General features: G+C 41.8%; 1 protein-coding gene and 2 pseudogenes across 1 annotated transcript; 2 read left to right on the top strand and 1 right to left on the bottom strand.

Moving 5' to 3' along the window:
- Positions 1 to 24,369: 24,369 nt before the first annotated feature.
- Positions 24,370 to 78,202, top strand: LOC126249777 (uncharacterized). The gene is made up of 5 exons (XM_049951460.1): positions 24,370 to 24,396; positions 44,944 to 45,000; positions 46,738 to 46,952; positions 61,639 to 61,732; positions 77,207 to 78,202. The coding sequence occupies exons 2-5, from the start codon at positions 44,967 to 44,969 to the stop codon at positions 77,317 to 77,319; spliced, it is 456 nt and encodes a 151-aa protein (XP_049807417.1). The 5' UTR covers positions 24,370 to 24,396; positions 44,944 to 44,966; the 3' UTR covers positions 77,320 to 78,202.
- On the bottom strand, positions 27,532 to 27,649 carry LOC126250428 (5S ribosomal RNA; annotated as a pseudogene).
- LOC126250149 (5S ribosomal RNA) lies at positions 55,995 to 56,112 on the top strand (annotated as a pseudogene).
- Positions 78,203 to 144,179: the final 65,977 nt, after the last annotated feature.

The following is a 144,179-nucleotide window of genomic DNA, read 5'->3' as shown; positions in this document are numbered from 1 at the left end:
TAATCTTCAGCATTCTTCTGTAGCGCGACGTTTCTCTTCTTATAAATGCCAATTTGCGGTTTTTTCGCACATTTCACATTCATGTGCTATGAACTGAACACTTGTATTGATGCAATATTTTGGTTTGTGTTCAAATTGGCACGAAAATTGTGTTTCATTCAGTTGTAGTCAGACGGTCCGTAAAGCAAAAATTATCAGTATACCGTAATATTACACGCAACTGAGGAAGACAGGACTACAAAAATTGAAGATGTTAGTCTACTTTGCTTATTTTCATTCGCTTATATCGTATGGTACTATATTTTGGTGTAGATCTTTCCAATCTAAAAGAATATTTTTGGCTCAGAAACGGGCAGTTCGGGCAATAAGTGGTGTTAAGTTCGCGAACCTCTTGTCGATCCCTGTTCACTAGTCTGGGTATTTTGACATTGGCCTCTCAATGTATATATTCTTTACTGTCATTTCTTGTTAACAATGTCAGCTTATTTCCAAGAATTAGCAGCATTCACTCAGTTAATTCTCGGCAGAAATCCAATCTGCATTTGGATTGGACTTCCTTAACTCTTGTACGAAAAGGTGTGCAGTATTGCTGCATCTATTTTCAGTAAGCTACCACAAGGATTCAGAAATCTTAGCAGTAATCCACACGCTTTCAAATCGAAACTAAAGAGTTGCCTCATGGGTCAGTCCTTGTGTTGAGGAGTTCCTTGAAAAATTAAGCTGATTCTTATGTTGTATTATTGATTGCGTTTACTTAAACTTGACTATATTTTTGGGTTCATAAAGATTTTATTTTATATCTGTTATTACTTTTATGGTCCGCCCCGATAGCTGAGTGGTCAGCGCGGCGGTCTGTCACGCCAAAGGGCCCGGGTTCGATTCCCAGGTGAGTCGGAGAGTTTCTCCGCTCAGGGACTGGGTGTTGTGTTCTCCTCATTATCATTTCATCATCATCAGTGGGAGGCAACGGGAAACCACCACTGGAATCACTTCCCTAGACCATCATGCTGTGGGTCTCTGACGAGGCTTCCCCCATGTCAAGACCTGCCGTAAGGCAGAACACAAAGTTTATTACCTTTATGTTGTAATTTCATGTACTGACACGTTCCATGATCTTGGAGATTTGCTCCTTCGGAACTAGACATGTAAATAAAAAATAAATAAAGAAGCAGAGTGTCACGTTCTTTGAAGAAATTTCCGTCATTTGACTATTAATAGTTCGTTTATTTTACACAGTCAGGATTTTGACTTTGTAGCCATTCTCAAATGCATGTTGAACTGTTAAAATATATCTTTTTTTTCCTTTATTGATTTTCAATTCCCCCCAAAGGGGGCGGGCTGGCAGCAGCTTAGTACGCTGCTCTACAGCCTTAAAATATATCAGACGTGTCTGTGGCTTTATAGACCAGTTGTCATGTTACAAGATACGACTACATATCTACGATATATAATAATGCTGACATTGTGCACAGTGAGAAACCGTTAACATACAGCATGAAGTATTTAACAGCAAATATATTTCTGTGAGCTGTGTTCGTCACTTCTCCTAGTGTCCCCTAATGACACATTCATTAAGAAACACTGCTGATACTGTGATTCATGAGCAGGGTGTGGACTTAGACCTATCTCACCCCAAACGTGGAAATAGCGAATTTGCTTAAGGAGGCAGCAACGTACAGAGAATTTGAAATACTCGTCTCATTTGTCTCAGGAGCGTTAGTTGTATTGTAGTGGGAATGAAAAATTAAAATAATGAAGAGTATGAGCATACAGTCTTCTGTGTGTAGGGCGAACGACAATCCCCTGGAAGCAGCACACATGTGTCAGGAAGCATACTCTGATCGAAGGCACCCAGAGGGTAGAATGTATACAAGGGTACTTCAGCACTTCCGAAAAAATATGAACACATCTGCACACTATACATTGTCCGCCGCCTTGATCCCCCTCACCCCCTGGTGTCTCCCTTCCTCTCCACCCCCAACCAGTTGCCGCGCCTTTACCGTTGTGTCCCACCCTCTCTCCATCTCCACACCCTCCATCTCCTTTCCCAACGCAACTTCCACCGTCTACCCCTCCCGGATGATGAGCTTCGCCCTGACATCTACCCTTCCTACCAACTCTAACCCCATTTTCCTGCCTCCTCCTCAGGGTTCCCTATCCTCCCAAGTGGCTTCCCCCTCCTACTCACCCTCCCTCTCTTGTGCCGCCTTTCAGTGTCTCTGCACTCCCTCCTGCCCTGTCTCCCCTCTTCATCTCCCACCCCACGTGTCTCCTGCCTCTCCGTGTACCCGCTGACGCCCCTGCTCTCTTCATCCCGCCGCTTCCCCTCCTGCTCCTTGCTCGCCCATCCTTTTCTATCCTCTCTGACCTTTCCTTCGGCAGGTCCCACCTGGCAGTTTTATTCTTCGTTATGTGTGCTACAAGTGGGTTTTCAGTGTGTTGTCCTGGAGTGTTTTTAATACTGTGGCCGACTTTTAACCTGTGCATGTGCATTCAGTGTCTTCCCTGTGTTTTAAGAATCGCCAACTGTGTTTTTTAACTTTCTGGTGACTTTTTTTAACTGTCCCCCATGAACGTCTCCATGTCAGTCTGTTTTTACCTCCATTTTCTCCCTTTACTCTGTTTTACGTTCCCTTTTTTATCGCCTTATGTATGTAACATTTTATTCTTATTTTAGTTGCCATGTCACTCGGCTGAAGAGCGGCGGATTGTGTAGCTGACGGCCCTCCCCCGCCCATATGGGGCAGGGTAATGAAATCACAATAAAGAAAAAAAAATCCGAAAAAATAGTTCTGCATATACCTTACTGAGCGGTTCTTTTTCCATAGAGCATGTTGTAGTAAATCCTCGTCAATGCAATAAAATTTCAACTACAGACAAGACTGGTTTCACTCGTGATGGTAGTTTTAATTTTCATAATTATCATATTTGGAATGAACTGTAACCAAACTCACACCATGTTCATAAGTTACAGCATCAGCAACGTTTCACACTGATTATGTAATTAGGGGTACTTGGTGATCTCCTTATTACGACACATTCTTCCACGGGTCAGTGGACGGAACCATTATCGGTTTCTGCATCGTGACATTCCAGGACTGCTTACGAATGTTTTACTTGCGTGTATGACAAGACACCAGTTCATTTATTAAAGATCAGGGATGTAGCTGTGGACGGATGGCGAGACTTCTAACGGTAGCTTGGAAAGTTCGGTCAAATGATACATTAAAATCTGAGTTGGCTTGGATACAGACGTGGATAATTTTAACTGTTATATGTAGCACTACAGAAGTCAATTTCACACCGACAGGTTCCATCCTTTCGTCTCTGGTAATAGATGTCAGGTACCCATCGTTCTTTGCTGAACACCTCCCAGGTACATCTGTACTCCAGGAGCCACTTTACGGAGTGTACGTCGTGGGCCACTGTTATTGCTGCCCTGCCCTGTTTCATTCGCAAAGGGTGCGCGGGAAGGACCATCGGTAAGCCAACGCGTGACTCACGCGTCTCTGGTTTGTCCAGAATAATTATTTCGTGAGCTGTACGTGGGCGGAAGTAACATCATAGAAATTTATCACTTATGTTTCCCCATTTATTTCTGTCTCGGACATCTTCAGTGCTGGCTGTTGGATCTGCTTCTTCCAGGGTCTCTAAGGTCCTGTTACTTCACCTTCTTCGCTGGCGACGTCTTGGACGTCTACCAGTTGGCTGGTGTAGAAATACTCTGTTATGGAGAGTGCCCTCTACTCGTAGAACATGCCCTGCCCACTATAGCCTTCTTCTTGCAACCTCTCTCCTAATATTAGCTTTCTCAGAACGCCGATACAGCATTGTGCCTTCTTTCCCATCTTGCAAGTTCTGCATTGTATACGGGCCATACATTTTCCTTAAAATCTTCCTCTCAAACGCACGAATACGCTCTTCCATTGCATGTGTACTTGCCCATGTCTCAAAACTACACACTACAACCGGTCGCACTAGTGATATGTATAGCTGTATCTTGCTTTCCTGGGATACGATGCATGACATGTATAGATGGTTTAAACTGTAGTACACCCGGTCACACTTACTATTCTTTGCCGAATATCCTTCTCTGTCTCACTTTTATTTAGCAATATTGACCCCAGGTACTTGAATTTTTCAAGATCTTTCAAAATTGTGACCGTTTATACTGATAGCGTCCATGTCATTTTGTCGACGAGAGACTACCATATACATTGTTCTGTCATCTTTGATCAGTAACCCTAGTTTTCTCGCTTCTAGCATAAATAGAGAGGTATCTGCTGTCACGTCTTTGAAAGTATCGCCTATAATCACCACATAGTCTACAAATGCAAGGATCGTATCACTTCCAACCATCTCCATTACCCTATTACGGCCACCTTCACGTCTCGCCTTTTCCAGCGCTATCTTGAATAGAACTGGTGAGAAAGAATCGCCCTGTCTCAACCCATTCTTAACTCTTGAACGGTATCGACAGCTGATTTGGAAAGCGTACCTGGCAACTTGACCCGTTGTAACAAGCTGGAAACAGACTAATGTACTTCACTGGTATGCTGTACTCCTGCATTATCTTTTAGAGGGCGATCCGATTAATGCTGTCGTATGCCTGCCGGAAGTCTTCTCTATCTCCTCTGTTAATTTTACCTGGTAAGAATCGCAGAATGATGAGCAGTACTCGGTAATCACTCGGACAAGGTTTTCGTTAGTCACCGATCTCCTGCGTGGATTACACTTCCTTAGAATTCTTGGCACCTGTCTTTCCTATCAACTTTTATAAGCTTTCTCAATTTAAATATTAACTGGTGCATGCTTCAAGCTATTTAACGGATGTGACTGCTTCCAATCATTTATCTTCAGTTGTATAGACAAAACTACAATCGTCCAGCCATAACTGTAGGTTCTTTGATAGCTCTGGGAGAAGGCTTATCAAAGTAGAACAAGTTAAATATTAATTCACTTTATTACATAAATGAATAAAATATTTACTTTGACACAATTCTTTGCCACAGGACTGCCTGGTAATTTACCACTGTCTTTGACTATAAAGCATCATTTGATGCACAGATATACAAACTGTTCTCTTTCAGTACAAAATGCAACATTTACGAAAGTACGTTTCATCAGAAACTTTAACTGTCAGTGTCCTACAGAATGATATTGATTGCTGTAGCTGAGGTCTCGAAGTGTATGTCTTCTGGAGTGTTTCCCACTGGGTGTTGCGGACTGCAGCGAGACCTCGCTAATGTCTATGCTATCGATTCGCGTTACCGACTTTGGTGTGTCACCCCGATCTTTGGAGGATACGACGGTATGGTCGAACAATACTCCGTTTTTCCACTTGCTTATGCGAAATACGTTACATTTATTACATTTGCGGAAAGCTTCACTCGGTTCCACCATATCATTTATGTCCACCATGAACAGAAACTCTCCCTTGGGGTACGCCAAAATACTGTAAGTGGCGTTGCTAAATACAAGTAGAACTATCAACTTACTAGAATGAAGACTGCTACTTTTTCATTCCACCCGCTGTTCTAAATAGTCCCAAATATTTCTATGGGGTTAAGACGACGGGACGTAGTGGGCCTGTCGATCTGCGATAATATGCCTGAGAGTTCGTCAGACCAGGAATGTACGCAGGCAACCCTGTGTGAACACGACTGTTGTCATCTTGGAAGAGGGATATGTCCACAATATACTTGTCATGAAAATGTAGAGGCAAGAGCAACATTTGGTTACAGCGAATAATGAAATAATCTTCCTGATTAACTTTCAGCGTAACCTTAATGAGTGGGCACAAGTCAAGGTACGAAATTCGTCCCCAAAACATCGCGAAACCACCTCCGACTGAACTTTATCCTCCAGATATTTGGGGTTAATGGTTCATTGGGCTGTCAGTACACTCGACACCTTGCGTCATTTGAACAGAGACAAAATTGCAACTTTCCGAACCACACCGCAAACCTGCAGTCAGTTTCTACGTTCTTTGGCCCACTGAACACGTGCAGCTTGGCTCAAATGGCTCTATGCACTATGGGACTTAACATCTGAGGCCTAGACGTAGAACTACTTAAACCTAACTAACCTAAGGACATCACACACATCCATGCCCGAGGCAGGATTCGAACCTGCGACCGTAGCAGCAGCGCTGTTCGGGGCTGAAGCGCCTAGAACTGCTCGGCACAGCAGCCGCCTCGTGCAGCTTCATGTGCCTCCGTGAACAGTGAAATTTTGCGAGCTATCCCACTCCAAATGTCGACTGCATGCAGTTCCCTCCGCAGCACCAGCTCGGGAACTGGGTGGACCTACATTGACTGGTATCAGCAATTCCTGTCGCGCCCGAAACCGACTGTCACTGACGATGTGTGACATTCGTCCTCAGTTGCTGCCAGGATCTTTTTAATAGGCACATGCTTGTTTGATTCTTATAATTAGAAGGATGATATGGAGAAGTTTAGAAATTCGAACGCAAGTAGATGAAGGTGTGTTATTATTTTCTGGCTTCCTCAGCTGTGAACAGCTGTATTTCGCAATCACAGAAAGTGAAACATAGCAGGTTTAAACTTGTTACCCGTATGTATTTTATGAGTCAATTAACAAACCAGCAAATCAGCCTTTTTTACAACAGAACAATTAGAAAGTCATCCGGAAATGTAAAAGTAGTAGTAAGATAAATAACCAAATGCTGACAGGTCACTAAAAGTCGTATTTCTTTTAGTTGTTGTTGCAGAACATTTACATATTCCAGGGACGTAGCGCAAGTTTGGTTACTGCTGCACTATCGCAAAGAAGGACGAGAGCAACACTGTATGCCAACAATGTGAACTTGCAGTCTGTAATGTTTCACTCCTTACCACGTACGAAAGTCACATCGACTATAAAACAGAAGGGTTGTTTATATGTAGCAATTATTTTACTGTAACAGTTGTACCAGTAATTTTCCAGAAACTTCTTTGACGCAGTTACTGTAACTAAATCGTATAGTACATGAATGGTGAGAATTTTTTCAAATGAAACTGTCGTGCAAAATTTTCACAGTCTGATACATTGGTGTAAACATTTACCCTTCCATAACGCATGATAGACTTAGAAAAATGTATAAAGTGAGCGGTTTTATTAATAGCTCTGTTGTAAGAGCGCATATAATACACCGACGGAAAAAAATCACAATATCAAATTAATTTGATGTAGAGTAATCAAATTTCGGGAATACGTTTGTTTGGGTAACGTACGTAAGTAATTATGTGGTGTCACCGCCAGACACCACACTTGCTAGGTGGTAGCTTTAAATCGGCCGCGGTCCATTAGTACATGTCGGACCCACGTGTCGTCACTGTCAGGATCGCAGATCGAGCGCCACCACACGGCAGGTCTCGAGAGACGTACTAGCACTCGCCCCAGTTGTACGACGACGTTGCTAGCGACTACACTGACGAAGCCTTTCTCTCATTTGCCGAGAGATAGTTAGAATAGCCTTCAGCTAAGTCCATGTCTACGACCTAGCAAGGCGCCATTAGCCTTAGATAGCTTGTATCTAAAGAGTCTCACTTGTATCGCCACAATCTCCAGATGTCTCATCAAGAACGATGTATATAAGGATGTATTAAAAGTTAAGTATTCAAGGAGCTACGTACTTTTCTTTTTAGCATTCATTACTTATCCTGTTTCAGACCTCACTCCATCCTTCGTGAGTTAGCGCGTGCATCTTGGCCGCCTCTTTCAATTAGTGTGCGTAGTGTTGGCACGTCTGCCGACACTACAGATTAACATTCCAATATCACAGGTTAATGTAAGCGTGAGATAAGCCATTGCAAATGTGAAATGCTGGTGTATTAATAACAGGTGTAGTCGCCAGAATGTTGAGTTCAAGCATGCAGACGTGCATGAATTGTGTTGTACAGCTTCATGATGTCAGTTTGTGGGATGGAGTTCCACGCTTGTTGCAATTGGTCGGTCAATACAGGGACGGTTAATGGTGGCTTTGGACAACGCAGGAATTGTCGTCCGATGATGTTCCACATCTTCTCGACTGGAGACAAATCTGGTGATCGATCAGGCTAAGGCAACATGCCGACGATCTGTAGAGTATGTTGAGTTACAACAGCGGTATATGGGCGATTGTTGTTCAGTTGGAACACAGTCCCTGGAATGTTGTACATGAATGGCAGCGCAACAGGTCGAATCATCAGACTGATGTGCAATTTTGCAGTCAGGATGCGTGGGATAACCATGAGAGCACGCCTGCTGTTATACTAAATCGCAAAAATGGTTCAAATGGCTCTGAGCACTATGGGACTTAACATCTTAGGTCATCAGTCCCCTAGAACTTAGAAGTAGTTAAACCTAACTAACCTAAGGACATCACACACATCCATGCCCGAGGCAGGATTCGAACCTGCGACCGTAGCAGTCGCGTGGTTCCGGTCTGCGCGCCTAGAACCGCGAGACCACCGCGGCCGGCTACTAAATCGCACCCCAGATTATTACTGCAGGTGTAGGTCCCGTGTATTTAGCAGGCAGGCAGGCCGGTTGTAGGCCTTCGACTGGCCACCTTCCAACCAACACACGGCCATCACTGACACTGAGGCAGAATAAGCTTTCAACAGAAAACGCAACATACCTCCACCCTGCCGTGCAGTGAGTTCTCGCTTGACACCACTGAGCCCCCTTCTGTGGCCGAGCGGTTCTAGGCGCTTCAGTCCGGAACCGCGCTGTTGCTACGGTCGCAGGTTCGAATCCTGCCTCGGGCATGGATGTGTGTGATGTCCTTAGGTTAGTTAGGTTTAAGTAGTTCTAAGTCTAGGGGACTGATGACCTCAGATGTTAAGTCCCATAGTGCTAAGAGCCATTTGAACCATTTGACACCACTCAAGTCGCAAACGACGGTGGTCTAGGGTCAGTGGAATGAGCACTACAGAGCGTCTGGCTCGCATCTCTCTTTGAAGTAACTAATTTGAAAAAATTCGTTGAGTCACTATGGTGCCAACTACTGCTTTAATTGCTGCTGCAGTTCATCTACATCTACATCTACATCCATACTCCATAAGCCACCTGACGGTGTGTGGCGGAGGGTACCTTGAGTACCTCTATCGGTTCTCCCTTCTATTCCAGTCCCGTATTGTTCGTGGAAAGAAGGATTGTCGGTATGCCTCTGTGTGGGCTCTGATCTCTCTGATTTTATCCTCATGGTCTCTTCGCGAGATATACGTAGGAGAGAGCAATATACTGCTTGACTCCTCGGTGAAGGTATGTTCTCGAAACTTTAACAAAAGCCCGTACCGAGCTACTGAGCGTCTCTCCTGCAGAGTCTTCCACTGGAGTTTATCCATCATCTCCGTAACGCTTTCGCGATTACTAAATGATCCTGTAACGAAGCGCGCTGCTCTCCGTTGGATCTTCTCTATCTCTTCTATCAACCCTATCTGGTACGGATCCCATACAGCTGAGCAGTATTCAAGGAGTGGGCGAACAAGCGTATTGTAACCTACTTCGTTTTCGGATTGCATTTCCTTAGGAATCTTGCAATGAATCTGTCTGGCATCTGCTTTACCGATGATCAACTTTATATGATCATTCCATTTTAAATCACTCCTAATGCCTACTCCCAGATAATTTATGGAATTAACTGCTTCCAGTTGCTGACCTGCTATATTGTAGCTGAATGACAAGGGATCTTTCTTTCTATGTATTCGCAGCACATTACACTTGTCTACATTGAGATTCAGTTGCCATTCCCTGCACCATGCGTCAATTCGCTGCAGATCCTCCTGCATTTCAGTACAATTTTCCATTGTTACAAACTCTCGATGTACCACAGCACCATCCGCAAAATGCCTCAGTGAACTTCCGATGTCATCCTCAAGGTCATTTATGTATTCTGTGCATAGCAACGGTCCTACGACACTCCTCTGCGGCACACCTGAAATCACTCTTACTTCAGAAGACTTCTCTACATTGAGAATGACATGCTGCGTTCTGTTATCTAGGAACTCTTCAATCCAATCACAGAATTGGTCTGATAGTCCATATTCTCTTACTTTGTTCATCAAACGACTGTGGGGATCTGTATCGAACGCGTTGCGGAAGTCAAGAAACACGGCATGTACCTGGGAACCCGTGTCTATGGCCCTCGTGAGTCTCGTGGACGAATAGCGCGAGCTGGGTTTCACACGATCGTCTTTTTCGAAACTCATGCTGATTCCTACAGAGTAGATTTCTAGTCTCCAGAAAAGTCATTATACTCGAACATAATACGTGTGCTAATATTCTACAACTGATCGACGTTAGAGATATAGGTCTATAGTTCTGCACATCTGTTCGACGTCCCTTCTTGAAAACGGGGATGACCTGTGCCCTTTTCCAATCCTTTGGAATGCTACGCTCTTCTAGACATCTACGGTACACCGCTGCAAGAAGGAGGGTAAGTCCCTTCGCGTACTCTGTGTAAAATCGAACTGGTATCCCATCAGGTCCAGCGGCCTTTCCTCTTTTGAGCGATTTTAATTGTTTCTCTATCACTCTGTTGTCCATTTCGTTGTCTACCATTTTGTCATCTGTGCGACAATCTAGAGAAGGAACTACAGATCAGTCTTCCTCTGTGAAACAGCTTTGGCAAAAGACATTTAGTATTTCTGCCTTTAGTCTGTCATCTTCCGTTTCAGTACCATTTTGGTCACAGAGTGTCTGGACATTTTGTTTTGATCCACCTACCGCTTTGACATAAGACCGAAATATCTTAGGAACGATTCGCCAGAGCCCCACGCCGAGCACGATGGTCGTCCCTCTCGGTAGTACCTAGTGGTCGTCAACGGCCCGGTCTTCTTGGGACAGTACATTCTCGCGACCTCCGCTGACAGCAGTCATATACAGTGGCTACATTCCTGCTAAGTCATTGTGCAATGTAGCTCCTCGTAGCCCTATTATTCGATCTCTTTCATACTCAGTGAGGTCTTGATAATGGTGTCTTGGCAGCCTTAAAGACTCTCTTGGCTAACACCAACTTACCACGTCCAGTCTCAAGGGTAACTAACGATCACTACAATTACTGCGTGTATTTAAAGTAAACCTGATTTGCATCTTCATAGTGGCGCAACTAGCGTTGCTCTTATGCGACTTGCACAAAAATCTGGCAGACATCATCTTTCAGATGTAGAAACACGCCTACCAATTTTAGTTTGTGTCGCACAACTGCTTGGTGTTGCGACTTTCTTCCATCAGTGAATTTATTTCATTGTTCAAATGGTTTAAATGGCTCCGAGGACTATGGGACTTAACATCTGAGGTCATCAGTCCCCTAGAACGTAGAACTACTTAAACCTAACTAACCTAAGGACATCACACATATCCATGCCTGAGCCAGATATTCGAATCTGCGACCGTAGCAGTCGCGCGGTTCCGGACTGAAGCGCTTAGAACCGCACGGCCACCGTGGCCGGCTATTTCATTGTTATTGCGAAAACAACTATCACTTATACGGTTAAAGTAGTTCTTACATTTGACGATTTCGCCCCATCAAGAACGACTTGGGCTTTATCTGTTACGAAATCCTTAGTCTAATGACAAAGCTGGTCTGATGTTCCGTAAGTTCGTCATTCTTTCACTAGGGGACAGCGCTGAACTCTGTGAAAAGTCTTCCAGATGTCAAGAAACACGGCTTTGATCTGGACGTGGTTATGTACTAACAGTAACCATTTAGTTTTTCGTTATGTAAGAATCCGCTTCAGTAGTATATCTCATTACATCTGCCACGGATTGTTAGTTTAAGTAAATGTTACTCAATTGTGCATGTGCGCCACATCATGTCCTTTATTTTTTACTTTTTACTCTTTGTGCAATTCGTAGTATTACTTTTTCGTTCAACCTAACCTTAGACTAACTTTTCTATTCTTCAGAAATACTTCCTCCCTTTTAGCATCTGTAAAGTTAAGCAGCTGAATACAGGACCATTACTTCTCAGCTCACTAACGGAAACAGGGAGTCTGGTGTAACATCGTTCCAGTTAACCGGAGAAGAGATATTTTAACCTGTGGTGGGGCCATGAAGCTGTATCAGGATCACTACAGTATGACAACGCTCTAGGCGTATTGAAGTCCACGCCAAGGTGCAACGCAGAGCGAAAGTCTAGCAGGTAACTGCTTCAAATTCGATTGCTTATATGTGTGTGATTTATGCAGCTTAGAAATAAAATCAAAGTAATATTTTCTATACACCAATTGCATGTATTCGGTTTTTATTTCTCGTAGACAAGCTAGTACTGGAGTCGCAGTTGGAAAAAGCAGAGGCATAGATGTAAAATATTTAGCTGAAATGGCAGGAAACTCAAAGTAGTGTGACAGAATAAGGACATGACCTCCGCTTCCTCTGAATAGCAGTCCAATTTTGTTAGAAATCCTGCTATCTTGATCGGTACTCTGACGTTTTCGGATGTATGACGACGCTGTGACATATCGACATTCCTCTAGTCTTCTGTTTTGTTACAAGACCTTTCTATGTACACAACATATTTAAAAGCCATTTCTCTGGTGATACTTTCATACTTAACGTTTCATTGTACTATACTTAAGTGCCGTCGATCGTAATGAATTTACATACCTAATCAGTGTGCTGCTTCTAGGCCGAAACTACTGATATATATACTCACATTTTACGCATTCGCAGATGGTGTGATTTACTGTCGGTAAGCCCCAATTTCTGTGATTTTACCGACATATGTAGTATACAAAAGGTATGCTGGAACAAGTAATATGTTCCTTCAGTCGTCTTGAAAAGCAGGGAAAAGTGTTGTACCTTGGAACACTTATCAGCCCTCGCTGTAATACAAGTTTAATATATTTCCTTATTAAATTATGACATAATTCCGGAAAATTAAGGTTATTCTAAATGTGAAAACATGTTACGAGGTGCAACATTGTCACATACGTAGCAATCAATATTCAACTGAAATTTAAAGGCATTGCAATCGAGAAAATCCAGTCAGTACTGCATTTCGTCGTCTGTACGATATGTTACTACTCTACTACACAGCAAAAATAAGTAACGCAGACGTATTAGCAAAAAGCAGTTACAAATTAAATACATTTTGATACTGAAGTGACTAGAAACCAACATAAATTTCCATTTCCGAGCTAGGTAAAACAGTTGAGGCATTAATGAAACTTAGCAAATATCACATGTTTCAAGGTAAAAGACCTTTTTCGGTTTCAAGGCGCAAGATGGTGAACGACAGAGGAAGTGTGGTATAACCGTTCACACTTGATGTAACTACGAGGGTTGGTCAAATGAAAACGTTAAATTTGTAATAACAAATCGAAATTTCGCGCCCTTATCCTTTAAGTTGGTAAGCGTGCTACAAACAGCGTGCAGAATGGCCTGTAGGTGGCAGCATAGTGCAGATACACACATACCGTCGCAGTATCAGTATAAGGATGGCCGCCCCACTTGCGACTTGCGCCAGGGAAGAACAGCGTTCTGTTATTCGGTTTTTGCGTAGCGAAGGTATGAAACCTATTGAAATTCATCGACGAATGAAGGTTCAGTACAGTGATGCATGTTTGTCACAGCAGCATGTCTACGAATGGAGTAGGAAGTTCGCAAATGGTGTGACTTCTGTGGTTGATGCTCCTCGTCCAGGTCAGGCACAACGAGTTGTGACTCCACAGAACATTGCAGCAGTTGAAGCCATAGTGAAGGAAAACCGCCGAGTGACACTGAATGACATTGCAGCATGTTTACAGATTAGTCATGGGTCAGCACCCAACATTGTGCATGATGTGCTCCAGTTTCACAAAGTGTCTGTAAGATTGGTGCCACGGCAGTTGACTCCTGAAATGAGAGAACGACATGTTGATGCTTGTGAAGAACTTCTTCGGTGCTTTGAACGAGGAGGTGATGGCTTATTTGCAAGAATCGTTACTGGGGACGAAACCTGGGTTCACTTCCACCAACCGGAAACGAAGAGAGCGAGCAAGGAATGGAGCCATTCCTCATCACTAAAAACAAAGAAGTTTCGAACAGAACCATCAGCAGGGAAGGTTATGCTGACTCTCTTTTGGGACGAAAAAGGCGTCATTTTGGAGCATTACATGCCTAGAGGGACCTCTGTCACCAGTGCATCATACACAGATCTCCTAAAAAATCATCTGCGGCCTGCAATCAAATCAAAGCGACGTGGATTACTGTCAGCAGGTGTCCTTTTGCAACATGACACTGCAAGGCTCCACACTGCCCGTACAACAGTTGCAACAATCACAGACCTGCATTTTGAGTGTCTTCTTCATCCACCATACTCACCAGACCTTGCCCCAAGTGATTTCCTTATGTTTGGACCGCTCAAAGATGCAATGGGAGGAAAGAAGTTCGGTTCTGATGAAGATGTACGCCACGCGGTGCATGAGTGGTTGCGCGGACTACCAAAAGAATTCTTTTCTAAAGGAATTTATGCACTTTGTAATCGCTGGAGGACTTGCATTGAGCGTGGGGGAGATTATGTTGAAAAGTGATACAGCTTTGTACCACTTCTGCACAATAAATAATATTTAAAAAAATATTTAAGGTTTTTATTTGACTCACCCTCGTAATTTTTTTTAAAAAAAGTATAATTTTACTTGTCATAACATTCTGTACCTGTAGACAGCACTAAAATGTGTAGCACTCGAAATATTTATGAATGCTGCACTTAACACAACCTCATGTTTAGCAACAACAAGAAGTGTAGAAAACGACGGAAACTGCTCATGGCGGTCTTTAGTGTGCATCGTCACCGTGCATGGATACGTCGGTTCCCGTCAGATTACTGAAGTTAAGCACTGTCGGGTGTGGCTGGCACTTGGATGGGTGACCATCCGGGCCGCCGTTCGCCGCTGACCTCCCGGCGTGCACTCAGCCTCGTTACGCCAATTGAGGAGCTGCTTGACCGAGTGGGAGCGGCTCCAGGTCGCGAAAACTGACAGCGGCCGGGAGAGTGCTGTGCTCATCCCACGCCTAGCCACATTCGCATCCAATGACGCCAGTCGACTGTGAATGACACGGCGATCGGTCGTTCCCGGTAGGTCTTACGAGGCCTGTTGGAAATAAGAGTTTAATGCGCATTCCTCTATATAATTTTAAAATCATTCACTAGACTGAAATACGGACCAAAAACCATAATACGTTTGTAGGTGGTCTATCCTCCATGTACAACACTCTCCCCTTCTGTCCGTTCTCGGAATTTTAGGAGTAAGAGTTTACGCAACGGAGAACGTCTTCCTTATACCGTATCTCACTTGAGATCATCGAGAACTTCTGTGATTCTGAGTAAAGGAACCACCGACGAATTGTACAGGATAACTTTTTTCAATTTTTTCCACCATTTGCTTTAATCCAATTAGGTATTGATCGCCGACTAACGAATAATACACTAAAGCTTTGTAAACTACGTGGTTCGTGGATGAACTACATTTGCTTAGATCTCTTCGAATGAATCAGACTAACATCCCTGCTACAATATTTTCTTTGTCGTTCCACTGTAAATGTCATACTATCAGCACTCTTTGATGGTTGAGGCCGATTTCCGTGTCTACTAGTTTTTTAAACTTTTATTTGTGTCCGAAGCGAAGAACGTACAACATATGAGAACTTAGCTAAGGACAAAATTTAAACATTGCAAATATTTAACAACTGCAGACCAGGACTTGGAAACCTCAGGTACAAGGATCATAGCTTTTACTACATTTTCCATGGTGCGCTACACTGGGGCAAGCCGACATTGCTTTGGTTTTCTCAGTCCCACATAAAAAGCATTTGCTTCTTGTGACACAGGAACGGAGTAGATTGAGTGACATCCAGGTAATCCATTCTTCTGTGTGGCCATGGGAAATCTTTGAGGTATTACCCGTTTTGCCAGATGTTGGGTTCTAGCACGCTATGCTTGTACTCTTGTTTGCAGCGGTGGTGCTGTGGCTTCCTCATTTATCGTATGGATAGTCTTTTTCGATTTGAACTGTGAACAGAAGATGAGCTTCTAATGCAGTTGCTTTGATCTTTCTTTTCTGGCTTCTACTTCTTGTCAGGAGCAGCGGTTCCAGGAAGACATTATCACTTTGCTAGAGGAGTGGGGCAAAAGACAAGTTGTAGTGATACAACATGCCTCGTTGATAGCTACATCCACTGCCTTGATATCGTGGATCCAGTACTATACTGGACTGCGTACAGTTGTAGAGTATCACAAAGCTGGCACAAGAGACCCCGAGTTTCTAGCTGCGCTCCCCAGTTCGTCCTGTTAAATGGCACAGATTATATCTGCAGCCACTTTCAGCTTCGTGTTGAGACAGCGCTGCTTAAAAGACGAGGTATATCCCCTATTTATTCTGCAGCTGTACAACGTTCCAGTGTTTTTCCTTTCAAAGTCTGGTTTAAGCTTCTCTTCAAAATACAGTCATCACTGACAGAGACTTTGATCATCCAACAATAGTTCCGAGGAACTGCTGTTTTGTAAGTGGTGGGCGTAACAAGACATCCTGCGAAACAGTACTAAAAGCTTTCTCTGAAAAACCATCCAGAACAGATAGTTCGGAAGGCCACTCAGGGAGGAAATATTTTACAGTTAAAATCAAATGGCTCTGAGCACTATGGGACTTAACAGCTGAGGTCATCAGTCCCCTAGAACTTAGAACCACTTAAGCCAGCTGTTTTTCTTCATTTGCGTATTGAGCCAGGGAGAAATGACCGTCTTTCATTCCTCTCTATCCACCATTATCTCTCTTACCATTTAAGTTCCCGAACCATTGCTGATAGGCTTTGGTGGGTGCTGTAAGTTCCTCTTACTATCCTAGCAGAACGTCTCTCAATTCGTTCTATTTTATTTGTACACTCCTGGAAATTGAAATAAGAACACCGTGAATTCATTGTCCCAGGAAGGGGAAACTTTATTGACACATTCCTGGGGTCAGATACATCACATGATCACACTGACAGAACCACAGGCACATAGACACAGGCAACAGAGCATGCACAATGTCGGCACTAGTACAGTGTATATTCACCTTTCGCAGCAATGCAGGCTGCTATTCTCCCATGGAGACGATCGTAGAGATGCTGGATCTAGTCCTGTGGAACGGCTTGCCATGCCATTTCCACCTGGCGCCTCAGTTGGACCAGCGTTCGTGCTGGACGTGCAGACCGCGTGAGACGACGCTTCATCCAGTCCCAAACATGCTCAATGGGGGACAGATCCGGAGATCTTGCTGGCCAGGGTAGTTGACTTACACCTTCTAGAGCACGTTGGGTGGAACGGGATACATGCGGACGTGCATTGTCCTGTTGGAACAGCAAGTTCCCTTGCCGGTCTAGGAATGGTAGAACGATGGGTTCGATGACGGTTTGGATGTACCGTGCACTATTCAGTGTCCCCTCGACGATCACCAGTGGTGTACGGCCAGTGTAGGAGATCGCTCCCCACACCATGATGCCGGGTGTTGGCCCTGTGTGCCTCGGTCGTATGCAGTCCTGATTGTGGCGCTCACCTGCACGGCGCCAAACACGCATACGACCATCATTGGCACCAAGGCAGAAGCGACTCTCATCGCTGAAGACGACACGTCTCCATTCGTCCCTCCATTCACGCCTGTCGCGACACCACTGGAGGCGGGCTGCACGATGTTGGGGCGTGAGCGGACGACGGCCTAACGGTGTGCGGGACCGTAGCCCAGCTTAATGGAGACGGTTGCGAATGGTCCTCGCCGATACCCCAGGAGCAACAGTGTCCCTAATTTGCTGGGAAGTGGCGGTGCGGTCCCCTACGGCACTGCGTAGGATCCTACGGTCTTGGCGTGCATCCGTGCGTCGCTGCGGTCCGGTCCCAGGTCGACGGGCACGTGCACCTTCCGCCGACCACTGGCGACAACATCGATGTACTGTGGAGACCTCACGCCCCACGTGTTGAGCAATTCGGCGGTACGTCCACCCGGCCTCCCGCATGCCCACTATACGCCCTCGCTCAAAGTCCGTCAACTGCACATACGGTTCACGTCCACGCTGTCGCGGCATGCTACCAGTGTTAAAGACTGCGATGGAGCTCTGTATGCCACGGCAAACTGGCTGACACTGACGGCGGCGGTGCACAAATGCTGCGCAGCTAGCGCCATTCGACGGCCAACACCGCGGTTCCTGGTGTGTCCGCTGTGCCGTGCGTGTGATCATTGCTTGTACAGCCCTCTCGCAGTGTCCGGAGCAAGTATGGTGGGTCTGACACACCGGTGTCAATGTGTTCTTTTTTCCATTTCCAGGAGTGTAGATTCTCTTTGGCTAAATTTTCAACCATTTGGATTTTGGTTTGTACGTCTACTTCATCCTCCAAGAGCGATAACAGAGAAAACTGCTCTGATGAATACCAAAACTGACGACAAATTTCCTAAACTGCTTATAAAACCGCTATCTCTATCTTTTCATATGATTTTAAATATTTTAAAAATCAGAGATTCGGATGAGAAGTTTTTACAGCTCCACTGCACTAAAGCCACGGTTTCAACAAACACTTACAATCAAAAGAGAGATATCTCTCAATGCATTTTTATTTTCAATGATTAGTTCAAGTTGTGTCCTTAGCAGAACCATTTTGAAGCAATAAATTGCTCTTGGCATCCTTCTGTACTGATATATCGCCCCAGGAGGGTATATTTTAAGTTTACGCCAAAGTCTCCTCCAAAAAATATTACGCAGAGTCCTATGAGTTTACGGCAATCAGTTATCACTGTCGGTTTACCTGATTCACTTTTACAAAAGTGTAACATTTCTTTAATTTCTGACTTATTAAAAATCAAATACACAATCTTGAAAATTACTGACAGTGACACTTTTCCAGCTGGCCTGTGTGGGCGAGCGGTTCTAGGTGCTTCAGTCTGGAACCGCGCGACCGCTACGGTCGCAGGTTCGAATCCTGCCTCGGGCATGGATATGTGTGATGTCGTTAGGTTATTTAGGTTTAAGTAGTTCTACGTTCTAAGGGACTGATGACCTCAGAAGTTAAGTCCCATAGTGCTCAGATCCAATTGAACCATTCGAACTACTTTCATCGGTAGAAAAGGATGTAAACAGGCAGTTGTTTATATATTCTATCAAATATTGAAAAACTGGAATGTCAAGGATGCTTGTTAAACAATGTACTTTACATTAAAATACATTTTTCAGAATAAGTTCATATATGTGATGACAAAATGGGAAGTCAACAACTCCCCGTCCAATATGTGATAAAGTAAGATGCGCGTCCCACTAAGACGACCAGAGTTTGAGGCATTTGTATCGCTGCATAGAATTTGTACGTTTCCTTCAATACCCCAATACGTTAATGCGGTTTAAAAAGCAGTCACTTGCTCTTTACCAGAAACATTCTGTAATCTTGGAAAGCTCTTTACTATCCCAAAATGCAACAATAATTGGAAGCCTTTCGTCTTTTGGGTCCCTGACATTTAATCCTGGCAAGTTCCCCTCCTCAATGATGAGCAAGCACAGCAGGCATATAATTCTTTACAGTTGATTTTGTCGATTGAGACCATTTCTTCTCTTCTTCTGTCTGATTCTCTAGAGAGAAAATTTATTAATACAGAGCTCCTCAGTATCATGACTAAGTGCCTCTGCTGCCACCTGAAAAATATATATAGAATCTCTTATACTCAGGTGACATCTATGCAAGGGAGTAGCTAATTTTGCAGTAATAAAATCTTTGGTTCATCGCCTTGCAGCCTTCTCCAATGAACTACTTTCAGAAGTACATTCTAAAAACTAACCATCACCAACATCAGTTTCACCTGGACTTGGAAATGACTTTAATTCATCAGATGATGAAGAAGGAAGTACAGCAGAAGATAAAGAAGTAGATACTGTGTAATTTTATTTGTCTTCCAATTTTCCCTGGCTCGCTCTTCCTTCTTTATCCGCACGTATTCTGTCTGTTCCTGCAAGGCAGCATTTGCGTCCTGTCACTCTTAGCCGAAATAAAAACATTCTACATAGTTTATTTAACAATGTCCTTTCCTTCGGACGCGCATGCACTTTGGAGGAAATAGGCACTACTGACGATCCACAGCTATTACGAAATGTATTCGCTGATTGCGAGTTCATTGGCATTAGCTGTATTAGGTATAGATACAGTATACTAGCTATTAGTAACACGTGAACATCTGTGCCGCACCGGTACTCGACCCAGAATTTCCTGCTTATTCCGAATGCTTGCCTTAACTATTTCGGCTATCCGTGCGCGTTTACCGCACCGATGTAAACGTCCATATACCACATTGTCTACGTCCCCTAAGGCCGCAACATTACTTGGATTTCCACAATAGGGAGAGTGAAACAACATCGTGTTCAACCTTATTATTATCGTCATTTTGCCCGTCTGGGCATGTATTACATAGTCCATTTTACAATGTCTGTACCTTCAGACATCCATGCATAGATCTCAACCTGGCAACTGATTTTCTTAGTATTTTTTATGTGGTTTCCCCCTATGTATCTTACGGTTGCTACTGTTTCCAGTGGTTTATCGTAAATAGCGTAATCGAACAATGATGAATTTATTCGCCTACTTACGTACAGTACGTGCCATTTATTTGCGTTCTGGGTCAACTGTCGGTTCCGGCACCAATCGTCGATCATCTGGTGATCCTCTTGGATTCGCTACAGTCTTTTGGCGTACATAATCTTCCTACTGCGTCGTAAGTGAATAGCCCCACTCCGCCTACAACGTTATCCAGTAGTTAATTAATAAGGACTATAAACATTAACATCTCTATAACGCTCTCTTTCGTTATTCCGATATTACCCTCCTATCTGTCGACTTTCTTCCGTTAAACCTAGAACACCAAATTGGGGGAAAATGTTGCATTGTTACTAAACCATCGTAAATTTTACTAATTCGCGTTGTATTCAAAGGAAGTTATAATTTACAGTTAATTCACGAGTAAATTACACTTCTAAGGTTCAAATGGCTCTGAGCACTATGGGACTTAACATCTGAGGTCATCAGTCCCCTAGAAATTAGAACTACTTAAACCTAACTAACCTGAAGACATCACACACATCCACGCCCGAGGCAGGATTCGAACCTGCGACCGTAGCGGTCGTGCGGTTCCAGACTGAAGCGCCTAGAACTGCTTGGCAACTCCGGCCGGCACACTTCTAAGGTCTCCAGTGGTATGTCACATACAAAATAAATACAAAATGTCCTCTTTTCACCCTATACTGATAATACCTGGTTGGCGGGAACCGAAAATTGGTACCGAGTACAATCGTAAATTTTCGGAGGGTTTAGTAATCTAGTAGTAATGTAGCCTCTATGCCAGAAGAAAGACAGGCGAAGAGAGCATTTGAGGGGAAACCAAGTACCAAACGCCCCAAAGGGCGACAAAGGTAGCGCTAGATGGACGACCTGGAGAACAAAGACACCTGGAGGAACCGAGCACAAAACAGAAAAGAATGGAGGCAGTTTGTGCAAGCAGCGCGCGGTGTGCAGGGCCTATGACCACTGGATATGTATTAGTAATCTAGAGTTAAGAACGACACGTTGAGTTATTTCAGTAAGGAAATCCTCAATCCAATAAAAATGTGGTACGATACCGTGTAATCTTATCTTTTGTTATCCAAAGGATTGTGCAGATCCTATGTAATAAATCATTTATGCCTACGAACATCAGAGGTCGTATTTCGCTTTCTTGTGTCACATGCGATGTAGAACTTTCACCATCTAAATCTACATCTACATCTACATACATAGTCCGCAATCCGCCATAAGGTGCGTGGCGGAGGGTACTTCGTACCACAACTAGCATCTTCTCTCCCTGTTCCACTCCCAAACAGAACGAGGAAAAATGACTGCCTATATGCCTCTGTACGAGCCCTAATCTCTCTTATCTTATCTTTGTGGTCTTTCTGCGAAATGTAAGTTGGCGGCAGTAAAATTGTACTGCAGTCAGCCTCAAATGCTTGTTCTCTAAATTTCCTCAGTAGCGACTCACGAAAAGAACGCCTCCTTTCCTCTAGAGACTCCCACCCGAGTTCCTGAAGCATTTCCGTAACCTTCGCGTGATGATCAAACCTACCAGTAACAAACCCAGCAGCCCGCCTCTGAATTGCTTCTATGTCCTCCCTCAATCCGACCTGATAGGGATCCCAAACGCTCGAGCAGTACTCAAGAATAGGTCATATTAGTGTTTTATAAGCGGTCACATTTACAGATGAACCACATCTTCCCAAAATTCTACGAATGACCCGAAGACTACTATCCGCCTTCCCCACAACTGCCATTACATGCTTGTCCCACTTCATATCTCTCTGCAATGTTACGCCCAAATATTTAATCGACGTGACTGTGTCAAGCGCTACATTACTAGGGGGTATTCAAACATTGCAGGATTCTTTTTCCTACTCATCCGCTTTAATTTACAATTATCTATATTTAGAGTTAGCTCCCATTCTTTACACCAATCACAAATCCTGTCCAAGTCATCTTGTATCCTCCTACAGTCACTCAACGACGACACCTTCCCGTACACCACAGCATCATAATCAGCATCATACCATTCAGTATAATGTACTGGCTTCCCTTAGTCAAGCATTCATCAATCGAATCACATATCTGCTAACAAGGGAACCTCCCCATCGCACCCCCCCTCAGATTTAGTTATAAGTTGGCACAGTGGATAGGTCTTGAAAAACTGAACACAGATCAATCGAGAAAACGGGAAGAAGTTGTGTGGAACTATGAAAAAAATGAGCAAAATATACAAACTGAGTAGTCCATGCGCAAGATAGGCAACATAAAGGAGAACCTGAGTTGACGAGCGCCGTGGTTCCGTGGTTAGCATGAGCTGCTGAGGAACGAGAGGTCCTTAGTTCATGTGTTCCCTCGAGTGAAAAGTTTGCTCTATTTATTTTCGCAAAGTTATGATCTGTCCGTTCGTTCATTGACGTCTCTGTTCAGTGTGATAAGTTTAGTGTCTGTGTTTTGCGGTCGCACCGCAAAACCGTGCGATTAGTAGACGAAAGGGCGTGCTTCTCCAATGGGAACCGAAAACATTTGATCGCGAGGTCGTAGGTCAACCGATTCCTCCACAGGAAAACGCGTCTGATATATTCTATACGACACTGGCGACGGCATGTGCGTCACATGACAGGAATATGTTGTCGACCCACCTAACTTGTACACTTGGCGAATGGGTAAAAAGATTCTTCTACCTTGCCCGATTTAGGTTTTCTTGTGGATGTGATAATCACTCCCAAAAAAGTGATGAAAACATAAGAGTTTCTCACATAAATAGCAACAAATGAATGCAACAGTTTCACAGTCGCACAGTTTTCCCTGTGCTCTGTCAAAACATATGTTTTTAACGTTTTCAAATTTTTCCGTGTGTAGACTGTCAAATCCTGCATATGTCCAAGCAAATCTGAACACGTCCTGGAATTTTGGAGAGCGAAGTTGATTATGTGTGAGTGCCTGAACTTTGATAATTTACACACGATCACGTAAACAATACTGCTCTGTGTACCTGTGCAGCTTCGCAAAATCATAGAATGTTATCACAAAGTATTTCACTTGCCGAAAACCTCGCATCGGACGGACGGACGGACAAATAATAATTGTCTGAAAATAAAAAATTAAACTTTTCACTAAAGGGAAGACTTCAACTAAGGACTTCTCGTTGGGCAGCTGCTCACGCTAACCACGGTACCACGGCGCTCCTGAGCTCGTACCATCCTTGTTGTTGCTTATCTTACGCATGGACCACCCAGTTTGTATATTTTGCTTATTTTTTTCATAGTTGCACACAACTTCTTCCTATTTTCTCGATCGATCTGTGTTCAGTTTTTCAAGGCCTATCCACTGTGCCAACTTATAACTAAATCTGAGGGGTGTGCGATGGGGAGGTTCCCTTGTAAGATACACCGTAGGGTCGTATGTCGGTTAATAATCTAGCATGTGGTGCGATGTCAAACGTCTTACGGAAAACTGGGAAGACGGAATCTATCTGTTCACCAGCATCTGCTGATTGTAAGATGTCCTGTGGGAATGATTTCTTTCATACCCATCTTCTTTATGTTGGGGCAGGTCGAATATTTGAGTCGTGCTGTAGAGTGGTCAAACGCTACCCGCTGATAGTGGTCTCGGAAGAGGGTCAAATGGCGCGTGATCGAGTGTAAGGTAAGGAAAGCGTATCGGGTGGAGAATCTGATCGGTGGTGCAGCAGCTAGCAGGCGGCAGCTGCGGGTGGTTAAGTAGGGCACGGGCATGCAGGCGGCGTCTGCGGCCAGTCGTTGCCCCGGCAGGTGGGGCAGCCCGCAGCGCCGCAGCCGCTGCTATATAGGCGCACCCCACCGCACCGCACGTCGCACGCACCTCGCGCCACGCATCTCGCGTTGCTCACGCAGGTACGTACCGCGCCTCAGCCACCCGCGCTATGCGTCTCTGCTTCTGCCGGACGGCTCTCGTCTTCACAGGTCTGTCGACTGTTGGCTGATTTGCCCTTCAGTTTTGTTTACAGCATAACTATCATAACGAAAAAAGCTGGAAAACGTTTCTGTATGCGGTACAGTTTTCCGGTGGTGCAATGTTTTATCTACATCAGATCAACAGTAAGAACGAAAGGGGAGTCATTTCTGGAAACCCAGTCCGCAGCTCGTGGTCGTGCGGTAGCGTTCTCGCTTCCCGCGCCCGGGTTCCCGGGTTCGATTCCCGGCGGGGTCAGGGATTTTCTCTGCCTCGTGATGACTGGCTGTTGTGTGATGTCCTTAGGTTAGTTAGGTTTACGTAGTTCTAAGTTCTAGGGGACTGATGACCATAGATGTTATGTCCCATCGTGCTCAGAGCCATTTGAACCATTTGGAAACCCAGAATCTACTCTGTAGGAATCAACATGGATTCCGGAAACAGCGATCGTGTGAGACCCAACTCGCTTTATTTGTTCATGAGAGCCAGAAAATATTAGATACAGGCTCCCAGGTAGATGCCATTTTCCTTGACTTCCGGAAGGCGTTCGATACAGTTCCACACTGTCGCCTGATAAACAAAGTAAGAGCCTACGGAATATCAGACCAGCTGTGTGGCTGGATTGAAGAGTTTTTAGCAAACAGAACACAGCATGTTGTTCTCAATGGAGAGACGTCTACAGACGTTAAAGTAACCTCTGGCGTGCCACAGGGTAGTGTTATGGGACCATTACTTTTCACAATATATATAAATGACCTAGTAGATAGCGTCGGAAGTTCCATGCGGCTTTTCGCGGATGATGCTGTCGTATACAGAGAAGTTGCAGCATTAGAAAATTGCAGCGAAATGCAGGAAGATCTGCAGCGGATAGACACTTGGTGCAGGGAGTGGCAACTGACCCTTAACATAGACAAATGTAATGTATTGCCAATACATAGAAAGAAGGATCCTTTGTTGTATGATTATATGAAAGCGGAACACTGGTAGCAGTTACTTCTGTAAAATATCTGGGAGTATGCGTGCGGAACAATTTGAAGTGGAACGATCATATAAAATTAATTGTTGGTAAGGCGGGTGCCAGGTTGAGATTCATTGGGAGAGTCCTTAGAAAATGTAGTCCATCGACAAAGGAGGTGACTTACAAAACACTCGTTCGACCTATACTTGAGTATTGCTCATCAGTGTGGTATCCGTACCAGGTCGGAGATAGAGGAGATAGAGAAGATCCAAAGAAGAGCGTCGCGTTTCGTCACAGGGTTATTTGGTAAGCGTGATAGCGTTGCGGAGATGTTTAGCAAACTCCAGTAGCAGACTCTGCAAGAGAGGCGCTCTGCATCGCGGTGTAGCTTGCTGTCCAGGTTTCGAGAGGATGCGTTTCTGGATGAGGTATCGAATATATTGCTTCCCCCTCCTTATACCTCCCGAGGAGATCACGAATGTAAAATTAGAGAGATTCGAGCGCGCACGGAGGCTTTCAGGCAGTCGTTCTTCCCGCGAACCATACGCGACTGGAACAGGGAAGGGAGGTAATGACAGTGGAACTTAAAGTGCCCTCCGCCACACCGTTGGGTGGCTTGCGGAGTATAAATGTAGATGTAGCTGTAGATGTTAACGTTCCTTCGATGATGAGGTCATGAGAGACGAGGCACAGTTTCAAATTGAGAGAATGATGGGGAAAGAAATCGGACGTGTCCTTTTCAAAGGAACCATCCCAAAATTTGCCTTCAGCGATTTAGGGAAACTACGGAATATCCCACTCGCGATGGTCGGATGGGGATTTGTTATGTCGTTCTCCCGAATGCGAGTCCAGTCTCCTAATCTCTGCCCCACCTTGTTCTGTCTCAACAGTTTGGACACTTTATGGTTCCTTTAAAGTCAGTATCGCAATTAGACTGTTTTTTTTTTTATTTGCAATGTTACCCTTACACTTGATAATGGCAACTTAAAGCCGAAATCATGGCCGTGTAAATGTAACATTCCAAATAAAAAATAATAGTTCAATGGCGCTACTGACTTTAAATAAATATATTATGACTTTGGCCACACATTATGAAAAATTTATTAACTTTATGGTTCATTCGCCAAGAATTTCAATGACGTTGCCGGTTATTAACATTGGTTTCATAGCCGATCGTGTTTGTGAAACTTGTCTATTTAGCGTAAAAATGCCGGATTTTTTTATTTTCTTCATTAATTACTTGCAGCCGAAGAAGTGATTTTTTTAGTGGCGGGCTTAACGCCAATTTTGATTCTTCTGGTAAGAATGCAAGAGTTCAGAGTCTCTCGTCAGTGAGAGCATTATTGCCGGAGTGGTAGCTTAGTTGAGAAAGGATCAGGGAGGATGTGCGCGACGTCTACTCGAGGAACGACCGCGAGGGTTAACTAAGTGTCTCAGACGAATACTGGGAAACCCAGCTCAGGATTTGAATGCCACCCCGAGTCTAGTGCCCCAACCACGGATCCAGCTTGCACTTTTATCTTTCATTTTTTGTGTCAAATAGTGTATTCCGTGTGTTTTTTCTCTAATCTACGCGCGTATATTCACCTCTATGTGGTTGCGTCATTGCCTTTACTTCCTCAAAAAATAATATTTTCTTTGATTTAAATGAAATGGCTCTGAGCACTATGGGACTTTAATATCTGTGGTCACCAGTCCCCTAGAACTTAGAACTACTTAAACCTAACTAACCTAAGGACATCACACACATCCATGCCCGAGGCAGGATTCGAACCTGCGACCGTAGCAGTCCCGCGGTTCCAAAACGTTTTCTTTGATTAGTAAGTTCGGTTAGCCATAGTCCTTACTCGCAATCCTGTTTCCTTCTTGGTACTAATTCTTACATTTACATTAAAAAAACTAAACTTAAACTCCGTTCGAACGGGTCATGAAGGCCCAACGGTACCGACCGGCCCCCGTGTCATCCTTCAGCCCACAGGCGCCACTGGATGCGGACATGGAGAGGCGTGTGATCTGCACATCGTTCTTCCGGCCGTATGTCAGTTTACGAGACCGGAGCCACTATTTCTCAGTCAAGCAGCTCCTCAGTTCGCCTCACAAGGGCTGTGAGCACTCCGCTTGCCAACAGCGCTCGGCGGACCGGACGGTCACCCATCCAAGTGCTCGCCCAGCCCGTCAGCGCTTAACTTCGGTGATCTGACTGGAACCGGTGTTACCACTGCGGCAAGGCTGTTGGCCCTATACATTTACATGAACCTCTAAACTCCACATGTCACTTTATGGCGTGTGGACCCCGAGTACCGCTACCATTTCCACACTTTGGTGATCAGTTCGCAAGTGTTGCGGCGGAAACGTGACTGGCGGTACTTCCCGGAATATCTTAGATTTTTCTCGTAATGGGCATTTCGCATGTTGTAAGTGGCAATAAGTAAGACGCTGTCTCATTCTTCCCGGAACGTATCCTCTGGGAATTTCAGCAATAAACAATTACGTGATGCACAACGTCTCTACATCCACATCTACGCAACTACTCTGAAATTCACACTTAAAATCTTGACAGAGGGTACATCGAATCACCTTCAGACTCTTTCTCTACCGTTCCATTATCGAACAGCGCCCGAGATAAGCGAACACTTCACCCATTCCGTGCGACCTCTTTTCTCTTATTTTACTACAATGATAGTTTATCCCAATGTACGTGGGTGCCAACAAAATACTTTCGCATTCTGAAGAGAAAGATGGTGATAGAAATTTCGTGAAAAGACCTCTCCGCAACGAAAAACGCGATTGCCACCCCAACTCGAGTACCCTATCTGTGACACGCTCTCTTATTTCGCGATTATACAAAACGAGCTATCTTTTTTTGAACTGTTTCTATGTCTTTCGTCAATACTGCCTCGTGAGGATCCCATACCGCGCGGCAATTCTTCGTAATAGGACGGACAAGCGTGGTGTAGGCGGTCTCTTTCGTAGGTCTGGTAGTCCGGCTCCACAGCCCCATAGCGAAATGCCATGCGAGAGACCCGGATTCGTTTCCCATCTGGGTCGGAGATATTCTTCGCTCGGGATGGGCGTTTTGAATTATTTTCATCGTCTTTCCACCCACACTTACAGGTAAGTCGCCAAAGTGGCGCCGCCAGGCTGCCCGCACGTGGGCCTCCCTGCCTAGCCACACGCATTATCACTGTCACTAAATTTGGTGCATCTACATCTACATCTACATGATTACTCTGCAATTCACATTTAAGTGCTTGGCAGAGGATTCATCGAACCACAATCATACTATCTCCCTACCATTCCACTCCCGAACAGCGCGCGGGAAAAACGAACACCTAAACCTTTCTGTTCCAGCTCTGATTTCTCTTATTTTATTTTGATGATCATTCCTACCTATGTAGGTTGGGCTCAACAAAATATTTTCGCATTCGGAAGAGAAAGTTGGTGACTGAAATTTCGTAAATAGATCTCGCCGCGACGAAAAACGTCTTTGCTTTAATGACTTCCATCCCAACTCGCGTATCATATCTGCCACACTCTCTCCCCTATTACGCGATAATACAAAACGAGCTGCCATTTTTTGCACCCTTTCGATGTCCTCCGTCAGTCCCACCTGGTAAGGATCCCACACCGCGTAGCAATATTCTAACAGAGGACGAACGAGTGTAGTGTAAGCCGTCTCTTTAGTGGACTTGTTGCATCTTCTAAATGTCCTGCCAATGAAACGCAACCTTTGGCTCGCCTTCCCCGCAATATTATCTATGTGGTCTTTCCAACTGAAGTTGTTCGTAATTTTAACACCCAGGTACTTAGTTGAATTGACAGCCTTTTGAATTGTTCTATTTATCGAGTAATCGAATTCCAACGGATTTCTTTTGGAACTCATGTCGATCATTTCACACTTTTCGCTATTTAGCGTCAACTGCCACCTGCCACACCATACAGAAATCTTTTCTAAATCGCTTTGCAACTGATACTGGTCTTCGGATGACCTCACTAGCGCTCTCATATAAAACGCAGTCTTTGGTTCGCCTTCCCCAAAACATTTTCTGTGTAATCCTTCCAATTTAAATTGTTAGTAATTGTAATGCCTTGGTAATTTAGCAGAATTTAAAGCCTTTAGATTTGTGTCATTTGCCGCGCGGGGTATCCGCGTTGTCTGAGGGGTTTGTCACGGTTCGTGCGGCTCCTCCGTCGGAGGTTCGAGTCCTCTCTCGGGCATGGGTGCGCGTGTGTTGTCTTTAGCATAAGTTACTTTAAGTTAGATTAACTAGTGTGTAAGCTTAGGGACCGATGACCTCTGCAGTTTGGTCCCATAAGGTGTTACCACAAATTTCCAAATTTGTGTCATTTATAACGTAACCAAAATATAACGTATTCATTTTAGTACTCATGTGGATGACTCACATTTTTTTCTTTGATATTTAGAGTCGATTGCCACTTTTCACAATAGCCGGCCGGAGTGGCCGAGCGGTTCTAGGCGCTACAGTCGGGAACCGCTAGACCGCTACGGTCGCAGGTTCGAATCCTGCCTCGGGCATGAATGTGTGTGATGTCCTTAGGTTAGTTAGGTTTAAGTAGTTCTACGTTCCAGGGGTCTGATAACCTCAGCTCTAAAGTCCCGTAGTGCTCAGAGCCATTTGAACCATTTTTCACAATATGGCTCTGAGCACTATGGGACTCAACTGCTGTGGTTATCAGTCCCCTAGAACTTAGAACTACTTAAACCTAAGGACATCACACACATCCATGCCCGAGGCAGGATTCGAACCTGCGACCGTAGCAGTCCCACGGTTCCGGACTGCGCGCCTAGAACCGCGAGACCACCACGGCCGGCTTTTCACAATACACAGATACCTTGTTTAAATACTTTTGCAATTGGTCTCTCTTGCATCAGCTTCCACTGTAGTTTAATGAACGTCTCCGTGACCTTTCGCGGTAACGAATGAACCCAACATGAAAAACGCAGTTCTTTCTTGAATGAACGTGGTGTCACAGTGTTTAGACACTGGACTTACATTCTGGAGCACCTTGGTTCAAATTCTCATATCGTCCTCCAGACTAAGCTATGTCGTGATTTCTTTAAATGGCTAACAGTGTAATACTGGGAGCCGGCCGAAGTGGCCGCGCGGTTCTGGCGCTGCAGTCTGGAGCCGCGAGACCGCTACGGTCGCAGGTTCGAATCCTGCCTCGGGCATGGATGTGTGTGATGTCCTTCGGTTAGTTAGGTTTAACTAGTTCTAAGTTCTAGGGGACTAATGACCTCAGCAGTTGAGTCCCATAGTGCTCAGAGCCATTTTTTTTGTAATACTGGGATGGTTACTTTGATAGGGCGCTGTCACACTTCCTCTCTTCGAACTTGTGCTCTGTCTCTAATGCCGTCGTCGTCGACAGTTCGTTAAATCCTAATCTTTCTTTTCCGTTCTTCTTTGGATCTTCTCTGTTAACCGTTCTTAGTATGATTTCAGGTTGATTAGCAATACTCACGAATTGGTCGAATGACGTGTCTCTAAACCCCCCTGTCGTGGGTGAATTACCGTTCCTTAAGATATTTACAAAGAAACTCAGCCAGCGCCGGCTTTTCCTACAAATAGCTGTACGCGTCCGTTTGATTTTAATTATATCCCGACAAATTCTCCTATCTTCATTACGGTTGTTTCTGTATACATTGATTAACTGAGTGTTAATGTTTGTTCAAATTAGTACGTGAATAGACTGCGAAGATACCTTGAGATCGAATTCCCTCGCCTTTATAATATAGTTTTTGTAATAAAGTACCCAAATGACGTGAAGGGGGAGATCTAACCCCGGAGGGTGAGGAGAAAGGTTATGTGTTCAGAGTCCCTTAGCTTGAAGATCACCAGTATAAAACTAGAAGCTGCATGAAGGCATAAGAGATTGATGCTTTTCTATAAATGAGACATACTCTGCCAGAGTGCTGCAATGAGAAGCAGGATAACCTGTAGAGGACTGAAAAGCTGTTGGTTGACCCTTAACGTAAATAAGTGTAACGTAGTGCGTGTAAATGGGCAGAAAGGTCCATTACCGATTGACTGTGCTACTGGAGATGAATCACTGAGAAAAAAATAACAACCATTAATTATCGAGTAGTTTAGTGTTCGGAGTGACCTAAAGTGGAACGAATGCATAGAATTACAGACAGAAAAGGCATATGGTAGGCTGAGGTTCATTCCAAGAATACAATGCGAGTGTGATTCATCCGCAATGGAGGTGACTTACAGAACAGTCGTTCTGTGTGTGGACCTCTTGCCAGCTGGGTTTAATTGAGGAGAAAGAGAAGATGCAAAATAAAAAAAAAACTGCTTTTTTCTTCATGGGTTTATTGGGTGGCCGCGAGGGCATAGCGAATGTGCACACGGAACGCATGTAACAAGATGGCTGCAGTACATTGTGGAGATAAGTACTATTAAAATGCTGAGTGTGTTCGTTCTAACAAGGGAACCTTCCCAACGCACCCCCCTCAGATTTAGTTATAAGTTGCCACAGTGGATAGACCTTAAAAAACTGATCACAGATCAATCGAGAAAACAGGAAGAAGTTGTGTGGAACTATGAAAAAATAAACAAAATATACAAACAGAGTAGTCCATGCGCAAGATAGGCAACATCAAGGACCGACAGAACACAGGAGCGCCGCGGTCCCGTGGTTAGCGTGAGCAGCTGCGGAACTAGAGGTCCTTGATTCAAGTCTTCCTTCGAACAAAAAGTTTAATTTTTTATTTTCAGACAATTATCAAAGTTCAGGCACTCACACATAATCAACTTCGCTCTACAAAATTCCGGGACATGTTCAGATTTGCTTGGACATATGCAGGATTTGACGGTATACACACGAAAATTTGAAAACGTAAAAAACATGTTTTGACAGAGCACAGGGAAAAGTGTGCGAGTGTGAGACTTTTAGATTCATTTGTTGTAGTTTATGTGACAAACTCTTATGTTTTCATCACTTTTTTGGGAGTAATTATCACATCCACAAGAAAACCTAAATCGGGCAACGTAGAACAATCTTTTTACCCATTCGCCAAGTGTACAAGTTAGGTGGGTCGACAACATACTCCTGGCATGTGACGCACATGCCGTCACCAGTGTCGTATAGAATATATCAGACGTGTTTTCCTGTGGAGGAATCGGTTGACCTATGACCTTGCGATCAAAAGTTTTCGGTTCCCATTGGAGAGGCACGTCCTTTCGTCTACTAATCGCACGGTTTTGCGGTGCGGTCGCAAAACACAGACACTAAACTTATTACAGTGAACAGAGACGTCAATGAACGAATGGATAGATCATAACTTTGCTAAAATAAAGAAAAATTTTTCGCTTGAGGGGAACCTCGAATCAATGACCTCTCGTTCCGCAGCTGCTCACGCTAACCACGGGACCACGGCGCTCCTCATCCTGGAATGTCCATGATGTTGCCTATCTTCGCGTGGACTACTCAGTTTGTATATTTTGCTTATTTTTTTATAGTTCCACACAACTTCTTCCTGTTTTCTCGATTTATCTGTGTTCGGTTTTTCAAGGCCTATCCACTGTGCCAACTTATAACTAAATCTGAGGGGGGTGCGATGGGGAGGTTCCCTTGTAAGAAGAGAGTAATCACACTACTTCTGTCTACATGCATCCCGCGAAATGAACACAGCAGGAAAATCTGAGAAATTAGGGGTGTTAAAGAGGCTGATACACAGTCATTCTTCAATGCACCATTCATGAATGGAACAGGAAAGGGGGAGAAATGATAGAAATGTCTCACTACACAACCGCCACACACCGTAAAAGGATTGTGGGTTATAGATGTAGATGTAAACGGAATACTAGCGTTTAACGTTCCAATAGAGCACAAGGTCAGATTGGCCAAAGACAGAGGAGGTCTATTCAAATGAACCATCCCGGACATCGGCTTAGGTGATTTTCAGAAACCACGGAAAAGCTAAATGCGGGCAGCCGAACGTGAATTGGAACACCGCTCGCATAGAATCGCAGCCCTAGCTCTGTTAAACAACGACTCGGTCGTGACATTATTGAGGAAACATTACTGCTTTTGCTTTGGAGCAAAAACACGTGGAACCCGAATTCAAAATGACCGCAACGAGGTTTGAATTGTAGAATGCAAAACACGCACTATTTCCATAAACGATTTTTTACGGAGATTTATAAAGAGGTGTTCCCTGTTAGCCGACGGAAATAAGGTTTGATTAGAAACACTTAAAAATAAATTTTTGAAAGTGATGTTGGTATTTCTTAACGTTAAAACAGTGCGAAACCATTGAAATTACATACACTACTGGCCATTAAAATTGCTACACCACGAAGATGACGTGCTACAGACGCGAAATTTAACCGACAGGAAGACGATGCTGTGATAAGCAAATGATTGGATTTTCAGCGCATTCACACAAGGTTGGCGCTAGTGGCGACACCTACAACGTGCTGACATGAGGAAAGTTTCCAACCGATTTCTCATACACAAACAGCAGTTGGCCGGCTTTGCCTGGTGCAACGTTGTTGTATGCCTCGTGTAAGGAGGTGAAATGCGAACCATCACGTTTCCGACTTTGATAAAGGTCGGATTGTAGCCTATCGCGATTGCGGTTTATCATATCGCGAAATTGATGCTCGCGTTGGTTGAGATCCAATGACTGTTAGTAGAGTATGGAATCGGTGGGTTCAGGAGGATAATACGGAGCTCCGTGCTGGATCCCAACGGCCTCGTATCACTAACAGTCGAGATGACAGGCATCTTATCCGCATGGCTGTAACGGATCGTGCAGCCACGTCTCGATCCCTGAGTCAACAGATGGGGACGTTTGCAAGACAACAACCACTTGCACGAACAGTTCGACGACGTTTGCAGCAGCATGGACCATCAGCTCGGTGACCATGGCTGCGGTTACCCTTGACGCTGCACCACAGACAGGAGCGCCTGCGATGGTGTACTCAACGACGAACCTGGGTGCACGAATGGCAAAATGTCATTTTTTCGAATGAATCCAGGTTCTGTTTACAGCATCATGATGGTCGCATCCGTGTTTGGCGACATCGCGGTGAACGCACATTGGAAGCGTGTATTCGTCATCGCCATACTGGCATATCACCCAGCGTGATGGTATGGGGTGCCATTGGTTACACGCCTCGGTCACCTCTTGTTCGCATTGACTGCACTTTGAACAGTGGACTTTACATTTCAGATGTGCTACGACCCGTGGCTCTACCCTTCATTCGATCCCTGCGAAACCCTACATTTCAGCAGGATAATGCACGACCGCATGTTGCAGGTCCTGTACGGGCCTTTCTGGATACAGAAAATGTTCGACTGCTGCTCTGGCCAGCACGTTCTCCAGATCTCTCACCAAGTGAAAACGTCTGGTCCTTGGTGGCCGAGCAACTGGCTCGTCACAATACGCCAGTCACTATTCTTGATGAACTGTGGTATCGTGTTGAAGCTGCATGGGCAGCTGTACCTGTACATACCATCCAAGCTCTGTTTGACTCAATGCCCAGGCGTATCAAGACCGTTATTATGGTCAGAGGTGTTTGTTCTGGGTACTGATTTCTCAGGATCTATGCACCCAAATTGCGTGAAAATGTAATCACATGTCAGTTCTAGTATAATATATTTATGCAATGAATACCCGTTTATTATCTGCATTTCTTCTTGGTGTAGCAATTTTAATGGCCAGTAGTGTATGTTACTCGTCGTGGGACAATTATTTCAGGTGCTTATCGGTTATAATGGGTCAAAATGTGTGCTAGCGCGGGAATGTGGCTCTGGATAGATGGAGAGGAGCTGATAGCAGGCTGAAGCTCTGAACTACTGCGTGAGGTGTGATCGGTCGAAGTACTACCTACAATGCGCAACTGTATGCGTCTGAGCTCCGATCGATGAATGTGGGATTTCGATTTCTGAATAATTCGAACAATTTCAGCAATGCCTCTTAATAAACTGCCCGAAAAGTACTTTAAAAGTGTTTTGGTGAATTATATCGGCGATATCTCTAATGAAACATTCCTCCGGCATAGATTAAAATATGTGCGTATACAGGAATATACATGGATGCTACCTTATGGTTAAGAATACGTCGACGGTTTCCAAACACAGCAACGAAAAAAGGAAATGCAGATTCAGATTTAACGTCACCTCCACAGCATTAGAGACGGAGCACGGGCTCGAAATGGGGGAAGAAATCGGTCGTTTGTTTTTCAAAGTAACAATGTCGACACTCGTCTTAACTGATTTCGGGTCACTACGGATAATCTGAATCTTAATGACTGGACAGCTACCAAGTAGACGCAATGGCTGAAGGCAATCAGGTGGATGCAGTATTTCTTTGCTTCCAGAAAATAGTTAACTTCATACCACAACGATACTTATTAACGAAAGTACGATACTATGGGGTATAAAATCAATTTGTGAATAATTTGTGCATTTCTTGGTTGAGAGGGCACAGGATCCCGGATGGAGAGTCGTCGATAGATGTAGACATAACTTGGTAAGTTTCTCAGGGAAATATGCCTGGGTGCTTGATCATGTCGTATATTGTGACCCGGCAGTAACCTCAGACTTTTTGCAAATGGTGGAGTTATCTATAATGCAGTTATATAGCAAAATAGCGCGACAAATATTCATTCGGATCTTCATAAGATTTCCCACTGTTCAGATATTGGAAACTTGCTTTTAATATATAGAAATGTAAAATTGAGCACTTTAAAAAACGAAAAAAACGTAATAGTCTATGACTAAAACGTCAATGAATCACAATTAGAATCAGTCAACTAATGAAAACACCAAGGTGTAACAGTTTGTGGGATATTAAATGAAATGACCCCGTAGGCTTAGCCGTAGGTAAGGCGGTCGCAGGCTGCAGTTCATTGGTGGATAAAGGGAAAGAGCAGTCAGCCTAAAATGGAAGGACTCACACCAAATAAAACTAACAGGAGATATTGAACGTATACAAAGAAGGGTAACACGAATGACGAGACGTTTCTTTGACTGATGGGCGGGCGTCACGGAGATGCTGAAGAAAAATTTAACTGGCAGACACGATCAGTGCACGAATACCTACTTACACAGATACAAGATGCACAGTTAAGTGATGAATGTAGAAATATACATCACCCTAAGTACTGATTCAGTATGGACCGCAAAGACAAGTTAATACTAACTAAAAATCTCACAGAGGCATTGAAGCAATAATTCTTCCCATGTTTCAGACGTGAATGGAACGGGAAGAAAGCATTATATTTCGTACTATGGGAAGTACCCTCTTCCATACACTTCACTGTGGTTTGCAGATTTTAGATGTAGATGTAGACGGAATTCGATCTCCGATTCTTTAAAATGCGTGTCCTATGTCTTAACCACTGTGCCACCTCGGTCGGGTACAGAAATAACATTATGACAAGGTGCGTCCTAGCAAGTGTCATTAATAGGACCGGTTGCGTAATCTATGAATAAATCAACCCAACACTAATCCTATTTGAATTTTCTATTGACATGAAGAGCGTTCCCAGGAGAGCGCTTACACATAGTTGATTGATTAGTTAAGGACATGGCCGTGCTATCAATGAAGGAGTCTTTTCACCAGCTACGTAGAATAGATCGTAGGTGCTAGCGAAACTACAGACCTCTGAATGGTTAATTTGCGTCTCGATCTTCCATGCTGATTTAAAGTACAGTGTGTTTTTGCGCCGCTGAGTCTAATTATTCAGAGATTATCTGAGGCTGACAATTTACAAACTAATTACTTCATCAGCGTAAGAAGCCAACGATTATAACGTAATTCTGAAAATAAGTAAAAGATAGTGAAAGTAGGTATTTATTGAACAGATGCTTTGGACTTAATCCCAGAAAATTTGCTCTGTCGGTAGTTCATTTCATTTTGCTGTCTATCCCACTTATTGTCTGTTATTCCTGGCTGCAGGGTAATATTACCAAATTACTCTGTGAATTACGCTTGGAACTGCAAAAATTACACCACTTATGAGAAGTGCTTATAGCAGTGGTGAGGCCTTAATGGTCCGCATCGGACAATGGGTAGGCGGCAGTTCTGAGTGATCTCGGCTATTTCCTTCCTTTTATATATATAGCTGCGTCGCTCGCAACGTCAGTGTAGTGTAAGTTGATCCGAGCAGTGAACAGCTTCCTGCGATGTCTCTGTCTGTGCTCCTAAAATGGAATCTATCCTTTCTATCAAAGGTAAGACGCGTGATTTGTCTTTTGGCTTCTCTCTGTTTAATAAGACACATCGAATACTGAACGCGATAACAGAAAGCATTGAATATTTCGGTTACTAAATCTGTATACTTACGAGCTGTTTATGGGTATTCCGTTCCCAAGTATGGCAAAGATGAAAGGGTTCTGTCAAATAGTGTTTCAATACAGTACGTATGTGAGACACATGTGGTGTTACCTGTTCGTTGTTTCATTCGTAACTGTAGTTTACATTGCAAAGTGATATTTGTGCTTTTGTATAATATTAAGTACAGTATCTGTTTTCCTTGCTTATCGTGCAGTTTTACGATCCACCACTGAGAAATAACTACAGTTTTTCAGATGCAAGTTGAATGATACTTTCCGACTTGTTTTAATATTTTATTTTCATCTCAACATGGATTCATCCTTTATTGTGATACTGAGCAAGATACCACAACAGTATTCGCATTTTTCTTACCTATCTACTGTACTTGGGATTAACTTCGTTTTTACAGACAGAACAGTTTCTCCTGACCGAAAGGGTCGAGCAGGTAATAGACTGCAGCCTTCTTCCGGCATTCACCTAAACTGATTTATGGGAGCCATTTAACATCGAAAGCAGAATGGAGATATCAGGCTAAGACAGCTGAAGACAGCCGAGGAATATGCAGCAACTCCGTTCATTAAGGCTGCCAGTATTGCCGGCAACGATCCTCATGCACTAGATCCGTGTTTATCGTTTTTGTTAGTATAGCTGAATCCGAATACTTCAATGATTTTACAGTCAAAGAGTAAAGTTGATCTCTTTACATAGCGTAGAGCGACTCGAGTACCTCGGAAGTTTGTATATGTATTTAAATTGGTTTGCAAGTGTTCTAAATTCTTTCTCAGTTACGTGTTGCGCATAAGTTTTAGGATTTACAGCAGCTGAGGAAGAACTGTTCAACAAACTTAATTAGTTACACAAATTTTGTTGTAAAAGAAGTGGAATGTAATGCAAATTATTTTAAATAGTCGGTAACATCAGCACGTGGTATTCACATAACCGATTAACATTAAACTGCAACAAATCACAGTGCACAGTTTCTGACACGGAACTCTTGTAAAAGGAAAATTTTACTGTAAGAATGTGGTCTAACAAAAATGGTTCAAATGGCTCTGAGCACTATGGGACTCAACATCTTAGGTCATAAGTCCCCTAGAACTTAGAACTACTTAAACCTAACTAACCTAAGGACATCACGCACACCCATGCCCGAGGCAGGATTCGAACCTGCGACCGTAGCAGTCCCGCGGTTCCGGACTGCAGCGCCAGAACCGCTTGTGGTCTAACAGTCAGTGACGTTGATCATATTAAATTGTTAAAGACTGTTGGTGGATGAAAATCTTTCTTGGAAGTATGACATCTCGTGCAGAAGCTGAGTATAGCTATCTTGAGTATAAGAAAATTTCTCTGACACTGAAACGCAAAAAAGAAAAAAAATTACTTTGTTTGCTTTCACGCTAATATCTCTTATAGCATCATATTTTGGGGCAACTCTATTCACTCGTCAAGAATACTTTTAGCTCAGAAAAGAGCGGACAGGCAGATCTGCGATGCCAGTTCGCAAATTTTATGTATGCCGTTGTTCAGGTGCCTCGAAATTCTAACTGTACCATTCCTGTACGCATGCTCTATCAAAGGATTTGTTGTTGACAATAGTGACTTATTCAGAAGAAACTGCAACACTCATTCATAGAACTAAAGACGAAAAAGCATTTCTTGAAGCGTTGTACCGAAGGGTGTATACTATTCAGCAGCTTTCATTTGCAGTAGACTTCAAGCAAAACTTGAAAGATTGAGTAATAAACCAAAGCTCTTAAAATCTAAGTTGAAAGGTTTCCTTGTGTCACACTCCTATTATGTACAAGAGGTCTTCGCAATGGTGGAGAACGCTTCTCTGTAATGTTGTAATCATTTTTCGTATATTCTGTCATTACTTTTCCCGAATTTTATAAATTCTTTAATTTCGATTGTTTATAAATTTCCTAATCATGATTTCGTAAACGATGTACTGATCATGACAATGTCATGGCTTTGGCTCGCATGATCTCACGAAAACCTGATAAATAAGTAAAATAAAGTAAGACAACTGCTCATTGTCCCTTTTGTGAAAAGACTACGTAACAAAGACATTATTATCACACAAGAATTATTCGCGGTAACATTATTAAAACAACTATGCCTGCATTCATTTGCAACTATTTACAGCCTCTTAGAATGTGCCAATCAAGGACTACTGAGCCGGAATTTCAACCGACACATCCCAAAAGCGAGTCCTTCATATTGTAATGAATATATCCGCTGGCTCCTTTCTCCAAAATGTTTTCGCCCTGTAGAGTGAGAGGTCGGATCTTGTAGCAGATAAACGCTTATGTAAAGGAGTCGCTTCGGTTTAGAAGGCGTATAGATTCGTGATGTAATAAAATCATATATTTTATTTGGAGGGCCGTATTTATGCTAATACTAATTTTGTGAGTTCATATAAGGCATCAGAATGTTGAGCTTGGTTCTATTTTCTAATTGTATATGTAGCTTGGAAAATTTACTCACTTTTGTCCGTCGATACCGGAGAAAATGAAATGTAGTTGCTGCATCTGCGTCGTGTATGAGTTAGTAGGGGTGGCCATCATTAGCAACCAAATAGTGACAGTACACAACTGAGAAAACTGCAACTATAAATATGTAAAATGTGATGTATATGCGTGATACTTCTCTTTAACGTCTTCAATATAGATGACGTGTGTCGATAAAATTCTCTTTCAAATCGAGAAATGTTACGTTTGGAGGCCACTCGATAGGATATCTTCGATTTATATGTCTTCCACGTAGAGTGTCATCCAAGAATGTTTTGATATTTCAGTGACAGTGAGATACTAGGTAAATTATTCATTATTTAAGCATCTCCACAAAGGAAGGGAATATCGATGTTTGAAACTTATCGACAAACAGCTGAGTATCTCCATTTGCGTCCAAATTTGTACTTTGCAAGCCACCGTCCGTTGTGTGTGTCGAAGGGTGTAGTGTGTTACTTGAATTATTTTTGCTCTGTCCTGCTCCATACGGTCCTGGTGTACGGAGAAAAGGTTGCCAGCGACCCTCTGTGTTAGCCAGAATTTCACCAATTTTGCCACCATGACCATCAGGCCACATGAATGTTGTAGGAAGTAAAAAGTTTCTTTGCTGGTACTGGAAAGTGGACTCTCGTAACTTTGATAGGTCACTCGCGATTCGTTACGTACATTCTGTAGCGTCTACCACTGGAATTTGCAGAGCATTTCTAAAATGGTGTCGTGCTGACTAAACAACCAATTTGCTACGAAACGCCCAGCTCTTTTTTTAATTTTCTCAATCTCCTTATGACTATTTGGTGAAGAGTCCAGACCACTGACAGTGTTCAAACAACAACCGTAAACAACCTCCTTCGTGATTCAATGACATTTTCTTAGAGCTGTTCACATAATTGACAGTCTGCTGTCTTCCTTCCCCACGGCTGGATATATATGGTCATTCCACATCAGATCACTCGGAACAGATGTACTTAAATACTTTCAATACTTGACGGATGTGACTAATTGCAGTGACTGACGGTTTATTGTGTATTGTGTAGCGGTTGTTTCCACATATTTACGGTCGTTCTCTTCTTTTTCCTAGTCTTATTCTGCGTCTTCACAGGGTCGGAATGTCACTCTGGATTTGGCTATGTTAGGGTAGGGCGTGGCCGGATGCATTTCCTGTGCCCCCCCCTCCCCACATCGCACAGGAGGAATTTGTGTACTCCATCTGTCTGCGTCTAGTGTTGTCCCACGTGACACTCTGTGAATGTTTTCGAAACGTTTGCAAATCGCGTAATTGAGGGGGCACGTGGGTACCACTCCGGTGTTCACCTAGTCGAATGCGGGAAACCGCATAAAAACCACATCCGGGCTGGCCAGCACACCGGCCTTCGCCGTTAATCCGCCGGGCGAAATTGATCAGGAACCGGCGGATCTCCCCAAATTCCGGAAGCGGCGTGCTAACGCTCACGGTTTTCCGGACCGGTGCATTTACGGACATCACATTTTATTTATTTGTGTTACCCTTTGCACGTAATACTGCGCATAGGTTAAGTCTTTCCGCATTCCGCAAACGACTATATCATCTGCAGAAGAGCCACAGAGGATTACGAAGTTTTTCTGTATTTATATATGCCGTGAATAGTAACCGTGCTACCAAGTATACCATACGTGTTTCCGCTTCTTGTGATGTTTCTCCATTAAGGAAGACAATTTGGGTATTGTTTTCCAGGAAGTCTTCATTTCAATCGTATACGGTATCCTTGTTACCATCAATAGGCAATTTGTTTACTGGGCGACTGCAGAGCGTACTGAAGACCTTCCGCTATTCAAGAAACATCGCTCCCTGTACACTTTTGGACATCATGGACGAACAGGACAAAACGGGTTCTGTAGTAATGTGCATCTGTACCGACACATTCCTACAGATCGGAACGACGTGTACCGTTTATCAAGAGGAACTTCCCGTTGTTATAGCAGTCTACGTCGGACTGTAGCTGGACCATCAATAGGCAATTTGTTTACTGGGCGACTGTGCAGAGCGTACTGAAGACCTTCCGCTATTCAAGAAACATCGCTCCCTGTACACTTTTGGACATCATGGGCGAACAGGACAAAACGGGTTCTGTAGTAATGTGCATCTGTACCGACACATTCCTACAGATCGGAACGACGTGTACCGTTTATCAAGAGGAACTTTCCGTTGTTATAGCAGTCTACGTCGGACTGTAGCTGGAAGAAATGACAGTCCTTCCACATAGTCGATATAAAATCTAGTGTGTATCTGTCAGGTACAGTGTACTTTCCTCTCACTGGCTTTCTGATTTATTTTTCAGTTTTTATGTGGTTTCCCGCATTCGACTAGGTGAACACCGGAGTGGTACCCACGTTATATTAAAATATTTGATTACCGTGACTTTCTCTCGCAACAATGTAAAAATGAGTACTTAGAATTTTTTATGCAGCACCGTTAAGTGTTTTTTATGTCAGTCCCTGTTCCAGACACAATTTTTGATTTTTGACTGTGTTCCTTGCAAGGTGTACGTACCAAAAGCTGGAAAATTTTTAATTTTTAATTTTTGATTTGAGCATATCTGCCCTAAACATTGACTATTACCTTCTCGCAATGTAACTTCACGGCTTTTAAATTTTCATTCAGATGAAGACATCCTTCGAGGTGTCGAAAGCTAGGTAAATGTATGAAACGATTTTCAGCCGGTTGGCTATGTTATTTCTCTGTTGAAACCAATATCCGGCTGCTAAAAGACAGCCACGTTCAAAACTATAATTTTTGACTGAACTAAGTAAACATATTATATATTCCGACTTAAAATAAATCGAAACAGTAGAAATATCGAGATCGTACCAATGGTCTGTCTAACAACAATCACTGCTTTTAACACTCATGCCACAAGAGGCCAATTTTTATTGTTTACTTAATACAGAAAGTACATAAACAACATTCATCTTTAAGGTCTACAAATGAATAAAAATGGAACCAAATCTCAACTTCAACAATATTCGTAGTATTATTTAAATGCTCATGTACTCGAAGTAGGGGTTGTTTAGTTACTTATATTTGGCATACAATACAAAATGAAGCGATGTTAACACCCATATACATATTTTGGAGTCACGTTCTCATTATCTCTCATTCATTGGACAAACAAATACACTAGAAATCAGCTGGTCTGATAACAAGTACACACGGCTGGAGGCAATACTGTAGGAAAAGAGGCACACTTGTGAACGAAAGGAGCTGGATATTTTAAAGTAAGAGGTGGACTTCTAGTGCAAATAACTTAATTTTATGACTGCTACTTTACATGTTCAGGGTCCGCCTGCTTAGTTCGGTGGTTACGTGCTCGCCTTCCATGCAAGAGGGTACGGGTTCGATTTCCGGCTGGGTTGGAGATTTTTTCTCCGCTCGGGGACTGGGTGTTGTGCTGTTCTCATTATCATTTTATCCCCATTCCGGCGCGCGAGTTGTCGAATGAAATAAGACTCGCACTTGGCGGCTGAACTTCCCCGAATAGGGGCCTCCCGGCCAACGATGCCATACGCTCATTTCCATTTTTTTTTTTGCATGTTCAGGTACTTGTGGTTGATGATTTAAGCTCGGATAGTCAGATGTTGAGAACCTGACTCCCGCAACGCACCTATCTGTTAATATAGCTTTATTGTTTATTGTATGCTACATAAATATAGCAAACGCACGACTCGTTAGCTGTTTATCTGTGTGAGACTGCAGAAAACGGACTAACATTGCCACCGACCAATGACTCGTTCAAAGTGCCTTTGAAAGTTGGTACAAAGGAGGATGAGTTTGTACTCGCATGCAACAGTGTCAGCTTTCCCAAACCGCAACCACTACTTTTCCCTGATGTAGTTTCTCAGTCGCCTTACGATGACCAGCGTGTCCCATTCAGTCCATCACAAACAGTTCGGGGAATCCAAGTCGTATTCACTGCATGGCAGTCAGATTTGTTGACAATTCAGCTACATAATTCAGTAGAAAAAAGGGAGAGATAAGATTAGGATTTAGCATCCCTTCAACCACGACGTCTCTGGTTTTCTTTTAAAAAAAGTAAAAAACATCATTGTAGAAGGAGCTCAAGTCAGGATAGGACAAGAATAATGTAACACTTCGGCCTTTTTCTGATCAATTCGCTTTAAGCGATTAAATAAATTCACGAAAAACCAAAATGATAATTGAATTCTATTCTTACCGAAAGCGCATCCAGAGTGTAAACAACAGCACTATCTCACTCGGTTGCATGACTCTGAAAAGGTTGCTGGTTAGTCAACACGCAGACAAGGAATTTATAAGTAACAAAATGGTTCAAATGGCTCTGAGCACTATGGGACTCAACTGCTGAGGTCATTAGTCCCCTAGAACTTAGAACTAGTTAAACCTAACTAACCTAAGGACATCACAAACATCCATGCCCGAGGCAGGATTCGAACCTGCGACCGTAGCGGTCTTGCGGTTCTAGACTGCAGCGCCTTTAACCGCACGGCCACTTCGGCCGGCTTATAAGTAACATAATGAGTGCGTATGCGATAAACAGAAAAGAAGTAAGGAAAGAAGCATGTAAGAAGGCTAGTTTACACTGTTCAAGCTACAGAATTTTCAAATACTTTTTTTCAGACTGTGAAATATGTGTTACATATACCATTATTATTTGTTTTAGCCGGACATATAATCCGAATTTTCTGTTTGCAGGAAGGAACGAGACATATAAAACCATGCTGCTCTTCAAGGAGACTTTTGCTTCTCTCGGTAAGTGCCACCTTCATCCCCTCCATATAATGAACGAAATAAAAAGTGAAAAAATAATAGGTTTATGTCTTATATTAACAAAGTGCTATCAATAGGCAAGTTGTAAATTTGACTGGATAAAAAATTGAGCATCCAGAGTATAATATTTATTATATAAAAGCTGTATGATAATTAGTGAGGAAAACTGACACAGGTGAGGCGATACGATAACATAAGCAAAAACGTTCTAGGAATTATGAATTCGAAAACGAGCAGTTTTAGGGATAACTGCGAATGTATGGTTGCATGCCACCATTGTCATCATTATGAAGTATCTTTTTGGGAAGTGCTAATATGTTTGAAATGGAAAGTTTTGAAATCCCCATCTAAGTGAGCTCATTTTTCATCCATGGCCCGAATCCAGTAAACGCATGATGGGACACCGGCTCATTTTCTGCTAATATAATACAACGTCTAAAGCGCCAATGTGATTCCAGGTGGTTAGATGAAGGAGGGCGTGTACCTTGGCGTCCAGGATCACATGACTTCAACCTTCTGAATTTTTCTGTCTGTGCTATCTCAAAACTCAAGTGTGCAGGACATCCGTTGATTAGTTCAAAGAACTGGAGAAGCGAACTGTAGAGTCATAAATCGTGGATGTATTTTGAACCGGGATTTAATCAAAATACGCAACATAAAGGATAATGTAAGCTTAGGTGCACCGTGGTCTCGTGGTTAGCGTGAGCAGCTGTGGAACGAGAGGTCCTTGGTTCAAGTCTTCCCTCGAGTGATAAGTTTATTTTCGTAAAGTTTTGATCTGTCCGTTCGTTCATTCACGTCTCTGTTCACTGTAATAAGTTTAGTGTCTGTGTTTTGCGACCGCACCGCAAAACCGTGCGATTAGTCGACGAAAGGACGTGCCTCTCCAATGGGAATCGAAAACATTTGATCGCAAGGTCACAGGTCAACCGATTCCTCCACAGGAAAACACGTCTGATATATTCTATACGACACTGGTGACGGCATGTGCGTCACATGACAGGAATATGTTGTCGACCCACCTAACTTGTACACTTGGCGAATGGGTAAAAAGATTCTTCTACCTTTCCCGATTTAGGTTTTCTTGTGGATGTGATAATCACTCCCAAAAAAGTGATGAAAACATAAGAGTTTGTGACATAAACTGAAAACAAAAAATTAAAATTTCCACTCGTGGGATGACTTGAACCAAGGACCACTCATTCCGCATCTGCTCACGCTAACCACACGACCATGGCGCTCCTGAGGTCACTCTGTCCTAGATGTTGCTTATATTGCGCATGGGCAACTAAGTTTGTATATTTTGCTTATTTTTTCATAGTTCCACACAACTTCTTCTTGTTTTCTCGATTGATCTGTGTTCAGTTTTTCAAGGTCTATCCACTGTGCCAACTTAGAATTAAATCTGAGGGGGGTGCGATGGGGAGCGATGGGGAGCTTATATTGCGCATGGACAACTAAGTTTGTATATTTTGCTTATTTTTTCATAGTTCCACACAACTTCTTCTTGTTTTCTCGATTGATCTGTGTTCAGTTTTTCAAGGTCTATCCACTGTGCCAACTTAGAATTAAATCTGAGGGGGGTGCGATGGGGAGGTTCCCTTGTCAGATCGGTAGATTTAACAGAACAAGTCTGCCTGCGCGGCTTGAGAGCAAGAAGTCTTGTGGGAAAGCGTGAGGGTACCGCCCAGTGAGTAAAGTGTGTGCATGTGTCTGCAGCGGTGCTGGTGGTCCTGGCAGTGGCAGCGGAGCCGGACGAGGGAGCCAATATGTTCCTGAAGGCCTCGAGGTCGGTGCCACACGTGGGGCGGCGCAGCGACTTCTTCCTCAAGACGGCCAAGTCGGTGCCCCGCATCGGACGCAGAAGCGACCTCTTCCTCAAGAGTGCCAAATCCGTGCCCAGGATTGGTCGCCGCACAAATCTGGCAGCAATAGTAAGTTGTTATTGTCGTTGCTGTGCTCTTCGGTCCGAAAGCTGGTTTCGTGCAGTTCTACACGTTAGTCTATCCTGTGGAATAATGTTCTTCTCTACATAACTACTCCAACCAGTATACAAGCCGGTTATAATTAAACTTTCGGTACTTGAGCCAGTGTAGACGGAAAACTATTTACCATTTGGCTACTTTATCCTTATATACAAAATTCTCGTGTCACAGTGTTAGTTGCGATGTTGTTGTTGTGGTCTTCAGTCCTGAAACTGGTTTGATGCAGTTCTCCATGCTACTCTATCCTGTGCAAGCTTCTTCATTTCCCAGTACTTACTGCAACCTACATCCTTCTGAATCTGCTTATTGTATTCATTTCTAGGTCTCCCTCTACAATTTTTACCCTCCACGCTGCCATCCAATGCTAAATTTGTGATCCCTTGATGCCTCAGAACATGTCCTACCAACCGGTCCCGTCTTCTTGTCAAGTTGTACCACAAACTCCTCTTCTCCCCAATTCTATTCAATACCTCCTCATTAGTTACGTGATCTACCGATCTAATCTTCAGCATTCTTCTGTAGCACCACATTTCGAAAGCTTCTATTCTCTTCTCTTCTACATTGTTTATCGTCCATGTTTCACTTCCATACACGGCTACACTCCATACAAATACTTTCAGAAACGACTTCCTGACACTTAAATCTATACTCGATGTTAACAAATTTCTCTTCTTCAGAAACGCTTTCTTTGCCATTGCCAGTGTACATTTTATATCCTCTCTACTTCGACCATCATCAGTTAGTTTGCTCCCCAAATAGCAAAACTCCTTTACTACTTTAAGTGCCTCATTTCCTAATCTAATTCCCTCAGCATCACCCGACTTAATTCCACTACATTCCGTTATCCTCGTTTTGCTTTTGTTGATGTTCATGTTATATCCTCCTTTCAAGACACTGTCCATTCCGTTCAACTGCTCTTCCAAGTCCTTTGCTGTCTCTGACAGAATTACAATGTCATCGGCGAACCTCAAAGTTTTTATTTCGTCTCCATGGATTTTAATACCTACTCCAAATTTTTCTTTTGTTTCCTTTACTGCTTGCTCAATATACAGATTGAATAACATCGGGGAGAGGCTACAACCCTGTCTCACTCCCTTCCCAACAACTGCTTCCCTTTCATGTCCCTCGACTCTTATAACTGCCATCTGGTTTCTGTACAAATAGTAAATAGCCTTTCGGTCCCTGTATTTTACCCCTGCCACCTTTAGAATTTGAAAGAGAGTAGTTGCGATACGCCTCCGAAACGGCTCGGTCGATTCTGATGAAATTTTACATGTATATTCGGTAGGTCTGAGAATCGGTCGTAATCTATTTTTCATACCCCTAAGTGATAAGGGTGGTCCACTCCAAAAACTATTTTTTATTTTTGGGACAGAACTTTTTATTTTAATTTTTTTATGATGTGGCATTAAAAAATAGATACAGCCTTAAATTTTCACCCTTCTACCACCAACCCCTATTTTTTAATAGCGATTTTAGTAATTTAATGACTTTCAACCCCGGTCGATAACTGATCAATTATCACTTGATCAGTTATCCCCGCCAGATGTCTACCGGTGATAGTCTTTTACTATTCGATAGATAGGGAATTGAAGAAAACGTACCAAAAGCAACGACTCGAATATCCCTCTTTGAATCGACATAACTAGACCGAGAAATTTAGCTAGGTAGCACGCGTCATTTGCCAAACCGACATTTATGCCTAGCGCACACGCATCGATTTTTATCGTACGGAAATATATCGTACGATCAAATTCTTTTAGTGAAACAAAGAAGTTCCTATGCTCTCCTTTGTTTCTCTAAAAGAATTTAATCGTACAATATTTTTCCGTACGAGAAAAATCGATGCGTGTGCGCTTGGCCTTATTCATAATTCTGGCGAACACGTTTCGACACGAAATTGCCGCCACGTTTGTATGCTCATGGACGAGCCGTATATCGGCTGCAATTGTTAAATCCGCGCGATCTACCGTACAAACGCTAGAACTAACAGTGGCCGATACTGCCGGACTTCCCCCTCAGCCTTTTCTCACTCCATACACAGTTTTCGGCCATTAGTATTGTTTGTGTCACGAGCTCCCGCCAACAACGGCTATTGTGTTACACGCATACATTGTGTTACACATATACATTATTCTTATAGACTAGAGATAATTTATATGGCAAAACAACGTTTGTCGGGTCAGCTATAACACATAAAGATTTTCAGAGGCGGAACGAAGTTCTCTGAGTATACCTCGTAACTTTATGGAATGATGTTCAAACTGTGTAGTGCAGGATTTCGATTGTTAATAGTGTTAGTGTCACGACTTGTCGTTAGGCATCGGCGCTGGTACGGTGACGCAGGGATCAAAGGCATCAGTGTGTATTACAGTTGCAGACAGTCAACACTGGTCTGGGCTTTACTCTTAAAGCTGCCTTATCAAAACAACAGCTGTAGTACTGCTGCTCTTCGAGAGTATCGACACATCAAAAGAATACAGAACAGTCCTCTTTCCGCACTGAGGTTGAAGAGCACGATTCGGAAGTTCCAGTTAAATGTCGGTTTCAGAATTGCTCCTGGGACAAGCCGATGTCCAGTTGCGCCACAAATTGTTGAAGACGTTACTAGTGCTATGGCTGAGAATACTGGACGCATCGTGTGATATTCAAGCAGTGCACGAGCTGTGTCGTTACAGTTGAACATTCCATGATCCGCAATTCGAAATTATCTGCGAACAATCTCTACTGAAATTTCAGGCTGTCGTGGATGCAGATGGTCGTCACGTTTGTAACCTGGAACGTAAACATGGTACAAAATTAACAGATGTTAACCTCTCATGTGGAAATTAAAATTTCTTTCTTTCAGTCGTTTATCCGTTATTTATCTTCTGCATCTCCTTACAAAAGTTCGCACGAAGTTTCCTTGCTCTACGATTACTGTTTATTTTATGGGGACCATCTAAAGGAGCGAAAGTTTAATTCTAACCACGATTTACGTCAAACCTTCGACTGCTTCTCGATTTTTACTGCCACACTTCCTCTCTTTACCAAATTGACAACTGTTTTATACCTCAAGATGTATCCTACCGCTGATCCCTTCTTTTAGTTCAATAAATTTCTACAATTTCTTCACTTAGTTCCTTCATTAGTTATCCGAGGTATCCATCTTACCTTCAGCATTCTTTTATACTGCCGCACTTCCAAAACTTCTATTCTCTTCTCGTCTGAGCTGCATAACATTTACTTTTCACTTGTTTACAGTACAGATATATACCTTCATATAAGACTTCGTAACACTTGACTTATACTCTATGTTAGACTTTCTCTTAGAAACGCTTTTCTTCCTTTTAGCAGTCTGTATTTTATATCATCTCTACCTCGGCCATCGTCAGTTATTTTGCAACCGAAAAAGCAGAGCTCATGTACTGCTTTTGTTGCCTCATTTTCCAATCTAATTTCTTCATTTGATTCGACAACATTCCGTTAACTTTGTTTTGCTTTTGTTGATGTTCATCGTATAACGTCTTCTGCAGACTCTGTCCTTCTCGTTCAACTGACCTTCCGAGTCTGTCGCTGTCTCTGATGGATTGAAAATGTCACATTACTAAGTAATCTCGCATATTTTCAGACGATCTGCACTAGATGTTACTCCTTTGTCATTATGTAACGTATTTAAGTTAGAGGGGTGGACAAAAATATGGAAACAACATAAGCACAACACATTACCATGCCTAGTAAGGTGCAGAAAAACCAGCTGGTATTCAAGACAGCTTCCAGTCATCTCTGAATGGATAAATACAAGCCCTCTCTGGTTTTCAAGGGAATCTTTTACAATTCCTCCTGCAAAACAGTGGCAAGTTCAGGTAAAGATGACGGAGGTTAGTAATGATAACGCACCGTTTCTTTGAGGCAGATCCCAAAGACTCAATAGTATTGAGATCTGATGACTGAGTTGGCCAGGAGAGTTGTGATAATTCGTCCTCGTGCGCACAAAACTGGAAGATGGGAGCCTTGGGACACAGCAGCACCAATGGGAGACAAATATCCTACCAGAGGACGGACCCAAACAGCCAAAATGGTGATACACTCCTTGACAGGACTGCGATCTTCCAGGGTAGCCATGGGGACCATGCGATACCACAATTTGGCTGCCTAAGTCATCAACGAACCACCACCATGTTTCACTCGTCGGACGTAAAGTCGACCAGATGCTGGAAACAGTGTGGAACAAGACTCAGACGACCAAATGACATTCTTCCACTGCTCCATAGTTCTGGTTTATCGCTTCAGCACCACTTTTCCCTGTTACGGGCATTTGCATCACTGATGCATGGTGAGTTTGAGTTCGCTTTGGAATTCCCTGATTATGGAGTTACCTTCGTGTTGTTTTTGCTGCTGACAGGTTTTGCGAGTGCAACAAGCAATTGTGCAGTGACTTTTGCACTGTCGTCTTCTTATTTCTCGTGACAACCATCCTCAATGACCATCCGTCAATATCACTTAACACGCACTTTCATCCGCATTATGATATAGCGGATAATGTTTTCCCGTTTTTCCTGTATGCGATGAAGCCTTCGAAACGGTGCTTCTTGAAACCAAATACTTAGGCTACCTTGGTTACGGAAACGCCCCCCCGCCTCCCCCCCCATACGAGCACCAACAATTCGCCCACGTTCGAATTCACTTAGCTCCGCCATAATGTACTAACAATTACATTGGACGCTGTTGTAATCAGGGCTGACACTTGCAACGTATTGAGAACATTGCACAGGTGCCGTTTGTGGTCAAATACACCAGTACAACCTGCGGGCTTGGCTAGCATCTAAAAGTAAACTTTTTTGCTTCGTTTTGTAGCCATTTGTATCAGTATGACGGTTACTGTTACTGCTGAACCATGGACACTGATCCTGTTATCTGTAAGGTCCTCAAAGACGTCAAGTCGGCTCGTTGAGAAATAATTGTATATATATTACAATATTGGCTACATTTTCACTGTATGTTCTAAGCTTTTCCAGAGGAATGTCTTAAAACTGTTATGCAAGAAGTTTAGTGTCGTCTACAAGCTTGAAACTGTAGTTTTCTCACTCTATTATAATTTGGGAGAAATTCACTCAAGTATTACAACATTGCAGGGTAAAGTTTGTATAAATCAAGTCAGATTTTGGATCACTTTTGAATTTGGCGACTGGAATAAGGATGCGACTAAATCTTATATCCTACTTATGAAAGTGAAACTTCTGCAAATGGTTTATTATGCAAACTCAATTGTTATATGAATGGATGTAACTCACTTATCTACAGAAGGAAAAACGCCGCATCCTATGTCATGTAGACCATAATTTCGGTAAACAATTGTCCCTAATATCTCCCTCTCATCAACGTTTGGTTTCACCTGATTTTCTATACTAAAATATTGCATGATTTTCAGAATTTCTTAAAATCATGTCCTTCGATGTTAGTCCTTCCCCAACTTGAATTACTGACAAAAATTACACTTTTATGCTCCTATGGTACGAAAGATTTTTTTTATTGTAAGCTGTTTCACATACACACTTGTAATACGTTGTCTACAACGGACAGTGGTTATTTGTATGGCTTCTTTAACATAATTTTAATTAAGAAAGTAAGACGGCCATCCGTTTCGTAAGTCTGTTTGCTAACAAATATGGTACATTTCCCATGCCAGCTATTTGCCCGAAAGTTGAAATTTCAAAATGGTTCAGTAATTGCAGCAGGCAAGTTTGTCATTCTGCTGCATAAACTGGCACACTTCTTTTCTAAAATGTAAAGCACCAAGGACTTTCCTTACTACACCTACTAACGTAAAGAGTTTGACAACATAGAACTGCTTCTCCAAGGGGAATAGATACGCTAAATTCTACGATAAAATGTGGGATTAATTATTCGCGAGTACACGTTAATGAAAAAATGGAGCTTGAAGTTACTAAAATGAGACAGTGTAAACGATCTGAAGCATTTCATGGAACGTTTAACTTGAACTATCATTGATCATAATGATCATAATGTGTACAGGACAAGGAAGGTATGTGGGAACTTATCCTAATGTCTACGACGAGGGCACTAGTCGCAGGCTAAGAACTCGAATAGGACATGCGTCGGATAATCAGTCAACCGTGTTCATTTCAAAGGAACCATTCTGGAATTATCCTTAAGTCATTTACGGAAATTTAAGTCCTGTTGAAGGAACGTGTAGCTGAATCCCGCTCCCCCCGACTGCAAGCTTTGCACCGTAACCACGACGCCATTCACTTTTTGATAACAAGATGTAGACTACATGTCACATACGGTAATTTAGAAAGAACTTCAAATACGTAAAAATTGATATTGGAGACGTGTTATTGTGATTAGATTGGATTACATGTACTTTTTGTTCTATAGATCTACTGTGAGGACATCCTTAAAGATATAGAACATGTATTCCTTCCATATATTCCAGTGAATTGGACCTCACACATGTTCAATAAATGAAAAAATCTAAAATATATTTTGATTGAATTGGCGGTATCGAACTCACCACAAACACGTGAATGTTTATACGATGAGGTGTATGAGATAATTATTAGGCTGTTGTAACCGCTAACCATCAAACAGAAGATGTATAGAAGTTATTTGATATTCTCCTTGTATTGGATATCTACGAATCAGACTATTTCAACCGAACTTTTCCTTCCTCCTGGTACTAACATTAGCCCAGAATTCCCGCATTCGTTTCCTATGCAGTTCCTCCCTCGCTTCAGTTCAAGTTCTTAGTTTATGATTTTCTTGGAAAAGGCGCTCTTTCATTTTTTTCTTGAGTCCGATACTTTTACAGACATGCTCCAGTGTTTTAACAATTTCTTGGAGCTCTTTTTCCACCTCGGTGAACCACGTATCCTTGGTTTTCTTGTTGAAAAAGCAGCGGAAGATCCGATTGCTTAACCTTGTAGGACTCATACGAGCAATATAGCCATAGAAAACAATCGTACTTCTATGAATGATGTCTGTGATCTTTTCTGTACGTGTAGAAAATTCATGGTTTGTCATCCTTTGTACTCACCAAATTCTCTGATTGGATTTAGGATTTTACTCAAGATCTGTCTTTATTTCTAGGTTCTCGAACAGACGTTTTCTAATCATAACAACGGATTCTGCGGCATAGGGACTCAGGCTGCATTACTGTGTAGCAATGTCATATCTTGGCGTTAGTGGATTTTGATTTCTTCTTTCAGATATTTTTAGTCGGTTGATATGCTGTGTCCAGTTTCCTGATCCTTGATGAAAAGGCTTCTTTCTCGGAGGTGTTTTGACTGTGTCTATCCTCCTAGATGTTTAAACTTCTAAGCTCGTGTCATTTACCCTACCGCTAGTACTCTTCGTAGTGACTTGATTTTTGTAATAAAATCAGTTTACTCGAAAGACATCTGGAGTCTACATCACATCTACATTTATACTCCGCAAGCCACACAACGGTGTGTGGCGGAGGGCACTTTACGTGCCACTGTCATTACCTCCCTTTCCTGTTCCAGTCGCGTATGGTTCGCGGGAAGAACGACTGCCGGATAGCCTCCGTGCGCGCTCGAATCTCTCTAATTTTACATTCGTGATCTCCTCGGGAGGTATAAGTAGGGGGAAGCAATATATTCGATACCTCATCCAGAAACACACCCTCTCGAAACCTGGACAGCAAGCTACACCGCGATGCAGAGCGCCTCTCTTGCAGAGTCTGCCACTTGAGTTTGCTAAACATCTCCGTAACGCTATCACGCTTTCCAAATAACCCTGTGACGAAACGCACCTCTCTTCTTTGGATATTCTCTATCTCCTCTGTCAATCCGAGCTGGTACGGATCCCACAATGATGGCAATACTCAAGTATAGGTCGAACGAGTGTTTTGTAAGCCATCTCATTTGTTGATGGACTACATTTTCTATGGACTCTCCCAATGAATCTCAACCTGGCACCCGCCTTACCAACAATTAATTTTATATGATCATTCCGCTTCAAATCTTTCCGTACGCATACTCCCAGATATTTTACAGAAGTAACTGCTACCAGTGTTTGTTCCGCTATCATATAACCGTACAATAAAGGATCCTTTTTTCTATGTATTAGCAATACATTACATTTGTCTATGTTAAGGGTCAGTTGCCACTCCCTGCACCAAGTGCCTATCCGCTGCAGATCTTCCTGCATTTCGCTGCAATTCTCTAATGCTGCAACTTCTCTGTGTACTACAGCATCGTCCGCGAAAAGCCGCATGGAACTTCCGACACTATCTACTAGGTCATTTATATATATTGTGTAAACCAATGGTCCCATAACACTCCCCTGTGGCACGCCAGAGTCCCACCTTTTCTCCTTGTAGCTTTAGTGCATTAATTTGTTCTACAGTTGTGTCTAGTAAATTAGAAAAATATGCGAGGTCATTTGCAAAGGACTGGCAGTCAACTGTCAACTTTATGTTTGCAAGGCCAAGCCTGTTAGTAATATATACATGAATGTGTACTAATAAGAAAATCAACAGTGGAGTAGAAAGTGTTAGTTACCTCCCCTTAAACTGAAATTTATTAACAGCTAAACACATTATGACTGCTGACACGTCAATGAAAATGTGTTTCCTGAACAATGGGTACCTTTCTAGGTCAAAGTACGTGATTTTAATCATTATGCAGACTATTTTTAATTCTAGTATTGATTCATGAACTGAGATATTAGTTTTCTACTAAGAAAATTCTCTCGCTGATACAAGCAAAGTTTGGAAATGTAGGTACTGTTTATTTACTTGCCCGGAGAGCCGTGCGGGTTAAAGCGCCTGTTCAGTATCGAATCCGCCCCGTGGCTTAGCGACGGGGCCAGTGTGCCGGCCGGCCTGGATGAGGTTTTTAGACGGTTTTCAACATCCAGCTAGGTAAATACTGGGCTCGTATCCACGTTCCGCCTCAGATACAGGCTACGCAAACATTTAGAAAATGTTCTCACAAATATATGAGAGCTTTCTGTAGACGCTGTGGCAACGGCCTTGCCGCAGTGGTTACACCGGTTCCCGTGAGATCACCGATGTTAAGCACTGTCGGGCGTGGTCGGCACTTGGCTGGGTGACCACCCGGGCCGCCATGCGCTGTTGCCATTTTTCGAGATGCACTCAGCCTCGTGATGCCAATTGATGAGCTACTCGACCGAATAGCAGGGGCGTCGGTCAAGAATACCATCTTACGACCGGGAGCTGTGTGTTGACCCCACGCCCCTCCTATCCGCATCTTCCACAGAGGATGACACGGCGGTCGGATGGTCCCGGTAGGCCACTCGTGGCCTGAAGACGGAGTGCTTTTTTTCTCTAGACGCAGACAGATGGGGTACACTTTGCGTCAGGGAGGGCGTCCGATCACCAACTGCCACAACATTGCCACTTTCCATATAACAATGCCGACCCCACAGAGAAACAAGAAAAGCCGAAGAAAAGGAAGGTACCGTGTAGTTGTAATTAATATGCAGCTCCTCACAGAGGTCCAGTGTGGACTGTAACTATCCTATGGCTGCGAAACTTGTCAGATATTCTAATGCGTTAATGCGCAACCGATTTACGCTGAAAAAACCATTAGTTCCTGTTTTGGCTACCAGCTGCAAATCTGACCTGTGAATGTTAGAAAGACGTATAGAAATGTTTCCATATGCAATGGATTAGGAATGGAATATGGGCAGAAAAGGTCAAACAAGTGAGAAAGCATAATGTTTATATTATTATTAACCGCCACTTACAGTGTTAGTTCAGTATGAACACCGGAGATGTCGACGAGATGCTGAATCCATAAAAGCAACGTGATCAACAGTTGCTCGCAGCAAAGCCGGTGCAATCTGAACAACGTGTTCCTGTATACTGGCCTTCAGATCCCCGGTATACACGGTATTTTAAATACTGCCAGAGCCAAAAGTCTCATGGATTCAGATAGGGTGATCATGAACGCTTTGCACCTGGAAAACCTCTTGAGATGACACGTTCATGGAAGGCTCCAAGAAGCAGATCTTTCACTGGGCCAGCGACATAAGGTGTTGCGCCATCTCGCGTGATAACTGTGGTTTCCACACAGTTGCGCTCTTCCAAAGCAGGAATCACATGCTGTACGCGGGGGTCTCGAACACGTGTAGACTGCAAGGCTCACCTCGTAGGTTCAAAAATGGTTCAAATGGCTCTGAGCACTATGGGACTTAACATCTGAGGCCATCAGTCCCCTAGACTTAGAACTACTTAAACCTAAGTAACCTAAGGACATCACACACATCCATGCCCGAGGCAGGATTCGAACCTGCGACCGTAGCAGCAGCGCGGTTCTGGACTGAAGCGCCTAGAACCGCTCGGCCACAGCGGCCGGCTCACCTCGTAGGCCCTCGGCGTGTATTCTCTTCAAAGAAGAACGGACCAAGATTAAAGGTGCTTTTGAATCCACACCACACCACATACGGCGAGTGCAATGGCTCTTCGTGCCCAACGTGCGGTTAACAATACATCAAATTCGCCAGTTCTGTATATTCATTGTAGTGTAAAATATGCCTCAACACTCCATAGAATACTGCCTGGCCACATGTCATCAACTTAGATCCGTGGCAGAAGCCGAAGAGCGAATTCAGAACGTTGCTGCTGATCATGAGGTTTCAGTTACTGCATCGTGTGGATCCTGTACGGGTACCAGTGTAAAATAGACCTCACAAATTCCCGTATTGTTGACCATGGGACGGACAAATCTCGTAATACTGGACAAGCACAAACACTACCCGGGGCACGTGATACATGGTCAGTTACAGCAACGGCAACATCGTCAATAATTTCCGCCGGGATAGGATGCCTTCCTCTTCCAGGTGCCATATCAAACTCACTCTTGTTTTCGAATTTCATTATCGTCTTCTTTAAACCAGGTAATCACAGAGGCGACGCCTCAGACCTTTCAGTCGGCAGTAGTCTCTGAATGCAGCATTATAATTGCTGCCTTTCACATACCGAAGATTCATTAACAGCGCACGGTCTCTCTTCTTGATAGCCGTGTAGTTCACTCACTTATAGCTTCTCAAATGGCAGTGTGACTGTCATAGCGTCATACAAAGGCTGTACAGCGCCAGATTTGCATCTGGTGGCCAAAAGTGGAACTAATTTTTTCTGCGTAAACCTGTTCCGCATTAACGTATTAGCATAACTACCAATTTTCGCTGCCACACAATGGACCTTCGTGAGCAGCTGCACTTTCATTATAACCATCTGGTGTTACTTAGCTCAATATACTTTTATTTTTTCGAAAACATCCACACAAAGGAAGAAACTAAATGACCTTAACTGGGTGTCAAAGTAACCTGTGGAATGGTTATCGTTTTGTTAGTTGAAGAATTCCATACTTCTAAGCTCTCTGCAGTTAGCATAATAACATGGAGTGGCATTACGGCATTTCAATGTATATTTGTGTACCTTGAAGTACAGCATAACTTTTTTTGTATCTGTTGCGTCTTTCTCTTTGCGAAACTCTCTGTATTAAAAAAATTCATTTTCTACTTCATTTTTAAGGATTCACACTTCATGACATACATATTTCACAACAAGCATTTTTAAGGTCAGTGAACCGAGGTAAGAAGACTCGTTAAGCAGGGTAAATGTCAATTTTTTACAAATATTGCGCAAATTGAATATGTTCACTTACTTCAGTCTTTGATGGAAGGCCTTATAATTAATATAGTTGTCGGGCTTGCCGCTAACAGTAGCAGCATCAGCACCAAGAGTAACAACAAATACACTGCATTTAATACAGCCCACAGTCCGATAAATAATGAAAAAATCATTCAAGGAAACTAAGTGGGGTCTAGATACACCATAAAAATTTAAATTTTAATGAATTTGCAAAAGGAGCCAAAGTATGCGTGAATTACTTTTAACTTTAGTGAAAAAAAAACTGAAATACTATATATATATATATATATATATATATATATATATATATATATATATATATATAATGCCTTAACTCCATTATATAAGTTAGTTGATACGTCAATGATGAAAAGCTGAGCTGGCGATGCGGATGAGCTTATTTTAGTACTATTTGGTTGACGGTAAGAGAAATGCATTTAAAATCTTTTACTGTCATTACTAAGCAATGGCTAAGAGTTAAGATTCTTGTTATATGAGATCTATATTCAAAGTCCCGTCTGGCCGTCGCGATGTGCATGTTGAATGATGTACTTAAATCACATCAGATAAATTCTGACATTATCCCGTGAAAAAAATCACGGCCGATTCCTTCGACTCCCATCTCAACTAAGTGAGTATTCTTTCTCCGTCGACGAGGAAGTCAACGGGGGCTACAGGTGAAATGTGTCGTCGGTGGCCTCTGTATGCAATTTTGCAATCATCATCAGCGGTTTGATATCCACTGCTGGGTAAAGGGCACTCTAAACTTTTCCATGTTTACGGTCTTCAGCCATTTAAGAGTAGGTCTGTAATTGTGCTACCCCTATACATTCGTTCGGAAGGATTGTAAACCGAGGCTCTCGACGTTTTTACAATTTAAGTTTGTGAGCGGTCTAACCGTATTTATTCTCCACTAGAGACCAGCTCCGGCTTCGCGTAGGTAACACTGTATTTCTACGATCGAACAAAATGTTTGGCGTAGCACTAATAAATTATACACACAAACCTTCCTTTTGAGGCCGGCCGAAGTGGCCGTGCGGTTAAAGGCGCTGCAGTCTGGAACCGCAAGACCGCTACGGTCGCAGGTTCGAATCCTGCCTCGGGCATGGATGTTTGTGATGTCTTTAGGTTAGTTAGGTTTAACTAGTTCTAAGTTCTAGGGGACTAATGACCTCAGCAGTTGAGTCCCATAGTGCTCAGAGCCATTTGAACCTTCCTTTTGAATTAGTTTATCTATTAGTGATTACCGTGTCAAAATCCCTACGATGTTGCCTGAGATTAGAAACATGCTGCAGGGGACTTCAGTTTATAGTAGGTATACATAACGAGATGCATCAAGATATTTTCGTTACTAACTGCTACATGGCGTGAAAACTCTGTATTTCTCGTACACACAACTCCGATGTACTGTTTACGTCATAGAATGAGAGTTTCTAATCCAATACTCTGAACTTCTATGATCTGCGAAATATCTCCTAAGCTCTAATATCCGATGTTCCGGCTTCGAGCAATTACGTGTTTCAGAATTGCGACGAATGTCTTCTCCTAAGCAAAGCATTTAAAAAGTGAAATCTTGGGAAGATAATGGAGTCCACTGAAGATGCATAGAAAGTAGACTAACATGATGAATAAGTTTTAGTTACCTAGATGCTCTTTCAAAATAAGGAAAAAAGAACACCTGAAGATCGTTTAGAAATACAGAAATAGTGGTTATAACATATCCTAGGGAAACTTTTAGATCTGCTGGTCTGGAGATATAATAAACTGAGAAACATTTAAAATGTTTAACGACTTGAGATACTGAGACCATCAGAACTGCGACGAATGTTTTCTAAGTTTCTCTCTGAATGCAGTTATGTACTAAGAATATCTGTCGTCCGAGTTCCAGACTTCAGCAGCTTTACAACTCTGTTTACCAATATTTGTACGAGTATCCTTATCCAATTTTCTACCTTTTTGCCATCAGACTCTCTTTCAGTTATAGGAACTCACTAAACTTGCAAAAATTTCTTTACAATTGTTCTCGATTAACCATAATTTCTGCACATGATTCATTGACTGAATTTCTTACCACGTCTTGTAAATAAGTCATACTCGACACATCTGAACTCTCATCAGCTTACGAAAAAGGGATTTCACATTTTTCAGTAACAACATTTTCCGACTCGGCTGTTACTAGATTATTTATAAGTATTTTAAAATCACGATTTCAGTGTATGTGCCATTTTCAAGAGATAACTGAACATGAAGTTCGTCAATACACATTCTTTACTGTTAAGACGACGTCGTCCTCCGTGTCCAACCATATCTCCATATTTCACTCAATAAGTGTAAGAATAAATAAGATATCTCATCTTTGTATAAAAAAGGACAATAACTCCGTCGAAGTCAATGTAAATACAGCTTCCTGTTTCCATTGTGCATTCGACAGATGAAGCCAAGTATGAAGATATGGTTGGAAATATGTTGGACGTATGGAAGATATCCTGTTAACCGAAAAGAATAAGAATTGACGCACTTGCTGCTTGATTATCATTTGAGAGTGGCTCACACGTAGAAATTGCGATTGTGAAATACCAGCAAATGTGTAGTCGAGGCGGAACCGGAACATGTTGTCACTTCCGAAATACTGCAGGACAGTGGACACAAGCGAACAGAAAATACTCAGGCTTTAAATTTTTTTTGGGAGGGTTTCCCCTTTCATAGTTTCACCCTGAAATCCACTTATCTGTAAATGAAGTAAATTCATTTGTGTGAACTGCTTGTACTTAAAGATGGTGATCAAAATCGCCTTATATTCTGGTAGAATAAGTATTTTGTAATTTACGTGTGGCTTATCTTCTGTGAAGCGTGCAAGCTACCTGTTAGGTTACTCTAAGTGAATCACTCTTAAGCCAGAATCCATCGGACTGGACAAAGAGTTTGCATTTTCGTGCCGACGCTAGCGCCACGTGCCAGGAAGTGAGGGTTGTGTGTGGTGTGTTGCAGGAGGCGCAGGATGGCAGCGAATGGCTGTGGCCGGGAGGGGCTGACGCCATGCCCGCCCCAGTACGACGCCAGGCCTACTACGTACGCAAGGACGGTCAGTCGGCTTCTGATTCTTATTTTTTATCTTCCTATGTATTAATGGCCTGAGAGACAATACTAACATATCTTGATGAGACTTCAGTGGGTGCAAAGAGTTGCAACTTGCTTTAGAAATTCAGACACACAAAACTGTGCACTTCAATAAACGCGGTATCCTATGACTACATCAATGAATCACAATTAGTCAGCCAAGTGTTACAAATACTTTGTTAGAACAGTTTGTGGAGATTTGAAGTGCAATTTGATCACAAGGGATCAGTCTTTGGAAAGAGCACTTGGCAGACTTTGGTTTATTCTTACGATACTGGTAAAATGTAATCAGTCTACAAAGGATATTCGTGACAAAATACTCACGCAGTCTATCCTAGAATACTGATCGGGAGTGTCGTACCCACACTAAATAGAACAAATAGGGGATATGGAACTGATACAAAGAAAGGTAGCACGAAAGGTGATATGTTTCTTTGATCCACGGGAGAGCGTCAGGGAAATGTTGAACTTTGAACTGACAAATCCTTGAAGATATAAGACAGATACCTAGCGAAAGCCTACGTATATACTCACAATGAAGTGGGGTACCTAACAATATCCTACATCTCCCCTCGTATCGCTCTCGTAGGGATCGCAAAGGTGCTCGACGGAGGCATTTAACCTGTCCTCCTTCCCGAGCTCTATAGGCAAATGAAACGGGAAGGCGTCCTAATATGTAGTGTAATCAGAACTACCCAATGCAGTGAATTTCGCAGAGGCTTGCAGAGTATACATGCAGATGCATGTACTGTTAGATCAGATAGTGAAATTTCACTCAAAATTCCTCACTGAAGATAGATATTTTTTATCTTCTTTTCTCCTTTATCCCATAACGTACACCGTTTCAGCCTACGAAATCCTGCTCATTAGAAAAATGAGTATTATTTATGATTATCACAATGTAGTTAGCTGTGTGGGCTCCTTGTTGTGGACTTGGCAATATTTTGCAAAGCCTATCACTTTTTACGATGCACTCTTCAATTACTAACTTCCCAAAATAGTAGATTAGAAAACCCCTCCAGGAAAATTATAGTGACCTTTTGGAAAAAAGCCTTTTGATCAAATTCTTTACCTGACGATAAAAACAGACATTGCTTGATTGCACTAGCGGAGTGCATTTGGGAGAAGCACTTTAAAACTGCACGATGGCAATGCTTATTCATCTTGAAAAATTTCTTCGTATGATTGTAGGTTTGTTTATCCTCTCCATGGGTCAATTAACAGAATTAATTCGCTTTCCGCACGTAGGGATTCATCACATCAGTCAAAAAATTGTTGTGTAAGGCTGTTGTAAGTTCCCCAGATTTTGATGAAGTAATGACGATATTTGAGACCGCGATCCAAAATTTTCCTTTGCCTTTAAGAAAATATTAATCAGTATGATATATTGAGCATTATTACGATTTATTTGCATGACAAGAAACGTAAAAATTGAAAACACATAAAACCCACGACCTCACGCCCCTGCGATTACCGTTCTGTACTCTTTCCGTTGTGCCAACGGCTGTCGGGAAGCTAAGCTAATGTGAGTGGCTCGTGCCTCGTCCAATCCGGGCCAAAAGTGTTTCTAAAAACTTGGCTATCTGGAACTCCCACTTCTGTAACTTTCATTTCTGAGCAGGTACTGCGTATACCAGAAATTTGGAGCAAATCGGTGACGACGCGTGGGCGCGGTCCCTTTGTGAGTTTGTATGTCGTAACTACGCAAGTTGAAAGCATTTTTAGTTGCCATTCATTAAATGTATTAACATCTGCCTCTTTACATCGTTTTCTACCGGTATAGTAGTGTGACATTTAAGCACAAATAAATTATCTACTAAACCACAGTTTTCGTTCGAGAAGGATTCCTTGTCAGACTTTACATATGTAGACTTTCATAGGTATCTTCTGTTACCTATCCCACCATTTTTCTGGGTAAATTATGGTATTTTCCTAGAAAAGTAGAAGCTTTATGAAATGAACGGTATTACGTACAACGACAATCCCCCTGTCCCTGTGGGCCATATTCAAATTTATAATAGTTTCTTTTACAGCCAGAGGGTGTATCACCGTATTTAATCAACTTCGCAATCATGGATATGGATAGGAAGGAGCCGGAAAATAATGCTGAAATTCCTTAAAGACTTTATGATACAAAGTTATTGTGGTTTTCAGTCCGAAGATTGGTTCGCTGCAGCTGTACACGCTAGTTTTCGTATCTGGATAGCTATTGTACAATACATCCTTTTAAAATTGCTTATTGGAGTCACCTCCCCCTACAATTCTTACTCTCCCACTTTCCTCCGGTGCGGCGCATTGCGCCAGCTACGTAAATTTTGCATCGTTATTTTTGCAACTAACGATGGCTCGTTTCTTAGCTAAGTAAGTGCCAGTCTGCAGCTTCGAAAGTAGGGAGATCAACCCTCTGTTTATACTAGAATTTTTGTCAGTTGGCGGTACCTTCACCTCCGTCAGTATGTTAAGACTGTCAAACTGGACTGTAGTTCGGAGTCTACGTTACACTGCAGGTCTTCGGATAACTGGTTGGGTAAATCTCATCAAACGTCGGAGGGAGGCAGGGGAATATCATCTCCAATAGGACCATATCTTATAAGGCCCAGTACTCAAATCAACATTGGACTTAGAGAGAACTTTAGTTTATTCTTGCAATTATAGCTTCGTTTAAGCGAAGCACTGTATCTTAACTCTTTATTGCTTTCGCTAAAAAATAATTCATAATTTTGTCAGTAGGTAAGAGTTGCTGATAGTAATACAAAACCACTAAACATCGCTTATTTGAGTATTTTCTACGTGTCTTTGGAGTTTCATCAACGTCTAACAATCAAACGAAGCAGTGGACGTTCCGCTTAGTAAATACTTCTTTTTCGTTACCTGTTACTATTGCGCGTAAGAAGGAAATATTTATTTGCTGTAAAGCAGAGAACGATCTTGGCCAGTGATTCGTGGCGAATCCACTTACTGAGATTCATAATTTTTTTCGCTTTCCCTGTAATGCGTAATTGCTGTATCCATTACAGTTCGGTGAGGGTCATGGTTCACAAATATTCGTGATGCATCGTTGCCAATGGCTGCTAATTTATATGTAGGTCATCCAGTGTATAGAGCCATATGACAGGATCGATTTTTTTAAAGCATTCATGTATGTTTTATTCGTTTACTCTATGGTAACCACAGATTTTTAACTACCAAGAAAAATGACCTGTGTATGAGCCTGACATCCATGTCGCGCCGACTCTAGCACAACTGACCCATAGCCAATGTGCAGTAGTCATTTTCAGATGCACTGAGAGCATCCGACGATGTTTAGGAAGTCTGATATTTTATAACACACAACCTGATGTTTGTCTACACATAAACCGCCACAATGCGCGTATTATCTTATTCATTTGATTATATGGGAGCATTGTAGTAATGGTAACACGTTAGAGATTTAAAGCACTACCTGGCACCATCCCCGGAACAAAGGACCTCTGTTGATGATGCCGAGCGGTGCTGTACATCTCTAACGTAACGTCACCAGGGCAGTGTCTAGCTGAGGCTGATTGCATCTAATCAGCGAAATTAGACGAATAACTCAGATAATACACCGCCTTTGACGGTTTATCTGAAGATTGATGAGAAAAATCGCTGTGTCCCCTTCAAACGATGCTCCACTTGGAAAATGTGATTTTCAGTACGGAATTATTTGCACCAAGTTGACGCAAACAGGCACGTGTTTCTACCATAGAACAGGGTTTTTTAAAAATTGTGTTTATCTCTAGGCAAAGAAGACGAGAGGTGAAAATAGGGTCCTTAGGTCGACATGTGACTTTATCTGCGACTATTCACTACTTTTTAGTATTAACTATACTAGCTCTGAGGATGTAGGTTGCAGTAGGTACTGGGAGATGAAGAAGCTTGCACAGGATAGAGTAGCATGGAGAGCTGCATCAAACCAGTCTCAGGACTGAAGACCACAACAACAACAACAGCTCTGCATTCCCATTATAAAAGCCTATAAAATAAGTTTTAATTTCCAATAAATGATTACGATCTCGTAAATGGCTGGCGACACTACTAATTTGCGATCTTAAAATAGCCTTCTTAAATGTGTCCAACTAAGAGGGATCACTATCCGCCTAATACCTATGTATCGTAACTAATCTTCTGACAATTAGATTCCGTATAATTGAGATATTTCCTAAAACTTTTCTAATACTCATTCCAGGCCAGAGACGGCCAAGAATTCGACATGCAAGTAGTGCTCTTGCACGCGTGGATGGCTCTCTCACTTGGGTGCACACTTCTCCCACCCCCACCCACGCTGTCTGAGTGTGAGGAGGGGGAAAGAAGGAACGTGCGAACGCGCCGCATTTACGTGCATTCGCACGGCATAAGAATTGATTTCATATTTCATATTTCGCAACAACATAGATCACAAACAAATCTAATTTTCACTATTATTTTTTTTTGTGCGCTGAAGACATGATATAATTTTTATCTGTTAAAAACTGTCGGCATATGGATAGATGCAGACAATTTAACAGATTTTCGCACTCCGGTTGCTTTGCAATCTTGATTTACTTTGTTTCACAATCGGAAAAGCCTTCACACACATATGTTTATCGAATTATTTTATCACATTTGCAACGTCATTACGTAGACGTGGAATCTCCTCCCGAGGAAAACAACTTAGACCTAATACACTGTTTTAACATAGAAGAATTTGTCTTTTAAATGGGAATTTACACTGCAGATCAATCAGTTCCATCTGCATATGCACAGGGGCACTTTCAGCTGCAATCGAAAATCTCGAATACATCTCAGACACAGATGTAAGACTGGCAGTGTCCTCAAAACGTTTAGAAAGCTATCCTTCTTATTCTTCCAAGGTCACAATGAATTCTTCAAACGTCGCTTTGTCTTTAACGCCAGTGAGCATAGAGAATTTGTCCCTTCCACAATGTCATTTTCTTTTCAAATGCATCCCCATCAAATCAGAAATTAGTTGTTTCTCACCGTAGAATGTCTTACTGTCGGGAATCTACAGTCAAGTCCACTTAAAATGCGAGATCTGAAATCCATTCTGGAAGTTCTAATGTTCGTTCCTACTTTCCTTTTACCTTCGAAAATTCAACAATAGCTGGTTTTAAAGCGAGAAATCGTTTCAGGCATGCCCCTCGACTTAAACAATGTACTTTGCAGTAATATATAACGTCTCTACACTCTTCAATTCCATCTAAAACTGTTGCAACTGACAGTAATACTGCACGCGACTTCAGAAAATGTACTATTCGTATCAACAAATTCATCAACTGCTTCATGCTTTTAAGTTTAGCACAAGTTGCTTCTTGATGCACAGATCAATGAATCCTGTCTACCAGCCGTTGTAATTTTTGCTTCTTCATCGTCAAATAAATCTTTAAATTAGTTTCTGTGGTGCTGTAATGTCGTTGCATTGCAAATTTGCGGTACCTGTCGATTAAGCGACTGCATAATAGATATTAGGAAGTCTCATTGTTCTATTCTGTCATTCCCTTCATTTCTAAAGGCTTGTGACAGATAGGTCATTGGGGCTGCCTCTTTTTGTGCAAACAGCCACTGGACCTATCTTCCTTTATATTACAGGGTGACAATTATTGAACTACGTGAAATAAAATCGCCATAACTACTGAACGGTTTGCCTTAGCACGTTCAAACTGCACGGTTGGCCGGGCGGCATAATGGGATTTAGTATGCGTATGATGGGTGTAGCGACGAAGCACCTTTCATTTGGACGGGGTCGTCAATAAGCAAAATCGGCGCATTTGGGGACTGAGAATCTGCATTTTGTGATAGAGAAGTCTCTTCACCCTCAACGGGTGACTGTGTGGTGTGCAACGTCCAGTCACGGAATAATCGGTGCGGTATTCCTTGATGGGACGGTGACTACCGAAAGGTACGTGAAGGTTTTGGAAGATGATTTCATCCCCATTATCTAAAGTGACCCTGATTTCGACAATATGTGGTTCATGCAAGACGGAGCTCGACCCCACCGAAACAGGATAGTGTTTGATGTCCTGGATGAATACTTTGGGGACCGCATTCTGGCTCTGGGGTACCCAGAGGCCATTGGCATGGGCCTCGCTTGGCCGCCATATTTTCCGGATTCTGAACACATGCGACTCCTTTTTGTGGGGCTATAGCAAAGACGAGGTGTGCAGCAATAACTCCAAAACCATTGCTAAGCTGGAAACAGCCATTCCGGAGGTCATCGACAGCATCGATGTTCCGTCACTACAGCGGGTCATGCAGAATTTCGCTACTCGTCTCACCATCGCCAATGATGGCAGGCGTGCCGGACATGTTATAACATAAATCCGAATAACTGTCGTGACGTTCACATGTCGAATAAAGTGTGTGCACGCCGTAGTTCGTAACTAATTTACATTTCTTTTCATGTAGTTCAATAATTGTCACCCTGTATGAAGAAACAGGGAAGGGTAAACAGTGCCAACACCACGATTGTGCCGAACTGAAGAATGTCGTGCCGACCGGAAAATGCCTCACCGCAATGCTAAATAAAATGTCGCGCCGTACGCAGTAAGAAGCAAGTAGTGGTGAGACACGCCCCTCGGGGTACGCGCGTGCAGCCACAGCGTTTTTGCGTGAGGTTTTGCACGCCATGGCCGACCGTTTTCTAAACTGGCACAGACAACATGATCATCGTTCTACTATTCTGGTGCTAACTAAATTTTCGGCATATGCATCCGCATTCAGGAATGAGCATTTACACTACTGGCCATTAAAATTGCTACGCCAAGAAGAAATGCAGATGATAAACGGGTATTCATTGGACAAATCGATTATACTAGAACTGACATGAGATTACATTTTCACGCAATTTGGGTGCATAGAGCCTGAGAAATCAGTACCCAGAACAACCACCTCTGGCCGTAATAACGGCCTTGATACGCCTGGGCATTGAGTCAAACACAGCTTGGATGGCGTGTACAGGTACAGCTGCCCATGCAGCTTCAACACGATACCACTGGCGGATTGTGACGAGCCAGTTGCTCGGCCACCATTGACCAGACGTTTTCAATTGGTGAGAGATCTGGAGAATGTGCTGGCCAGGGCAGCAGCCCAACATTTTCTGTATCCAAAAAGGCCCGTACAGGGCCTGCAACATGCGCTCGTGCATTATCCTGCTGAAATGTAGGGTTTCGCAGGAATCGAATGAAGGGTAGAGCCACGGGTCGTAACACATCTGAAATGTAACGTCCACTGTTCAAAGTGCCGTCAATGCGAACAAGAGGTGACCGAGACGTGTAACCAATGGCACCTCATACCATCACGCCGGGTGATACGCCAGTATGGCGATGACGAATACACGCTTCCAATGTGCGTTCACCGCGATGTCGCCAAACACGGATGCGACCATCATGATGCTGTAAACAGAACCTGGATTCACCCAAGAAAATGACGTTTTACCATTCGTGCACCCAGGTTCGTCGTTGAGTACACCATTGCAGGCGCTCCTGTCTGTGATGCAGCATCAAGAGTAGCCGCAGCCATGTTCTCCGCCGAGCTCACGGTCCATGCTGCTGCAAACGTTGTCGAACTGTTAGTGCAGATAGTTGTCTTGCAAACGTCCCCATCTGTTGACTCAGGGATCGAGACGCGGCTGCACGATCCGTTACAGCCATGCGGATAAGATGCCTATCATCTCGACTGTTAGTGATACGAGGCCGTTGCGATCCAGCACGGCAGTCCGTATTACCCTCCTGAACCCACCGATTCCATATTCTGCTAACAGTCATTGGATCGCAACGCGAGCAGCAATGTCGCGATACGATAAACCGCAATCGCGATAGGCTACAATCCGACCTTTATCAAAGTCGGAAACGTGATGGTTCGCATTTCTCCTCCTTACACAAGGCATCACAACAACTGTTGTGTCTAGACAAGACAGTCTAGACACAAGGGAAGGTAGCCGAAAGGGCACGCGTCAACTCACGCCGTCTTGCGTTAAGTCTGAAACAGGATACGTGATGAAAGCTATAAAGAAAAGAACGGAGCTTCTCGTATACTTAACTTTAATTCATTGTGGTACATTTCTCTTGATAATACAAGTGAGACTCTCTCCAGATATGGTTAATGGCGCCTTGCTAGGTCGTAGCCATGGACTTAGCTGAAGGCTATTCTAACTGGCTCTCGGCAAATGAGAGAAAGGCTTCGTACTTGTAGTCGCTAGCAATGTCGTCCGTACAACTGGGGCGAGTGCTCGTACGTCTCTCTAGACCTGCCGTGTGGTGGCGCTCGGTCTGCGATCACACAGTGGCGACACGCGGGTCGGACATGTACTAATGGACCGCGGCCGATTTAAAGCTACCACCTAACAAGTGTGGTGTCTAGCGGTGACACCACAACAACGTTTCACCAGGCAAAGCCCGTCCACTGCTGTTTGTGTATGAGAAATCGGTTGGAAACTTTCCTCATGTCAGCACGTTGTAGGTGTCGCCACCGGTGCCAACCTTGTGTGAATGCTCTGAAAAGCTAATCATTTGCATCTTCTTCCTGTCGGTTAAATTTCGCGTCTGTATCACGTCATCTTCGTGGTGTAGCAATTTTAATGGCCAGTAGTGTAATTATTATTCTAGGACAATTCTTAACATTAGCCATTGACCATGATCATTTCTACACATAATAAAATGTGCCTGATATTATGAATTGTCTTCTATTATTTTTCTGAAATTCATGGGACATATTGCGTAGTTTCATTAGAATCGTTTCTTTGCTTACCTTTTTTTCTGACAGTTATGTTTTATATGCAGAAAAGTACTGATTTTTACTGTCGTGCTCAAATATCTGAGAATTATTGTGTCTTTGACATGATGTATGTAATGGATAGTCACAGTAAAGTAGCACTTTTAGGCACATACACCACAGCACAAACTTATGTCAGGTAATTGATTACATGCAGCGAAGATAGCTTACGGACATAATTCTTACTAGGAGTGTCAGACTTCACTTCAGAATGTATGCTGCCCTCTGCAACTTGATTTTCTTTTTACACCATTGACTGAGGTTTGTCTGGGAATAGACCAGTGCTCTACAAGGCATTCTCCTACTTGCACACTCATGCATGAGCTCAACCAACCACTGTGAGGGAACAAAGAGTGAAACCTCCCCTTAGAAAAATCTATGAATGACTGTGCTGATAAACCTCTTACATTATTTGATTTTCAAACAGCTGAGCAGAACTGAACGTACTCAGACATTTCGCTCTTTACTTATTCTGATCAACACTAAACTGACACACAATATTTTTAGCGCAACGCAATCTGACTTTCAATAATCCCAACAAAACAATGGCCCTGACTAACAATAACCTATTCCTTTCATGAATCACTTACCTTACAAAAATCTTCGTTACTGGAACTACTGCAATACAGCGAGCGCCAATAATGCCAGCTAAATAATAGATTCTAACTACTGAAGGCAGTAACTACTAATAGGCAAAGTTAGCAAATGAAAGATTTTGATACAGAACAAACAATATATTTACCTTAATAATGTTCAAAAGTCATTATATATCAGTTCATGATATCCAGTATTACAAATTTACTGTTTCTGGTGGACACACGTCCAGATCGTCCGCTCTCAAAATTCTGCTATCTCTCTCCCCACATCCACCACTGCTGGCGGCTCACCTCCAACTGCTCAACGCTACGTCTTGTTCACATCCAACTGCCCAACACTACAATAGCAAATATTCCATCAATGCAAACCAGCCACAGACTGCACACCGCACAGTCAGTGATTTTCATATAGAGCGCTACGTGGCGTTACCAACATAAAAACTTAAACAGCCCACTTACAAGAGTTCATATTGAAATCAAAGTCTGACTTTTTTATATTTTTCACACACACACACACACATACACACAATCAGGTATCGAATCTTCCCATTTGTCCACTGCCACAATTTACTGAAGGAAAAAAGTAGTATGTCTATACTGTTCATGTTTTCACTAAGCGTCATTGTTACAACGTGGCAAAAGTTCGCAATTGCGGTGTGTAATGTATTTCTCTTGTCATTCTACAGCGCTCTAACGGATCTAAGACTTTCTTAAAATATAAAATTCTGTATATCTGCAGTTGTTTCCATTCCTAACAAAATCAGTGTATGTAAAGGATGACAAAGTTTATGTTCGGATTCTCCATTAATTTATGAAATCAAGAGTATTCGTCTGGGGGTGAAACTTACGTTGTACCACAAGACTCCACACAATAATCATATAGTTAGCCCAACTTCGCAAGACATTGCTCCCTGGGCTAAAAGAATCACAATGATAACGAATATGAATGAAACTGTCCAGGTTTCCGTTGCGATTATATGTTATTTCTTTCGTTGGTGTGTCTCTCAGTTGTTCAAATGACAGTTTAACATGTCACTAGTAACCTCAAAGAAATACCCCCTTGCGGTGGTGGTGGCGTATTGCTATCGAGCCTGCAGTCGTAGGTTGTATGTTGCATCACACGGATACTAATATTCTGCGGGCGGTTCCATCGGCACGGTTTACACTTTCCCCTTGAATGAGAAGCATAATCTGCGTTTATCTTGAATCCTTCACCTTACAAATTTGTTGTCCCTCAGAATCTCTCTCCCTTCACTGAAAACACGATCGTTGTAACTCCTCGCTGTGGCGAGAACCGATGCCATTGAGGTTAGCTATATAATCTTTGCTAGACTTCTCGTGCGCAGTCCGGTCTGTTTAAACATCTTTACGAGCCTGTAGAATTCTTACGTTTTCTGAACCTGGCTTTTACCGAACATCAAGGAATTCTTGGTGTGTTATATTGTATCTGTTCACACAAGGGCGCAAAATGTGAGTGCTTCCGATGTTGTAGGCAGTTGCGCAGATCTTTCCAACCACTGACTTTTTAAGTCTGTTTGGATATCTTATTTATTGAGTGATTTCGGTTTACACTACCGTTTCTGTCGATCATTCTGGCGATGTAGGTAGAAATACACTGACTGACATTTTCTCCTCGGATTCGTCGTAGATACATCGTTCCCCTTGCAACACCAGAGAAAAAAAAGTCAGAATGACTAGGAAATCCAAGAATCTAGGATCATAAATCAAATACGCTATTATATGCTGGAGACTGATATACAAATCAGTGATGACGTGGCATGAATTTGGTGATATCAGTAACATTTTCGCCATTGTGCGGCTACCAACGTAGCTCAAAGCAACCGCATGTAGGTCCTACACTGGGCACTCTGATTCCTCTTTTAGAGGTACTTTTGTTTAAAGTTCATGTATGTTGAGAAACTACTTGATTTATTGTGCTAGATGTTATATTTATACAAATGATGTCGTTCTTCGTGTACTTACCAGCTGACTACGAGCTAGTGTGAATGTTAAGTTCTTCATTCTGTCAGTCTGTGTTCTGCTGACGATTCTGCTAAGTGTTGAGGACTTGCTAATGGGATAATTACGTATAGGTGCAATAAAATATGATGATAAAAGTATTTGCTACTTATTTTGCCCTTTATTAACAGAAGCAGTAGGCACTCAGAAGCACTGCAACACCTTCTGAGCGAACATTACCAGGATGCTATGTTTAACTGTTTTCTGCTGTAAACTACATACTTCCCCTTACTGCTGCACTATAATATTTTCACTATATATCACTTGAGGACTGGTAGCTGAATATGATGTTGTGTATTTATCTGATGACTGTTAACATGTTATACGCACACTCCGTTTCACGCTGTGCCAGTTTCAAAATATGTATTCAATAAATTTGCATCGTTCGCATATCTGCCTTGTACAAGTACCTGTACATCATTTTTGCTGTCAGATAATTAACTTTTGATTATTTGATTTTCCGTGTTGGTGTTAGAAACTGCATCCAGTTCCAAGTGATTATTTACCACAAATATTTGCTTACTTTAGTGTGAGCGCCAGTAACAGAATAAGTGCTTTACGCAACCCGATGAAATTATACGTTAATTTTTTGGTAACTTAATATAATTAGTCATGGGAGATGTTTTGTGTGTCCTTTTAATTGTTCTCTACGTAAAATGCCTTATGATTTCATTTCTTGGTCTCTTGCATATGTGTGGCATATGCTGTGGCCACATATTGGTTACAAAAGTACGGTATAATTCGTCTAGATTTTGAGGAACATCGCAGGTCTCTTGTTAAAAAACAGGAAAGTAATAATGGACATGTGCTTTCAAAGACATTGTACTACATCTGCTGGAGAAATTCCAAACTAAATGTTGTGACTATAGGGCATTCTGTGAAAGTCAGACGTTCACAGTATTGTCGGGCATTCCAAGAAATGTCCACATGTTTGTAAAAAGTCATGCAGCTGTGTGTTTAAAATAGGTAGCCTAACCAGCCATTAATGAATTTCTAAGTGATAAATCGTTGACGTGCTAAGTCTCCTCTAAAAGCTGCATATAATTATGTCGTCTCAGGCACCATATTCTAACTTCCATATAAATTTCCTTTTTACAGTACTGTATTTTCTGTGAACTGTTATGCCCTTCCTTTTACTTAATACGTCACGGTATTAAACATGAATGACGAGAACGCTTTTCAAAAAGCAAGGAATAAATCTTAGTACCAAACACAACTTACAATTGAAAGATGCCGAAAAGGTACGGTAGGTGACATGTATTGCTTAGAAACTGACTGACAGAAATTATGAAAATTCGATGGAAGCTGCTATATCTATTATTTAAGAAGTGGACGTATCTGCGCTCCAGTTCTAGAGCTTCTTTTTCTGAATACGGAGGTAACTATTGTTGTCGAAAGTAAAAACTCGAATTACAAAATAATCGGAACAGGCAAAGGAACAACCTAAAATAAACTTACATGGAAAGTAAATGACAAAGAAACGTACCTAAGCTTCATAAACCTAAACTACAGTAATAGTTATCATTGTAATTGATTTGCTGTAAGGTAACTACAAATACGATATTTCTTGAATTATCAAGCAGACCATTGTTCGAAAAATTGTATCTTATTAATCACTCAGTATCAACGAATTCAGGTAAGTAATTTTCATTCCACCCATCGTACTCGATGTACGTCTATTCATGTATTATGTGTACGACCGGAATTTTAACAAGCTGATAGAATACATAAACTCCTTCGTTCCCCTTCTGCCCACTGAAGTGTTAGCGTCATCGATTTTGCACAAGACTGATTTAGCCTTCCGGGCTAAACTGGTTATATAAAAAGCGCAGCGTCGACGGGCATAGATCATGGTGTCATATCAATACAAGTTCATCCAATGAAGTTAAAAGACAAAATTAAATACGGGACGCTAAGGGATATTTTTGTTTTACCATTCAGTATCATCTGCTATGATGCTAATGTTAGTTGGCTCCCAACAGCAGAGTTGATGACTGTTCCACAAAATAGCCAGCACGTCTAACAAAATTTCGTAATATGCCACATTCCATTGTTGTTGTTGTTGTTGTTGTTGTGGCCTTGAGCTGGAAGCCTGATTCGATGTATCTCTCATGCTAGTCTATATTGCGCGAATATCTTCACCTCTGCAAAACTGCAACATATATCTAATTGATCCTTGTTACTGAGCCCAGCCTTGGTGACACTGTATAACTTTTACCTCCCCCCCTCTCCCCGTCCTACTTCTCTTCATTAGCAAATTGACTATTCCTCGATGCTTTACTGATCCATTGTTTTAGTCAAAATCTGCCATAAAATTATTTTCTCCTCAATTCCATTCAGCGCCTCCTAACTAATAATCTCATGTAATCTTCAGCATCCTTCTGTAGCGCTACATTTCAGAATCTTTTCCTTCTTATCTTCCATTTTTCATTTCTGTACAAGGCTTCACTCCAAGCAAGTACTTTCAGAAAACGTAAGAATATTATATTAGATTTTAAAATACTTCTCTTTTCCAGAAACGCTTCCCTTTCTATTGCAAGTCTGCGTTTTATGTTCGTTCTACTTCAGCCATCGTAAGTTGTTTTGCTGCCCAAGTAGTAAAACTTATCTACTACTACTTTTAGTGTCTCATTTCCTGATCTAAGTCCTTCAGCATCAACTGATTTCATGCGACTACACTCAGTTGTTTTAGTTTTGCTGATGTTCATCTTATAATCCATTTTCAAGACATTCCCTTTTCCACTTAACCATTCTTTTATTGCCTGCTCAGTGTGCTCACTGAATAACACGAGGATAGCCTAAAGCTCTGTCTTACTCCTTTCTGAACTATTAGCTCCTTTTCATGTCCCTCGACTCGTAACTGTAGTCTAGTTTCTGTAAAATTTGTAGATAACCGTTCATTCTCTACTTTTATTCCTGCTAGCTTTAGAATTTCAAAGAATGTATTAGAATCAGCACCGTCAAAAGCTTTTATTATTTCTGTGAATACTATAAATGTAGGTCCGTCTTTTATCCAATCTTATAATGTAAGTCCTAGTGTCAGTATGGCCTGTATTTCACAGGAACAGAGACTGCTCTTCACTGAGATCGGCGTGTACCAGTCTTTTCAGTCTTTTGCAACTAATTGTTGTTAATATTTTGCAACAGTGGCTTATTAACCTGATGGCTGAAGGCTCTGAAGGCTATTCACAGAGTTACCTGCGTGGCATGCTGCAAACTTCCTCGACAAAGCTCAGGACGTTAATTCTGGTAGATATCCTTATCCTGCGTGTCCTAGCCTGTTAATTTGGATGAACAGGACTTACTCCTCCTCCACCCTTTCCTTACTCCATGAAAAAACGTGCAGCTCAGCGGTTAAGACATTACACATATTCAGGAGAAGAGAGATACAATTTCTTTTCCTGTCATTAACATTTGTATGCCCTTTAGCTCCTCTAAATCATTTCGAACGAACACCGCCATGGTTCCTCCAAGAAGATGAAGACTGAATCTGTTTCCCACCCCTCCGACTTTGTGCTTCGTATCTGGTAACATCAATATCGTCGGATTATTACACTTTAAAATTTTCTTTCTTTCTTCCTTCTTCCCTACATGTTTCTATTTACGTCAGACATAGAACAGTTCGCTGAAATGTTTTCTTCGTGCTTCCCTCGTTTTCTGTATCTTATAATACTCATCATATTGCTTCAGCTTTAAAAATATTGGCCTTTTGGGCTACTTCTTGAGCAATATATTTTCTAGTTCTCCTGCTCGAGAAATACTGATTTCGGATTTCCGTTACTAAGCACACAAGAACAACAGAAAACAAAGATACCCCATTATTTTTATTTTCTAAACTGCAGTTTTGAACTATATCGGAATCCATGTAGAAATAAATCCAGTTTTGTAAGATCCCGTTATATTTATGCACCAGTTCCATATTTTCTAGTATTTGCTTAGGAGAGCTATTCTTTCACTGTCGGCAGATAGTTTATAGTAATACCTGTGTTACTGAGAGCTGAATAGTTAAGAACTAACTTAATCATTTAATGTTACAGGCCAGCCTGTGATGTGGAGTGACGTTGCCCGTGATGTTGAAGAGAATCCAGACCTATGGCCATGGAACGATTTCGATGCAGGAAACACAAGGGAAGTTGATAACTCACGATAGATGATCACAGATGTCACTGCTTGGCCACTCAGATGTCGTTCAACTCCGGAAAGAATGAAATCTGCTTGTTTGATAAGGAATTCTCTCCCTTCACTACTGAGAACATAATTATTGTGGGCCTTCACAGCTGAAACTCCCAGTGTTCAAGAATAACATTATGTGAGGACATAGCTCTTGACAATTTCTTATCGTTCCTCGAATAAAGACAATCAAACGATGGGATACAGAAATATTTCACTATGAAAATTTACCTTAAATATTTGCTGATTTATGACGCTGATTTGGAAATCTGTAAGATGCAAGAGCTTTGGAAATGTCTGTTACGAGAACGGTCCGTTTTCAGTATACTGAGCTAACTGTTTATCGTATGAATCACTGGTAAAACTTCAGAATTGATACTAATGTTCAGCCAGAATTGCAGCACACGTCTCTCCGGTTTTGAAAATGTATGAGTCTGTGAATACTCATAACTACTTCTGAAATTTTTTAAATGCACCTGGCTTTCGGACATGCAATTGTAAGGAGTTAAAAATTGATAATTTTTACGTCGCTGCATAAATCTTATGAACATTGTAATTGATATCCGTTAATTTTTAATCAGTATAAATGTGAAAATGTTTACTATTTTTTAATGTTGTGGCAATACCAGTGTACCAAAGAGTGTCGAGGACAACACCGAGGGATGACGTAAAAAGATAATTATATTGTCAAGTGCTCTGTTCATTTTGTTGCAGTATTAATTTTTTACCAAATTGTAGTACGTAGGGAAATAGCGTTGATGTGACGTGTGTTTTTTACGAAATCTGTAAAAATGACAACAGTCATAGCTGGGAGGAGTGGCGGTGCTGACTGTTATGTGAAGGTTTTGTGTAACTGTTTTAAGAAAAAATAAAATAATTTATGAAGTAGTACACAGTTGTTACATATAATTGCCGTTAATCACTTTTACAAAGACACTATGGAGACACTATGGAGAGGTTTTCCATTTAACCCAGAACACTGGAGAAATGTCTTCTGATGTGGAATTCTGACAGGATATCCCCACCTTACTGGCAGAATGCTGACAATAAAAATTTAGACACTGGATCGCCAAATATTTTATTTGTGTATTTTGTCACGCTCGTCAGTCTATCTGACAGAGTACTCATCATCTGAATGTTTACACAATGTAGATCATTTACATAACGTAGAACATGAAACAACTGCCGTGTTTTCGCTCATTTCTTTCATCAACTGTGATGTCCCGCATATTGAGTAATAGACTCATACTCATACACTCGATGTACGGCGTATGACAGAACAGTAGCGTATGTGCACGGGCTTCAGGTGTTGCTACGTCAAAGACCTTAAGGCAATGACACATTGTAGATTTACAAAGATGATTCATACATGCGTCATAAGTACTCCTTAGTAGCTTGTATATAGGCCTCGGGGCAGTGGGCACCTTTAATGGAATTGCAACTACTGCCATGTATAATCTCGTCAGACACGACAGCGCTTGAGTATGAGTGTCAATTTTAGGCGATTTTCTGCAAACGCCTGGCTGCTTCGCTACTAACAGGCGCACCTAATGCTGTTCACATTGAAACTATTAGCAGAGAATTTACTGTTATTTATTATTACTTTTTGAGCTCATGATAATAGTAATCATAATAATAGTAAAAATGTATAGTTGTATAGCTTATAACATCGTAGATTAGGATATTTGGAGGCTTTAAAAATTAAAGCAGAAAATTTGCAATACTTGATTTACAAAAATTTCGTCAATTTAATGTTGGAAATGCAGAGTGTAAAATATGTGCAAATGAAAGTAGCGTCATTTAAAATTCTTGGTATCCACTCCAATTATCGTGTAGTGCGATAGCTCACGTACGTTATTTTTGAACAGAAACAGTATCTATTTTTCTAAGTTAATTTGTCAGCAAAACTACTAATTCAACTCTGTCGAGCAAAATACTCTCTGCTTCCATATGTTTACTGTGCAGCTTCACCTTTGCGGTGTGTTTTGCGAATGAAACGAAAATGAAAAACATACAAACGAAACCTACAGTTTTCTCATAGCTAGAGTGCTTGGATATTTTACTTTGCGATGTTAGCAAGCATATTTGTAAGCACACTTCCAATTAGCAGTTTCTTTTCATTGCAGAAGAAAAGAATAAATTTATATTTGCTTGTTAAACCTGCACTTGATTCCGTAGAACCTTAGTCGCGTTGCTCTCATCTAATTTATGTTACTGGACACCTCGATAACTTTTCTTATATATCTGATATAAAGCATCATTTTGTAACTATAATCATATATCTGAGCGTCTGGGATGTACCCATGGACAACTATACTTTTTTCTTCAACTTTTTTCCAGTCCGTCTGTGGGACAAACAATTCAGCAACCTACACGACTTCCAAAGCTACGCTGCGTTCAACTGAAGTTTTTAATTGTTCCTGTCAGCGTTTGAATATCCTTCCTCTTAGTGTATCACATATATCTTTATCATGTGCAATAATGAAAAAGCATTTACGTGAATTTTCTTTATCTTTATCCCTCCCTTTTTTTCCCCTGGGTATTCGTTGCTGTGGGTATCATCGCCTTTTCTGCTGGCTTTTTCCATTGTTTCCATTCTTCCCTTGGCTAGGTATTTTTCTTGCTGCGCCGTTGTCTTTCTTTCAGTTGGTCCTGTTTCATACTCCCAATTGACAGAAGACAGAAGAGGTTTTTTTTATGAAAAACATAATTACCACAATGTTAGTGAGATAACTTGGCTTTAATTATAATCATATCTTTGTTCTTAAACAGACTGAATGTTTCAAAATTCAAAGTCAGTCCTTTGTTCAGGAAACGAGCGTTGGGTGTCGATGCGGGAATCACCCATTGCCTTCATCCGCATTGTCCTAGAGGATGTGGCTTTCCTGCATTTGTCATTAGGTGTCAGGTGTGTCTCAGTATTTTTTTGGTGACTGTAATGAGTGATCCTGAGTTGTGTATACGTCGTCATGGATGAAATTAAGAGAGACGAAGAACCCGACGGCGGATAACAGTCAAGAATGTCACAAGAGACACTATGGAGAGGTTTTCCATTTAACCCAGAACACTGGAGAAATGTCTTCTGTTGTGGAATTCTGACAGTATGTCCCTACCTTACTGACAGAATGTTGACGATAAACATTTAGTACACTACCTACTACGGGGAGTGTGACTGAGCGTTTAGCGCCTTAAATTCGTAACGGTAGTCAATTTTCCTTGTCCCGATACACAAGGACGCGTGTTTAAAGTAACCAGAAATAACACTGTTCCTTGTGGCTTTGAACGCACGTTTCTGATATCCATATCTCTGTTTCGAGGTTGTGCAAGTCGTTTGATATATCAGAATCGTACTACGGTAGTCTCTTTATAACGGAAGGGTAATGATGGTTAGCAGCCTAATACAACCTCGTATTCGTTCGTCTAAGTTCTTTATTGTTTCATTCAACGATCTCAGATTGCAACCAAAGCACCAGCACTGCCGTAGGGTAGTTTGGGTTTTGCTTGCGTGAGCCAGAGAGATGTTTTGGGTTTATTTCTTGAGCGCCTTCCGAAATCGATTCATAACTCACCTAATGCATTAAAAGAACTCTTTCACAACTTTGTAGTAACGTGTTACGTTATTTATTCTTTCTGTGCAATGTTCGTGCTCATCTATAGCCTCTCCTTTTTGCTTTACTTACAGATTTAGACTCACTTGATTTATTCGCTGATGCACCTACTCGACGTTACCGACTACATCTCATTAAATATTAATCAAGTGGACGAAAAAATACGCTATATTCATTTCTTCTCTGCGTTTCTAAAAACTTATGTTTCAGACTTAAGTTAATGTGCCGTGAAAATTGTAGTTTTCAGTATCGTTGTGTAAAACGAGGACTTGATAGTACTTTCATCTCAGTACTTGGATGCATTGTAATCGAAGATTATATTGTATACCATCATAGTATGTCCAGCAATCGTCGCTTTATTCCAGCTCGCATCTCAAAACGTCGTCAACGTATCCCTAAGACACTGCAACCTCCATTCAGTTTAAATGTACAAGACGGTAGATTATGGAAATATTACGGATTTAAGGGCGTTTGACTAATGTATTCAACCTGCATTAATGTAGAAATGAAATCTACAATTGCCTCTCTGAAAAAAGGACTGAAAATAGCGTCCTGTCGGCACGAACTTGGAGCTCACTAGAGACAGAGCATAGAAGAAACAGCAAATCGCTTACACCTTTTCTGAATAAACTGTCGGAACATTAGACTGAGATGATTTAGAGAACCAGGGAAAATCGATATCAGTATGACTGAACAGGGATTTGAATCACATCCCTCCCAATTACCACTTCACGGATCTCTCAAAAAATGAACTACGCAGTTACATCACGAAAATATTCTGATGTCTAAAGAAAGACACATTTGCGCCACTCAGAATTGGCGCTAAAATAAACCTTTATTCGCTCCAGTGTTGATCGAAAATCATCAACTAGCCTTTATGGTAGCACACTCGCTTGGCGTTAGTAAAATAAATTATATCACTGCCGTTAAGTATAATACGTTTATACAGCTAAGTAAACTTAGTATACGGCAGAATTCTACGTTCTAGCTATTTTGCATAGTGTACGCTGCATTGGAGCAGGCACCATAGAAATGGCCAGAATACTAACATTATTTAATTGCATAAACACATATTAACCTTAACGACAGTAATGCAAGATCTTTTTATAGTTTTATTTTTATCAGCGCAACATTACGAGTGATACCATTTAGGCTATTGTAATAACTGCATCTCGGTTGTTAATCGCTTTTATCGAAACTGGTAGCGAATAATGTTCTGTTTTACCAGCGGCTCTTGGTGGTATATTTGCGTGACTTTCTTTAAATATTTAAAAACAGTGTGTCACTATTTGCACAAAAAATAATGGTTCTAATTTTCGTTATGTTCAAATGTTCAAATGTGTGTGAAATCTTATGGGACTTAACTACTAAGGTCATCAGTCCCTAAGCTTACACACTACGTAACCTAAATTATCTTAAGGACAAACACACACACCCATGCCCGACGGAGGGCTTGAACCTCCGCCAGGATCAGCCGCACAGTCCATGACTGCAGCGCCTCAGACCGCTCGGCTAATCCCGCGCGGCAATTTTCGTTATCTCACAAGTGAGAGCGTGTTACCGATGCGTCGATTTCACGAGAACTTTTACAGTACGCTCACAGCAATCTGCTCGCTCGCTGCAATCTACTGAATACAGCAAGACCTCTATCAGATTAAAACTTGCTGCAGGCGTTGACAGTTGACCCACAGTGTCAATGACTGTAACGTATTACGTATAAAGAGCTGGAAAGACCCATTACTGTTCGATGACGCTATTGGCAATAAATTACTGCAGCTATGACCGTAAAATATCGAGGAGTATTCATCCGGAGCGACCTAATCTGAAACGACCACAAAAAATTGGTTGCAGGAAAAGTAGAAGATAAATTGTGACTCACTAGAAGAATATTAATAAAATGTAATTCTTATCGGAAAGAAGTGGCTTACATAACGCCCATTCGACCGATTCTTGAGTACTGCTGGTCATTGTTGGTAGCATTCATAGAGGAGATACAGAAAACCCAAAGAAGAGCCGTACGTTTCGTGACGGGCACGATTAGTAAGCGACACTGTTTTACGGGGTGGCTCATTACACCGCAGTGGTAGACACTACGAGAAATGTATCACGTTGTGATTTACTCTTAAAATTCAGAGCGTGGACGTTCAAAGAAAATTTAGGCGACATATTATTTCCTCGCATATACGTACATATCACGAGATGACCGTGGCAGAAATATCAGAGAAATTTGAGCTGATGAGGATGCTTACCAACAGCGGTTCCTCTCACACACTATTAGTGGTGGAACAGGAATGTGGACCAGAATTACCCCTCCCCTTCTCCCTTTGCCACACAAAGTGATATGTCTCGCATGGAATAGATGTAGAACACCTCTATTATATTTAATGTTCTCTACAATAGGGCTTCCAAGTCCTGAGACTGATTAAAAATGGGTTACCGACGTATCAACCTCTTGATACCTCAGAAACGGGATCAGCGGCATCCGTGGTCAGAAGATGAAAGAATTGGTATTAATCGCTGCGTTTCTTCACCGATCGGTTCTACTAGCAGGGTCATTAGAGGTCATCACAGGAAAATTGCTACCAGTGACATAATGAAGTAATTTATGGAAACCGCGTGAAAGGTGTAACGGGAAACCCCAACCTGGAACTGAACACGAGGGATAGATAGTGGCACAGTGAAATTTTGTACACGTGTTATTTTATTATAAGTTAGATATAAATCTAAGCAGAACGCGACTGGTAAGACATTAGCTCGTTCTGCAGATATTTTACATGTACATCTACATGTAAAGTGTCTGGCAGTGGGTTCATAAAACCACTTTCCAACTATTTATCTACTGTTACACTCTGGAATAGCAACCACACATCTTTCCTGTGAACTCTGATTTCTGTTATTTGGTTACGATGGTCATTTCTCTCTATGTAGGTGGGAGTCAAAAATATGTTTGGACATTCTAAGAAGAATGTTTATGAACGAATTTCCGTGAAAAGATCTCGCCACAACGCAGAAAGCCTTTAGTTCAATGATTGCCACTCCAACTCGCTTATTATATCCGTGACATTCTCTCCCCTGTTTTGCGATAATATAAAACTATCTGTACTTACTCGACCTTTTTCGATGTCCTCCGTCAATCGTATGTGGTAAGGATCCAATACCGCTCAGCAATACTCCGGAAGGGGACGGATAAGCGTAGTGCCAATAAAACTTAGTCTTTGTTTGCCTTCCACACAACATTTTCATGTGATGGTTCTAATGTAAGTTGTTCGTAACTGTAATCCCTAGGTAATTAGTTGAATCGTGGACCTATACATTTGTGTGAGTTACTGTGTAGCCTAAATTTGATGGATTTTTTTTTTTTTTTTTTTTTGTAGTATCTACTCATTGGGAGACTTCACCCTTTTTATTCTTCAGGGCCAATTGCCACTTTTAGCACCATGCAGATATTTTGTCTAAATCGTTTTGTAATTCTTTTCGATCTTCGATGACATTAATAGACTGTACGCGACAGCATCGTGATCAAAAAACCTAAGAGGGCTACATCTACATCTACATCTACATCCATACCCCGCAAGCCACCTGACGGTGTACTTCTATCGGTTCTCTCTTCTATTCCGGTCTCGTATTGTTTGTGGAAAGAAAGATTGTCGGTATGCCTCTGTGTGGGCTCTAATCTCTCTGATTTTACCCTCATGGTCTCTTCCCGAGATATACGTAGGAGGGAGCAATATACTGCTTGACTCCTCGGTGAAGGTATGTTCTCGAAACTTCAACAAAAGCCCGTACCGAGCTACTGAGCGTCTCTCCTGCAGAGTCTTCCACTGGAGTTTATCTATCATCTCCGTAACGCTTTCGCGATTACTAAATGATCCTGTAACGAAGCGCGCTGCTCTCCGTTGGATCTTCTCTATCTCTTCTATCAACCCTATCTGGTACGGATCCCATACTGCTGAGCAGTATTCAAGGAGTGGGCGAACAAGCGTATTGTAACCTACTTCGTTTTCGGATTGCATTTCCTTAGGAATCTTCCAATGAATCTGTCTGGCATCTGCTTTACCGATGATCAACTTTATATGATCATTCCATTTTAAATCACTCCTAATGACTACTCCCAGATAATTTATGGAATTAACTGCTTCCAGTTGCTGGCCTGCTACATTGTAGCTGAATGATAAGGGATCTTTCTTTCTATGTATTCGCAGCACATTACACTTGTCTACATTGAGATTCAATTGCCATTCCCTGCACCATGCGTCAATTCGTTGCAGATCCTCCTGCATTTCGGTACAATTTTCCATTGTTACAACCTCTCGATATACCACAGCATCATTCGCAAAAAGACTCAGTGAACTTCCGATGTTGTCCACAAGGTCATTTATGTATATTGTAAATAGCAACGGTCCTACGACACTCCCCTGCGGCACACCTGAAATCACTCTTACTTCGGAAGACTTCTCTCCATTGAGAATGATATGCTGCGTTCTGTTATCTAGGAACTGTTCAATCCAATCACACAATTGGTCTGATAGTCCATCTGTTCTTACTTTGTTCATTAAACGACTGTGGGGAACTGTATCGAACGCCTTGCGGAAGTCAAGAAACACGGCTCCTACCTGGGAACCCGTGTCTATGGCCCTCGTGAGTCTCGTGGACGAATAGCGCGAGCTGGGTTTCACACGATCGTCTTTTTTGAAACCCATGCTGATTCCTACAGAGTAGATTTCTAGTCTCCAGAAAAGTCATTATACTCGAACATAATACGTGTTCCAAAATTCTACTCACATTGTATAGATTAAGAACAGCGGAGGGCCTATAACGCTTCCCTGGGGAACCGCAAATATAAGTTCGCTTTCACTAGATGGCTTTCCGTCAGTTACTACGAACTGAAACCTTTCTGATAAGAAATCACGAATCCAGTCACATAGCTCAGACAACAATCCATAGTCCCGCAATTTGATTAGAAGCGAGAATGGTGTTAAAAGATCTCCGGAAACCTATAATGAGATCCCATGTCGTTAGCACTCATTACTTCGTGCGAATAAATAGCCAGTTCTGATTTACGAGACCGATATTTTCTGAATTCGCGCTGGTTATGTATCATTAGATCGTTTTCTACAAAGTATTTCATAGTGTTGCCACATTTTACGCACTTTGCTGCTGCACACGCAGGGGATTTAACCTGTCTCCTGCCCTGAAACGACAGCCGCGAAGATGCCTGGCGATCGAATGCTTTCAGAGGCAGGTGCAGCTCTTAGGACAGAGCGCTTAGCGGCGGCCGGCCAGCGGCCAGCGACCACCCGCCAGGCCTTCGTGAGCGCCGCACGTCGCGTGGCCCTCCTCATTATGCGTAACCACTTTTATTCGCCTCTTATCCGTTAATACCCGAAAAGCCGAAGCGGCGGACGGCTGCTAGCGCGGGCTTCGGCCAATCCGCCGTAATTACAGAACAGTCGCATGTGCACGATGGGTCATATGTGCGTAATTTCACGACAATTACTCTCTGTCTCCTCCTTTACGTATTAAACTTCCTTTATGCGGTCAGCGTCCACAATGGAGTATAATTTGAAACGTTTCGGGTGCAATGTACGTAAAAACTCTAGCAACACGGCAGGATGTACCATTTCAAGTAAAAGAAGTGGCTAAGTATTCTCACAATGTCTGTAGCGAAAGAATGCATCGAGACTGAGAGACAGAGGGAAACACGACGTCGCAGGAGTGAGGTGGTCGCTCCCTTCTCTCACAAAACGGCGTACGGATCCTTCTGAGTCATCTCCCTGAGAATTGTTGATAGAATTTAGGACTCTCGCGATAGGGGTCTTTAGCAGCCTGTAGGAAGATATAAGTAATCGTAATTCTCTCAGTAAATGATGAATTCCTGATATGTTGTCACAGAACCCACTGAAAGTCACAGAAACACGATCTTTTGGGAACTGAGCTAACATTAAATCGGTACTGAAAATATGACCTTCAGATTCTTTGTCCGTCTTAAGTACACAATTTCAACGAATCTGCGTTTGACTGTCACCATTAACGAGGCTGACAGCAATATTTTTGCAGCAAGTGGCTGACCAGCCCTAGCGATCGGGGAGACGACCGTGCCCTCGGACTCGCAATCGTGAGGTGGGCGATTCATATATGGCCTGCCATCCAGATTTAGGTCTTCCGTGATTTTCCTGCTCCCCTTCTTGGAGCGGTGTACCGTAGGTCTCTAAAAGAGCGTAGCGTTCCAAAGGATTGGAAAAGGGCACAGGTCATCCCCGTTTTCAAGAAGGGACGTCGAACAGATGTGCAGAACTATAGACCTATATCTCTCACGTCGATCAGTTGTAGAATTTTAGCACACGTATTATGTTCGAGTATAATGACTTTTCTGGAGACTAGAAATCTACTCTGTAGGAATAAGCATGGGTTTCGAAAAAGACGATCGTGTGAAACCCAGCTCGCGCTATTCGTCCACGAGACTCAGAGGGCCATAGACACGGGTTCCCAGGTACATGCCGTGTTTCTTTGACTTCCGCAACGCGTTCGATACAGTTCCCCACAGTCGTTTTATGTACAAAGTAAGAGCATATGGACTATCAGACCAATTGTGTGATTGGATTGAACAGTTCCTAGATAACAGAACGCAGCATGTTATTCTCAATGGAGAGAAGTCTTCCGAAGTAAGAGTGATTTCAGGTGTGCCGCAGGGAAGTGTCATAGGACCGTTGCTATTCACATTATACAAAAATGACTTCGTGGATAACATCGGAAGTTCACTGAGGCTTTTTGCGGATGATGCTGTAGTATATCAAGAGGTTGTAACAATGGAAAATTGTACTGAAATGCAGGAGGATCTGCAACGAATTGACGCATGGTGCAGGGAATGGCAATTGAATCTCAATGTAGACAAGTGTAATGTGCTGCGAATACATAGAAAGAAAGATCCTTTATCATTTAGCTACAATATAGCAGGTCAGCAACTGGAAGCAGTTAATTCCATAAATTATCTGGGAGTAGTCATTAGGAATGATTTAAAGTGGAATGATCATATAAAGTTGATCGTCGGTAAAGGAGATGCCAGACTGAGATTCATTGGAAGAATCCTAAGGAAACGCAATCCGAAAACAAAGGAAGTAGGTTACAGTATACTTGTTCGCCCACTGCTTGAATATTGCTCAGCAGTGTGGGATCCGTACCAGATAGGGTTGATAGATTGGAAGACTCTACAGGAGAGACGCTCAGTAGCTCGGTACGGGCTTTTGTTGAAGTTTCGAGAATATACCTTCACCGAAGTCAAGAAGTATATTGCTCCCTCCTACGTATATCTCGCGAAGAGACCATGACGATAAAATCAGAGAGATTAGAGCCCACACAGAGGCATACCGACAATATTTCTTTCCGCGAACAATACGAGACTGGAATCGAAGGGAGAACCAATAGAGGTACTCAAAGTACCCTCCGCCACACACCGTCAGGTGGCTTGCGGAGTATGGATGTAGATGTAGAATCCCTTAACGCTGGTCACGGAATGGTGTGTTTGACAAGGACAAAGTGCGTTTCTTTGGCCATCCTTCCCAAACCATACTTTGAGTTCTGTCGGTAATGACCTCTTCGTCGACATGATGCTAAACCCATCATCCTTCCATTCACTATTCACATATTCGCATAGCAGAAAGAATGAAAAGGAATGTATAAGAGTTACTGAGGCTTTAAAACAAAGTATCTATGTCCATTACCAGAACAGACATCGTAGATGTTCAGGAAATATCCGAAACAAAACTTTAAATTGTATCACAAGCAGCTAATGGAAAATGATGTACCACTGTTATCACAAATGCTAGCACGAAATAAGGTTCATTACAGACTGATTGACAATTAGTAGTAGATACAGCCTTCCAATATTTTTCATCACTACGCTACTTCATTATGGTTTTTATGGATTCTGTAACAAAAGATTCTGATTGGAAAAATGATCTGGAAATCTTAGTTGGATCCTACAATCTAATCTCAGTGATTAAATTTCAAATACGGGTGGATAACGACAGTAGGTCCCTTCGGTGAAGCTCAAAACGAGAAAATAACTGTTTACCCATTGACAAATGCTCTGTCTGATCATGATGCACATTTAGTCCGGATAAATAATATAGTGGCTTACAGTACGGACACTCCTAAGTGGAAATAGAGCAATTAATTACTCCAGAACAAAGCTTCTAAAGAACAGTTTAGAAGAGATGACCTCGGATGAAATTTATAATGAACCAAAGGCTAACAAGATATTTAACCTATTCCTTGTTAAATTCATATCATTATTTGAAAATAGCTTTCCGTATAAGTTAATCAGAAAGGACATTAAACGACCATGCAAAAAACCGTTAATCACTAAAGGAATTAAAAGTATATGTCGAAAGGAAAATAGTAATCTATCTTTTTGGAAGAACAGGTAGAGATCTTGCAGTAGTTGTACACTATAAAAACTACTCAAAATTACGAAGAAAAGTTATGAAAAACCAAGAAACATGCACATAATGTCAGAAATCAGTAAGTTTGACAAAAGATTCAAGGCTAATGGAATTTAGTGAAACGAGAAACAGGACACCCAGCCACAGAACAGGATAACATCACTGTTGAACCGAATGGAAGGGCTGTAAATGATGAGTCACAGGTAAAAAATGTATTTACGAATCTCTTCTTGAATATACTTTAAAGCATAGGGACAAACAGTCCAAGAGAAAAATCGTAGCAGCGTGTTGAAAAAGTAACTGGCATAAAATTCAGTCATATGAATGTATCGCAATCTTCTTCCGAATTTAAGAAAATTATGCATTCTCTCAAAACTAAAAGCCCGTCTAGTTTTGATGCTGTTTCCAGCAGAGTACTAAGGTTTTGTTGTCATATAATAAGCCTAGTATCTGAAGTATATAATGCATCACTAGCTCAAGGCATTTTTCCAGAGAGACTGAAATATGCCGTTGTTAAATCCCTCTTTACGAAAGGTGATAAGAGAGATGTCAATAACTACCGACCTGTTTCAGTGCTGACATAATTTTCAAATTTTTTGAGAAGGTGATGTATTCTAGAATGGTATCTCACCTTAGAAACAAAAATATCCACAGAAACTCAAAGTTTGGATTTCAGAAGAGTTGCTCTACAGAGAATGTCATTTACATGTTCACTTATCACATTTTACAAGCATTAAATAATAAAATGACACCGGTTGGTATTTTCTATGATCTATCTAAGGCATTTGACTGTGTGAATCACAGTATTCTCCTAAATAAACTGAAGTTTTATGGGATTGATGGTATAGCCAACGAATGGATAATATCATATCTAACCAAAACAATACAGGAATTCTTACTAAGTACTTCAATCAATAGAATCCGAGGACATAATTCTGACTGAATATAATTCTGACAGAATATATATATATATATATATATATATATATATATATATATATATGGGGGTTCCCCAAGGCTCAATTTTAGGGCCACTATTGTTCCTTATATACATATATATATATATATATATATATATATATATATATATATATATACACGATCTTCCGTCTAATATACAACAAGCAGAATTAGTTCTTTTTGTAGATGACACTATATTTGTAATCATTTCAAGCATACATACAGAAACAGAAGAAATGGTAAACAAAGTTCTTAAAAGCGACATTCACTGGTTTTCTGCAAATGATCTTACACTCAAGTTTAAAAAGACACAACATATTCACTTCTGTATATGTAGCGGTGCTACACCAGTGATAAGTGCAGTACATGATGAGGAAACAATAAATACGGCGGAAACTTAAAAATTCTTAATTGTCCATATCGATGAGAATTTAAACTGTAAAAAGCACACTTTGGAACTCCTAAAACAAATTAGTTTTGCCACATTTGCACTTAGAATCATTGCAAATCTTTAAGAGAGACAAATGAGTAAAATGACATATTTTGCATATTTTCATTCAGTAATGTCATGTGGAATAACGTTCTGGGGTAACTTATCTTCGTTGCTCAAAAACGTGCTGTAAGTTTAATGTGTGGTGCTCCCCCACGATCGTCTCGCAGACACACGTTGAAGGAGTTTGGCATTATGACTACTGATTCACACTATATTTATTCCCTCACGAAGTTTGTTGTAAATAATCTACTACAGTTCAAAAGGAACAATGATGTACACAACTACGATACCAGAAGGGAAAATGACATTCATTACGCCACATGAAGGTTGTCTTTAGTACCAAAATGGGTGCACAATGCTGCAACCAAAATTTTGGATCACCTACCCAGTGATATAAAATGTATGACAGACATCAAAGTAAAATTTGATAACAAACTGAGAAAGTTTCGTTTGTACTAAATTCCTCATCTGACACTGGAATAGAAGAAAGCTGCCGATGCTGTGAACGTGTTGCTTTTATCTGAAGTAATTTTTTCTCGTTCAAATGGCTCTAAGCACTATGGGACTTAACATCTGAGGTCATTAGTTCCCTAGACTTAGAACTACTTAAACCTAGGGACATCACACACATCCATGCCCGAGGCAGGATTCGAACCTGCGACCACAGGCAATTTTTTTTTTTTTTTGAACTGGCTCTTTGCTGTCTGCCTTTAGTTGGACACCACCTATCGTCTGAGGCATCTCGGCCCGTTTGAGGGCTTCAGTCTGCCGCTACCTCTCTGTGATATAGGTAAAATGAATGAATTTAACGTAAAAGCAGGACACCTAGTTGTTTCAGTGTCCGAAATTTCAAGATAGCTCCTAGGCAGATGATACAGCTTTATGTAACTAGTGTGATAATTGTAGACAGAACTATTTACTGACGTATTAAGCTACATTGAAGTCACTATGGCTAAATGTTTAATTTTTCTTTAACTGGCAAGGGTGGGGACTTCAGGTTGTCTCTTATATCTAAAAAGACACTCGTTCATAAATTTTTTTGCTAATAACATTACATTATATATGGGAAATATTGCTCGACATTATTGGAGAGTCACACAATATAATAATAATGATAGTAATAATAATATGATAAAAATAATAGTGAAAATAGATGTAATAATAATACAATTACAACACTAATGTAAGCCCCTTAACTCTTCAGCAATGCGTTTCCCGTAAAATATCTCTTCAGTCAGCGGGGATTAACAATATACTCAGAAAGACAGCGACATCGAAAGAACAAAATCGGCCAAGAAAAGAGTGAAAAAATGAGGAAAAATCGGATGGAGGGACCATGGATACAGAGGGCAGAAAATAAACAAAAATAGACAGAGATGAAGAAAACCGAACGAGACACTATTTGACAAGAAGAGGAGACAGAAGTTTAAACTTCTTTTGAACGCAGCGTAGCTTTGATTAAATCTAGGTTGCTGGATAGTTCGTTCAAAGACGATTGTCTGGGATAAATAATGAGCTTGAGAACAATTCTGAGTTGTGTATGGGTACGTTCAAGACACTGGGCGTGTCGTATCTTGTATTACAGTTATAGAATGATGGTAGGTACCTGATACATGAGGAAAGATATTGACTAGTTCAAGGACTGAGAAACCGACAGAGAAGAAACGAAGTGTAAAAATGAAGGAGCTAGCCTGGTCGCATACACGCCAGGTGAGCATTAGATTCAAACAAACGAATGATACGCACATATCTCACACAAGAATTCATGTCTATCCCGAGTTTTATGGAATTTTTGCTATACACAGTCATTTCTGTTTGCACAATGTGCGCCAAATAGCTGTGGTAAAACGCATCAAGTGATGGAACAAGACTCCTATCAAGCCACGAAAGTGGACTTGAGAATACAATTGCAGAGACAGGGGCGTCTGAGCACTGTCAGTGTGCAAGCGCTAAGGCAACCAGGAACTCCTCAGCGCTTCCAAATTCACTCCTTCGACAAACTGAATGCTTGAGTAGTATTCCGAAATAGACTGCAGTTGACACTCCCTTCTGTGAACGTGTCCGGACTTATATATTCACCACTATAGATGGTACATAGTGCAAATGAAAGTTATATCTTAGTTTTTCTCGTCGTAAAGAAAATTAAAGCTTGATCGTTCAACGTGTACTACACTATTGTTAGTAATATCTGCAACCGTTCACTTCCTGCCTCGGTGAAACATCTGTTCGAAACATGCGTTTGACCGACTTTTTGGTAGGGTATACGTTTTAGACGCATACTTCTAATCGTCGTAGATGGTATCACTCTTATGTAAGAACCACACTTTTAGAGTTTTGATGCGTTCATTAAGACGCAGTATTTACTTCTCTATACGTTCCTTACTAAATCGGACTCTTGCAACTGTGAGATCTCCTCCCGCAAACTCCGCCCAATTAATTAATAGGATGATGCGTCTTTCCAAAGATAACACGAGTGCTAATTTTTTCCTCCTTAGGAGGAGAGTTCTCAGCAATCAAAATGTGACAGAATCGAGAAGGGCGCAGAACCCACTCCTCCCGCGGTCGAACTAGTTCTCGCGTTCAAAGCAGATAGCTATTTGCACACTTCTGGTCGAAGTTTCAAAAATTTTTTCGCGTCTGACACCAATAACAAGTAACTGTGAATTAGTGGTTTTTGAAGCAGCTCGTTTAGCGTTACCGCCGGCAGGTGTGGCCGAGCGGTTCTAGGCGCTTCAGTCTGGAACCGCGCAACCGCTACGGACGCAGGTTCGAATCCTGCCTCGGGCATGGATGTATGTGATGTCCTTAGGTTAGTTAGGTTTAAGTAGTTCTCAGTTCTAGGGGACTGATGGCCTCAGATGTTAAGTCCCATAGTGCTCAGAGCCATTTGAACCATTTTTTTAGCGTTACCAAGGGTAGAAGCCAACTGTCTCACACCCCGAAAATATTTACAGATTTACATTTTTTTTTGTATTTTGAAATATATGTACAAATTAATTGTCCTATTAGCCTACTAGGTACGCCCATCTTTAAAATTGGCAATATTTTTCATTTTAGTTAGTACTTTCAGCTTTTTTATATGAAACTAATTGCACACATCCCATTCTTGTAATTTTTCCACCTTTGAAGTTCGTCACTTGCTGCATCATGAGAGAATTTTAAATGCAGACAAAATATTTCCTTTTCCTTGTTTTTTGAGAACTGGATTGAAATTTTGTTTTGCAGTGGAACTTGCTTGAGTACCTCAAGAAGTCTGTGTGTATCTTGGCTACAGGTGTAGAACTGACTATTCTACTTGCTGTGGAAACTTTTGCGAGCGTTGGCGGTTCTCTGTCTATTGCAACTTGGTTCTGCCCCCATGGATGGAGGAATGAGTGCGTTTTCGTCTATATACGTATCCACTGAGTAGTGCCAAAACGTTTGTAGTTTCTCAGATACAGGCATTGCTGTTATGAAGTTCAGATGGCTCTGAGCAATATGGGACTCAACTGCTGTGGTCATCAGTCCCCTAGAACTTAGAACTACTTAAACCTAACTAACCTAAGGATATCACACACATCCATGCCCGAGGCAGGATTCGAACCTGCGACCGTAGCAGTCGCACGGTTCCTGACTGCGCGCCTAGAACCGCGAGACCACCGCGGCCGGCTGTTATGAAGTCCTCAACAAAACAATTACCAACCATATCAGGATCTAGCGTTGGCGAACCAAATACACTGACGGAAAACACGCAACACCAAAAAGTAATTAATGTAGAGTAATGAAATTTCGCGAATCCATTTGTCTAGGAAACATATTTAAGTGATTAACATTACAAGCTCACATCTACTGTAAGGTGGTACGTTAATAACCGATGTAACCGCCAGAAGGTTGAATGCAAGGATGCAAACGTGCATGCATTCTGTTGCACAAGTTCCGAATTTGGTTTGTGGAATGGAGTTCCATGCCTGTTTGCACTTGGTCGGTCAATACAGGGACGGTTAACGCTGTTTGCAGATGGCGCTGAATTAGACGTCCTTTGATGTCTCATATGTGCTCGATTGGAGACAGACCTGATGATCGAGCACGCCAAGGCAAAAGAAAAGAAAAAAGTTCAGATGGCTCTTAGCACTATGGGACTTAACATCTGAGGCCATCAGTCCCCTAGATTTAGAACTACTTAAACCTAACTAACCTAAGGACAAGACACACATCCATGCCCGAGGCAGGATTCTAACCTGCGACCGTAGCAGCAGCGCGGTTCCGGACTGAAGCGCCTCGAACCGCTCGGCCACAGGGCCGGCGCCAAGGCAACATGTCGACACTCTGCAGAGTATGTGGACGAGCGTGATCCTGTTGGAAAACACCCCTGGAATGTCGTTCGTGAATGGCAGCACAACTGATCGAATCACCAGAATCACGTACAAATTTTTCAGTCAGGGTTCGTGGGACAACCACGACAGTGCTCTTGTTGCCATACGAAATCGCACCCCAGACCATAACTCCAGATGTAGGTCCAGTGTGTCTAGCACGCAGACAGATTGGTTATAGGCTCTCTGCTGGACCCCTTCTAACCTACACACTGCCATCACTGGGACTGATGCAGAACCAGTTTTAATCGGAAAATACAACAGACCTCCATCCTTTCCTCTAATGAGCTCTCGCTTGACACCACAGAAGTCGCAAATGGCTGTGGTTTCTGATCGGCGAAATGCACACTACAGGGCGTCAGGCTCGGAACCGTTGATGAAGTAAACAATTTGTGACAGTTCTCTGTGTCACTGTGGTGCCAACTGCTGCTGCAGATGCAGTATGGCCATACGCCGAACATGATGGTCTTCCCTCTCACAAGGGAACCTCCCCATCGCACCCCCCTCAGATTTAGTTATAAGTTGGCACAGTGGATAGGCCTTGATAAACTGAACACAGATCAATTGAGAAAACAGGAAGAAGTTGCGTGGAACTATGAAAAAATAAGCAAAATATACAAACTGAGTAGTCCATGGGCCACATAGGCAACATCATGGACAATGGGAGCTCAGGAGCGCCGTGGTCTCCTGGTAGCGTGAGCAGCTGCAGAACGAAAGGTCCTTGGTTCAAGCCTTCCCTCGAGTGATAATTTTACTTTCTTTATTTTTATATCGTTATTATCTGTCCGTTCGTTCATTGACGTCTCTGTTCACTGTAATAAGTTTAGTATCTGTGTTTTGCGACCGCATCGCAAAACCGTGCGATTAGTAGACGAAAGGACGTGCCTTTCCAATGGGAACCGAAAACATTTGATCGCAAGGTCATAGGTCAACCGATTCCTCCACAGGAAAACACATCTGATATATTCTATACGACACTGGTAACGGCATGTGCGTCACATGACAGGAATATGTTGTCGACCCACCTAACTTGTACACTTGGCGAATGGGTAAAAAGATTCTTCTACCTTTCCCGATTTAGGTTTTCTTGTGGATGTGATAATCGCTCCCAAAAAAGTGATGAAAACACAATAGTTTGTCACATAAACTGAAAATAAAAAAATTAAACTTTTCACTCGATGGAGGATTTGAACCAAAGACCTTTCCTCCCGCAGCTGCTCACGTTACCACGGGACCACGGCGCTCCTGTGTTCTTAGAGTCCTTGATGTCGCGTATCTTCCCATGAACTACTCAGTTTGTATATTTTGCTTATTTTTTCAGTTCCACACAACTTCTTCCTGTTTTCTCAATTGATCTGTGTTCAGTTTTTCAAGGCCTATCCACTGCGCCAACTTATAACTAAATCTGAGGGGGGTGCGATGGGGAGGTTCCCTTGTCAGTAGTGCCATACGTAGGCTAGGAGCCCTGTCTTCTTGCTAGTGTACTTTCTCGTGACCACCGCTGCCAGCAGGCATGTACAGCGGCTACATTCCTCTCAAATCTTTGTGCAATACCGCAAAAGGAACATCAGGGCTCTCGTAGCCCTATTACATGATGTCGTTAAAATTCAGTGAGGTACTGATAATGGTGTTTTAGTAGCTTGAAAGGCATTCTCGACTGCATCAACTCACCACGTCCAATCTCAAAAGTAACTAACGCTTGTAATCCCTGACACAGTACTCGCTAAAGCCTGTGCTATGATAAGTGAGCGGGATCACCACATGAGAAAGGATTTTCGCATAGATATCGACCGCGTGTACCTGAATGGTGGCAAATCAGACTTACATCCACTCTTTAATAACAATGATCCGTCAAGCAAGTTCGAAATGCAATTACACGTCAGGATGGATCACAAACAAACCAGAAGATGCTACCAAAGTGAATATAATACGGTGGCCCGCCTAATTAGGCATTATTTAGTTTCTTGCCTGTACAAGTTGGTATATATTCATGCAAAACAACAAGTTGTAACACTGAATAATATAGTAGAATTTTAGAACCAGAAAATCTATTGAACTGATTGTGTCACGTTCTGTACTGATATGGAATATCAAGAATACATAACACTACTCTGTAATGTTTACTACAAAACTTTATACTGTCTATTAATCTGATTAAAAACGAGCATAGGTTACCCTAGAAATTGTACTTTTATTCCACACACAAAATGTCAATTTTGATAAAGATAAAACACTGATAAATTTTGACTTTTATTGACTTTAAATTTTGCTGGTCAAACCAATTTAGAACACTTCAGAATTCAAATGAATAAGGGGGGGGGGGGGGAGAGTGGCCTGAAACTGTTATGATTGCTGTATTTAAAAAAATGATTACTGAATTTATTATTCATTCAAGATTTCCAGTATATAAGTTACCACTCTTTTCATCTTATTTACTGCTCATTTAAATGCCTTTAAATCTGTCTCGAAATAATAAACTTCATTACTGCATCAATACTAAAGTTATCTTTCGATTTCGTTAGACATTCGCTATTCATTTACTGGTTTATTAACAAAACATTTTTTTAAACACCATTCTAATATAGCTAGTTCTGCAAATAAGTATTATTAACACAATTTTTAATTTTCATTTCGGGACACTCGGATTACACAACGTTTGGAAAGGACCCTGTCTAGATTAGTCGTGAGGATAATTAAATGATGGAAAAGTTCTGGTAAAATTTAGGTTATTATTGCACCAAACAAACAGAGTTCACTCTCTGATCCATACGGATACAGTACTAAAAGTTTCAACCTGCTAGTATCGATGCGGCGGTTGGTGGGCGGCAAGATGGCGAGGCCCAGAGCACACATACAACCACAGCTATGGCTCTTGACGCATCGGCACTTTAATTCTTCTTAGCGTCGCAATACTTTTCCATTTAGTGCCTATGGAATTTTGACATGCTGTGTGGGCGTTGGAATGGCATACCCGAGGCTCAGTGAAGCTATGTCTTCCAGGAGAGCCTCCTCGCTCCAGATGGTGTTGCTCAAACCAGTGCCAAACTCCAACTACTACTGAGCCCGTTGTGCCGTGCAGTGCCCGCGCGCATTTTCCCGCGCTCGCCTGCCATCCACCTTTTACCGCTCCCTGACAGACACGGTATTCACCCGAGGTTTTGCATTCTACATGTCCTAACACATTGCCTACGTATGGACCAGACACACAGTTACAATTTTAAACTTCTTACAACAGTTTCAACATTTGTTATATTTCAATTCTATTACAATATTACTTTACATTTGACATAAACATTAATATTCACATTGAAACTTATTTACAGTTTTCTTAACATAATGGCATGAAACAAAAAAGAAATGAAATCAGAACATCAATTACACAAGTTTATCGTAAAATCAGATGAAAAGAATTACTTATACGTACAATAGTACAGAGTCGTCGTTGTTACACTCTCACGACCGTTACATTTAAAGCAAACCTAATTTACATCTTCATAGAGGCGCTGCTAGTAGGACTCTTATGTGACCGGCGCGAAATTTGAGTAGACATCATCTTTCAGATGTAGAAACACGACTACCAACTTTCGTTCATATCGCACAACTCCTCCTTGATGTGGCGATTTCTTTCCGTCAGTGTATATAAGACAGAAACTTACCGATTTCATTTCTAGAACAGGAGTCGTGTCACCTACTATCTTTAAATTCTTCGTTTTTATCTCTCAGCCAGCGATCGTGGTGGTGCAGTGTTTGAGAAGTTTGACTAGTATTCGTTGGGAAGGGAATACCCATCTAGATTTCGATTTTCTGTGGTATCCATAAATTAAAGTCCTACCGAGACAAACATGAAACCTTGAAGTAGTGTAGAATAAAAATAAAACAGTGGTTCATTGATTGGGTTTAGCTATTATCTTTAGTTGGTGGTGGATTTACACCTTTTCCGTTTCATTCTATTGTACTCATTGTGGTTTGTTAACGGTTTATTTTGCTACAGATAACTTTGTGATTGTAATTTCAACAATAACGGATTGTATATAATTTCACCTGTGCGTTTAACGACTTGGAATAGCGTTTCAAGAGGACAGGTCATGATGAAATAGCAATTAATCAATAACAAAGGCAAATTCGTAAATCGATTCAGGTAAATTCCCGGAAATATCGTTGAACTATTGTACGACCTATTTTCTGTCCCATCTTTTCAACCAGCTGGGGTTCCACGCCTAATGACAAAATGTGAAATACGTACACCGACGGGCAAAAAAGTTCAGAGGTCGATTATAACCCTGGTGTATTAGTGACGTCAGAGTGGTAAGTATGGTGACAGTTTGAACAAACAACTATAAATAAGAAATGTTTATTCGACCAGCAGGATGTGAGCAGACAGTGTCAAGTAGTGGGTGTGCGGCCATAGTGTGTCAACGCTGTTGTGTCACTAATCGTAATGGAGATATACCTCTAATTAAAGAAGAGAGAAGTGTGTGCCAAGTATGTCACTCACGAGCAAAAACAACAACGCATGGACGGTTGCCGCGAAGTGATTGAAATGCAAAACCTGGACAGTTCCTTTCTGGAGAAAATCATCACCGGCGGCGAGACTTGTTGCTATCGATACTAAACTACCACAAAACGAGAAACTGCAGAAATTCACACGAAGAGCCAACGCTCTGACGACAAGCCTACTTCCCAGCCAATGTGACGTGCGAGCTGAACGGCATCTCAAAGAAGAACTTTTCTGGCCGTTTCATACGGTTGTGGGAACGCTCTGTGCGTTGTACTCGAGTGTAGCTAGACTTTAGAACACCTAAAGCATTGGAACAACCATCTTAACTTTTCTCTACTTTAAATATTAATCCAATGTCCAAACTTTTCCGACTGACAGTGTACATTCCTTCCATTGTAGGTGAATATATGAGACTGATGGATGAATACTACATTATTGCGAGATTAAAAATTCCCCAAAAGAAATAAATCGGAGTAATAGAAGAAAAGCTTTTTCAAACGAACAGGAAAACATTTAAGTAATACTAAATAATATAAAACAAGAACACGTAAGCACCCATGGTGGACAGATGAGTGTGACCAACTGATAAATCTCATGCAACAGGCATGGCAAAATTGGTTGTGCAACAAAAATCAAAACACCCACGAAGATCTCAAAGATACCAGGAAAACAGTTACAAAAGCAATACGAACAGTCCGTACACAACACGAAGACAAAAAATTGCAAGAAAAACAATTCCCGAAATTTCTACAGAATATTCAAACAAAAATTAACAAAGTACTCTCCTCCATCACTCCAATTCAAAAATGAACATGGGGAAATTGCCCATACCAACACCCAAAACTGTGAAATTCTTGCAAAATACTTTTCTAAATTACTGAATAGTGGAAAGCCTGCAGAAAAATTTGAGTTCCATCATACACAACGAAACCCAGACTCATAGCCACCAAGTTTACAGGAGATTAAAGAGATAATTCATTCACTGAAAAATAACAAAACATCAGGAGAAGACCAAATCATCGCATACTTATGGAAAAATGGAGGGGAAAATCTTATTGCAAAACTCAAAGAAATAATAGATGAAATCTGGAAAACTGAAAAAATCCCCACGGATTGGAAGAGAGCAATCATACATCCTCTGTACAAAAAAGGAAGTAAAACAGACCCCAACAACTATCGTGGAATCTCTTTATTGTTAACAACATACAAAATTCTGTCTAAAACCCTACTAAACAGAGCAGAACCTCAGCTGGATTCAAAACTAGGCGAATATCAAGTTGGATTCAGAAATGGTCGATCATGAATAGAACAAATCCTTAACTTGAAAAACTCGATGAAATATCTTCATAGTACTTCAAACAAAAGTTATGTCATTACATTTGTCGAATTTAAAAAAGCATATGACAGTACAGACCGAGAATCCCTTTTTTAAGTGTTACCAGAATTTGGACTAGATCAAAAAACAACAAACATCATAAAAGAAACACTCACGGAGACCAAATCCAAAGTAAAATTTGTGGGAGAACTGAGCACAGAATTTGAAATAGACACAGGAGTACGACAAGGGGATGGACTGTCCCCAGTGCTCTTCAATTGTGCTCTTGAAAAAGTTGTTCGAGAATGGAGAAAAGTAGGTGCACCAGCACACAGACTGGGACCAAAACGTAAGGGCATAGAATTGACTGATTAGCATTTGCTGAGGACATGGTACTGATCGCCCAAGACATAACCGATGCACAGAAACAGGTAGAATTATTACAAGAGCAGGTAGCAAAAATAGGATTAGAAATTTCATTTGAAAAAACAAAATTTATGACTGACATCAAAGATGCAGCTTCTGATCTCAAAATTGGTAATAACTACATCTCTGGACTAAAAGAATGTAAATATTTAGGTGAGTGGATTGCAGAAAATTATAATGAAAAGAAATCTGTCACATCAAGAGTCCAGAAAACGGAGACGGCATTTCAGTTAACAAAAAACGTTTACAACAAAAAGAGTCTGTCGTGGAACGGCTAAATACGACGCTACACAACACTAATTAAACCCGAAGCTCTCTACGCATCTGAGACACTAAATCTTCAACGCAGAACACAAAAAGGGGAATTGGAAGTGAAAGAACGTAAAATAATGAGGTAAATCCTAGGACCAAGAACTAAAGGTGGTGTGCATTATCCAAAACCCATTGTAGAAATACATAAAAATATCTCCAAAATAACTGACACAATGCGCATGAGAAGAATGCAATTCGTGGGGCATTTACAAAGAATGGACGCAAACAGGTTAATGCACAAAATCCATAAATTTTTAAAGAACAAAACTACAAGACCGAACTGGTACAAACAGACGGAAAAAGACCTGAGAGAAATAGGGTCTCCAAATCTACCTGACAGAAATGAAATCAGAAAAATCACACACACAGGGGGTTTTGAGGAAGAAGAGACAAAAACTAATCGACATACGTGGTCTACGTAAAGAAAGCTAGCCCATTCGTTGCTTATGAAGGAATACTTGGTGAAAAGGAGGGCCAACAAATGTTGATTACGCGTGGTCCTAAGTGACCCATCCGCGAAGAAGAAGGCGAAGAAAATAATGTTATTTTATCCATGAAATCCGTGGCCGTGTCGTAAAATAATACTGAGAATGATATACTAGTATGTCACAATCAGTTTCGTGACAGTGAGGACCAACGGAAAATTCCATTGCTAGCGTCAGTAACGACAAAAGTATAAAATGAAACTTGTCTGAGAACACATGCTGAGCACATGTCACCATCTTGTTTGATGTGTTGAGATCGTCGTGTGTTTCGGTATGACGCTACATCTCAGACACACAGTTTCATAAAATTACACGTAAATATTGCGTCACTGATTGCTAGATGAATATAACAAAGCCATTTTTTCTCATCGTATTTATTTATTTATTTTCTTGTCGTTGTTCCTCGCTATGTTATATCCTCTTATGGATGCTGACCATATATTCTGATTGTTTTCTATTCCATTTCACTATGAACGTCATCACTTTCCTCCCTGATAAAATGAACCACATTTTTTTCTTTGTGTTAACTCGCGTTTTCTGCTTAGTTTTCCATTCATTTCACTTAAAAATGTACAGATTCCAAACGGACTGTCAACTATAATTTTAACTCCACCCCCTTGTTTTCACGGTTAACCCTGATTTGCGTCTTCCTTCCCCTTTCTTGGAAGAATGTAAAATTGCTGAAAGCCAAATCTTTGTATTGATTGCAGCTTACCGTGAAGCCTTATGTGATGAAATTTATTTGAGTAGGAGACGGGAAAAAAGTACTCACTAATACCTGTACAATACTGCTACACGCAAATATATTTAATAAAAGACTAAGATGACGTCACAGGGTAGTCATGTGAAAGTAGTACCTATCTTTTTTTCTCATTGACTTAGTAACTGTTTCTTCCTCACTTTCATAAGCTGGAACATTGGACATTGTAGAAGAGCTAGTGGCGAAAATACTTTACTATGTTTCGCTCCAATTGAAATCATATTCTTCCAAACTGCATAGAAAGAATCAGTAGTTACTAGAATAAACTGCCACACTATACTTATTCTAAAACCGTCTCTAAATGTAATTTGTTGCAGCATTATTGCAAATATGTAAATGTATACCATGATTCTTTACATAAATACATTAATCTGTTCCGTCTGCACAGACCTATTGAAGATCCCGGAGATTTGCCATATTTTGCAGAAATTTTCTTAGTTGACATTACTCATAAAATTTTATTTTGAAATCGACTATCGACAACCTATTTTGTCGATGTTGATACTAAAATACGGTTTGTTTGGATTCAGTAAAATCAATACTGCAGATTTTTTTCGGAATTAAGCAATAGGACAAATAATATATCATTACGTCATTTATTAAAGCCAACAAGTGGCCTACCTCGTAATCTAAATATACAGAGCCTAATAAAAAAGTGAAGCAGATAGACGACATGGTCAGATTTCAATGTAACTTCGTACTCGTACACACCTGCAGAGAGTATGTATATGATTAGAGTGGCAGTTCTCTGTGACTTGTATAGCGGCCACCAGAGTGCATTAGTGATGTTTCTGTTTCTACCTGGCCTGTTAGGGTATATGAGAGACGTAAACAGCGTCAGATGTTGAGTGAACACTTCAGAGGACACGGAGATGGCGTGTGCTCGTCTGGGACGGCGTGATCAGCACCTGACAGAGCTGGAAAGGGGTTCATTCTGGATCTCTATCTGGCCGGCTAGTCGAATCGTGAAACATTCAGATTTGTGGAACATTCGGATGTGACAGTGACCCGGTGTTGGACTACATGGGGACGTTCCAGTCGAAAATTCCCAGTCTTTACACTGTCCAGTCTCGCCATTTTCCGAAATGATCATGAAATGATTAGGACAACACAAACACCCACTTCCCGGGCGGAAAAAATCCTCCAATAGGCTGGTAATCAAACCCTGGACCCCGTGATCCAGAGGCAGCATTGCTAGCCACTAGATCACAAGATACGGACGGTAGTGATTGAGGGGACTTTGATGATACGACGCTGCGTCACGGGCATCCACCGTCCTGATACGTTACCACTCACTGCCGTTTTTCAATAGCACAATGCACGTGTCACTTGTCTGTATGAACTGTCTGCGTATTGTTAAGGTAATACAGTGGGCAGTAAAACTCATGTTTCTGTACCGACAGAATATGTGTGGCACCAGCTTGGACGTCAGATCCCTCCCAGTGAAAGTATACAGATTATCAAGGACCAGCTACAAGAACTATGGGCCAGTTTGCATCGCGAGAGGATACAGCGGCTTTATGACATCCTTCCCAACAGAATCAGTACATGCATCCAGGCTATAATCGGACTCATACTGTCAAGTACTTTATATACTGAAGAGCCAAGGAAACTGGTACACCTGCCAGTATCGTGCAGGGCCCCCTAGAGCACGCAGAAGTGCCGAAACACGACATAGCATGGACTCGACTAATGTCTGAAGTAGTGCTGGAGGGAACTGACAGAATGAAGGCTGCAGGGCTGCCCATAAAACAGTAAGAGTACGAGGGGGTGGAGATCTCTTCTGAACAGCACGTTGCAAGGCATCGAAGATGTGCTCAATAACGTTCATGTCTGGGGAGTTTGAGGATCACCGGAAATGTTTAAACTCAGAAGAGTGTTCCTGGAGCCACTCTGTAGCAGTTCTGGACGTATAGGGTGTTGCACTGTCCTGCTGGGATTGACCAAGTCCGTCGGAATGCATAATGGACGGAAATGGATGCAGGCGATCAGACAGGATGCTTCCGTTCATGTTATCTGTCAGAGTCGTATGTAGACGTATCAGTGGTTCAATATCACTCCAACTGCACTCGCCCCACACCATTGTCCGCAGCTCGTGGTCGTGCGGTAGCGTTCTCGCTTCCCACGCCCGGGTTCCCGGGTTCGATTCCCGGCGGGGTCAGGGATTTTCTCTGCCTCGTGATGACTGGGTGCTGTGTGTTGTCCTTAGGTTAGTTAGGTTTAAGTAGTTCTAAGTTATAGGGGACTGATGACCATAGATGTTAAGTCCCATAGTGCTCAGAGCCATTTGAACCATTTGAACCCACACCATTACAAAGCCTCCAGCAGCTTCAACAGTCCCCTGCTGACATACAGGGTCCATGGATTCATTGGGATGTCTCTATACCCGTACACTTCCATCCACTCGATAGAATTTGAAACGAGACTCGTCCGACCAGGCAACATGTTTCCAGTCATCAACGGTCCAATGTCGGTGTTGACGGACCTAGGCGGGGCGTAAAGCTTTGTGTCGTGCAGTCATCGAGGGTACACAAGTGGGGCTTCAGGCTCCGAAAGTCCATATCGATGATGTTTGATTGAATGGTTCGCTCGCTGACACTTGTTGATTGCCCAGCATTGAAATCTGCAACAATTTGCGAAAGGGCTGCACTTCTGTCACATTGAACGATTCTCTTCAGTCGTTGTTGGTCCAGTTTTTGCAGGATCTTTTTCCGGCCGCAGTGATGTCGGAGATTTAATGTTCTACCGGTATCCTGATATTCACGGTACACTCGTGAAATGGTCGTACAGGAAAATGCCCACTTCATTGCTATCTCGGAGATGTTATGTGGCATCGTCCATGCGCCGACTATAATACCGCGTTCAGACTCACTTAAATCTTGATAAGCTGCCATAGTAGCAGCAGTAACAGATCTAACAACTGCGCCGGACACTTGTCTTATATAGGTTTTGCCGAGCGCAGCGCTGTATTCTGCCTGCGTTTCAGAGTAAATTTGTCCCGATTCTATAATTATTGAAATAACATCACGTAATTTCTCAACCGGTGGAGTTCAAAAAAATGATTCAAATGGCTCTGAGCACTATGGGAATTAACATCTGAAGTCATCAGTCCCCTAGAACTTAGAACTACTTAAACATAACGAACCCATGGACATCACACACATCCATGCCGGAGGCAGAATTCGAACCTACGACCGTAGCGGTCGCGCGGTTACAGACTGAAGCGCCTAGAACCGCTCGGCCACAACCGGCCAGCCCGTGGAGTTCAATTTTGTGGTCTTCAAAAATGGTTCAAATGGCTCTGAGCCCTGTGGGACTTAACATGTGACCGAGCGAGGTGGCGCAGTGGTTAGCACACTGGACTCGCATTCGGGAGGACGACGGTTCAATCCCGTCTCCGGCCATCCTGATTTAGGTTTTCCGTGATTTCCCTAAATCGTTTCAGGCACATGCCAGGATGGTTCCTTTGAAAGGGCACGGCCGATTTCCTTCCCAATCTATCCCTAACCCGAGCTTGCGCTCCGTCTCTAATGACCTCGTTGTCGACGGGACGTTAAACACTAACCACCACCACCACCACTTAACATGTGAGGTCATCTGCCCCTAGAACGTAGAACTAATTAAACCTAATTAACCCAAGGACATCACATACATCCATGCCCGAGGCAGGACTAGAACCAGCAACCCTAGCAGCCGCGCGGTTCCGGACTGAAGCGCCTACAACCGCTTGGACACCGCGGCCGGCAATTTCGTGGTCTGCTCCACTTCTGGATGCTTCAGTTCTGTTTCAGGCACTGTATAAAGTTGTTTCCGAGTTTCCAACGTAGAAGTGTTCAGATTTGATAAATGTTCATGGAAATGTCGTTATTGTCAATTTTATGACGTTGCTCTACTTTCGCACTTTTAATTACATCGAAGGTGCTGGGAGAAGAACATAAAAATAAACGAAGTACATAAGATTTAAGTATGTAGGCAGTACTGCCAATCGATGTAATCGGTTGTAAAAGAGATTTGGGTGCTTGCATGGAATCAAGTTATTGGTTTCGATGATCTGTTTGGGTGTTTGAACAGACTCTCAGGTTTCCTACTCCGGCTGGAGTTGTAATTTTTGTGAAATGTACTTATTTCTCTGAGGTTATTTATCAACTCATTTTTCAAATCTAGATTTCGTTATTAATATGTTCCCTGGTATAGTACTTAATTTGATGTAGAATGTTTGGACCACTAATTTTTTATGTCAAAAACCAGCTAAACATTTAGAGTGAAGATAAAAGCCGGCCGAAGTGGCCGTGCGGTTAAAGGCGCTGCAGTCTGGAACCGCAAGACCGCTACGGTCGCAGGTTCGAATCCTGCCTCGGGCATGGATGTGTGTGATGTCCTTAGGTTAGTTAGGTTTAACTAGTTCTAAGTTCTAGGGGACTAATGACCTCAGCAGTTGAGTCCCATAGTGCTCAGAGCCATTTGAACCATTTTGAAGATAAAATTTCATCTCTTCTTTTTGTCTGTAATCTCCTCTGTCGTTAATTATTAATTATGCGTTCTTTAGCTTTCTCTTTTTATTATTTCGAGAAACTTCTTCAAGGCCTTCTTTCAGCTTGCAAACCTTTCTAGTTTTGTGCTCTGTTTTTAAACTTTCCATTTCTGATATTTGTCCCTCCAAGATATAGAAAGTATCAACTTTGTCTCGCTTCGAGTAATTTCGATCCATATTCATAATTCGTCAAGAATTTCATATGTTTTATCAAACTTCAAGGTTCCACTGAGGAAATCGAGTCTTGAGGCTTTCTCAAAATATGTGAGAAATAACTCGATTAATTAGCCATGAGCTTTCTGTATCCGTGTAATGACTGAAAATTAATAGTTTTTTTCGATACAGGAGGTGTTTTTCGGTAATCGCCCAACTACGACTGTGGTCAGAGTTGATGGTCATAACACAACAAACATATAATGTCACTGGCGCACAACACTATCAGTAGAGTGTTAGAGTTGCATTCCAACAGTATATCACCAAAGTCTAAAAAAAAATGGTTCAAATGGCTCTGAGCACTATGGGACTTAACATCTGAGGTCATCAGTCCCCTAGAACTTAGAACTACTTAAACCTAACTAACCTAAGGACATCACACACATCCATGCCCGAGGCAGGATTCGAACCTGCGACCGTAGCGGTCGCGCGGTTCCAGACTGAAGCGCCTTTAACCGCGTGGCCACACTGGCCGGCTCACCAAAGTCTGAAACGGTACCGGTACGTTAGTACTTTCGTGACTTTAAAAGGCCCAATGCAGATAATTCAGTTTTTTGAAACTTCTTGCACATGGGTACAGATACACTGATCAGCGAGAACATTATGACCAGCACCTTACTATCGGTGCAAACCCGTCCAGACAATAGCAGCGTCACCTGGCGAAGAATGACTGCTAGTCAGACACACGCACGGTGCATGTAGTATCAGTGAGCGTGCTGTCCGTAGGTAGAGTAGGGAAGGCGCGCGATCTATCTGAGTTTGACCAAAGGCAGATTGTTATGGCCCGGAGGCTCGGCACGAGCATTTAGGAAACTGTACGACTTGTTGAGTGTTTAAGAAGTGCTGTGGTGAGTGTCTTCAACACGTGGTGAAACCAAGGTGAAACCACACCCAGACGTCGTGTGGTTGAGCGACCGCCCCTCATTACGGATGTCGGACTTCGTAGGCTGGGCAGACTGGTGAAAGAGGACAGGCGGCGAAATGTAGCGGAACTAGCATCAGACTTTAACTCTGGGCAGAATAAAAGTGTGTCTGAACACACAGTGCACCGAACACTCGTAACTGTGGGCCTCCACAGCCGACGACCCATGCATGTGCTAATGTTAACATCACGATGTCGGCAACTACGACTGAAATGGGCACGTGACCATCGACAATTGACGTTGGTGCAATGGCAGAGCGTGGAATGGTCTGATGAATCCCGATACTTTCATCATCATGCTGATGTGAGGACGCGAAATCCGTCGTCTTCCAAGGGAACAGTTCCTTGAAACCTGTACTGAGGGACGGAGACAAGCTGGCGACGGCTCAATTTTGCTGTGGGGAACATTCACGTGGGAATCTGTGGGTCCAGTGGAGCTCGTGTAAGGCACCATGACAGCCTAGGAGTATCGTACACTGGTTGCAGACCACGTACACCCCTTCGTGACGATTTTTCCCGATGGCAGTGACATTTTTCAACATCCATGTCACACAACTAAGAGTATCATGAAGCGGTTCGAGGAACACAATGGCAAGTTCCAGTTGATGTGCTGGTCCCCAACCCGCCAGATCTGAACCCTATCGAACACACCTGGGATGTGATTGAACGTGGCGTCAGGTCGCATCGCCCCGATTCCTGGAATTTACGGGAATTAAGTGACTTGTATGTGCAGATGTGGCGCCAACTCTCTCCAGCGATCTACCAAGGCTTCATTGCTTCCATGCCACGTTGCGTCGTTGCTGTTATCCATGCCTAAAGTGGACATACCGGCTATTAGTGAGGTGGCTCTATAATGTCCTGGCTGATCACTGCATGTTTTCAGGCTTTATGGCTCAGCGTCTAATTATGTTGTTTGATTAGAGACATACAGAATAGATTTCCCACCGAAGGTCGATAAAGAGATGACAGAAGGGTAGTTAATGGAAATTCCACACGTCTTCACGCTGTGCGACAATCAATACGCTATTTGTGCCGGCCGTTGTGACCGAGTGGTTCTAGGCGCTTCAGTGTGGAACCGCGCGACCGCTACGGTCGCAGGCTGGAATCCTGTCTCGGGCATGGGTGTGTGTGATGTCCTTAGGTTAGTTAAGTTTATGTAGTTCTAAGTTCTAGGGGACTGATGACCTCAGATGTTAAGTCCCATAGCGCTCAGAGCCATTTGAACGATTTTTTTGAAAACGCGATTTGTTGGCCACAGATAATCGCTATAGGGATACCACTGTCTGCATTATCATCGAAGATGCGGCAATAGCTCAATTTTAAGGATTTGGGAAAGAATCTGTCATGTTATTATGCAAGCATCGGGTCGGAACTCATGTGGAATGAATTTAGGAAACCATAGGAAATACTAATAGCCACTATCGATCAGAGTTTTTCCAGGTTATTAAACACAATCAGAAAATTCAAGAATCTACGATGGGGTACTTAAAAGTGATACCTCTGAAGTTTTTTATGTGAAGTTATTGACATTCTGCATCTTTATTCTTGATATCTACATATTTCTTTCTCAACATAGTCACCCTGGTGACGAATACATTTCTCCCAACGAGAGACCAGTTTTTTGATGCAGTCACTGTAGAATGTTTGACTTCGTTGACGGAACCATAACCTCACGTGTGCTTACACCGCTTCATTACTGTCAAAGTTAAGTCCTCGAAGTGTTCTTTAAGCTTCGGTAAAATATGAAAATCAGTTGCGGAAAAGTCGGGACTGTGTGGAGGATGATCGATGACAGTGAACCCAAGGCGCCGTATTGTTTCAGATGTCGCAGCGCTCGTGTGTGGTCTGGCATTGCCATGCTGAAGGAAGGGGTGCGCCATGTGTGGACGAATTTTTCAAACTCGAAACTCGACACTGCACGCTGCGTCTCACGCACCGACGTAGTTACGTTACACACGGACATGTTACACGCTACAATTGGGAGCCCTCCAGTTGCAGAGGGCTGCAAATCCGTAGACATGAAGAATAAAGACGTAGGACGTTAATAACGTTTGTTTTACTTAAAAAAGTTTTAAGAGTTTCACATAAAAAATTCGTCGGCATTACTTTTCAGCACGCCCTCGTATCTCCGAGGTGAGATCGCGCAGAGCCAGAATATGCTTTTGAAGGCTATTTCTGCGTGTATGGCGACGATTCCGTAGATAGCCTCAGACGCCACTTCGCTTTAGGTGTGTATACGTGAATATGTTACTCGACTGATATGTATGACAACCACTTTGCTCCCTTAAAGTAAATTAAATGTTGATTGTGTTATGTCGACATTAATCTCTTTTCCATCGTATTGCGAAGTGTTTTTTCTTTACTTCTTTGTTTCATAAATAAGGTAAAAAATACAGGTTGTAACGTATACTGCAAATTGTGAGATAATTTTTTGTTCTTCAGGAAGCTAGACACATCTCAACGTTCCTCTCTTAGTTGCGGACACATCACGGCGCACTATTGTAGTACATGACATTTGCTGAGATATCTGCCTGAAGTTTTCCATACTCGTCCTTTATTGCTCAGTGTCCATCACTACTCTGCCCCATCTAGTCAGGATATAGGAGGCACTGGATGTGGAACCATCGATACTGTTGATGACGTATAGAATCTGATATCGGGCGATGATGCTGCCGACATGTCGTTGCTATGTTATCAGTTTTGTTCAACACGGATGTCAAACTTAAAATTGTTCTCCTTTCCTCTTAAAATTGCAGTTAGTTTTCTGGATGGCTTACCTGTATGTACATAAACTACAGATACGTCCTTGCGTGGCTCCTCTGTGTAGGGGAGACCCGGGCTAGTTGGCACAGATTTTGGTTTTTGATTTTTATGTTATTTTGTGCAATACTTGAAGAGCTTCCGGGGAATGTGACAGACAGTTTAACTTGTTGATTATAAGAACATGTGGGAACCATTAAATAAATGCATAGTTAGGTAACCCCAAACATATTTATCCTAAAAGCTTTTAACTCTGCCAACTAACTACGGGTGCGAGGTTAGTTGGGGTACCGTATAAATTCTTGAAGAAACTAAGTTCCTCGTGAAGAAATAAAACTCGAACAAAAATAAATTCCGCTTGAATGCGTAAACAACGGTATGAACTTAAATGTATGAACAAACAATGAATTATTCAAGAAAAATAAATTTTGCTTATTATTATAGCTAGCTACTGGAAATTTGTGGGAAGGACTATGGGACCAAACGACTGAGGTCATCGGTCCCTAGGTTTACACACTACTTAATCTAATCTAAACTAACTTACGCTAAGGACAACACACACATCCATGCCTGATGGAGGACTTGATCCTCCGACGGGGGAAGCTGCGTGAACCGTGACAAGGCGCCCGCGACCGCACGGCTACACCGCGCGGCCGCACAAGTAGAATTTCAGTCGTATCCGACTGAATCATTCTCATCTGGCCATCTGACCGTGATGGACAAGCAACTGTCGTTGCCATCGGTTTCTAAAATTTTTCCAGGAAGGAAGGAAGACTAAGATTTAATGTCCCGTCGAATTCTATGTTATTAGAGATGGAGCACAAGCTAAAACTATTTAAAAGAGGGGAAAGGAAATCGGCCGTGATCTTTCAAAGTAACCATCCCGGCATTTTCATGGAGTGATCTAGGTAAATCACGAAAAACCTAAATCTGGATGGCTGAATGCGAATTTGAAACGTCGTTCTCGCGAATGCGATTCCAGTGTGGTAACACTGCGCCATCTCGCTCGGTAATCTTTGCAGCGTACTGGCGGGAATGGTGCTTCACCAAAGCAGCGTCATTTACATGAAATTCAGGCTCATCAGGAGGCCATTGGCAGTGAGAGAGTTTCGTTGTTGGTCTTGTTCGAGGTGAACTGTGGCATCATTTTCAGATTCTCCACGGTTCATGGGAACTGTCGAATGAGAACCGTCATCATTGTCTAGGCAGAGACTAAGCTCTTCGCCATGGAGAGATTGTGGTGAACTGTCGTTCAGGAAGGCCAAGCTGTCGTCACTTCGGGCACAACAAACCTCTGATACGCCGTCACCAGAAGCCGTACAAGAAAATTCAGATCGACATTTCATGGAAAGTATTTTCTTCTTCGATTTTCCGACCTTAGCCATGTCGCCCTTCTTAAGTGTACACGGTTTTTTCTTCTTACTGGTCCTTCTAGAACGTTTCATCTTTGATAGGACTACCTGTTAGATTCGCGCTAAAATTTCTTTTTCGGCTGTCGGTGGATTGCTCTCGTGCCTCGGCTGCGGGAAAGGGTGCCTTTCTTATGGGGTGATGTATAATTATTCGTTTTTACAGCAATTGGTTGTTTTTTAACGAGCAGTAATGGCGGGGTTAGTTGGCATGGGTGTGGGGTGAGTTGTCATAGGTATTCCAACTGACCCCATACTTACCTATACCAACTAGCCGCACGGCGAAACCAAAAACGAAATGGATTCTACACAATCCTAAAAGTCAGAAACAGAACATTATGATACATGCACGCAAGCACAGTAACCACTCTTTCTAAAACCACCATCAGTGAGCCTCAGTTCGCTCTACAGGATAAAAAAATTTACGAAAATTAAATTTACTCGTTAGTCAGAAAAAAAGACGAAACAGGGGTTCTTCCTTCGTGACGCACCAAGTACACAGAACTTACGATGGATGGCGCACCTTTGCATACACTCCACATTTGGATGATGACAGCGTTCTAGCTCCACAGTGACAGGAAATAGAAACTGCGTGCCAACTAGCCCCTCGTACCAAATAACCCTGCCTTCCCCTACAGAAACCATACCTGTGTTTCTAAGTGGCTTATCGATATGTTAATGCGACTCTTGGTTCTGCCGTAAGATGGAACCGCGACGCTTCTGTAACAATGCTTCTGTAAACTTGTAAATGGAGTTTTATATATGACACAACTGCAATTAGAAGTTCTCTGTCTGTATTGGAGTTTCAAAATCTATTCACTAGCTGAAATACTTACCTGATAAAATATCTTTAGCTGTTTGCTAGAGTTTTAACTTTTTATTCAAGGACGTAAAATAAATACAGAAAAAATGTTTTTCTTTTTAACTTCGCTTCGTGGAAAACAAAGGATCGTACAGGATGAAATGTTCATTTGAATGTAAATATCAGATACTGTACTTCGTGGGTATATTTTGCTTTGTATATGCTCAGCTAACGTTTAATTGCTGTTTTCTTCTGTTTCGACTGATTACCAGTACCACTTCGTGCGGGCAACATTTTCGTAGAGTTCTGCATCACGTTTGGTCTTCTCCTTTAAAATTGTGGTAACAAAATAAGTTTCGGACTGTCTTTTTGTTTTTGAGTTATATTACCGATAGGCCATCGAATAAGTAACAATATATAGATCTAGTTTTCTGGTAAACATCTTTTTGAAAATAACAGCATCAATAACTATCGTCTGTTTCAGACTTTTTAAAATTATCATTCACTATATTGATAACTTCTCTTTGAAAATCACATTTAATATTACTCTGTATTGTCAGAGATGATGTCAACGTTTTATTAACTTCAAAAATTAGTATGTTGTGTCATGGTTAGTACAAATGATAACTAAAGGATGGACATAGTAACTGGTAGGTAGTGATAACGAAGAGGAGTATCGAAACGACTGCCCAATGTCTGATCAGGGAGATCGAAAAATGACATCAACAAATTTTCGAAACCAAATTTGTCATGTTTAGCTTCTCGAAGCTAATGTTTAGTGCCGAATATGAGGAAGTTTATGATGAACAACCAATCAGGCGATTATCAACAAGGACGGTGGATATGGTAGAAGTGGTTTCTGCATCTTTCATGAAGATCAGGCGTTTTACACAGACGAAACTTAAAACTCCCGTGTCGACGTTGACGTGAAGGAAACGGTCATTAGCTGACTGTCTTTATAGGAATCAAATTTTTAAGTCAGAGGTAAAAGAAGATATGATTTAATTTCAAAACAAGTTTTATTACATTAAAAAAAATATCCCATATGCAACACCTGAGCATACTGTCACCTCTTTTGCTACCACCTCTTTTTAAAACGAAAGCGATACTTCGTCTATAAACAGGAACTGCAAGTCTTCTGGAGACTATAAAGGCCGGCTGCTAGTGGCCGAGCGGTTCTGGCGCTACAGTCTGGAACCGCGCGTCCGCTACGGTCGTAGGTTCGAATCCTGCCTCGGGCATGGATGTGTGTGTTGTCCTTAGGTTAGTTAGGTTTAAGTAGTTCTAAGTTCTAGGGGACTTATGACCTCAGCAGTTGAGTCCCATAGTGCTCAGAGCCATTTGAACCATTTGAGACTATACAGGATAGTATGCCACTGCCGAAGGTAAGTAGTTATCAAATACGGCATTTATCTGATAAAGCTAGAAAACTCCGGGAGAATTTGCGTTAATGCGAGCTCTGAAAAATAAAAGAGCATCAAAGGGCGCAGTGGGCGTCGGGTATTGAATTCTGCTATAAACAGCGGCACGAGACCAACTATAGTTCAGGGGACTGAACTCCCTCAGATGTGAAGTCCCGTAGTGCTCAGAGCCATTTGAACCATTTTTTTAACCAACTATAGTTCACAGTCTGTTGGAGTAGACATAATAGCAAAAATGGCAGCACCTGGAGAATACGGCTGAGTCAGTCGTCGAAATATTGTGCAGAAAATGGAAAAAAATAACTCAGCTGTATACCCGGAACACCCCTCGGTACACGAATTGACTGCAGGTCTGTCTTCTTCGCCTGTCCATATTCTTTTCACCGGGCGTTTAACAAAACATATCAACGATAATATTTCTGCCAAAGTTTTGAAAAGTCCATCTGTGTGGAAACCACCGTTTTCTGTTATCTCCAGAGGTTTTCCAGATGCATGGCCGGCAACATCGCCTGATCTGAATCCACGTGACTTTTGACTCTGGGACGACACGTTCGTTCTATGCCTGATCAGAAGGCCAGTAAATAGGAACACGCTGCTCAGATTCCACCGAAACTGCAGCGAGCAACAGTTGATCGTGTAGTTTTACGAAAGAAACATCTCGTCGACGTCTACAGTGCCCATATTGTAAGCGGCGGTTAATAATAAAATAAAAATCATGGCTCTCTCACTTATTTGACCTTTTCTGCTTCCCGTTCCTAATCCATTACGTATGGAAACATTTGTATACCTGTACGTCTTTCTTGCATTCACAGCTCCAGATTTGCACCTAGTGGGCGAAATTGAAACTAACTTTTTTCCAGCATTAAAAGGGTTCCGAATCAACGCATTAGAATATCTACCAAGTTTCGCTGCCATATGCAAATTACAGTACATACTAAACCTCTGTGAGTAGCTGCACTTTAATTATAAAAACGCGGTACTATGTCCTCTATTTGTGTTCCTTTCGCGAATGGTGGGCGGGAAGAACGACTGTTGGTAATCCTCTATCTAAGTTTTATTTTCTCTGATTTTATAAACAGGGTCGTGTGGGTGGAAGTAACATGACACTTGACCATTCTTTCAATGAATATGCTCTGCATTTTATCGGTAAACCCGTCCGTGGTGCGAGGGTTCAATAAAAAGAAATCGGCAGCGTTTACATTTTGTAACGTATCAGTCGCCAGTTCCAGAATACTGCTTCGTGCATCCTGATGGACTCGTGCACCCGACTGTTCAGTACGAAGTATGGAGTAACTTGGCTAGCGTAAGTGTGTTCTGCTTGGAATCGGAAACGAACAAGATTCTACGTTTATGACCTCGTGCTTCCCTCCATAGAACCGAGGCCACGAAACAATAAATGGGAGATATCAGGTCTACGATGACACTATTTGTTTTTCGCACTATGTTAATGCTAGACTACTTGTGTTAAATTTATTATTATTTTGTACTACTGTAATTTGTTAATTATACAGGGGCTATTCGAAAGTAAGGAACGATCGGTCGCGAAATGGAAAGCACAGAGAAAATACGATGAAACTTGGTACAGATGTGTTGGGCACTGTGTAGTGTGCCCGTAGACACAGTTCTGAGCGCATAGTGGGTGCGTGAAGGTGCCTAGCTAGTCACCCGCCAAGTAAGGTGCCTGCCGAGAGATTTTACCTGATTTCATGGAACGCCACATTACTTAACTGTGCTGCATTTCCTTCTTCATGACAATTCTCGGACACATATTACAGGGCCAATGGGGACAGTCCTGCAGAGTTTTCCACGGGAAATGTTTTATCACCCACCACACAGCCCGGACTCAGCTCCATCTGATTTTCATCTCAGATGAACCGCTGGCTATGAAGACAACATTTTGGCTGCGGTCCAGCGTATAAAATTGTCGGAAAGCAAGGAGACATTGGAAAGTTGGTATAACGCTACGCCAGAGCGGCGACTATATAGAGAATAGCTGGATGATGCAGCAAACTGTTGCAAATAAAACAGTTTTCACTTTCACTGTGGTTTCCATTTCGCGACCGATAGTTCATTACTTTCCGAATAAAACAAACAAACAAACAAACACGGTCCAAAAAGATCTCGAAGGCCCAACGATAACGAATGGCCGCCGTGTCATCCCCAGACCTTAGGCGTCGCTGGATGCAGGTTCGGAGGGACATGTGGTCAGCACACCCCTCTCCAGGCCGTTTTCAGTTTTCGTGAACGCAGTCGCTACTTCTCAATCAAGTAGCTCCTCAATTGGTCTCACGAGGCCTGAATGAAAACCGCTTGCCAACAGCACTCGGCAGACCCTGGCTTTAACCAATGTAAGTGCTAGTCAAGCCCGACAGCACTTAACTTCGGTGATCTGACGGGAACCGGTGTTACGACTACGGCAAGGCCATTGGCCTACGTTCCGAATAGCCCTCGTATTTTACTATCTTCTGCTGGATTAATGTAATAGATTTCGAAAATATTGTGAGGACAAGTTACTTGTGATGGGATTTGTAAATTGGTGAGTGTGCGGAGGAGGGCGTATTAATTTTTGTGAACTTGCTTTTCGTTGCTTCCATATCTTCATTGTGTGTGTGTGTGTGTACACTTTTATTATGTGTTCGGATCTTCTGATAGTTCTTAAAGAGCATAGAATGTAGTACCATTACAAAGGGCTCCATATTCATTTATTATTTCTTTTACTTATAGTATGGCTTTTTATTTATACTGATTTTCTTCAATTATTTGTTTCTGTGGAGGGCTTTTCTGTATTTAAGAGTTTTTAGGTCAGTGTTTATATCTGTTGTCCGCCCTGATAGCTGAGTGGTCAGCGGGGAGGTCTGTTACGCCAAGGGGCTCGGGTTCGATTTCCAGCTGGGTAGGAGATTTTCTCCGCTCAGGGACTGGGTGTTATGTTGTCCTCATTATCATTTCTTCATTATCAATGGAAGGCAACGGGAAACCACTACTGGAACCACTTCCCTAGACGCTCATGCGGTGGACCTCTCTGACGAGGCTTCCCCCATGACAAGACCTGCCGTAAGGCAGGCCTGTTGTTCACATTCATAAGGTGCTGTGCAAATACGGAATGATGGCTGTTACCCTTGAGTGTTCTTCTGTGCTCTACTTACCTAATGTAGAAATTTCCATCCGAATCTCTACATTATTCCTCAAGGGCAGTTATTACAAATCGAAAATGTGTAAAAATATTTATTACAGTCAATGAATATCAGTGTAAAGAACACTCATTACTCTGTTCTATAACTTACTTTGCGTCTTGGGTCAGTGCGCTACGTACATTTTTAAGGTAATCGTGTTTCCTTTATTTATTAAATTTCAATACCGTTGGTGATAATATTGGTGAATATCTTGTTCATCGTCGGTCTCTTTTCTTATGAAGTGGAACAGTTACAGCGCTTTTTCAGTTTTGGGTAATTCTCTGACTAGGAAGGCTGTCAGCAAATAAGTTGAGAGTTTTAATTTGCGTTAATTTTGTTCCTGATTTAATAATTTCTGTTGCAATATGTGGGCAACGGTCTTGCAGCAGTGGATACACTGGTTCCCGTGAGCTCACCGAAGTTAAGCGCTGTCGGGCGTTGTTGGCATTTGGATGGTGACCCTCCAGGCTGCCATGCGCTGTTGCCATTTTTCGGGGTGCACTCAGCCTCGTGATGCCAATTGAGGAGCTACTCGGCCGAATAGTCGTGGCTTCAGTCAAGAATACCATCTTACGACCGGGAGAGCGGTGTGTTGACACCACGCTCCTCCTATCCGCATCCTCCACACGGCGGTCGGATGGTCCCGGTAGGCCACTCGTAGCCTGAAGACGGAGTGCTTTTGTTGAAATATGTAATCTCCAGGCGCCATTCTTTTCTTCATGCCTAGAACTGGTTTATACTCTACATCTGGCACTACTTTCAGAATGTCGTTAATTTTATTATAGATTATCTGGCTCATTGCTTGAAACATAAATTTAATGAAATCTCCAAACGCTTGTATATTTTTTGTGTCTGTGTTGTCAGTTATTTGCGCAATATACAATCTCAATGCATTAAATGTGATTTCTACCCATCAGAAATATCAGTCTCGCTTTTTTTAAACAATCTTCTTTGTTTTAAGTTGTTACAGTTACCAAAATTCCATTATTGTTTTTAAATCCGCTTGAAGACATTTCCGTATTATGTTCTTTAATTTAGTCGCTTCTGTAGTGTCCCTGTTAATTTTTGCTTGAAGCTCTTGCCTTGTCTTTCATAGTTGTGTTGTGCCATATGAGATTATATATTATTTTTCAGTCCTTGTTCTTCCGACACATAACCGTCACTTCCTGTAGAATTTTAATTGTTTGTTAAAATATATAAATTTAAATTTTTGTCCTACTTCCTATTTGTCCTCTTATGGAGGACTGAGTTAAGGGCGAACAAGTTTTCCGTCTCCACAGACTTTGGTAATGAATGTTTCCTGGCAGCGGACTCAAAGTTTCCCACTGAATAATCAGTTTTCACTTTTTTCCTTACTTTAACATTAAAATTCCCCATTAATATCCGATAATGGGATTTTCTGTCATTCCGCACTTTCTGCGTTTCTTCGTGGAGGTTATCTATCTCATCTTCAGAATGAGAGGTCGTTGGTGAATAGACTTGAATAATTTCCATTAAATTTCTGTTCTTGATTTTTAAAGCAGATGTTGCTGTTCTGCCTGAGATTCTTTCAATATCCGAAAAATTACCTTAAAATTACTTGTTCAGAAATGATGTAGTTCCCAATTTGTTCCCAGTTTGAGTTTCTGTCTTCTGATTTTAATTTTGTCTGGTCTTCGTTTCTGGGCAGAACTTCCGATAAACATATTCTGCTCAACTTGATGTTCAACAATCCTCCTTCCAGCTCCACTAACCTATAATCTAATCCTAGAATTGCGCAATATAGTGCCCTTATATAAAAAGCCGTAAATGAAATTGGCCGTTTAAAGTTCATTATATTGTTTATGTCTCTAACCATACATCGTGGTTTATTTTATAAGGTGCTGTACATAGAGCTTTTAGTCCGAACATTATTCATCCCGTAACTCACTATGGAAGTGTTTCGGTTTAATAGAAAATAGAGTTCAGCTTGAATTGTCATATTTTATATGCTTCTGGTATCAACAGGTACTGTGGTTAAATATAAAGATAGAACTTTAAAGATTTACTTCGTAAAGTTGAATGTTTACACAGCCTAAGTGTAATCTATACTTGTTTCATAACACGAGTTGATTTAATGCCTCAAGGACGTAGAGCAGTGATAAAATTTCATTACAGATTTCTTGAGATGTACGGTAGAGCTGTTGTACCTCAGCGACAGAATCCTTGCAGATTTCTTATTTTCGTTCTAAATGCAACAATTAAGTATTGTAAGAGAGTTGGTAATGAACAGAAGACAATCTTCAGAGGCGATACAGATACGCGAGGTTTAATGGGCTAAGCATTCACATTACATATGGAGCAAAGCTGATGAACTTTGTTTTTAATGAAGCAAATACATCGAAGTTTGTAACCTGGACAGATTGCGACTAAGGTGCAATATATTTTTCCGACCAAATACTGGAAAAAGAAGAAGCAGTAATTCTTTCTAATGGTAAAGGGTGGACTTATTAGGGTTTTCAGTACTCATTCGTGTGGGTACTATGTGAAAGACAAAAATTCAGCTTCATCGTAGCCTTAACACTGGACCACAAAATATTTCGAAATTTAGCTTACATTCATACATTCACAGAAATTAAGTTTTTGGTAGCGGATGCTTACTACAGTTCCGTTTCTCAATATTTTCTACTTATAGTTGCTGAGAATTAGCTCTCTTAAGACGAATAGAATTAATAGAACCTTGTCCGGAAGGTAGGCGACGTTTATTGCCAATTTCAACGGAATGAAACAGTACAGGACATCAAGTCGCACAGTTTGGAGAAATACTATTTGTCAGTAAGAAATACAAGCCATACATGTTACCTAGGATATGGTAAAACAACAAAATTTAATTTTAAAACGATGTAAAAGGTATAAATATTTACATAGTTAATTAAAAATTATCCAAATGTAACTGCGCGAGAATGTTCAAACATTAATCATTAATGGTAACCTAAGACGAAAGGAAGTCCACGAGGTATTTTCAGTGTGTTCTTTATCAATAAAATAATACCATACCTGCAGTATTCGCATGTTTCTGCTAAAGTAACCAGGCAATCTATGGGACATCCTTAAGACCAGTTGAATCCAGCTAATTTAGCACGCTATTGTCTAGTTCTTACGTAATTTTCCTGCGGGTTTACTACAAAGAAGGGTGAACCCTGAAAGTGGGTAGTAAAACAATTTTCACAGAAAATACAAAAAATATTTAAACGGGAAGAATAAGAAAAAAATACCAACTGTCTCATGGAAAGTTTATTTACATTTCTGTTTCGGGAATGTAAGATAGCAGATACATTAAAAAGTACTTCTGCGCATTTATTAAAGATGTGAACCTTACAAATTGCAAATAGATAATTGATAACATGTCACTTTCTTAGATATGATACATTTCCATCCGTCCATCACGGTTAGGTTTCCTGTGGTTTCCCTAAAACACCTCAAAAGTAGTTGGTTCCTTCAGAAATCACCCAACCCCCTCTACGCATTTCCTTCCCCTTTTCGTCTGATCCACAGAGCTACTACTCTCTTTCTAAATAACTAGCCGCCTGTGAGACCCTAAGCTCTAAGCTTCCTTCTTATTTCACGTCGTGGGACGAACAAGAAAACTATTTTGTATTAATTTAAAACGTATACGGGCATTCATCTGGAGTGCTTTAACTAAACGACGGATGGTGTATGACCAGATAGGCCTTTAAAGCATTTACAGCGAATTATAAGTATTCATTCGCTTGGTCAATTCGTTGTATGTAATAGCGGTACGTTCATGGTGTCCACCCCTAACATAACGAACCTGTACTACAAGATCTCGTAAATGATACGAAAAAGATAAATGTTTATGTGTACGGTATACCTTAAGAAATACTGTTCAAAAATGGCTGTTAAGTTTAGATCATGAGAGACTACTGCCAGAGATGAGACATAATGTCATCGGTAATTTCTAAAGTTTGTCTTCTTGAAATCTACATAGAAAAATAATTTTGATATATGTTAGTTCTTAGAGCCACCCGTGTAAAACCGATCCTCCGACAGACTGAACGTCAGATTATTTATAGTTTTAGTGATGTAATAAAGCAAATACACAGAAATATTGGCAGTGATTTAAAGAACATCGACAGTGTATTTAAAATACTAAACGAAACAAGAATTTTTTTAAAAAAGTTAATGTCTCAAAGTGTTCTTCTAATTTGTGTTTTAGGTAACTTTCAAAGATATTGATGTCCTAGTAAATGAAAGGTTTTTCATTACCAACAAAAATAAATCTGTAAAAATTACAAACCGAGAGCCTGAAGTAATCAGAATTAAATTGGGTCTTGTTATGTCGATACACAGCACAAGTTCATTATCTCACATTTAACTCACATGTTGTTACACAGAAATAATTTGTAGCGTTTGAGAAAATGCAACACACTACTTTAAAGAGAGTGTTTTTGCAGCAGTTACATGATCATAATCAACTTAGTCGCTGTTTTTGTTGTTCTAGAATACTCTCCGGTTTGAAGCAAGAAAATAAGTTACTCTACGAAACACTTAGCTCACTAACGTAAGATACACTTGCACTACGCTAACGTTTGTTACAGATTTTTTACTTTTAACATCCCTTCTGCTTTCTACAGTAGTGGTCATCTTCGAACTTATTTTAATAGTGCAGTCTATTTTTTCAAATGACGCATAATACAAACATATAAGCGCAAAGTATCTACTCTGATGACTTGAATTAAACCTAAGCTTTTAACTTCATGCTTATTATGGATCCTAACTTCGTCTACACTGTTGAGTTTAAAACAAATTTCACAAGTAGGCGCCATCTACTTCTGAAGCAATGTTATTACGTCGTTTGAAGTATATAAAAATACCTGAAGACAAAATTACTGGTACTGAAAGGAATTTCCGGAATCAACTTAGGCCGAGGTAATGTACGTTTTGACAGAACTGAGAAAACTTCTGTCAAATGATAACTTTGGATTTCATGGAAACTTCTCTTACATAACGACAGTGAAAACAAAATCCATTAAATTTTTGCTGGATTGCATTTCTCACAGTTATGCCTGTATTTATTTTAAATTTATGTGTTTGTGTTCTCGGTAATACTGTGGCATGTGCAGACATTTATGCCAGCAGGGTAAAATCACAATGTTTCATCAGTGTCCATACGACGTAGTCAGCCTCCAAAATGTCATTTTATCTGAAAAGCCAATGTATTGATTCTAATGTCTTACTGATTTGCAATTCCTTTTTAACACACTGAATTCTATAATTAGCTGGCGCAAACGCAATGAACTGAAACTTTGCCTGTATTCTCTGCATATACATCCTTTCTCTGCAAACCACTGTGAATTGCATCGCATTAGGCACATTTCATTTTACCACTTTTGTGGTCTTTCACGTTCCATTCGCATATGAAGTGCAGGTAGAATGATTTCTAATATGTCTGTACGTACTGTGATTAGTCTAATCTTGACATTTTGGTCTCTACGGAGGGCGACGAGAGGGGTTGTAATACATTCCTTGATTCCCCGCTGAATACTGCTTACTAAAACTTTGTAAACAGGCTTTCGCGGATCAGTTGGTGTCACTCTGTGAGCGTCTGCTAGTTGAAATGTTGCAGAATAGTTCGGTATCGAATTTATTTGGAATATTAACTTTTTCGTTACTCGAAATAAATCGACTTCTTCTCTCACGAACGAGATGACAAACGTTGAGCAAGTACATTAAAAGAAATAAGCGACATGTTCATAATGTATCAAAAGAGAGAAATGAAACTTTTTTGTGGCCGAGCGGTTCTAGGCGCTACAGTCTGGAACCGCGAGACCGCTACGGTCGCAGGTTCGAATCCTGCCGCGGGCTTGGCTGTGTGTGATGTCCTTAGGTTAGTTAGGTTTAAGTAGTTCTAGGTTCTAGGGGACTGATGACCTCAGAAGTAAAGTCCCATAGTGCTCAGAGCCATTTGAACCATTTTGAAACTTCTTGGCAGATTAAAACTGTGTGCTGGACCGAGACTCGAATTTGGGACCTTTGCCTTTCGCGGGCAAGTGCTCTACTTGCCCGCGAAAGGCAAAGGCCCCGAGTTCGAGTCTCGGTCCGGCACACAGTTTTAATCTGCCAGGAAGTTTCATATCAGCGCACGCTCCGCTGTAGAGTGAAAATCTCATTCTCGAAACATCCCCAAGGTTGTAGCTAAGCCATGTCTCAGCAATATCCTTTCTTTCAGGAGTGCTAGTTCTGCAAGTTTCACAGGAGAGCTTCTGTAAAGTTTGGAAGGTAGGAGACGAGATACTGGCAGAAGTAAAGCTGTGAGGACAGGGCGTGAGTCGTGCTAGGGTAGCTCAGATGGTAGAGCACTTGCCCACGAAAGGCAAAGGTCCCGACTTTGACTCTCGGTCTGGCACACAGTTTTGATCTCGAAGTTTCATATAGCGCACACTCCCCTGCAGAGTGAAAATCTCATTCTGAAAAGAGAGAAACGTTCTCCCTGAATTTTTATGCATAGAGTTTTAAGGAGTAATATTAGCTATTTGAGGAAGTGATAGTATCGACGCTGCGAAGTAATAATTTGTACAGATTTCAGCATGTATGGGGTGACAGTACCCTGAAGTTGGTACACAGAGTTCTTTCAAAAAGCAAAAGCAGGTAGACCACTGGGATTTCTTCATTGAAAATAAACGGAAGAACATTTGTTGACTAACGCCTCGTCGACATCAGAGCTATCGAAGATGGAGCATACACTTAGCTGAAAAAGGTAGGGGGTGAGGGAGGGGGTGGGACCCGAGGGGGGGGGGGTTGAAAAATCGCCAACAGCTTATTTAAGAAACCGTCCTGACGTTCGTATAAAGCGATGTGTCGTAACCACAGGAAACCAGAACGGTAGGATGAATCCATCCCACGTACGGACCTAGCTCCATAATAATTACGCAATATCGCTTTTTTCTACTGAAATTTCATGCTTAGATACATTAAAATACCGTTTCGCTATTGAGTCATGCGGTGATGCTGTTGAAGGTGTCTTATCGGCGCCTGCCGTCAAACCGAACCCTCACACAGGCACTATGTACAATGACGCCGTGTAAAATCGGTTTATTCTGTTTCCATTTGACTATAAGCCTGATCTGTCATGACGATGGTACCGCTAAGCGTGCTAATCGTAGGTTGATACCGCAGAAATATCTGTCTTTACTCTAATGCATGGACATCCTCAGGGATCACGTGTTTGTCAGCTAGCATACCTGAATTTCTCCCGGAACTGTCGCGCTCCTACTAATATTTCTTCTAGAATTAAAGAACGTATGAGACAGTTGAAATGTGCGTTGAGGAAAATCGGGCGATTTTTGACAGTGTACTGGAAACTATTCGATTGTATAATCATTTTTTACGTCAACGGTTGCTTAATATAGAAAAAGATATTCATATTACGGTTTCGGCAAATAGTTTCCATCTTCAGATGTACTTAATCCACAAAAGTTTCGTGCAGATAAACTAATACAGTTAAGCAATTTGAACATCATGAAGTCTTTTATCATGGGATGGTATGATGCCCATTCATTGAAGTGTTAAATGACTTTATGATGTTCAAAGTGCCTAACTATAATCGTTTATCTGTATGAACCTTTTTGTGGACTAAGCACATCTGAAGATGGCAACTATTTGCTGTAACCGGTAATGTGAACCTTTTTCATACATCTAAGCGATCGCTGATGTAATAAATTATTATAAAATGATTACAAAGGTCATATACTTCTAGGTGGCAGTGTGTAAATTTTTAAACAGCTGTTCGATTGATTTTGAATTAATAAATGAGTCAATAAGTGATATGTTTCCTCTCTATTTTTTGTGGGGTTTGTTTTCTTGTGTAACACTCAGTCTTAACACCCTGCTTACTGAGAGTTGGAGACGTATTTTTTTATCATTATTACTCTAAAATAACCGTACTAGGCCTCTCCTCTAGAAAAATTCTGCAAAATCTGGAGTACACTATTTGCTGTTCCCCGTTAAATCTAGTAAGCACAAAGTCGAAAAACATGAATAGTTTGAATTGGGAGGGATAATGCCACTTCATAGATAGAGGAGAGGTACTAACCAAACATATTAGTTACACGAAGATTCAGTGTCATTTTAGACCATTGAAGCATCAAAATTTACTTAATTGCACACTGGGAAAGAGCTAGACAAAATATTTGTTGTAGATGGTTATAACGCAGAATCAAAGGATTAGCACGCGGAAGGTTGATAACAAGACTGACGGCAGCGTCGTGCATACAGACGGCCAGCCCCACGAGCGGCCGGCGTGTGTATCAGATGTGGCGCTATGAGAAAACTGCCATGTGAGCGCCACAGCCGCTCGTAATTACTTGATGAGCAGCCGGCCAATATGGCGAACCTGTAATAACCACGCAACTACGCCAGTTGCTACAAATTAACGTTAACGTACGAAATTTCCACAAAAATACAATTACCGTCTACGTTCCCTTCTGGGAAATTCATGGACAGCTCCTGGTGTAATAGCGGGTTCTCCGGAGAAATGTTGGCATATCTTAAAGAGAGTTTACCACAGACTAGAACAAGCGACGCTTTTTTTCGGAACATATGCCGCTGAAGACTACGTTTTAAATAATGGAACGAATTTTGTAAGAGATCGGCCTGCTATATCGGTTAATGAGAGAACGTATCCTTACTAAATTTCTAATCGGTGTGGCAACAGAAAATTGCCGCCGTTTTTCACACTGGACGCATTGTGACAAGGTTCAGTGTCGTGAATGTTGAATGTGCCTCTTTGGAAGGGCTATGTTTATTACTGCTCCTCTGAGAAGAACTGACACCGACTCCTCGGCTATACCCCGCTTTCTGCCTGTCTTGCTAACTGCCACGCCAGAGACAACATGCATGTGGCCGAAAAAACGGACTAAATGGAAAATTGCTTAATTTCCTTTGTTGTCTGCATTTCTGAAATAATGAAAGCGTCGCTTTGCATCTGCACGTGAAGGTCCGAGATAAGCGTTTTGTGGGAGTCTGCCGCAAAGAAAGACTCCACTGTCCAGTGCTGGAGGATTGCCAGTATTAACGTCCTCCTACCGATATTATGTAATTAATGTGATGGATGCGTAAAAGTATTCTGTACCTCCTTGTTCATAGTTTCATTTAGCAGCATTTTCTGTGTACAGACTAAATCTAAAAACATCCAACACTGTAAAGTCCTCCACAGATATATATATTGGCACTTAATATTACTTATTAAGCAACTGTAGCTAAATGTACTTGTAGAGCAAAGAGATAACATACTTTAAGAGCGCTTATTCTAAATATTCGCAGTGGATCGAATATGGACAGTGATAAACCAGAATGTCAGTATCAAACAAAATTCTTGGCAGCAAATTCAGAATGTGTTTGCTGTTCATTATGGCAACAGAAGTATAACTTAATAACAACAGCTTTTATCATCAGTTGCAAATTTGTGGTAGCTCAACACGAAACCTCGATCTTGAAAAAGGTAATATGGTGTACTGTGTTTACCATTGTTACAACTGTGCAATTGGAAAATATATTACACCAACTGATGTCATAAAGCTTCCTTCTTGCGTATCGTCACGAATGGACAGCTACACAGGCAAATCTTTTTACGCAACGTTATGGGTGCTACACGTTCACGTAAGTTTACTAGCGCCACCATCTCATTTTTCAGCACATTGTAATATGGTTCACGAAAATGACTGTGTAAGTTGGATATTTCTTTATTTCGCAGAACTAGTTTCGGGCGTTACACCTAGCAATTTGGAACCCGACGCTTCACCAGCTACTTAACTTTCTGTTGGTTCGATACGACACTATTTTGATGTATTTACTGCTTTTTACGAGAAGCATTCTATATTTGCATAAGACATTTCTATTTTCGAGGTTCAGTAAATACGTCATGCAGAATGTGTGTATGGTTTTTGTCGTGTATGGTGTAGCGTACTTGAGTGCAACAGCACTCACGCCTGGTACTTATGTTTTTGCCGACGCAAACTGTCCGCTTGTGGACGGTCCACTCACAAACCAACGACCGAACCATAGACGTTTAAGTTTTTCGATGTTTTCCTTAGTCACTTAGTGAACATGTAGGTATGGTTTATTTGTAAAAAGAAGAAAAATACCATACAGTCAGCTTCCTTCCCTGATCTGAGAGTGTGCTGCGCCGCTAACGACCTCGAGTCGACGACACCTTAAACCATAACTTCATACCCTAATCCAATGCCACAGGTGTTCATGTTATCTATTTATACTCCCAAAAAAATGTACCATCTCGACAACAGCGTTAATCCGTACGTGTTGGAGCCGACTGTTGTACATTTTCCTGATATTTGGAAGGGAAGTCATACAACACACCTTGCAGTTGTTCTGTATTATATATTTTGGTTCTGCTGTTGACTGTGGGCGCACACTCGGTAACAGTTCGGCGAAATAGGGAATTATGCAACACAGCCTTTACCGCTAACATCATCACAACGAATTTCTGCAAACATATCCAAACAAGAGAATACCGCACCCTCATAATGTTGTTCCACAACAATTTGGCAACAAAAACAAATTACTTCCACATATCTCCATTTTGAATTTCCAAGTTTAATTTTTTTGAGAGAAATGGCGTTTACTGTACGAATTTAAAATAAATTAATACGTTACGGATTGCTAATAATAGTAAAATAAAAGTAATTCTGTGTTAAAAACCTTATAATTATTAAAACGTTAATGTCTCTCCAACGTTTATAGTAATGATGTATAAAATGCCGTTATAACTGCAGCACAACACTGGTTCACACAAAAATGACAGGCTTTCTTTACTGTCTTCCTTCTCGATGAAATCTAGAGCACTGCTGTAAGACCCTGAATGGGTGCTGCCGCAAGAGAAGTTTTTTGAGCTATAACGCTAGAGCTGCTGATCAGAACATAACATTCCGTTCTTCAAGGAGAAAGCGTTGCATTGGCTGCATACGAGAAACTCTTCCAGCATAATCTTCACTGATTAGCAGCTATTTATGGTAAACACAGCAAGGAAACGTAATAATAAATAATCACGTGATTTAGTACTTTCAATAGTAGTACTATTCTGTATAAATCGAAGAATAGAATAAACTGCAAAAAATGCCATTATATAGAAAACAATTATCCTAGTAGAAATCTGCTTAGAGGAGAATATGGAAGGTTTGCTCGTTACGTTACCGACACTGAGGCCTTCGAATAAAATGAAATTGGCAGATAGCTGTCAGCTTCTATTGAAGAGACATTGATTCATATTACTCGTATGTTTACCAGCAGTGAATTTTCAAAAACATAGTACACAAGGAACACCACCAATTTCCTTTCCACTAACTTGTGCACGACAGCAAATTCGAGGGAGCATGTGCGCGATAATCATCACCAATTTTCTTTTTTATTAACAGCTGACTTATCTTTTAACCGATTTTCTTATATCTAGTCACTTAAAAGGAGTTTTTAGAAATAGTTCATTTCAAGGAGTTGGAACTTTATCTGTTCAGATGATACGTGTAATAAAATAAAGTTTTTTAAATAGTGTGGTTGGTGAGGTGGAACGCCAGAGGTATTTTTTCCTGTGGTTAATGGGTGGAATATCCAAGACCTATGTATTTTTCTGTTTGTTACTTAACACACGCACAGAGCGAGTCGGTGCTGTGGCTAGCACACTGCATTCGCATTCGGGAGGACGCCGGTTCAAATACCCGTCCGCCCATCCACATTTAGGTTTTCCGTAATTTCCCTAAATCACCCTAGGCAAATGGTGGGATGCTTTCTTTGAAAATGGCACGGCCGATTTCCACCTACGTCCTTGCGTAATACGAGCTTGCACTCCACCCCTGAAGACCGCGCTTCCTTCCTTCTAACGCAAGCACTGAAAATTAAGAATGTACAGAGCGACACTATGCAGCGTTACGCAAGTGTCTACGCAAAGAAAGCCATCAATGATGAAGCAACCACAGTGATTCAGAACCGTATATTTAAACGAGTGAATCGGAAACAAAAGTTTGTTCTTTTAACCGAAATGCCATGACTACGAAGACAGGAATTTCTTTTGCTACTAACACACCATCAGAGTTAGTGAAACGTTTGGCCGCCTTCGTGTGCTTCGTTACTTCCTGTCGTGTATTCCGTGGTTCCTTTAAATATTGTTCCTGCTACACACATAAAGAATATTTACACGAGAAATTCCTTCATGACAATGATATAATTGAATTCTGTATTAACCGTTTTGTATCCCGCCTGGAAGGCGGCGCGTGGGTAGGAGCAGGAGCAGGAAAATTACGTCGGTACTGTAGTGATTAAAGGTGGTTTACTGGTGCAAGAAAGAATACATAACTTTGTACAGAAGCGAAGTCTTAGACCCGTCGTATGCAGAGCAAAACTGAAGCGAAGTGTCCTGGTTGTCTGCACTTGATGAAATGCGGGAGAATCTGTAGCGGAGCTCGTAGAGCTGCACAGCACCTGCTAGAGGGCGCTGGTAGTGCCAACCTTTGAAACTATGTGCCATCGTTATTATCGATACCACAAACTGCAAAGCTGGGGATACGGTACAATATACATGAATATTGTACACGATTTCAGCAGTTGTATATCTTTTTCTAGATCTCACGCGAAATACTTAACTTAAAACTGTGTATATTCTACATAATCCGCTGGCCAAAAAAGCATAATTTATTTGTAGTGAATTAGTATTTCATTTATTACGCAAATATTCTAAAATAGATGTTACGAATGCTAAAATACCAAACAGCTTTTATTTGATATTTATTACTGAATGTTACTGGCAGCAATAAAAAGAAAAACGACACATCAAACCGATGCGAGCATAATTACCAATGCAATACGTTACTTTGGTGGTTCCACACTGCTTCAATTTAAAGTCGGAACGGTACATTCAATCTTTAAAATAGCAGTATCATAGCCACACATTCACAATTAGTACAGTGAATTACGTACACCCTCTGTTTATCTACACTATATGATCAATCGTATTCGCACACTTGTTAGTGTACGTTAATATGGAATGTGTCCCTCAGTCGCCTATACGACAGCTTGAGTTCTTCTGGGGACGCTTTCAGTGAGGTGTCTGAATGTATATGGAGGAATAGTAGCCCATTCTTCCTCAAGATACGAAACCAGAGAGGGTAGTAATGTTGGACGCTCGAGTCTGGAGTGAAGTCAGCGTTATAAGTAATCCAAAATCTGTTACGTTGGGTTCAGGTCGCAACTCTGGGCAGGCCAGACAACATAAGAATGTTGTTGTCCACAAAACATTGCTTCACAGCTGCTGTTTTACGACATGGTGCATTGTTATGCTGACGACAAAAGTCATCGTCTCCGAACTGTTTCTCTACTGTTCACAGTACACAATGTTGTAAAATGTGTTCATATCTTTGCGAATTTTACTTTTTCTTAAGCACAGTAAATGAACACGCTGCTCCCACGAACAACACACCCACACCGTAATACCACCTCCTCCATACTCCACTTCTGGTACTACACATGATGGCAGGTAACGTTCACCAGGCATTGGTCAAACCCAAACTCTTCCGTCGGACTGCCACAGGGTATAATGAGATTTATCACTCCAAATCAATTGTTTCCAGTCATCCACCGTCCAATAGCCAGAGAGCTCACAGTTCGTAGTAACTGACGGAAGTCATCGAGTAAAACACAAGTGATTTCTGGCGTTCCCCAAGGTAGAGTTATAGGCCCTTTGCTGTTCCTTATCTATATAAACGATTTGAGAGACAATCTGAGCAGCCGTCTTTGGTTGTTTGTAGATGACGCTGACGTTTATCAACTAATAAAATCGTCAGAAGATCAAAACTAGCTGCAAAACGATTTAGGAAAAATATCTGAATGGAGCGAAAAGTGGCAGTTGACCCTAAATAACGAAAAGTGTGAGGTTCACACACATCCATGTCCGAGGCAGGATTCTAACTTGCGACCGTAGCAGCAGCTTGGTTCCGGACTGAAACGCTTAGAACCGCTCGGCCACAGTGGCCGGCTGAAAAGTGTGAGGTCATCCACATGAGTGCTAAAAGGAACTCGTTAAACTTCGGTTACACGATAAATTAGTCTAATCTAAAAGCCATAAATTCAACTAAATACCTAGGTATTACAATTACGAACAACTTAAATTGGAAGGAACACATAGAAAATGTTGTGGGGAAGGCTAACCAAAGACTGTGTTTTATTGGCAGGACACTTAGAAAATGTAACAGGCCTACTAAGGAGACTGCCTACACTACGCTTGTCCGTCCTCTTTTAGAATACTGCTGCGCGGTGTGAGATCCTTACCAGATAGGACTGACGGAGTACATCGAAAAACTTCAAAGAAAGGCAGCACGTTTTGTATTATCGCGAAATATGGGAGAGAGTGTCACCGAAATGATACAGGATTTGGGCTGGGCATCGTTAAAAGAAAGGCGTTTTTCGTTGCGACGGAATCTTCTCATGAAATTCCAATCACCAACTTTCTCCTCCGATTGCGAAAATATTTTGTTGACACCAGCCTACATAGGGAGGAACGATCACCACGATAAAATAAGGGAAATCAGACCTCGTACGGAAAGATGTAGGTGTTCAATCTTTCCGTGCGCTATATGAGATTGGAATAATAGAGAATTGTGAAGGTGGCTCGATGAACCCCTGCCAGCCACTTAAATGTGATTTGCAGAGTATTCATGTAGATGTAGATGTACGAGGGGCGTTCAGAAAGTAAGCTCCGATCGGTCGCGAAATGGAAACGACTATGAAAATCCGATAAAGCTTTGCACAGATGTGTTGGGTAGTGTCTCTAGTATAACCCCAGTTAGCATCACGTCGCTCTTCTCATTTCTGAGCTCGCAGTGAGTGCGTAAAGATGTCTAGAAAATAGTGTCTGCCGCCAACTACGAGGGCCTGGTGAGAAATTTCGCCTGAAGCTATGCAGCTAACATTACATAACTGTCGTGCTGTTTCTTCTTCAAGACAATTCTCAGCCGCATTCTGCAGGGGCAATGAAGATGCTCCTGCAGCGTTTTCAAATGGAAATGTTAGATTACCCACAATACAGTCCGCAATTGTCTCCCCCTGAGTTTCATCTCTGGTCACATGAACCGCTGTCTTTGAAGACAACATTTTGACACAGACAACGAGGTGTAGGCCAGCGTGGAGAATTGGCGGAAAGCACTGGCGGCTGCCTTCTATGATGAGGCTATTGAAAAGTTGGTACAACGCTATGACAAAAGTCTAAGTCAGAACGGCGACTACGTAGAGAAGTAGCTGAAAGGTGTAGCTAATTGTTACAAGTAAAACATTTCTGATGTTCACTGTGGTTTCAATTTGGCAATCAATCGGAGCTTACTTTCTGAACAGGCCTCGTAGATTGGAATAATAGAGAATTGTGAAGGTGGTTCTATGAACCTTCTGCCAGGCACTTAAATGTGATTTGCATAGTATCGATGTAGATGTAGATGTAGTAGCGTCGTTTTTTTACACCACTTCAGGGGTTGCTTATCACTGACTACAGAAACGCGCGTCTAATGAGGAACTGCTCGACCGTTGCACCCTATACTTTTCGAGTCCCTGCGCACATTCATTGAGCTAGCTGTACTGCCAGCAGAACTTTGGAGATCACGAGTGATATCTTCCGCTGATTTCACGCGATTTATTACAACCACCCTCCGTAATACTCAACGCGCTCTGTCCGTCAGCACGCGGGGACTGCCCGGTCTCGATTTGGCTGTGGTTGTTCGCGTTACCACGTCACAAACAAATAGCCAACAGGCGACCTGGGCAGCTTTAGAAGGGTTTTAAATATCCGTGATGGCTTAGTTAATCAGGTGACATCCAGGGACTAGTCCACATTACGGCTCACCGGACCGACCCATTCTGGTGTCATTTGTGCTCTACTGACAACGCAATAACCCCCGCCGTCTCCTTTTATACTGACAGATCCGCCTCTCGCAACATTGATGGCCCAGTCGACCAGCCACAGTCAAAAAGCCAGATAACCGAGGTCTCGTGATCACTATTAAAAGAAAACCGCGTTTAAAATGTCTCTGCAGTGCACCAACGTTAATCGCCGATCAGCAAACTGTTGTCAGCCGACTGTGCATTTGACGGCGGTTAACTCCATGTGGTGCAATGGAAGGCGCCCTGGAGATGCAAGGATGTTAACAGAGATACAAATTTGCAAATGGTCGCCTGTATGTATGCGTTTTCTAGGCAATCGCTGGTGAGTGACGTAATTTTCACATGCCCTAATTTTCATCGACAAGCAGAAATTTTGAGGAGATGGAATAATATTTTTTATCTCGTCTGTCTCAGTTGCATTGATATAAAATTTTAATGCAGTGGTTACCGGCTTCAGGGCTGATATGCCCATTCTCAAGCAACACACCTAAAATTACAAAGCCTCGCAGTGTAGCCGAGCAGTCAAGGGCGTCTTGTCACGGTCCGCTCGGCTTCAAAAAAAATGGTTCAAATGGCTCTGAGCACTATGGGACTTAACATCTATGGTCATCGGTCCCCTAGAACTTAGAACTACTTAAACCTAACTAACCTAAGGACAGCACACAACACCCAGCCATCACGAGGCAGAGAAAATCCCTGACCCCGCCGGGAATCGAACCCGGGAACCCGGGCGTGGGAAGCGAGAACTCTACCACACGACCACGAGATGCGGGCCCGCTCGGTTTCCCCCGTCGGAGGTTCGAGTCCTCCCTCGGGCATGGGTGAGTGTGTCGTCCTTACTGTAAGTTAGTTTAAGTTAGATTAAATACTGTGTAAGCTTAGGGACCGATGACCTCAGCAGTTTGGTCCCATAAGACCTTACCACAAATTTCCAAAATTAAAATTACAAAGTACATGTCGTACAATAATGTATATGTACAGTATGCATGTCCATATTACAAGTAGTTATATGCTTATTGACATACTTTGTTATTAACCGTTACTAATCATACAAAATGGTGGCAAAAGGCACGAATAGCTACTGTACAAAAAGATATACTTTGAGCAACAAGTACCTGCATCCATATTAGCCTATGCATCTGACTGGCACAACTAAACTGACAAATAATTCTTACGGTAGTCAACAGGTCACCTTCGTATGTGTTGTCCTCATACGTTCGCGCATACGCATATGACTGCCTATTAGCTTTCTATTTCATTTATTGATAACTTCTTATAAAAGTAAAGATATACAAATTTTACATTACAGGAAATGTTAACAATTTTATTTTACAAAATAACATAACATCCAAATGAAAATATGAATTTTACATTACAGGAGATGTTAAAAATGCTGTTTTACAGAATCACATAGCGTCCAAATGAAACATACAAAGCCAGGAGGTGACGACATAGCGCGGCCTCCTGTATACAACCCCGTATTTTTGTTGCAGGGTACAGTACCACCAAGCATTTGTACCTCCCATACAGGGAGTCAAAGATCAACTCTAAAAGATGCTGATTTTGATTTTGTGTTATACACATACGTCTAGACATAAAATAAGGTGAAAGACATAAAAAAGCGACATCATTTTCATATTACATTATTAGTGTAACCTTTGGTAACAAACCCACAGCCGCGCGGGGTAGCCGCGAGGTCTATGGGGGGCCTTGTACGGTCCGTGCGGCTCTCCACGTCGGAGGTTCGAGTCCTCCCTTGGGAATGTGTGTGTGTGTGTTGTCCATAGCGTAAGTTAGTTTAAGTTAGATTAAGTAGTGTGTAGGATTAGGGACCGATCACCTCAGCAGTTTGGTCCCATAAGACCTTACCAAAAATTTCCAAAATTTCCAAACCCACAGTTGCGCAATAAATAAACATTACACTCAGCCAAACTGATCATCATCCGACTCAATCATCATTCATGGCGAGAAGGCCGCACTCAAAGACAAAACGTAATTTGTGCATTGATCATATATGCATAAAAAAATAGCTAAAGATATTTAAAACACCTTTATATATAAGGCGTAGCTAAAGACGTTATATATATAGCTTTAGCTACGATTTTATGCATATATGATCAATGCACAAATTACGTTTTGTCTTTGAATGTGACGTTCTCGCCATGAATGATGATTGAGTCGGATGATGATCAGTTTGCCGGAGTGTAATGTTTATTTATTGCGTAACTGTGGGTTTGGAAATTTTGGAAATTTGTGGTAAGGTCTTATGGGACCCAACTGCTGAGGTCATCGGTCCCTAAGCCTACACACTACTTAATATAACTTACCACTAATTTCCAAAATTAAAATTACAAAGTACATGTCGTACAATAATGTATGTATACAGTATGCATGTCCAAAACAAAAGAAGAACACCAAGCTTTTAGAAGTACGTGATGGATATACTTCTAGAATTGGTCGGTGCGAATGTTATCAGTTCTTGAAACTAAAAGAACTGGCGGCTGGAGTATAAAACAAGAAACGTACAGTGTCTCATTTCGGTCATTACTTTTTTGTTTTTTTCCCATTCAGTTCGAATAGCTATGTCATGAAATTCGTCAAATACATGCAACCTACATATCTAATAGTCATTTTCATGAAAAATGCGCTTCTTATATTTATAACTATACACTAGATGCAAAAATCCAGTTTTCATTGCAAAGAAAAATTATTAGTTACCGATCCTTTATAAAAGATTGTTAATCAAGATTGTATGATTAAAAAAACCACAAATTAAATTCCATGTCTTTGTATTTTACACTTAACGTAAATGTTCTTAGAACATGCACCTTTGTTTAAAAATTTGAATCCACCCGGAATTGAACCTTTCTTTTTATAACACCAAAAACTATACAAATTTAAGTAAATACAAAAAACAACAAAGAGAAAAATTTGCAACACGTTTCGCTACAATGTTTTTCGCTGAAAATTTTCTTCCGTATATTTTTATGTTTGTTCTTTTTGTTTTTGTGATTCGAGTCCGTTTTGTTTGTATTTTGGTTGCTTTTTAGTTCCGTACCTCACTCGGTAAAAACAGAACCGGTGTAGGATAATTTTTTTGTGTGTCTGTCTGTCTGTCTGTCTATCCGACTTTTAAAACCCCCTTTTCTCAGGAAGAGGTAGCTGTATCAAGTTGAAATTTATGTCATATACTAAGGCCTATGATCCCTTAGCGGTGTAACAAACGCTAGCTTCTAAGTGATTTCAATAAAAGGGTATGATGCAAACTCATTCATTAAAACCTACAGGGTAGTTGTCGTTGATGTAGAATCACGGAATTTGCAACATTTCATAGTACAAGTAAAGGAAAAAAAATGTTAATTTTTAATTATATGACATCAAAAATTATTTCTTTTGTAATTTGTTATCCGACCTCAAACTTGAAATTAAAACATTCTTCCCAGGGTAGCCGAATGTAAGGCCTACCCGGTTAGTCTGACGAACAGGTTCCACGAGTTGTCTGTGGCTGACAATGTCCCTCAGCCAGACGCAGTCCCTTGTCCTGTTTCTGAGGAAACCTCTCAGCCTGCAACATCCGGGCAGTCACAGAGGGTTGGATTACTGGAAGTTGGGAGCTCCAGTGTTAGGTGCGTAATGTGGTCCCTCACGGACATGGTTAGCACATATGCGAAGAAAACCAATATGCACTCCATATGAATACCGGGTGAAGTCATTTCAGAAGAGGAACGGGTACTTCCAAGTGCTATGAAAAACACAGGCTGCAGCAAATTGCAGGTTGTGGCTCATGCCATGATGTGTGTCGCTTTGGATCGCAAGAGATTCTCTCTGGTTTCGAGTGGCTATCAGAAGCGGTAAAGGCTGCCAGTCTTGCCTGCGAGATGAAAGCGGAGCTCACAATTTGCAGCATAGTCGACAGGAATGATTGCGGACCTCTGGTAGGGAGCCGAGTGGAGAGTCTGAATCAGAGGCTCAGACGGTTCTGTGACCCTGAAGGCTGCAGATTCCTCGGTTTGCGACATGGGGTGCTGAGATTTCGGGTTCCGCTAAACAGGCAGGAGTCACGGAGGGCGCTACACGGGTAGCAGGGGTTGTGTGGCGTGGACGGAGTGACTTTTAGGTTAGAGGGTCTCGGGGAAACGCCGAAATGGCTTCAATCTCAATACAGGTCAAACACAGGAAGATCGTGGATCTAGGAACCATCGGAATAACAGTTGTAAATTGTCGTAGTTGTGTTGGGAAAGTATCAGAGATCCAACGCTAATAGAAAGCACTGATGCTGAAATCGTCATAGGCACTGAAAGGTGGTTAAAGCCTGAAATAAGTTCAGCCGGAAGTATTGCGAAGGACCTAACGATGTTCAGAAAGGATAGGCTAAATATAATTCGTGGTGGGGTGTTGGTTGCTGTTAGAAGCAGTTTATCTTGTAGTGAAATTGAAGTAGATAGTTCCTGTGAACTAGTATGGGCAGAAATCATTCTTGGCAACCGGAATAAAATAATAACTGGAGCCTTTTACCGAAATTCCAACTCAGATGACACAGGTTCAAAGAAAACTTGAGTCTAATTTCAAACACATATCCGACTCACAGAGCTATAGTTGGTCTGTTATCTTTCGTTTCGGTACCATTATGGTCACTGAATGACTGAATAGATGATTTCACAACGCTTACTGATTTTACCCAAGACGAAAACCTCTTAGGTTTTTTAATCAGGTCGGTTGCAAAACTACTTCTGAAGTCATTGGACGCTTGTCTAATTTGTCTCCTTACCCTCATTTCCGCTTTGTTCAGATTTTGTTTATCAGTAAAGTTTGGACTTCTCGTGAGTCTGTGATGAAGCTCTCTTTGCTTGCGTAGCAGTTACCGAACACAGCTATGAAACCACGGTGAGTCTTACCTATCCTTTAAGACCTTGCTCAGAACATACCTGGCTAAAGCACTTGAACGATGCTCTCGAATTTTTTACATTTGTGCTCCTCACCTTCGTCCTCAGCTCTGGATATTTGATGTTGACTACTCATATACTCTGCAGTTTGTATCCTGTCTCCCTTGCCAAGCAAAAATATTTTCCTACCTTTATTACCATACATTGCAGTTCCCATAATCTTCGTTGCCACCACAACTTGTTATCACTGGTACCTTCCTCTACGTTAACTGATTCGATCTAGTTCAAGTCTGATTGTTGCTAGGAGGTCTAAGGCGTTAGCTTCACGAATTGGGCAGAACAACGACTGTCTGTAAACTTTGCATAGAGCTCTAATTCATCTCATTTTTTATCGTGGTCATATCGCGAGACGTATTTAGGACGAAGTAATATATTTCCCGACTCTTCTTCGAACGTACGCTCTCGAAATTTCAATAGTAATTCTCTCCGTGATGAGCAACAGCCCTTCTGTAGCGTCTGCCACTGCACTTCGTAGATAATATCCGCGCCGGTCGGAGAGGCCGAGCGGTTCTAGGCGCTACAGTCTGGAATCGAGCGACCGCTACGGTCGCAGGTTCGAATCCTGCCTCGGGCGTGGATGTGTGTGATGTCCTTAGGTTAGTTAGGTTTAAGCAGTTCTAAGTTCTAGGGGACTGATGACCTCATCAGTTAAGTCCCATAGTGCTCAGAGCCATTTGAACCATTTGATAATATCCGTAATTCTCTCTTGCTTACTATTAGATAATCTAACGCAACCTCCAACTCTTCGTGGATTTTCTCTGTCTCTTGTATTAATCCAAACCGCTAAGTGTACCAGACTGACGAGCAAGATTCAAGAATCAGTTCAACTACTGTTTTGTAAACCACTTGTTTTGTGGGTGAATTACATTTCCTTCAGATTATTGTAATAAATCTAAGCCTGGCATTAGGTTTTCCTACAGTTTGTTATACGTTGGAATTCCACTTGAAATCGGTCCTAACTGTCATTTCTACGAGGCCTGTTCAGAAAGTAAGCTCCGATTGATTGCCAAATTGAAACCACAGTGAACATCAGAAATGTTTTACTTGTAACAATTAGCTACACCTTTCAGCTACTTCTCTACGTAGTCGCCGTTCTGACTTAGGCTTTTGTCATAGCGTTGTACCAACTTTTCAATAGCCTCATCATAGAAGGCAGCCGCCAGTGCTTTCCGCCAATTCTCCACGCTGGCCTACACCTCGTTGTCTGTGTCAAAATGTTGTCTTCAAAGACAGCGGTTCATGTGACCAGAGATGAAACTCAGGGGGACACAATTGCGGACTGTATTGTGGGTAATCTCACATTTCCATTTGAAAACGATGCAGGAGCATCTTCATTACCCCTGCAGATTGCGGCTGAGAATTGTCTTGAAGAAGAAACAGCACGACAGTTATGTAATGTTAGCTGCATAGCTTCAGGCGAAATTTCTCACCAGGCCCTCGTAGTTGGCGGCAGACACTATTTTCTAGACATCTTTACGCACTCACTGCGAGCTCAGAAATGAGAAGAGCGACGTGATGCTAACTGGGGTTATACTAGAGACACTACCCAACACATCTGTGCAAAGCTTTATCGGATTTTCATAGTCGTTTCCATTTCGCGACCGATCGGAGCTTACTTTCTGAACGCCCCTCGTAGGTATATTACGGTTATTACTGTTTCCTCTAATTTATAACCAACTCTAAAATTAACAGGTCTCTTCGTCTGTTCATGCGAAATAGGAGTTGAGTTCCATCTACTGGGAAGTGATGACATCAGTCACAAATCTGGCCCAATACTCGCAGAGCAGGTATTTTGATCATCAAGTCAATCCGGAAGTCAGACCGGGCGCCCTTAACTGCGGGCCCCTGCATCTCATGGAGAACATAGGGAGCTGAGTTTTGCAAAATCTCTGTTTACGAAATCTTTTTTGATTTTTGAAGACCAGATTTTCGTTCTCCAAAAGAGGTCACAGTGACTGACCGCAAAACAGGCTCCATAATTCTACAACAGACTGACGCCAGCGATATAGGCCTATAATTGTGTTCATATGTCTGACCACCTTGCTTGAAACCGGGAATGGCCTGCAGTTCTTCTTCAATCGCTTGATACCCTACCTTGCTCCAGTAACCAACGACAAGCTGCTGCTATACGGTGAATAATTTCATTCACATAACCTCTGTAGAATCTCGTAGCTATCTCATCCAGCCTAGATACATTTCCACTGTTCGGTAACTTTAATTTTGTTCTATTCCTCGATCACTCCTCACAATATCTGCAATTTCGGCATTCGTTCAGTGACTGACTGGAGGACAATAAGTCTTTCATTTCAGATGTACTTTGCATAATGATCATACAGTCATGATACGAAGAGTTCAGAAGGATACATACAGATGTTTCCCTCTTGATACATACTCTAACGGAAGGGAGCAAATAGTGTAGTAGCATTACACTGTCTCTGACTGGCCAGTACGGACGCAGATGTAAGTTTACGTGTGAGCACAAGACACTTTCCAAGTCAGCCAAATTGCGTTACATGGTATATAAATGGCTTTATCTACTTACACTATCTGATCAGAAGTATGCGGAACGACCAACAGCGCCAACCACGATTAAAAGTTCAGCGCGGTAAAGTCGTCATTTAACCCTGTCCAAAGCAAAATTCTCGGGCACCGACCTCAATCAAACTTAAGCAAGGGAGTTGACCGTGGTTAAATTTGACCTTGGCTGACGCCCGGTTTTCTCGAGATGACTAGGGTTTTATAAGTGTACAGTATTAAGATGTTGGCGGGTTTCGATGTACTGTGACAGATTCAAGGCACCGTACACAGCACCATATATGTAAGATGAGCCGGCCGGAGTGGCCGAGCGGTTCTAGTGCCTAAATAAGAGCTTCTTATAAATATTTAGTATAGCTACTCCAAGAGCTGTGGCTTTGTCACAAGTAATGTTAAGTCCACTTAATTCAATTGCAACCATATTTTCATTAAATAAATTCGCTTTCGCTCTGGCAATCAGGGCAGCAACTCGATATCTATCTTCCAGGCTTGTTACTGGCTTCACATCACTCATATTTCGCACATTATGCAGAGTTTTGCCAAATACATTTAAAAGTTGAGTGTTATAGTAATAATACGTGTACCACATGCGTTAATAGATAACCTGGCAGGGTGGCCAAATAAAAATGGAGGTGAGTTGTAATTCAGAAAATGTATGTGCATATGATGGAGTTTTGCTTTGCCCACAATAATATCTCAAGGAAGAAGGGGGGGGGGGGAAGAGAGGAAATTGCTTACTTCATTTTTTAATTGTCATCCACTATGTGTGCAATGTTGTGCAGAAACATATATAATCTCTTTCATTAGACCAAATAAAGTTAATACTGCTATAATCATATAGCGATGGTTCATTGCCTTTTAGTAATCTCCTTAAGAAACAGTTCTGAAATTCAAATGTTCTTCCTTTCAGGGATAGTTCAGTGGGGAGCATGAAGAAAGGTGGCATACGCATAAGGAGAAATTAAATAAAAGATTACCCATGTATATGGTGGGTATTTATTAGCGTCCACATATACTGACCACTTCACAAAACGCCACAATTATTCCAGAAAGGAACATTAATTACAACCTGTCTCTTAACGGACGCTGTCAGAAAACAAAAAATAGTACACCTGAAAAGACGACATCGATTTGGATCCGTTGACAGCATATGGCACCTGGTGATACCGGATGTACTGGTAATGGTTTCATCATCGTCCACCAACAGATAGCGTTTTGGCATAACTGCCAGAGCGCCGTCTATGCGTGCCCTCTAATAGGCAATCACAGCCAGAAGCTCAGTGTGTTGCAAATGTGTGAAGCAAGCAGGCAACCATGCCATGGAGATGCTCTCGTGCTTGCTACAGCCAACTTAACGAATCTGAAAGGACTCAAATTGTGGCCTTCCGAGTGGGAGGGATGGTCCTTCAGGAGAATTTCCACTGAAATTGGACGTGCTGCGTCACGTGGACATTCTCACAGCCGTAGACATGGTTCTCGCAGGTCATACAGCTACGACCGTACGGATAAGAGGGCTTGTGAGCCCAGACGTGTCAACACGAACTATTGCGAACTGGTTATTTGCAGTGGGACTATGGGCACACACTCCTCTATCCCGTCTTCCGCTCATGCAACGCCGGCCGCGGTGGCCGTGCGGTTCTAGGCGCTGCAGTCCGGAACCGCGGGACTGCTACGGTCGCAGGTTCGAATCGTGCCTCGGGCATGGATGTGTGTCGTGTTCTTAGCTTTGTTAGATTTAAGTATTTCTAAGTTCTAGGGGACTGATGACCTCAGAAGTTAAGTACCATAGTGCTCAGAGCCATGTAGGATGAACCTGGAAAGTTTATTAATTTATGGGTCAAACTTATAAGAAGTAGAATTAAACTGTACCTCCACACGTGACCACATTGCCTGTTTTTATCTAATAAGGGGACCGCACAACAATCACATATTTATATTTTTTATGTTTATCGTACGTGACACTCAAAACTCAAATATACCTCTGCCAAAGCAGTTCGATGCAACTCTCAAGAATTCTAGAGAAAATGGACCTCTGAGTTTTCTGCCCATGTTTAATATCCTAAAATAAGGTAGATACATTTCGACAAGCACTATGTATCTGTGGTAGTGTGCTTGCTTGCTGTGTAGGGGACGCCTGGGTCCCACAAACTCTCTCCATTGCACTCTATCAAATTCTTATTTCTCTCATTTTTACTACATTGATTAAATTTTTTCTTTTGTGCATGTTAATGTTGCTTTCTTGTTGATACTGTTCTCAAACACTGAGCCATTCAAATACGTCTCGACGACTTTAACAAAAAGACTCAAGTGAATCTAAAGTAAACTTATCGAAAATAATTAGCCAGGTGCCAGTAGGACTTCCGCACTGAGGGTTCTGTACATACTTTGTTACCTGAATAGACAGTTCATCCATTCCGGGAATCGAGAATCTAGATGAGTTCCGCCTGTTATCGACGTTGACACTGGTAAGATATTGGTCCCAAAGATTCCAAGACTTTCAAGAACCTACATCTACATGGCTGCTCTGTAAAGCACACGTAAGTGCCATCGAATCAATTCTCTGTTACTCCATTCTCGA

This window comes from Schistocerca nitens, chromosome 3 (assembly GCF_023898315.1).
Source record: "Schistocerca nitens isolate TAMUIC-IGC-003100 chromosome 3, iqSchNite1.1, whole genome shotgun sequence".
NCBI classification, from domain to species: domain Eukaryota; kingdom Metazoa; phylum Arthropoda; class Insecta; order Orthoptera; family Acrididae; genus Schistocerca; species Schistocerca nitens.
This window is presented reverse-complemented; position numbering and strand designations above follow the sequence as displayed.

Excerpts from the sequence above, each read along its gene's own strand:
- LOC126249777 (XM_049951460.1), top strand. The coding sequence starts at position 44,967 with ATGCTGCTCTTCAAGGAGACTTTTGCTTCTCTCG. Across the intron at positions 46,953-61,638 it reads GCACAAATCTGGCAGCAATA|GAGGCGCAGGATGGCAGCGA; the intron begins GTAAGTTGTTAT and ends GGTGTGTTGCAG. Across the intron at positions 61,733-77,206 it reads CTACTACGTACGCAAGGACG|GCCAGCCTGTGATGTGGAGT; the intron begins GTCAGTCGGCTT and ends TTAATGTTACAG.